This window comes from Gossypium hirsutum, chromosome D04 (assembly GCF_007990345.1).
Source record: "Gossypium hirsutum isolate 1008001.06 chromosome D04, Gossypium_hirsutum_v2.1, whole genome shotgun sequence".
NCBI lineage: Eukaryota > Viridiplantae > Streptophyta > Magnoliopsida > Malvales > Malvaceae > Gossypium > Gossypium hirsutum.
The window spans coordinates 2,702,797-2,846,975 of record NC_053440.1 but is presented as its reverse complement, the minus strand read 5'-3'; the positions used below and the strand labels follow the sequence as shown (position 1 = coordinate 2,846,975).

Below are 144,179 nucleotides of genomic sequence, written 5' to 3'. Positions count from 1 at the left end.
CCCTACTTGAGCATCTTCTTGATGGAACATCTGCACTTGTGCTCAGGGTAGGGACTCAAAACATTTGCTGTGTACTCCAAATTCAAGCTGTGCTAACAAGGACCAGCTAAATTGAAACATAGTACCCATAATGCAATTATTATTTTCTTTAAAATGCAATTTCCCTCTGGCTATTCTTTTGAAAGAAGACGGAGGTATATTTTTCACTTCATTGCTCTTGTGTCCTTATTTTTGCTCAACTTTTGCAGGAGAAATAAAAGTTTTTTAGGGAATACAATCGTAAAAGCAAACAATTTGCCATAATTCAAAGAAGAGCAACACTTCTTACACACATATGACGATTTCATGTAAGCATTGAGATTAACATTCTCAAATAAGATGACCGTACCTTATTCTCAACAAGTTCAGCAATCTTCTCAACAAGCGAGGATTTGTTTGTCTGATAAGGAATCTGTTCCATTCCCAATATATTACGTAAGGAGAGCTTTCAAGCTAGCCATGTACACTGTAAGAAAAATTAATATACACAGCTGATGCAATCAAAATAATCACCTCTTTAATAATAACTGCACTTCTCTTGGTCTTAGAGTCAAGCAGTTCAATGTCAGCCTTTCCTCTAACTACAATACGCCCTCGCCCAGTTCGATATGCTGCCAAGATCCTTAACAAAGTAATCAATATTAGAACACTTTATCCCATGATATCACATGTAGTTTTATGTTTCCCAAACAAAGCTCTAAAAAATAATACAACACGCAGCAAAGAGAGGGACCCAAAAAGAGCTTTGAACTAGTGTTTTTCTTAAGATAATAAGGTTTTATATTATCAAATATACAAAAAAAAAATCATATATTTAATCGAACTCATCTCGAAAGCACACAACTCACGATAATACCAGTTATGTATTTCATTTACTAGTAATCAAAGCTTCTCGGATTATTTGAAAGAAATGGCAGTATCCACAAATTTCCTAATCCTTTACCAAGTCAATCAGCAAGGACTACAGTTCGATGCTTATTGTTACATCTGTTTAAAGTTCAATTCAAACAACTGCAAATATTATAAAGTACCAACCAATCTGGCAGTCTTTAGATGGACATTGCAAGAATCACCACCAGTGACCATTAGGATCATATATCAAATTAACTATTGAAAATTTCACAGGTAGAGATGTTAACCATTTAAGTCCAATCAGTTCAAGTATGGGTCACTTTGAGCCCAGGTCAACCAATTTCAAGTCACTGCTCTTCGGGATCAATTTGGGTCAGAGTTCAGACTGTGGTTAAATTTCCCACCTTAACTCTCCTAGGAATTACACTTTATTGTTCCAATAAAGTACATCAAGATCAAGTTTTTAATATTTTTAATTTGTTCGTGCTGGTCAAGTCAGGTTTCAAGCAGTTCATCGGGATTGTTCAGCTTTTCAAACCTCTAAAGTTGATCTGGTCTTCAGATTAATTACTTTTAAATGGATATCCCAAAGAGATTTGATTGGTAGGATTAGATTCAATAATGTGGTGATTCCTAAGATGCTTTAGCTTTCATCTATGTGCCCCAAACAATAAAGGAGACCTTGGAATTTAGTTACATCCATCCTCTAGCACATGTAATGATCCACCTTCTATGAGCCCTAAACTGAAAATCCTCAGACAATAGAACAGAACAAGTAAATCCTAGCCATGGACTACCAAGCATAAGACTCACCAAGTAAGACTGGTAACAATCACAAATCCAATGGTTAATGCAACCATTGTAACGACACATAGTTTATGCTAAATTGGCAGTCATTCTACCGTTTCAAACTTGTAAATATTAACTAACGATAACCAGTTATTCCAATTCAATCTATCTGATTTACACCACTCTTAGAACTGATGCCATCTATAACAAGAGCAGCAACCCAGTGCCTAACCCCACATTACAGAAATTGAAGCATTTATGCCATCCAACATTTTGGAAACGGGTCACAAAAAAATAATATTATCCACATCTCAGGATTTTAAACTTCCCAAAGTATAGACCGTCTACACCAAATTTAACCCAAAACAAGCACCAAGTTATTTAGTAGAGATGTTTCATATGCTTATTCATGCAAAATAAAGGGCTACATGTTTTGTTTCTTTCCCAGTCAGGGGGATAAAATGCAACTCACCCAAGGTTTCCCATTATCAGCCCTCCAGTTGGAAAGTCAGGTCCGGGCATGTATTCCAACAACTCTTGCAACTGAGACAAGAAAATAAGAGAACTGAAAATCAAACATAGAAACAGAAAGCCTCCATCAACAATAACGATAATATTGGGTACCAAAGTGTATCATATAGCAATCAAAAGTACAAACAACTTGACCACCTAGCGGCACAAGAAGATCTAGTTGTGAAGATATTGTCAAACACCCATAAGCTTGGCATAGAATTAATGTTTAATCATACTAATATAGTTCAATTGACAAACTCTCTTTCCAACTATCTACACATCAAACACTATAAAACCATCAGATTTGTCTACATTAAGTCTATCATAGACAAACAGCAAAAAGTATATCCAAATTTGACTACACAAAGCCCAGTTAGCACATAATAAAGTTGCCAATTGCTTTGATGTGAAGACAAGACAGCTAGCATCTATGTGGAATCAACAAGTATCTTTCATCCATCCTTTTCAGAAACATTTGAATTTCTATTGGCAAATAGCCACTAGTACATACTGATTTCCCAATAGACACCGTCATAGCTAACAAATGCATGAAATAAAATTATTGGCCACAATATTTCAATAACAACTATAAAGAGCTCTGTGTGGCATAATTCAAGATGGAAGCAATAACTTGAACACACTAAATCTTATTGATTAATACCTCCTTTTCCGTATAGAATAGAACCATCTTTTACAATTCTCATTGGTGGAAAGACATATAATCCGTTGCTAATAATAGCTCATCACCCAAAAACTACTCTCTCTAGCTAACCAACAATCCTTATTGAAATAAGATATTTGAGCTTCCTTCAACGTGAGCATTCAATCAAATTGAATCAAATGAAAAAATTTCAAATTGACGAATTTTATTTTATCATCCTAACTCGGTTTGAAATTTTCTCGAACCGAGTCGAGTGAGATGAAATTCGAATCGAATCAAATATATTTATTTGAGTTAAATTCAAAAAATGGCTTTGGGTCCTTGTAGCCAAAGCCACCTACTGTAATCAAATTTGCCCACCGTAATCAAATTTGTTATTAACTTTCATCACCTCATAATTTATTTTTTAATCTTTTACGTACAAGTTAGCTTTTTTGCTTGCTTAGTTGTTTTAATTATCTTCTGATTCTTGTCACCATGTATTTTGGATAAAAGTTATTTTAAAGATAAAATGTGAAATTGATACCAACAGAAAATTTTAACACGAATATTTTATGGCATCATCAATAATTCAATTTTAACAGAAATTGATAAAGATTCAGCATGATTAAACAACTCGATAATATAAATAGTACAAAATGTGAAATTTAATTTAATAATATAAATAGTAGATATAAATTCGAAAAAGAAAAGTTTTGGGGGTTTAGGAAGAAGTAAAAGTTTTGGGGATTTGGGAGAAATAAAACTTTTGAGGGGAAGTAAAAATTTTGGAGGGAAAATAAAAGGAAAAAGGATTTGGGCTTTTAGGGAAAGTAAAATTTTTTGGAAGAAAGTAAAAAGGTTTGAGGGAGGTTTGAGGTGAGAAGGGAAGTAAAAGGGTTTGATATTTAGTTTATTCGAGTTATTCAAATTTGAAAATTCTACTCGATTCAAACTCGAAATTCAAAAAATAATTCGAGTTGATTCGATTAACTCGATTCGAATAATTTGAAATTCGAACTTTTTTTCGATTTTTTCGAGTCGAATCGAATTTTACTCACCCCTACTTCCAAGATGTTAAACAAGCACATCATAATAGGATATTCCTACGAGCAAGTGTAACTAATGCACCACAAATTTCATTTTATGTGTAACTAATAGCAGTCAAAAACTGGAAGTCCCAACATGCAAAACAAAAATAATTTCTCAATTTCTACCATTTTGGCGAGAGAATTTGAAACTCACTGAGGCCTCTGGATTATGAATTAATGCACAGAGCACATCTACCAACTCTCCGAGATTGTGAGGAGGAATGTTAGTTGCCATGCCAACCTGAAATTATTCACACAACTTTTAAATGGAAAATGTCAAAATTATGATAAACAGTAGCTGCAGTTGAGAAGAAATAGGCATATATAAGCACATGTATGTCTAGGTGTGCGTCGATGTATTCATATAAAGATTAGTCCCTGATTTTTTAATAATAAGAAGAATAAAGACAAACACACCGCAATCCCAGAGGAACCATTCAGCAACAATGTTGGTAGTCTAGCAGGCAGAAGTGATGGTTCTTTTTGTGAACTATCAAAGTTTGGAACAAAATCAACCTGCAATAAAATTAACGATTGAACATAATAGTTTTAGTATCCCAACTTCAAATAACAATGGCTAGAATTAAAAGCCAAAACTTTCCGTATCTTGTTCCAGATCTGCCAGAAGAATTGCTTCTGTGAGTGCCTGCAGGGAAAAAATTGAAGCAAATGAAAACAGAGTGCAAGATTTATGGAATCAAGAATATGAATAATCAGTATGGTATTCAGGGTTTCACACTTCTAGCAATGGAGACTGCAATTAAACTTTAACACTCAACCCAATAAGCTAAAAAAGAAACTAAATCATAACTATTAACTACTCATTCTTGTCACAAATATTAACGAGAAAAAGAAAAGAAATGGAATAATGGTATGCACATCAGTATTCTTCATAAACTGCAAACAAATATACGCTAACCTTGCACTCAAGAGAACAGGTTCACCAAACCTCAATACCTTCTACCCTGCAACCCCTCCCCTTCCCCGAGGCCAATAAAAAAATAAATGCAGAACAATGTGGGAGTAAAACTTATATTAGTATAAAGATATAAACACTATTAGATCTTTCACCTCTTTTGACTTTTTAACAACTTATCCATTGTTAATTCAACAATAAGAGAGTACAACGTTAACAATTGAATATTTGAGATAAAATGCATCTATTTTATTCATGTACTATAAGATAGAATCAACTTGAAATTAACATCCACAAAAATATGAACTGTTTGAATCTAGTGGTTGATTTGATAAAAGATTAGCAGTACAAAGAATTACAAAAAAGGGTTCAATGTAATACCAGTGAACTTCATGTCAACAACTCTCCTGGCCATGTACTAGCATATCAGAAGCACTGCTAAAGACGCAGGATTAACTAATTGTGATTAGAGTAGACTTGCAATACTTTTTTTTTTTTTTACAATCCAAGCCCCTCATCCACATTCTTTGTATGTACCATGAAAGAGGCTATATTTCATGGGTAGCCTATAGAATCACTTTTTTGAACAATTTATTATGTTTGGCTTAATAAAACTGGAGTAGAAATTGATAAGACCAAAATCATAATTTTTCTATAATATAAGGGAAACGTTTCTTCAGGAAAGAACCTGCACAACATAATCTCTTCAACTTGCCAACGCATCCATAAAACATAAAAGTTTGACTCACTTCTCAACAAATGCAAAAGGTTTACACACATCAATGCACATATCCTGGAACCAATCAACTCATTAAATAACATATATGCAATGGGTAATAAAGCATGAAATAAGTAGACCAATATATCACTGAAGCAATTTTCTTATTAATGATTAAAAACTTTCAAATTGGTATGTACATATAAAACAATGTCAATGATGCCAAACCATAGACTTTACACTAATATGTCAATCACCAGCTTATTTTTCTCAAACAAAATAAGTGAGGGCCATTTTAGCGTAAATAATTGGAACTGAATGCATAAAGTGGAATGTAAATTAATCTTGCATATTTTAATATTATTAACAATTCCATTGACTTTATACCATGAGGCAACAAATTTGAAACAAAGGGATTATACAAGTATCAAAGTCTAAATAACATTATAAAAAAGCTGTTTCTTGACTTCCAATTCATTTTCTTTAATTTAATTCTGAAATTAACAAGACTCACTAAGACAGTAGAATCAAGGAAAAATATAGGCTCCATTTGGTTGGTACTTTGCTTTTTGCGGTAGGAAAGAACAAAAGCACCAATGAAATAGAGCCTTAGAGTCCCAAAATTATGTTTAAGAGTCGGAAAACTTAAAGCATACTTCAAGTCTGCACTCAGTGTAACGCATGGCAGCAGGAGGATCAGCATCAATTGAACCAAAATTTCCATGTCCTTGGATAAGAGGGAACCTCAATGAAAAATCCTGAATGAAAGATAACAAACAGTTAAATAAATCACAGGAAAAAGAGAAGCTAAAAAAAAAAAAATGTAAATTCACAGTTACCTGTGCCATCCGCACCATGGAATCATATACTGCATTATCCCCATGAGGATGAAACTTACCGAGGACCTGAGATAGAGGCATAAGAAATAGAAACAGTTAAATAATGCAGATAATTCAAAAACAACTTGCTAGCTGAAAATGGATGGAGAAAGCACCCAGCATTTTTGTTAAAAAAACATAAGTACACTGCGAAATGTTTTACCTCACCAACAACTCTAGCACATTTCTTGAACGGTTTTCTAGACGAAAGACCTAATTCATGCATTGCGTATCTGTTTGCGGTGGAACCAAATGCCATATGTTAATGAATATACTTGAAATAAAAACATTATTATGGATATAAAGCACAGACCAAAAGACAAACAGGATTCGAAATAGATAAATAAATAGACAAGACCGGTTTATTTTTGGACGTGTTCCAAAAAAGAAATCAATTCAAAATGAGTATTAAAAACTAGATAGATACTAAAACACGAATAAAATCACAAATTACTTACAGGATTCTCCTATGCACCGGCTTCAAACCATCTCTAACATCGGGCAAAGCCCGTCCAAGCAACACGGATAATGCATAAGCCATATATGAGTCCATAGCCTCCTTGTGAAGCTCGAAGGGAAGAACCCGCCCATCTCGGCCATCGCCGGTTCCATCTTTGACAACGGCCGTCAAGCTTCCATTTCCTAGTCCACCGTCGTCCTCCTGCCCCCCGCCGCGCCTTGCTTTGACGGGATGGTGTACGGTACGACGAGAAGGGGACGATGAGAGGAAACGGAGGTGGGAGACATTACGACGGAGGGCGGAGGCGCGAGAAGGGGCGAGGAAGAGATTGTGGCGTAGGAAAGAAGAGACGCGGAGTGTAGCGGAGAGAGACATTGAAGGTGAGATTGAGGGAGTGGGAGAAGAAGATAAGGAATTCATTCATGCCATTGAAAGTGAAGAAGCAATTTTGTGTGGGGGTTTAGGAGGGATTGTAAAACCCTAGAAGAGTGACAAACTTGTTGTGGCGCCAATTCTTTTGGATTAATGGGCTTCTGATTTTTCCTTTTTCTATTTTCCATTAACAATAGTAAATGATTTTTTAAATTGTATTGATAATTTTCTTTTTAAATAAATTAATTATATTTACCTTTTTATTTCTATTTATTATTTTCCATATGCTTATCAAATTTGTAGCATTTTGCTGTTAGTTAAATATAAATTAAAAATAATTAGCACAAATTTATACTTAAAATTATTAAAATAAGTTAATTTTTTATTTCGATATGATATAATAATATTATAGTAATTAAAATTTTTTAATGGCATATATTACACGGACTTAAAACTAATATTAATATTTGAAAAAATTTATTTAATATATATGTATTATAATAGTTAGACATACAATGAAGGTAGAATGACTTGTTTGGCCCTTTAACTTTACAAAAAAATCATTTTAACCCTTCATTTATTTATTTATTTATTTATTTTACATTTTTTAGCTTTTAAACTTTAGCTATTTGTCAAATCACTCTAAAAATAGATAGAAAAATTATATTGTTAATTTTAATAACATGGCACGCAGGTGGATTGTCATGTGTATGTCACAAGTTAATAATTAATTAATTTTTTTAATTTAAAAAATTCAAAACAAATTATAAAAAATATATAAAAATAGTTTTAATTTTTAAAAAAATTAAATAATTGCTAAGGTGGCATACACCTAGCTACATCTACAAAGCTAAAAAACGTTAATTTTTTATCCATTTTGAATGATTTAACAAACAATGCAAGTTTAAAAAATAAAAGAATTGAAAAAATGGATGAATGGCTAAAATAATTTTTTTTTTAAGTTGGAGAGCCTAATAAATCATTATAACTACAATAAATAATTGTCTATACAAATTTAAATTTAAAATTAGAAAATAAATTTAGTTTATTAAGGTGAAAAATTAATACTCCCATCACCTAACGTAGATCATCCATGTAAGAGATTTTCCTCTTTGGCTAAAATCTTTTTTATTTTTATATTAATTTATCTTAAAACCAATTCAAAAGTTAAATTATTTCGTAGTCCAGCTCTTTGACCCCAGTTTTATGGAGGAAGAACTTTGATCTACCATTAATTATTTAGATTTTTCTCTTTTTTTTTTTGGGGGGGGGGGGGGTTCAAGTATATAAAATGATACTTTGAGGTGACTGTTAAGGGATGGAATATTAGTTGCCAAAAACAAGTGATCTCCATGATAAAAAGAAAATCAAGCGGAAATGTTCATTTCATGCTATTGCTGATACAATAAACAAGCCAATCCAGTATGTTTTAGCCTAGAAAGCACAGTGACATGCACCCCACACCTTATTTTAGCTTCCATGTTAAAGGGAAGTATACATACTCTACAATCCATGTAAACTGCATTAAGTTTACCATTCCATGAATCAAACTGGGGAACAGATTAAGCTGCAGCAACAGCTTCCGTGGGCTTTGCCTCGGGTTCTGTTGGTTTCGCCTCAGTTTCGGCTGGCTTCACCTTGGTTTCGGCTGGATTCGCCTCGGTTTCGGCTGGCTGCACCTCGGATTCGGCTGGCTTCGCCTCGGATTCAGCCAAAGCTTCTGCTTCCCAAAAGGCAGTCTTCTTTCCGGTCTTTGACACGGTCTGCAGCACAGCATCAGGCTGGACGTTGCCCTTCACAGTCACTTTCTGTTGCTCCAAATCTACTTCATATGATTCCACACCTGAAAAGTATATCATAACAGTTAAGTAATCAAATCAGAAAAAATAAATTACAGCATCATTGTTAAGGCAAATAATTTTATTATAGATTTTGATTATAATTTTTGTTTTTGACACAATAACTAAAACTACCTATAGCCCCTCCCCAACCCATAAATAGAATGATAATGCGTTTTAACACACTCGAACCCACATACTCTTATATTGTTAAAAATGCCCATGCTAATCGAACTAAGATTCAATCGACAGATATAATTTTTAAATGAAGTTATCTATGCAAGGATACTTTATTCGCTAACAGAAAGATTCATCTATCTGATATCTATGTAAAGAACTTTTTTCTTAGTGATTTTTATTATTCTGTTTGGAGTGTTGAGACATGTATTGTATATTGTAGGCATATTAAAGCTTGCGAAAAATGTTCTACATCCCTCAAGTCCTTATTTACTTCATATCTAGTCAAGTTAACTAATCATGGGTGTAATGATAAATGATTTGCGTTTCCTTCGAAAGTAGAGTACAGACCTAGACAACCCTTCCCCTCCCCTACCCTATTGACTTGAAAAAGAAAATACTACCTAGGTGAGTCGTCCCATAAATATGAAAGATAATTTTAGATGAGATATAGTAATATGGTTTTAAAACTTTTGAGTTAAAGATAATTTTAGAGGAGCAAAGGTGATAATTGAAAATGCAAGGGTTAGAACAGACCTTCCATTTTCCCCAGAACTCTCTTCACGGCTCCAACACATCCTTGGCATGACATGCCAACCTTGAGCACAACAGTCTGCAATAAACAAATGAACACCTTGTTAATTAACAACGCTGATCCACAACAAAATTAGATCGGATTCAGGGAAATATAAACATGTCAATGTTCATCTCCAAAGTATCGACACAAGATGATCACTCAAATTCTTTTTCTTTTTTTGTTAAAAAAGCAATTTGGTAATCATTTTCCTTTTAATCTTTGAAACCAAAATTCGATATAATTGTAGGAACTTGGAATTGAACCCTAGCAAAGTCAAAAGGGAAACAACAAAGATCAATCAAAAGATTAATTCACAGAAACAAGAAGAATTTTGACCCAGAAAACATTCCAAACATATATAAATAAACAGAAATCTTTAAAGATGGAGCCAAGAAGAAGTAACCTGAGACATGGCTTTTGTTTTGCTTTGGGAAAAGAGAAAAAAATCTGAGGGAAGAGGAAGAAGAGGATATTGATTGGCGTTAGTATGAAGCAGAGGTGGTGGAAGGAATCGAAATTTATAGAAGAATTATTGGTAGTGGCCTTCTACGTCAGGTCCAAACCACGCGCTTAATTTTCTTCTTGCCGTTAATTAAGCATTCATGTTGTTAAAAAAAAATCTTGGGTATTTATGTATAGGATTTGCTCCTCTGATCCACCCTCGAATCAAAAATGTTTAGGTGATAAAAGGATAATTTTGTTGTCTTCTCTTCTTATATTTGGTTCTACTTGGAATGCTAAGGGTTAATAAATCATTAATCTTACGAGCATAAGATTTCACGAGTCTGAATCAATAGGATTACATGTCTGACATGGATAAGATAATTATCATTCATACATCACATATATCAGTTCCCCATATATGGCAAGCTATATCTACGAGGACCAGGCACTGATAGGTCGACTAAATTTTAGCGAGTCCAAAATCAATATATGAGGGACACGTGGCATTGAAAGCTTACTAACATTGAAAAAAGAAGCCAATACACTCTTTCCTGTATAACTATCAAGTATCTCTCTCTCTTTCCTCTCCATTCCTCAATTAGTACCCACATTCTGATTATCTCATGCTTCTTATGGCTCTTCACCATCGACTGAACTGCCATAGATTACCTTATTAGGAAATTAGCTTTTCAAAATTTTCCACCTTTTCAAGTCACATACTTATTAAAGTACTTTGCCTTCTTATGCACTAAGCTTTTCAAAGCTTTCAACCTTCTTTGCTTAGGTACTTCTTAAAGTACATTATCTTCTTAAGCACTTATCTTTTCAAAGCTTTCAACCTTCTTGAGTTGCATATTTCTTGAAGTACTTTACCTTCTCAGACACTTAACTTTTCAAAGTTCTCAACCTTATCAAGTTGTGAACTTCTTAAAGTATTTCGCCTTATTAGGGTTTTAGCTTTTCAAAACTTTCAACCTTCTTAGTTTCCATACTTTTTAAAGTACCTTGCCTCCACAAGCACTAAACATTTTCACACGTCCTTAATCACATTGGAAACTTAACTTGTTGCATGATTTTCCATGTTCTCACATCACTACTCTAACCCCTTCTCTTGCTCTAAAATTTTTCTCACATTAACAACAAGCTTGAGTTGCGAGGAAGCCTTGAAGATTTCCACTTTGCAGCCTTGTGCCTCCTCCATCCACTTTGTTACTTTAGTAGCATTCTTGCCAAAGGATATCCAAAGGGTCCTTTTCTTTAGCTTTAAAGCTTCTTTTTCCTTCATGAGAGCGCTCATTTGGTCAAGGTCATGCCATAAGTGGTTGTACACCTTATTCACCATCAAGCTTAATTTCTCCAGATGGATAAATAGGACCTATCAAACTTATTAGTGTCTTTTATCTCACACGTTGCTTATTGCTCTAGAGTATCGCGTGATAACAGATGAACCATACTATCCTTCCCTATAATGATCCAAATGTTTTTTTGTGTAAAAAAATCAATTTTGTGTCAAATTTAGTAATCTAAGTCATTCTAGCTTGGAGTAGTGGAAATATCAACTTCTATAGCCCTTTTTTGTTTAAGTATTAGACCCTTACTCATCCAACAATGCTAAGATCTTGCGCCAATGAAACCCACAGAATGTGATTCCTACAAAAGAATACAATAAAGATGACTATATCAAATTGTAATCTACATATTGCAATATCCAATCCTTAATGATCCCTTAATAGTAACAACAGTTGAAGAACCCACACCTTTTACTAGTGTGGCATATGTCAACTTCTGTTACACATAATTATTATTTTCTTAGTATAAGTCATATTATCCATCAGTGAAAAGAACACTTCTAAGAACACTAGCTTGAGATTAGCAAGCCTCATCATTTTGAGGGGATGCCAATGGAAACAACAGAAGCTACTAAGCTAATCACTTTATGCTTCTTCAAAATCTTTAGAAGGCCAAGGTCAACTACCTTACAACGACTCTTTTTTCATTAGTGTCAAAAAACTCGATTCAAGGTTTTATTCTTGAAAACGAGTTGTTTAAAATATCAAATTGAGAAGTTAGTAAGTAGAATGTGAAATTAATAAATAAAATCGAATAGTAATTAAATAAATTAAGTTGTTTTATAAGTAATTCAGGGACTAAATTATAAGGTAAGTATAATAAAGGAGTTAATTGAGGTTTTGTGCATGTCATTGTTTAGTAATTGTTTCATGTCCTTGAAAGTAATTAAACCATGTTTAAAATAAGTTAATGGCTCGAGATGGTCTAAGCCATTGTTACCCACTAAGTTTAGTAAGGATTAATAAAGACCATTGATTGAAAATAAATTAGTTTAAGTAATTATGACTAATGGATAAAAGATGGTGGGATGAAAGAGAAAATCATCTTCCTCCCTTAGCATTGCTTTCTATAGCTATTGAAAAAGAAAGAAAACTCAAAGCTTTCTTATTCACATTCGGCCAACAATTTGATAAAGTAAATATGTGTATCTTCCTTGGAGTTTTGTGAATTCATAATCCTCTCAAACTAGCATGTCTTACCATGTGTTAGAATTCCAAATTATTAAGTTAAATTCTTCACATTCGGCCAACAAATTGATAAGGTAAATATGTGTATTTTCCTTGGATTTTTTTTAATTCATAATCATCTCAAACTAGCATGTCTTACCCATGTGTTAGAATTCCAAATTATTAAGTTAAATTCAAGTTACCATTAAAATGATTTAGTGAAATTAAGCTTAATTTTGATGAGATTTTGAAGTATGAGTTTTGAGTATGTTAGGACTAAGTTAAAAAGTAGTAAAATATGTTGGAATTGATTAGAAAATTCAATTAAGCTATGTAGTTGATTTACAACATTAGGAATCAAATTGAATACGTTGAAAGTTGTTAGAAAATTATGTCATGAATTGAAAGCTAGAGGTCCCTAGTAGAGAAATATGAAATCGATTTTCAATCCAATAAAGTAAATAAAAAATTTATGAGCATTTCAGATATTAAGGCTTATAAGGACTAAAATGGTTATATTGAGTTGATTTGTGTTTGAACTATATGATTAATGAGTTTTTGTATTCAAATTTAATTTTATAGCCAAAGACGATGTAGAACCATCTCAAGATAAAGGGAAAGCCAAAGTCATTGACGAAAAGTTGTTTCTAGTTTGTGCTACTATAATTCATTTTCAATAAGTCGTTCATAAATTAGCTAGTTGTATAAATGAATATGAAATAAAATTTTACGTAATCATATCTATCCTAAATTTATGAAATGATGAATTAGATATTGAAGTTGCCGAATCAAAGTATGAATAATTGACTTATGCTATAAATACTTTAAAATATACATGATTAATGTATATAAATATTGAGAAGTTGATACTATGATGATATTCATTACAATGATGATTATGATGTTAATGCCCCATTAAAAGATCTTAACCGTGGTCCAGGTATAGTTGGTTGTCATAGAGTCACTGTTATCAATGGTTTATTAGCCCCAATTCCCATAGGGTTGTGGATAAATACTAAAAGTCATCATTGTCGGGAAACCCAAGATGACAAAATAAAACAGTACAGACAAACAGTAAAAGCCATCATTGTTGAGCAACCCGGGATGACAGAATAAAATAGTCTCAATTCCTAGAAGGCCGTGACTTACTCGTCATATAGATCTAAGTATTTATTCTAATGTCTATCTTCGGTTGATAAAGGTCGGAAAGTGTAAGTAATGAAAAAGACATTTAGTAGTATATTGAATCATTGAGTATGTGATGATATAAAATTATGAAATATTAAGACAAGTATTGAATTGCAAAGTTTGGGAATGATATGATTCTTGATTTTGTGATAAATTAAAACAAGTAGTTAATGTTATATTTATGTATTTTCTTTAATTTGGTTTTAATATATTGAACTTGAATTATATTAGCACCACCGAGTATTCAATACTCAATGTAAGATTATGTTTATTTTTGTGCACAGGTCTCAAACAAGGATTTTCGTAGATTGAAAGTGTTCAAGCATCCATTCTCAACAACCCATACCGAGAATCATTTTGCTACCTCTTTTGTATATATTTATGTGTTTGTGTTGAAATGACATGTACCTAGGTTGTTTTGGGCATGATGTTTAAGTTAACATTTTGGTATATTTGATACTTAGCATATAACATTTTATCAAGGTGAATTTCATTCTTTGATTAATAGATAATTATGATAGATTATATGTGTTTGAATATGTGAATTACTTAGTTAGATATTGATGCATTGATGGTTACGATTTGATGATGTTTGGTTGTGCTTGTATGTGTTAAATTGATAATCTTACATTGAGTTAATGTTTAGGTGTGTTCAAGGTATATTTTAGTATGGTTTTAACACTTAAAAATGTGCATTTAGGGTCAATTTTTCATTAAGTCTTGAGATAGTATGAACGTGTCTCAAGACCATAAGAACAAAATTTACCTTATTCCTATCTATACATGTTTCAATTAACCAATCTAATGGATGTGCCATATTAACATATTAGCAATATTGATGTTCACATTTCCACTAAATTCATAACATATGGCTATGTTAACATATCATTTTCAAATCGAATTGATTGATTTGTCATGTTTTCACATCGGCCTTTAAGCTCGTATATCTGGTTCGCATTATCTTTCACATACTATCGATGTTTGTATATCATAATTCATCTTGTATCACCAATTCAAAATATCAATCCATTTTATTTGTCATATCAATTTTACATTTTATATCGCTATTAACCTAACTCGAACTCGAACGGATACACAAATCCCACCCAACATGCCAATTTGGCACCCAATGCCTCATCAGAACGTCCGAAGTAAATATATTGTGCCCAGAGCTCATCAGTATAACCAAAGTAAATATTGTGTACATCACTCATTGGAATGTTCGAAGGAAAATGCGCCCAACGTTCATCAACATATAGTCGAAGTAACCCGTACTCAATTTATCTTGTGGCATGCCAGCTCTATCCGACTCTACTCGAATAGTTAATAGTGTAATCAATTTTCCAATTCCATCGTATAGTTCAATTCACATTACATCATTCTCAATTCATCATCTATTTCTCTATTTTAACATATCATATAACATGCTTCAACCCAATTCCATATCCAATAACATATATCAATTCATTCATACAGGTTCTATTCTATTCAATTTAATCCACTATCTCGATATTCAATCTCAAACATAGCAATTCAATTTAAAAAATCATTGTTAACTCACCTAAATGTCATATTATGCAAAATATCACAAATATGCAACAATTAAATTGATCTCGAATCATAGAAATACAAATTGAAAACTCGCGTCACTTTGCGTCGGCTCTTACCTTTCCTTTCCCTCTTGATAACCTTGCATTGTCTTTAGCTACGAATAATAATTCAACAGTAACACAATATCAAATTCCATATCAAATCACATTCAAATCCAAAGTCATACACATTTTGTAATTTATTTAATTTAGTCCCTAAACACAAGACAAGCATAACTTTTATTCTAGGGCTTCGGATTAAAATATGATTTCACATATGTTCATTAGGGACCTCCTAATTTCTATTTCTACTGAAATTTCATAATAATTTTTCATTTTATTCAATTTGGTCCCTAATGTTTGAAATTGATAATTAAGCTTTATAATTTAGTCATTTTCTTAAACTAAGCTTAATTTCTATCAATTTCACACTTAATTCTTCAAGAAATTTGTTGGGAAATGTGCCCATATTGTAGTAAACACATAATTTTCTTCTATGTATTTGAACGATGGATAAATAAATAAAGTTAATTTCACATTTCACTATTATATTTTTTGTATTTCTATCTTTCATGTTTTGCATACATAGCAAAATTGATATAAGGAAATATTAGCTCATTGATTATCTAAGTTCAAACTGATGATAAGTGACATTGTAAGAATGTCTATATTTCGAGAAAGACAAGTTACTTCAGTAGATAATCTAAATAAGTCCATAATCTCGTAAAAGAATTAAAGTGAGCATTTGATTCAAATACATAGAAGGACTATTATATCGTATACAATTTCAATTAGGGAGATGACTAGTCTTGGCTCTCGGAGCAATTGACTCCATAAGTAGAGACATAGATGTACTCATTGGAACAATGATACATTGGAAATAATACATTGGACTAAACCCAAGTTGAATTAGTTTTGAATGCGTTTGTAAATTAATTTACTTGTGATGTTCATGGTGTGACTTACCTAAATCCTGAGTTAGACATTAACCATGTTTATGTAACTCATGTGCTTTGATATAAATAGAGGCTTATTCTCTAAAAATGATCGAGTCAATAGCCGGTATGTTGGGTACATGACTTGTGTATGGCATGACTTTACTAGCAACAATGGAATTCATAGCTCGATTAAAGAGTTAACGATATCCTCTCATTGACATTGTGTGGATTGATAACTATGAAACATGATCACTGGTTGTTTGTTCTCAAAAGTGCAATTTATCACAACCATTAGTTGATAGTGATCATATTAATCATTAAAAAGACACAATATTAACAATGAGATAAAATAGGGTTGTATTGAGTGAATGAATTTCACTCAAAGGAATGGAGGATATCATATGAGGGTAACACACACATGACGAAGTCATTGGATAGAGTAGTTGGATGAATTACTTTCGTAAAGAGTATACAATAAGGAGTTTTCAATCATGGTACTTCTTGTGGACTGACTCCATGATAAAGTAAATTACAAATTATCGAAATGATGCTTCTAGACATAATTGCAATTACTTGAGCCTAATTGTATATGTTCGATTGGTCTCTCCACTAGCTCAACAAAAATTTGATCGAATTGCATTTGAATTAAAAGAAAATCCTACAATTTTAGAAACAATTTAATTGATTCGATTTATTCAATGTGAAATTAAATTAGACGGTTGTGAGAATTGTTCAACTAGAGAATTTTATTAAAGAATTTTCTTGAAAAATTAATTTAGAAAATCTTAGTGATTTTTGAGAAAATTAATTTTGATTAGGTAAAATTAAATTAGTCAAATAAATTAAAATAAATATGATATTTTTTAAAATAAATTTTCAAGTCAGACAATTGGCCCAATGGGTAATTGAACTTCAAACCCGATATCGAAAATTGAACTCGATAACCAAAACCTAAGATCGAGACCCAAAATTGGTTGAACCAACCTGGTGTATGAAATTGGGTTGACGGTCCAACCAGTGGCTAAACTGAACCGATTAGACCATCATTAGCTCGAATTGAACCGACTGCCAGACCAACCAGGCATGCAAATGCCTAGCCAATGATGCCTCGGCCATGACAGCAAGCTGTTCAAACACCTTGTTGGGGGGTTTCAACCAACCTCATCGATAATATTGGGCCAAGCATGTGAACACTTAGTCGAGGGATGCTGCATCTCATGTGGCTAGCCGTGCGAACTACCGGCCTTGGCAAGCACTTGCCAATCAAGGAAAGGGGGAGGTTGGGCATAGGGCCAGCTGTTTGAATGGCCAACCCCACCCCAACCACGACACCGACGGTCTTGCGAGGTGGTGCGTCGAAAGGGCCTGAAGCATTTGGGCAAAACAGCGACGGTTCGGGGTGCCAAGAGGAAGTTGCGTTGGCAATGGCACCACCGGGCACGGCGGCTATGACTGTGGCAATCCAGCAGTCGATCGATGGTCGACAGCGGCAGTTCTTCGGTGGTAGAGTAATGGGAAAATTAGACTCCTAGTGAGACTTTACCAAGTAACTTGATTTCAAATTAACTTTTCCAAAGATAATATTGTTTTAATGAAGTTAATATTAAATTAAATTTGATAGTTATCTAGATAATATTTTATTAATTTAATATTAATATGATTAATTTTAATCCTAGTTGAGCTCTCCCTAAACTCTACCTATATAAAGAGCATGAGTCATTTTTCTCATACAGTTGAATTCAAAAAAAAAATTATAGAGAGAATTCTTTGAAGAAATTATTTTAGAAAATTTCTAAATATATTCTTATTATTTATAACTTGACCCCAAAAGTTTAGAGAAATTATGCAATTTCCCCACTAGTAATTTTTTGAATTTTTTTATTCCAAGTGAGTCCACATTTGATAGACGTAAACTTGAGGATAGCGGAGAAGACTACTCGGTTGAAGTGTTCATCTTAGATGAATCATAAAGGTACGATTTTGATAAAGTGTTCATTACTTCAGATAACACAACCAAGTTCTTATTTTTGGAAAAAAATTAAAACTATGATTTTCCTTTAAAATTATTTTCTGCTGTGTTTTCCAAACCTGATCTTTCAACAAAATCAACAACGGAAACTTTATAAAACTTTAACAGTTTTACAAATTGGTACATGAGCTAGCTAAATCAAGCTCTCATGACCTCAAATCTATAAAATTACAAGAAAATGACTTGATTGCACTTACCAAATTAATGGTCGAATGCTTGAACCCTAAAACTTTTTTTTTCTTTTGCTCTTTGGTTTTCACGGCTTGGGGAAGTAGATGATAACATCTTCCACTAAGGTTTGGCTTTTATATTATGATTAGTTTATTAATTAATCTTAATTAATCAAATTTAATTAACTTTAATCATGTTTAAGCTTAATATATGGCATCCAATATCTTTATCCACTATCAACTATTTAAAAGTGGTTTATTAATCATTTTGGTTATTTGCTATTTAAGTCCGCAAGTCTTTTTTTAATTAAAAAGCTATAGCGATTCAACTTTTACAATTTAGTCCCTAAGCCTTAATTAACTATTATTTCGCCTAAATTACATATCTAAATTTCAATTCATCTATACACTAACTCTGTAAATATCTCTATTAAATATTTAAGAACTCGATTTAAGGAAATAGTATTCCAAAATCGAATTCTAACACCACTGAAAATTGGGTCATAACAATTGATGAAAGAGAGATAGGTGCTCAAGAATTGTAAAAATAAAATTTCCTTAAAAAATGGCATAAGCCCTCTATTTATAGAAGAATACATGGGCTATGAAAATGATAGAAAATTAGAGAAAAATGCCCTAAAACTAATGTAAATATTGCTAATGAAAAAAATACCACGTTTAAATTAGCAATTACACTCATTAAAGACATTGTTTCAAATTTATGAAATTACCACTAAAGTACTCATTGAACCCTACTATTGATATTCCAATCTACAACAATTTATAAATGGCACCCGATCGCCTTAACATCATATCCTCAAAGAAGTGCACTTTATAAACTTCTCTTTTATTAAGGTAGACAATTGTTATACTCCTACGACTGGGTACCTCTTACACCTCTTATATATGAGCACCCCACACCATTATGAAAAGAGCATTACCACGATGCCCCTAAGGACAACCATCTCATCTGATCCAATCTCATTAATATTTTGATAAGTTATAAAAGTAATATATTTTAATCTCATTCTTAATGCGTTTTTGGACAATTAATTATGCAAATTAGTGAATTTGGTGCTCCGAATCCTTTAAATTCATGTTTCTATACTTAGGAGAGCATTTGAGAGCGAAAGGAGCTAAAAACAAGCCAAAATCGGACAAATAGAGCTATTTTTAGGAGCCTCATGGCCTGGGCATTTCCACACGGATTGGACACACGCCCATGTGCCAGCCAGTGCCGATATCGTACCCTGCTTCCCAAATATGTGGAAAAACTCAATTTTTAGGCTTTTTGAGCATTCTAAAGTCTATAAATGTCCATTAGAAGAAGACATAAAGGGGCAACCAGAGAAGATCGAAGAAAAGACTCGAAGAACACCATCAGAATCAACTCAGAAGCGGATCTCCATCAAGATCAAAGATCTCCTTTTAATTTCTTTCGAAGTATTGGGTTTCTATATGTCTTGTGGTTATTCTAACTTTGAGATGTTTTCATTCAGGATTATGAACTAATTCCTTAGATATCTAAGGAGAATGAAACCTATGATGAATCATTTTATTTAATTTATGTTTTTACGCGATAAATACTTAATTCTTGTTCTCGATTATGTATGCTTATTTCTTGATTTAATACTTTTGGGATATTAATTCATGTTTAATGTGTTTAATTCAGTGGAGTAAAAGTCTTTGTTTAAGAGTAGATCTAGCATAATTGAGTGGAGTTGCATGCAATCTTAGAAATAGGACGACATAAATCTACCGAATTAGAGTTAAACCTAATAGGGGAATCCATAGATTAAGTTAATACGACGATAAGGGTTTAATTAGAAAGAGATTTCAATTAATCAACATAGAGTTAGTTGTTCTTACTCTAGAAAGAGATATTAACATAATTTAGGGATTTCTACGGATCAAGAAACAACTAAATAAATCGTTTAATTCAGATTCATAATAATAGGTGAAGTCTAGGTGGATTCTTTCCTGGGTATTGTCTATCTCATTGGTTAGTATTCGATTATTTCCTTGATCCATTATCTGTTGCGTTCTTAGTTAAATTAGTTTAGTAAATTTAGATTAAAATACATCACTCCAAATTATCAGCTAAATAATAGAAAAACAGTAATTACTAATGCTTTTAGTCCTCGTAGATACGATATTCTCTACTCACCATAGCTATACTATTGTTCGATAGATATACTTGCATTTGTCATATTTATAGTTAGTTTAGTGACCATCATGTTTCCAACTTCCCAAGCTCACTAACCTGAAAGTAGTCACATTTGGACCATACTCTAATATGGGTTTAGGTTGGACTCGATCAGGGAGACAATTATGAGATAATAGACTCATTTGAAGCCTCATTAAAAAAGAGAGGGACAATAAAGAGATAATATATGTAAATCACCATTTTTAATGGCTTTCCACACCACTTATGGTGTGAACTACTCTTATTTTAACAACTCTACACATCCCTATAATGTGATCCACCATCATCTTATTGTTATACATTTGGTATAACTTAATTATTGTTATAACAATACTAATAAATAATTAAGCATTATTGTCCCCTCTTCTAAGTGAACTACAAAATGGAAAATTTAATGCATTCGGTTTTCTCCATTTTATCAACCATCAATTAGGTACTAATTATTTTTTTTTCTTTCCTTAGAAGCAAAATAAAATATGCTAACTTTTTCAACAATAAAGAGACGTTTGGATTTGGTTAGTTTAGAAGTGAGTGGGCTGGGTTGCCAACTTTGAAGTGTTTCCTTGCACAAAATGCACTAAAAGTACAAAAGTTTCCATTAAAAAGTAGTACACAAGTACTCCCATCTTGTACTACACACTTTGTTCGCAGTACCCATTATGAGTTCTCCTTATTGTTTCAAATGGGTGGGAAAAAAAGATTGGGTTTTAAGCTAATATAATAAATGGATTGGGTTTTAAGCTAATATAAGAAATGTATCTAAGAAAATTAAAAAAAAAAGTGATTGTGATATTAAATAAATATTAATTAGAAATATATATCTATATATAAAGTGCGGACTAAGTTAATATCACAAGTCAACTAGACATCAGTTTAATTATAAAATTATTAAAATATCCTTACTTTAAAGGATAATTAATGTTATTATAAGGAATTTTCATCTTTTTATACTTTTATATAATTTTTAAATAAAATAATTAAAAAAATATTATTTAAAAATTGAACACATTAGCAAACTCGTATAAAAAATTTTATCATTCTATTAATAATCATTTATTAATATAAAATATTTTCGTTCAGTGATAAAATTTAATTTAGTATAATGATACAATTCTTTTAATAGAATACTATTGTTTTCATTCAAAATAAAGTAATAACCGTGTTTCGAAACTACTACATTACGTGCTTGAAAGTAAAAGATAATGTGCCAAAGTTAAGCTAAATGCGTGAAAAAGGTAAGATGAGTGTAATTGCATTTTGTTTCTAAAAGTCTTGCTCCACGCTTTTATCATTGGACTTCCTTTTATGCATTTAGGGTTTTTTTTTATACTTCAATTAAAATTTCAACATTGTTAAAATTAAATTTGAATTTAACCCAAAAAAGAAATTAACAGTTGGAGTTGAGAAATTATTTTATGGACCATTCCCATCACATCATTCATGGTTTCTTTCTAATTGTTTAACGACATTTTAATAATTTTTTCCATGTCATTGACACACAATTTTAGTAATTTTTATCCTGAACCCAGAGTCCAAAATCTTGAATCGCAAACTCCAAACCCTAAACTTAAATATTGAACCATTAACTTGGGTTTAGGGTTCAAGTTTGGATTTAAGATTCAAAATTTAGATTTGGGTTTGAGATTTAGGGTTCAAGGTTCATGATTCTAGGTTTGAGATTTAGGGTTCTGGGTTTGGGATAAATTTTTTTACCAAAATTATATGTTAATGACATAGAATTTTTTTTAATGAAATGTGATTAAATAATTGGAAAGAGATTATGCGTGATGTGGTGGAAAGAGTCCATAAAAAAATTTCGAAAAAGAGAATTATATTAGTTAAAATAAAAGTAAAGAAACTGAAAAATTGGGAAAAAAAAGGAAGGGAAATTTTCATGGTCTATGTCAATACTCAGCAGGGATCTTTAGAATTCAATTCCTGTATCTCTTTCTAAGGGTAATGGCTCATCTAAAGCTAATACCAAAAGATTTGTAATGCTTTTTAGGGATAACGAGGGTCTCTAGGGATACGAGAAGTGCATTATTGGAAATATGGGGAGGTTGAGTGATGTAAGAATGGTGATTGATTAGTTAGTTAGAGACGAAATTAAAGGCGTAAAGGTTAGGATGGTCTTGAGAAATCAACTTTTGATTGAATTTGATGATGAAAGACTTAAGGTTTGTTGGTTCAGACTAACTTGGATGAGATTCAATTACCTAAACAAGACTCGTTTGGGATTTGAACGTTCGATATTCAGAGAGAGGGATTGAATCAGTTAATATGTGAATCGTACTAATTGATTGAATTTGTATAAAAACTAGTTGAATCAGTTTTTACTTTTAAGGATTTATTGGCTTAATAAAGCCTGTAAAACAATTCAATAATCAATTGAGCCCTCAATCGAAAACAACACTCAATTGAGTCCTCAATAAGTAAATATAAACAATCAATTAAGCCCTCGAACCACCAATTTTTGTGTAAACCCTTAATAGTTGTTATCTTTGCCACATGGTGTGCCAAGAGTGTGCCATGTGGCGAAAGGTGATATTTTCTCCTTAAAATTGTTAAAAATATAAAAAAACTGTAAAAAAATTATATATCTTTTTAAAATATAAAAAATAGTAAAATTTAAAATAATTTAACAATAATAGAAAATTATTAAAATATATGAAATCTATATAAAATTACAAAAATTGCAAAAATTGCAAAATAAAAAAGAAATTTATTAAAATTTAATAGCGAAATATAAAAATTATATAAAATTATGAAAAATGTAACCTATTATAATAATTATAAAAATTTTAGGCATAATATAAAAAATAGCCCCTAACGTTTCGTTGTTTGGTCACTTTGGCCTTTCACCTTCTTTTTGGATCACTTTCACACCTAATTTTTTTTTGTGGTCAAATTGGCATGTTTTTAACATAGATGTTGACGTGGCCGTTAGGTGACTAATGGCACTAATTTGGAAAAAAAATTTATTCCACCTAGGTGCCAACGCATTTGACACCCAATTAAAATTACAAATAATTAAAAAAAAGAATTAGATATTCAAAAAAAAAGAGAAGCGCGACTGGTCCTAAAAATACAAAAACTCTTGAATTAGTTAATAAAAGAGAGAGAGAGAGAGAGAGAGCATATAGTGAACCCTAATTCAAGAAAATAAGAAAATTATGCGAAAGAAGATTACCAAAGGTTGTTGTAGAATCACATTTGATTTTGGATGATATATTGGAGTATGTTTTTAAAAGTTTTCACTTTGAAAATATTATGTATGTTATTTTGGTTAATGTTTAAGGTTTTTGAGTTTGGAGATTTTGGTTTAGGTTGTCGAATTTGGGGATTTTGGGTTAGGGGTTTTGATTTTGGGGATTTTCGTTTGGGGTATTCTAATTTTGGGGATTTTTGTTTATTGTTTTCGATTTTTGAGACATTGGTTTAGGGTTTTACTACTAATTAGAAGAGGAATTCCGTGTATTTTAGTTTTTGGCTACTAATGAAATTGAAATCCCTCAATAAACCCAAAACCCAAAAAAGAGGACTTTCTGATTGTTTCATTTGACAAATCTGCACGTTTCATTATAGTTTTTAGTTCAATGCACGAATTTTAGGTGGGGGTTATAAGGTTGGTTGGTGGGGACAGTAGTTCTAGGCATAATTCAGTAGTTGAACTTATTGAAGTGGTCCCTCCATCTTTTGTTGTTGTTATGTTATTATTTGTATACAAAATTTATCAGATTTGATTATATAATTATTAAATCATTTAACTTTATATGCATTTTGTGTTGTTTATAATATTTCATATTTTGTTTGTTGATACACTTTTTTACTGCACTTTGTTTGTCTATTAGTATGGAATCTTACTATTTTCTAACTTTTGTAATATGTTTTTTTATTGTTTAAATTGCAGATGTCTACAGAGGAGGAATGCTACATAAAATTGTATGTTAAAGGTAAATTTGTACGTGATCCCGTGTTAGGTATTCAGGTGGTGAGATGGTGAGGCTTAAAGAGGATCCATATACAATATCGTATTTTAAGTTGTGTAAAATAGTTAAAAAATGGTTAGAGTTTAACATAGTGCAACTAATTTATTTCCATCTACCTGGCAGTAGGACTTTGTAGGATAACCTTAAGGTTGTGTGGAATGATAATAGCACTATAGACATGTTAAAATACTAGGTTAAGTATAAGGAGATAAACCTATATGTAGAGCATGAGATTGACATTACTATTTTTTATGTTGATGATTTAATGTTAGTTGTAGCAATTGTGGTTGGTGCTGGTGATGGTAAAGAAGGTGTTGAGGTTATTAGCAGTAAAGGTGGTGAGGGTGTTAAAGGTTTAAATAGGGAGGGTGTTTCAGGTTGCTGGTAGTGAAGGTGGTGAGGGTGTTGAAGATTTAGGTGGGAAGGGTGCTGAGGTTGGTGGCAGTCAAGGTGGTGAGAGTGGTGAAGGTTTAGGTGGGAAGGGTGTTGAGGTTGGTGGCAGTCAAGGTAGTGAAGGTGTTGAAGGTTTATATGATTTAGATGCATCTGTTGAAGGGTTAGAAGAGGGTGATGGAGGTTTAAATGGTAATGTTGAAGAAAATGGTGAGAAGTGGGTTGAGGATGAAAGTGATAGTGATTTAGAGGATTTGAATGTTTATTTGGTAAAGGTGATGTACTTTTCAAATGGTTATGGTGATGAGGAGCTTCAAGAAGCTAGGCAAAAGGTGAGGGAAGTGGAGGGAAAAACCAATAGGAAAGCTAAGGAAGCAGTACTTGATGAGACTGAAAGTGAAGGTTTTAGAGAGTAGTTTGAGGCTGAGGTCCCGAAAGAAGTCGGTGAAGGACTAAATGATAGAGTTGATAAGGAAGAAGAGGGAAATGAGACTTAATATTTTAATAGTGATGGTCATGGGAGCATACTTGGGTCAGATGATGATGACAATACTAATGCTTGTAAAAGAAGAAGTAGGTTCCCCACATACAATCCAAACTCAACAAGTCCACACTTTTGTATTGGATGGTGTTTAAAGATAGTGAGCAATTCAAATCCGCAATTCGTAAGTACTCAAGGTGTTGTAAAAGGAAACTTAAGATAATCAAGAATAAACCAAATAGGGTTAAAATTAAATGCATTGCATCTAAAAAGTGTAAATGGGGATAATTGCAAGTTACAGTAACATGTTTAGATGCATGCAAGTGAAAAGTTTTCATAATGAACACAATTGTTGTATTAGTTTTAGAAACATAATGGTTAATGTAAAAGTAATTACATATCATTTTGAAGCTACTATTAGAAACCACCCAAAAATGAAGCTAAGGGAGATACAAAGAAGGGTAACTTAAAAAATGCATGTGAATGTTAAAATGACAAAGTGTAGAAGGGCCAAAAAAATTGTGAATGATAAGTTGGCAGGAAACTTTGTAGAGGAATTTGCTATGCTGTAGGTTATGCTGATGAGTTGAGACTAAAGAATCCTAGAAGTGCTATAAAGATGGGAGTGAATAGAGTTACATTTGAATCTCCACCACATTTTAAGAGGTTTTATGTCTATTTTGAAACATTGAAAAGAGGTTGGAAAGAAGGGTACACACCTATACTAGGTTTGGATGGTTGCTTCTTAAAAGGTCCATTTCAGAGTGAGATGTTGTTTGCTATTGGGAGAAATGGAAACAATCAGATGTACCTAGTTGCCTGGGCTATTGTTGAGAGGGGATGGACTGATTCTTGGTCATGATTTCTTAGTCTTTTGACAACAGACTTAGTAATGAAAGATGGTTTTGGGTATACCATCATTAGTGACCCACAAAAGGTAAATAGTGTTATTTATTTTGCAACAATTTATTACTAATGTTTTACTTATATTTTTTTAAATTAATTTGCAGGATCTTCAGATAGCCATTAATGTCATTCCGCCTAAAGTAGAACATAAAAATTGTGCTAGGCATGTCTTATCAAACTGGTTTGGTAGGAAGAATGCAAAGACATTCGAATTTACTTTTTGAAAAATTGTGAAGTCTACAACAGAGAGAGAGTGTGAACAAAACAAAGAAGAATTGTATAAGATTGATGAAAGTGTTGCAAATGAGTTGTTCTCTAAGAATTCAAAAGCTTAGACCAAAGCCTTCTAGGGGTTGCACTTGTGTCAGATATTGTTAATAATAACCTTTGCGAAGCATTTAACTTTAGCATCGCGGAGTCTAGATTCAAGAACATAATAACCATGTTGAAGGAAATCAAAGTTAAAATGATGACCAGTGGATAAAAGGAAGCAATGTAGTTCATGAAAGTACAATTATGGTCCACTGATAAAAAAGAAATTTGATGACAGTAAGAAGAAATGTGTTGATTGGAAGATGATCTGGAATGGGGGAAATGGGTGTGAAGTTAAGAAAGGTAGAAAACAATACATAATAAACGTAGAGGATAAAACATGTAGTTGTGGAACTTGGCAATTATCTGGGATCCCTTGTCCCCATGCCTGTTCTGCTATATGGCATTTTGAACAAGATCCTGATGACTACATACATTGGTACTACTAGAAGGAGACATATTTGAAAGTATATGCATATGTTTTACAACTTATAAATGGGCCACATGAGTGGAGAAAATCTGGTATTGAGCCCGTGCTTCCACTGGTTGAGAAAACAATGCTTTGTAAGCCAAAGAAGAATAAAAGGAAGGCAAAAAATGAATCGAAAAAAGTGAAGCATGAACAACTCAGTAGGGCTGGTCTAATTATGAGATGCATAAAATATGGTGGTGAAGGTCACATCAGAAGATCATGCCTTCAACCTAACACAACTGGATCAGAGGTATGCTCTCATTATGCTCTCATTATGCTCTCGATTGATGGATCTTGTCATCGGATGATTCACAAACAAACTATTTGTCTTATCAGGGCTCTTTCGCTGATTTTCTACTTCTTTCTCGTGAATGACTTATTATGAACAAATGAAACTCGTCAAATAGAATTCCAAACTTTAAGACTCATTAGAGAGAATATCAAATCTCGTAAAATTTGCTTAATCTGACTCGATTTTATTACAGAAACCAAAATAAAGGCATTAAATAAAGAGAGGCTCCTAATACGTTTCTAAAATACTTTCGATTAAAAGATTTTTAATCTTTTAAAGATATAAAATATTCATAAATAAAGTCTCCTTATAAAATGATAAACTAATCTAATAATAATTAATTGACGCGTAGCAATCAACCACTGCCTTGGAAGAGTTCGGTGATATCAAACAATTTATCTTAAAAGATTACTATCTTAAAGCAGGAGAACGTGTGGTCGTCCAATTGGCTTCAATTTTCGTCGGAGATAGCTCCAGGGTTGTTAAATGTAGAAAATGTTTTTTGTTTTTACTTTATACTTGAAAGAAGATAAGCAAATTGGATAGCTAATTATTTTTGTTTCAATATTCTCACTTTTAATGTTGATAGATGACAAAAGGAAATTGTTTAAAATTTTTGAAGGCTTAGTAACCCTTATAGACATGAGACCTACATAAGTAGATAGATGACAAATCATCCTCTGCTAGACATTACATTTTGTATTAACTCCAGCCTTAGCAAGGCGATCAGTGGTTTCATTTGCCTCTCTTGGAATTTCAAGAATTTCCCTGCAAATGCCAATTCAAAACTCTATAATATCTCTGACGCATCTTGAAGCTTTCGAGGGGCACCTGAAACAAGAGACAACATTAGAACAATCACTTTCTATCTGTAATTTAGAAGAACTAGCTCACTTGGAAGCCAAAGAAATAGCAAGAGCTTCCTTGACAGCCAAGGCAGGGTCAACAACACTTATAGATTTAGAAAAAATAATTAACGAGACACTTCTATGATCACGACCCTGGCTGCACCAAGGCTCACCGTGACAGACGTATCTATGTTAAATTTAACTGATCCGACAGGAGGAGGTATCCAAGCCTTCTTCTTGGTGCCAATCTTACTAACAACTGGCACTCCAACGTTCTGAGGAGAGCAAAAGAAATCATCTAGCGAAAAACTTGCCAGCACAGCCCCACCAACCCCGTCTAGCCACAATAGAGTCGAACAGTTCTTGCAAATCAAGAACCTTGCCGTTGAAAACCATACTGTTCCGAAATGTCCATATACTCCATATATATAATGACATAAAAAGCCATCCTCCATAGTTCAGTAATACTCCTGCTTGGAGATACTTGGTTCCACAAAAGAAAGGAGGATCTTTAGGCCAAGCAATTTGTATATTCTAAATGGCACCACACATCTGCCAGACCACCCAAGATACCTTGCGCACAAAAAAGGCTTTTTTTTTCTTGTATATTACATTTTAAAAAATTAAATACTAAATAACATTATTTACTAAAATAAGATGTTTCAAACAATTCCAATGGGTGAGGGAGAGAGATGGGCGGCACTTTTTTTTTTTACCAAATGATTGAAACATCATTACAAAATGATGTGTTTTAAAAAAAAATTTCAAGGGTGGAGGGGAAGAATGTGATCTTTTCAAATATTTATTTGTGATTGATATGTATTTGTTTGTTGACTTTGTTATCCTAAAAAAAAATTAGTAACCCAAATGGTATGTTTAAGAGATTATTTATGAGAATGATACGTTTGCTACAAAAATAAATATCGAAATGAGTTTACAAAAATAAATACCGAAATGGGTTATTTGCTTGAAATTTTTATAGTGACCCATTTTGGTAATTAATTTTTTTAGATTATCGTAGTAAAAGAACTTCATTTTACAAATGTTGAATATATGTTACGTAATAAAAAAAATTGTTATTGGGATTAAAAAAATAAAAAAAATGAGATTTACATGCCAAAAAATTCTTTATAGAAATTGATATCCTTGCTTATGCTCCGTTCAGTGTTCAGTGTTCAGTGGACTGTTTCTGTTGGTGCAAAATGTAAACAATCATTGAACTTTATTGTATCCTCGAAGTTTATTGGCAGTAACTCTTTTGCATACCATAATATAAATGGAAACAAATATAACCTTAAAAAATGTGACATTGATACACATCTTATAGCATTATACAACATTTTTGTTTATTCGATTTTTTTTTCCTAGAAAAAGGAAGAATTTTTGTGTTTTCTTTAATCCTAATTTGACTGATATTTTTAGTATCAAGTCAGCTGTTGATGACAGAAGATCTGATTCAGTATGGAAGAAAATTAAAAGAGTAGGTAATGCATCAAAATCTAAGTTGTTATATTACATATATATTCAATAAATATAAAACCTATGTTATTTCAATGTCTCCTTCATTCCATATAAAACTTAAATCATCTGTAATATTATTTGATAAAAAACAGGTGACAACTGAGGGAGACAATCAATTTGGTTTAACAATAACTTTTTGTTTTTAGTTTTATGTCCTTATTTTTTATAATTAATTTTTTTTTCAGATTTTAATATTATAGCACAAATTTCATTTGATTTTCTGAATATTAAAATATATTTTAAATTTTTTGTACTTTTTCTATATTTAAATTTTAGTTTTTGTATTTTTATTTTAGAAATTTAGTCTCTTTATTTTTTGAATTTAAAAAATTCAGATCTAATTGCTAACACCATTAAATTTTTCTATTAAATTTGCTGGTGTAATTTTAGAAATTAAAAAAAAATTACTCACTTAATATTCATGTAACAAAAAGGTAGCATTCCAATGGACTTGAATTTAACAAATAATTTTATTAACATTAATAACAGTTAAAAGTTATATAAGCATTTTAGTCAACATAAAATATTTAAGCTAATCATTGTAAAAAATTAAGGTAGGCTATTCTTTGCTGACTTGAGGTTGCTAGACTAAGATATTATAAGAAAGTCATTGTGGAAAGTGATTGTTTGGAGGCAGTGGAGTGCCTTACGAACGGATTTGGGGACTGTGATTCGATGATATATTGGTACGTAAGATTACTGCAGTTAGGGGGTGCTTTCAAATGGTGAAGTTCTAGTTCATTCAAAGAGAGGGGAATATTGTTGCTAATTGGATAGCTAAAACTTGTCCGAGAGAGGACACTGAGCTCATGATTATTGATTTTCCTACATTTCATGTTAAGAAACTATTGTTAGAAGATAAATTGGGTGCTTCTTTTGTAAGGTCTTTTTAAGTTAAAGAATTTGATTGCCTTCTTTTATTATAAAAAATAAATAAATTGAGGTATCAAATTATGTCAAAAAATTAAATTTTAAATTTGAGTTTAGCACAAGAATCAAAATTGAAAATTTACCATTATTATATAATCTAAGATTTGAGTGTAGCATAGGGACTAAATTAAAAATTTATCAATTTCTTATATAATGCAAAAAGAAAAAAAAATTGATCCACGTGTTACCCAACCTGTTATATATATAGTTATATCTATACTACTATTTAAGTCTCTGACTGAGTTAATATTACGAGTCAATTGTGCACCAACTTGATTAGGAAAAATACAAAAATGTTCATCCATAATTAAAATAATTTAAATTATTTGAGGCTATTTTAGTCTTTTTATTTTAATAAAAACCAATAAAAATATATACAATGAAATTTGAATCCATGTTAATTATATTAGTAAAACCTTAAATTTACCACAAGACCAAAATTTTATTTTAATATGCACAAATTATTACACCTATAAATTATATATATATTAATAATATTAATTGATGTGGTGTTCTAAATACATAATTTTTGACATGCATACATGTGTAATTGGAATTTTTAATAGATATTAAATTTCTTTTAAACTAATAGGAATTGCGTTATGAACCGAAAAAGACTATAAAATTGAGACATACATGCATATATAATATATATTGATGATTGTGAGATCCTTTAGTTTACTTTTTCTAATAAAAGAGTAGTATATATGTCCAAATCAATTAAAAACATCTTTAGACAATCACAAACTCTTGATAACTACAACCATAAAAGTTAAATCAATTGTTTTCATCAATAACTTAAAATATATATTGAGGGGTATGTCTCGAATTTTTAGAGAAACAAATGGCGACGTTGTTATGGAGAAGATTACGACGTCACGACGATGTAACTCGGGACGTCACGACGTGTTTTCTCATTTGGCAACCGCATTTTAGACTTCAAGCAAGATTTTTTCTCCCATTTGGACTCTAATTATTTTAGAGATATTTTCATATAATTAAAACTCTAATCTTAACCTAGTTAAAGAGCCATTGTATCTTGAGAGCGACAAAATGCAGCCGCATATGAGTTTTGGTAAGAGATTTGTGGTAATTATGGAGAATATTTTGCACCCCTTTTGTGAGTGCGCTATAAGGTTTAGAGTTTTGTTTACCATATTGCTCTTTGAGATTTTGAGCTCTGTACTCGGGGTTTTTGGTAATATATAGGTTGTACATTTAAGTTATTTTCTCCATATTCTACTCTCGTTTGTTTACTCATTAGTGAAAAAACGAAGGCTCCTTTGCCCGTGATTTTTTATTCTTTTCGAAGGGTTTTTCACGTAAAACATCTATGTTCGTTTCTCTCCACTTTTATTATCTCGTTGTTTATACAGGTCAATCCCCAACATATATTTATAGCAATTATAAATCCTTTTTTTGGTGCCTTTCAATAATATCTTAATATATGTATTAAATTAGCAAGTTTGAAATAGTTATTAATGGTGAAATCTAGTTTTTAATAGGTTTCTCAACTGTACCATGTCCAACTAAAAGTTTTGATTAAGCACTTTCAAATTTTCCATGCTTTCGTTAATGTTCAGTTTCATCTTCATCATCGTGCTTCTAACTAAAAGTTTATAAGGATGAGTATGGAAAAGAATCGTAAGTTTGTCAAAGTCCCGGATTTCACTTAGGGCTCTAAATTATCAGAAATAAAATTAGATTTTGACACAACCTTGAATGAAAAAAAATTCAAGTCAAATAAAAAAAATTAAAGAAAACAATTAAAATAAATAACTAAGATAAATAAAATGGAACAATAAATTAAAGATTAGAACAGTAAAGAAGAAAATAAAGAAGATAGATGAAAAATATTAAACGTGGCATGTAGGTATCCTAAAGAGCCTTGAAAATAAGAATAATTCACAACCTCCTTCAAACGACTCTAATTTCCTTTCCAAGAAAGAAAACTTGGCAAGAAAAAGTTTGAAAATAGTCTCCACAGTCTGAAACAAATTGTTAAAACTCTTTTAAAGAAAAACTCAAGAAAAATTCTTTAAAAAAAATTAGAGAATATATTAACTCAAAAGAGAAGTGGTTGAATAATAGTGGACTCATTGTTGTACAATGCAAAGGACTTTATGTAGGCTAGCTAAATAAATCTAAATAAAACTCTTAAGTATACTATAACTCTAATTAACCTAAATAAGAAGTAGTTTTGAACTAAACTTTCTTGTTGACATAAAACTCCTAAATAACTTAAAATACTTAATAATTATAAAAAATTAGGAATAACAAAATAACAAAATAATAAGAGCTGATAAATACAATATTGGACTCATATATAATAAAAGTTAAGCCTAAAACTCGAACCCAATATGATTTAAACTCAAATTAAAAACTCAAAATCGAGTGATTCAAAGTGTGTTTCAAAGCTAAGAAATATATATTTGAACATTATGAAGACATCTTAATCCAGAAATGGCTAGATCCCTTCCAAAAATTTGTCACAAGTTGACTAATTTTTTCAGCTTAAAAATTGATAGCTTGGTTGAATTGACTACATTTTACTCATTCTGTGCATGTATCATTCCTCATTTCGTCGAAAAGATTCATCATCACATATTGGCTTTGATCGAATCTTGGTCTGATTTGTTTAACATTTGACCTTGTTCTTGGGCCTTGAGGTAGTGTAAGCTCATCACATCCATGAATGTGAAATTGGGTCTTGGATTCGTATCATTCCCCCATTCCTCAAGAAGATTCGTCCTCGAATCTTTAGCTGTAGAAAAAATAAAAGAGATTAGAATTAATAACAATAAAAGCAAACAAATACTTACCTAAGTTTTTTTGTGCACCAAAACTATCTCCAAGCACTACACCAAAACAGGCTTTTAGCAAAGCGCCGCTAAAGACCAGGACCTTTAGCGGCGCTTTTCCCACAAACGCCGCTAAAGACCATGACCTTTAGCGGCGCTTTTACCACAAACACCGCTAAAGAACAAGACCTTTAGCGGCGCTTTCCCCAAAAACGCTGCTAAAGAACAAGACCTTTAGCGGCGCTTTCTCCAAAAACGCCACTAAAGGTCACAAAAAATAATAATAAAATTATTATAAAAACGCCACTCTATTCTTTGGATTTGCTCCATTCCTATCCTAAATTATTATAAAAACGCCAATCCCTTTACTTGCTTAAGCAAATCCTTTAGAACTGTTATCAGTACATACATCACTCCATTCTTTGGTTAGAGATTGCAACAACAGCAAAAGTGAGATTCCACCAATTAAGAAATGTATAATTTAATTTGAAGACGTATTAAAATGAAAATTAATGAACAAGAAGATAAATGTTTTTCACTATATCTCATGCAGCAAGTCAATTTGCCTTTGATTACATAACATTCCTTTGAAATTTTTTTTACAAAAATTGAAACTAGTTCATATCAACTTGCTCAAGTTGTATGTATAAATTGCAGATCAACACCTTATTTGAACTTACAATTCTAGGAAAGCATAAAATGTAGTTCCATGAGCATGCATTTAAAGTAGCAAAAAAAAATTACTGATTACAGTGACAGTCCAAGCTCCAAATCTAGCTCTTGTGTGTCACTTGATTCTGAATTTTGACTGCTCGATCCCAATGAGTTGCTGAGATGTTTCTTGCTCCTTGAGTGTGAATCCTATAAGAATGTAAGGAACTAAAACAAGCTAAATTTTAAAACACAATCATCACATAGCACATAAACTAAAAAAGGAAGGGACTTGTGTGTAGCAACCTCAACATGTAGGTTTAGAAGTTCTGGTCATGTTTGGTTGTGCAAAATGTTGGGTGTCTAAGAAGCCACTGCTTGGCTGGGAATCACCATATCTGATGTTTTCCCTTTGATCGTATTCTCCAACCCCCATTTGTAATAATATATAATTGTAGTACTTGATTTCATTAATATAGTTATTGATGCATAAAGAAATGGGGGAGGTGACAATGGAAAGTAACACTTTAACACTTCAATTTACAGCATTTAAACACTTCAATTTGCAACACTTTAACATATCAATTAACAACATTTATACACATCAATTACAGCGATAAGACATCTCAATTTGCAGCACTTAAACACTTCAATTTGCAGCACTTTAACATATCAAATAACAACATTTATACACATCAATTAAAGCGATAATACATCTCAATTTGCAGCACTTAAACACTTAAATTTGCAGCACTTAACACTTCAATTTACAGCATTTAAACACTTAAATTTCAGCACTTAAACATATCAATTAACAACATTTTTACACTTCAATTATAGCGATAAAACATCTCAATTTACAACACTTAAACACTTCAATTTGCAGCACTTAAACACTTAAATTCGCAGCACTTAAACTTATCAATTAACAACATTTATACACCTCAATTACAACGATAAAACATCTCAATTTTCAGCACTTAAACACTTAAATTTGCAGCACTTAAACACTTAAATTTGCAGCACTTAAACATATCAATTAACAACATTTATACACCTTAATTACAGCGATAAAACATCTCAATTTCTAGCAACTAAATACTTCAATTTGTAGCACTTAAACACTTCAATTTACAATATTTAAACACCTAGAGCATGTTTGGTTGGGGGAAATAGGAATGCATTCCCCCTATTCCCTGGGCCCACCACCAAACAGACGTTTGGTTGGGTGTAATCCTATTACACCCCTATTTCCTTCCATGTCTGTTACTGATATTGGCTGTAATAGCCATTCTGAGTTTGAAGCGGGGAATAGAGATTTCCCATCAATTCCCAATTTTATTTTTCTTTTTCTGCCCTCATCCTCTCCCGACGTTTCCCAATTTTTTCCCTTCCAGATTTCTACTTCTTCTTCTACTACGGTACGCTTCTTTTCTTCTCACATTTCTTTTCTTTTCTCCATTTTCTTTTCTCCAGATTTCTGCTTCTTCTTCCAAATTTTTTTCCCTGTTTTTCTTTTCTTTTCTTTTCTGTAAAATCGATCTTGATTTTATTTTGTTTTGCTTTTGGTTTTGCTTGTGCTCAAATCTGGAATATTTCTTTTCTGTAATGTTTTCATCGCTTTATAGCTTTGTTAATGTACTATATTTCATAATTTTTTTAGACCAAAAGTTCTTTTTTTTGTTGTGTTCTTGAACAATCCTTCAGGAAAGCTAGTTTAGATCGAGCACGCCTTGACAACAGTAGGATCGGGTTAAACATCTCTTGGAATCAAAGGTTTCTTTATTTTCTTTTTAAAAAAGGGTTTTGGGATTTTAGAAGTAGTAAAAAAGTTGCTGATGGTTTTGATTTTGATGCTAATAAATGGTTTTAAATTATAGCTGCTAATGGGGTAGTAATTGCTATTGAGAAGAAATTGCCTTCAATCTTGGTTGATGAAACCTCTGTGAGTATATTATTTAGTACCATACACTTACACTTTCTATCTGCATTTGAATTTCTAGATTTTTCCATGTTACATCGACCTCGGTGTCAATATGACCTTGGGTATTGGGTTTACCAAAAATTAGGGAATGGTTGAATGCACTCACTTCCTAGCGATAGAAACATGCAATGCTTGTACTTGCTTAATTGCATTTAGTTTTTGTTTTGAGAAAATATTTGAGGCTCTATATTATCATGTAAAAGATAACTGATAATTGATGATGCTTTAGTTTTCTTTTCCTGGTAGAATTAGTTAGTTCTTTTGAAGCAATTCAACTTTATAATGTATGAAGATTAAAAGCCTAGGGTATTCAATTTCTAGTTCCATGCTGATGATTTTTTGTTAATTACCACAAAATGTGGACATTTGATGTCTGATTTTAGGTTCAGAAAATACAGTGTCTGACACCAAATATTGGAGTTGTTTACAGGTTTCTTTTCATTCTGCAATTATCTGGAAAGCTCGGTTATTTTGTTCTTTTAGTTGGAGATATATTGGATCTGATTAACATGCATATTGCATTAAACTGCTTGAAAATCAAATCTGCAATTATCTCTGTGTTTCGCCAATGTCTTGAGCAAGTACCAGTTAATGTGCATCTATGACATTGTTGACTTACCAAACAGGGAGTTCAAAAGGAGCACCCTAAGTTACTAACTTCACGTTTCATAAGTTGGTCTATCGTAGAATACTCATTTTCTAAATATCGACTATCCAGTACATGACCATTTTTTCTTTCATGGAATTTATTCCTTTTTTAAAAAGCTTTCCTTCCTTTTCTTTTTGTTCTATGCCTTGATTGATATATGAAGAATTCATTTACTCATATCCTATTTGTCAGAGAATTTTTTATTTATGATCCTGCTGTCTTGTTAATGGTTTTTTTGTAAGGAAGCTCTGTAAGTTGTTAACCATGTAATATAGTTTTTTTTATGGTTTATTATTTTGTGCCACGTATTGCTATATCCAACAAAAGAAAGGAGACTGTGCTTTTGATTTTGAAAGACGGTTAGGCATGTAGAAAGGTGAAATGCGTTTCTTTCAAAATACGTAGGTTTGATTACTAGGCTACTTAATAAGTAGCTCATCACCATTTCCATGTTTTAATACAGTTCTTTGCTGCTAATATAACTTCTATATTTCTTGATATATAGATTCTCATAAATCTTCATATTGTTCTGCAGTGGTATGGGCCCTGATTTTCGAGTTTTGGTTCGGAAAAGTAGAAAGCAGGCAAAACAGTATCATAGATTGTATAAGGTATTGATGGCTCTTAATGACGCTTAGTTTACTTAATTTCTAACCTATGTACATCTGGGAAAAAATTATGTCAGATCAAGTCATGGTATTGTAGCTTTGGTCTGTTCTATTTATCAAAGTTAATATTTTGGACTTAATATTTTTGCATTATGTCGGAGCTGAAAGTGGAATATGAGAAGGGAACTTCAGAGAAAAATGGCAATGTTGTAGATCACTATTTTTTCACATGCCTTTTGATCCATGGCCTTGCTGCTATGTTTTGAGTCCGTTTGAATTGGACCAAAAAAGTGGAAATGCTAAATTGTGCAATCCTCTTGCTTTGATGGTAAGTTTGATGTATCTTTCTTTTTCTTTGTAGTGGTGTATGGCCTTTTGGTGTATCTCTACTGGTTGCTGGATACGATGACAATGGTCCACAATTGTATCAGGTATTTCTCATAGATAATAGTTGATTATATTTCTCATAGACCAAAATTAATGGTATTCTTAACTGCACCATTTTTGGGCATTATTTTTGTATCTCTTTTATATTATCAGGGTTTTGGATTTTTCTAAGCTCAGGTATATGTGCACAAGTCATAGAATTTTAAAAGTTTTCCCTTGGATCATGTTTAGGACGTGAAAGCAATTGGATTTACACAGGGTGATGAGATTATGGAATCTTCCCCAGTTTCTCAAACAACAGATCCGAGGCCTACTTTTTCAGATAATGTACCTAATCTAGGTAATGGTGGAAATGTTCCGGCAATGAATGTGAATAATAAACTGCCCACATTATAGATTTGTAACATTCTATACCCGACTCGATTGTCAAATTCGAGTTACGGGATATCATACTTGTTGTCGGAACAATTATGACAATTTCAATTCAATTTAACAATTAGTACATATTATAAAGTTCAAAATATCATTTTGTCATGTTATACAATCGTATACGAGACTTGTACAAGTTTACGGAAGCTCAATAGATAATTTAAGATTGAATAAGGATCAAATTGTAAAAATTTTAAACTATCGAGTTGATGACATGATTTTGGGGGTTCTAGGTCGAGATGTAACTCATTAACTTGTCCTCATTGTGACATTGAGAGCTTGACATCACGATGCTTGTGCAAATAATAAACAGACCGCATGCTAAGTGAAAAAGCTCAGTGATACTTTCAAGGCTCAAATCATATAAATTAAAACATTAACATAATAAGCATATAAGCGATGCATAATTCAATTTTAACCAATTCAAACAATGTATTCATGATTCATATGCTAATTTCATTCACTATCTCATTTAGCAATTCAATTTAGCAATTCAATAAGAACATGACATGACAAATTTTCTACCATTAAGGATGTATGTGATACCATTTGATTATACCAATATCACATTTCTTTATCGAATCTACTGATTCGCTAAGTTTCCATATCGACCCTCCAAGCTTTTATAAACCGATTCGCATGGTCTTTTACATGCTACTGATAATCACATATCACATATATGCATTAGTAGTACTATTTCATATTATCAAATCAATTCAAATATCATTTAATCGATTCAAATTTTATTATTTTAAATTATATTTTATAGTATTATATATTATGATTTTAGTAAATTTATATAAGAATATTTAATATTAAGAATTTTATTAAATTATATATTTTTATTAGATTATATTTAAAAATAATTAATTTAAATTATATTTTATAGTATTATATATTATGATTTTAGTAAATTCTAAGAATATTTAATATTAAGAATTTTATTAAATTATATATTTTTACTAAATTATATTTTTAATAATTATTATTTTAAATTATATTTTATAGTATTATATATTATGATTTTAGTAAATTCATTTAAGAATATTTAATATTAAGAATTTTATTAAATTATATATTTTTACTAAATTATATTTTTAATAATAATTATTTTAAATTATATTTTATAGTATTATATATTATGATTTTAGTAAATTCATTTAAGAATATTTAATATTAAGAATTTTATTAAATTATATATTTTTATTAAATTATATTTAATAATAATTATTTTAAATTATATTTTATAGTATTATATTTTATGATTTTAGTAAATTTATTTAAGAATATTTAAATATTACGAATTTTATTAAATTATATATTTTTATTAAATTATATTTGATAATAATTATTTTAAATTATATTTTATAGTATTATATATTATGATTTTATTAAATTCATATAAGAATATTTAATATGAAGAATTTTATTAAATTATATATTTTTATTAAATTATATTTAATAATAATTATGTTAAAATATGATTAAATTATTTATTATTTATATTAATAAGCTTATTAAAATTTAATAACAATAACAATAATCATCTACCTAAAAAAAATTCTGCTAAGGGTATTCTAGTCATTTTAGTTTTTTTCCTTATGCTATTACACCTCTATTCCATTCAATCAAACACAAGAATACCATTACACCTTTATTTCATTCCATTCAACCAAACAAAAGAATTATCTATTACGCCTCTATTCCATTACGCCTCTATTCCATTATGCCTCTATTTCATTACGTCTCCATTCCAATATAGCGAATCAAACGTGCTGTTAAATTTACAAATCCACCATCAATAAAGTAGCATCAGGATACAGATCCACCACCATTTGCAAATTTTTTCTAATATTTTCATTTTCTAAAACTCAAATGTAACATCCAAACCAGATAATGTAACATCATTTAAACTCAAAAGTTATGTGACAAAAGAATTCACCTTGAGTGTTGAGTTTAGCAGTGCAGCAACATCTACTGGGACATATTTCCCAACTAGCATGCTTGTGAGAGAGGGGGTCATAATCTGAGGAATAAAAAATAGCAATAAGACGAGAGATTAATTGATGCAATGTCAAGAATATAATTCTAAGAAGGTAATCCAACAGAGTACTAAAAATCCTCCCCCCCAAAGAAGTATTCATCTTAATAAATTCATGTTAATACTCTTCTCAATCGGGATTCGATGCTGCTTATCACATAATATCCTAGATGGTCCTTAGAAGAAAGGTCATTGATGTTTCCCAAGTTCTTAAAAAGGTCAATGTAAAATAGAACTCAATTTAACGGTATCTAATATTTTGTTTTTCATGTCTTTCATAAAATGGAACTCAAACCATATTGCATCACAAAAACATGACAAAAATTGTGGCATCAAATATTTACTCATAATTTACATAATAAAAACGATAAAAATATTAAATGAAACATACAAAACCAAAGAACAATATTTTACCTATTATGCTTAAAGCATTCAAATCCATAGATGTCCAAAACTCCAATTTGCACATAGGAATTTGGATCTTTCCCCAAGGATATATTAATCTTATCAACAAGCCTTACAAAATAGATAGAAAATTTTCAGAACAGAAACAGTTTAATCTTGACCCCATGCAGGCAAGGCAAGTAATACAAAATATGAGCATATGATAAAATAAATGCCTCCAACATGAATTAACATAAGCATACCAATCAAATAATCGAGCATAAACTGTCTTTGCCAATGCATCCCGACTAGCCACAGCAGCATTACAATCAAGAGCTTTAACTATACTTCCTTCACGGGTTTGAATGGTACGAGTACATAATGTCGCCAACAAGAGGTTCACATCACACCTGCCAAATGAGCAATTTTTTAACATACCTAACAAGAAAATGAAAATCTATAGATTGCATAGATCAACAAGCCGCTGGCTTGAACTACCCAGCAACCTACTATGTCATTGCCAATGTGCAAGTCACAGGGTATATAATAAACTCAAAACATCCATGCAAAAACTATTAGGTGTTTAAAGTAGATACTTTTACTAATGAAATTTGAACTAATTATACTACTAAAGTAGCTAGAAAAGTTGTTTCATAATTCAATAACAAAAAAGAAACCACAAGTGTAGTGACCATTTTTGTAATTGACCCTATTTCTGACCATAATCCCAATCTAATCTAAGCTTTTCATATCATGCTAAACAAAGTCTACATCTATATAAATCAATACTATTACATTCCATCCATGCAATGGACCTGAATCCCTTCTCGAATTCACGATACCTCTTTGATTTCTGAGATTTTAGTAAAGCATCCTTCAACTTATCAATATCTGTCTTGACAAGAGAGATTATTGATTTCAATCGAAAAAAAACCATAATTATACATGTTTCTTTTATATATTCATAACTTAATTGTCAATCAGGATCTATCATACATTCTGAACCTGCAAATCTCGGAAGTCCAAAGACCTGCTTACGACTTGGTAAAAAACTCAGTAAGTGTATAAGCAAATTTTGACCGAAAATATTGTGTTTTGGACTATATTTTTAAATTGAAAAATATATATACTATTAAATTTTTACCTTTTTAAGTACAAAACTAAGGGTCCGTTTGATTGGTGTAAAATGTTTTCCGGAAAACATTTTCTGAAATTTTCGGTGTTTGATTGGCTGAAAATATTTTCATACTGTAAAACCAATTACAAAACACGGGAAAAGAAGGTGTTAATTTTGGAAAATGTCTTACCGTTTCTAATTCGGTAAGACATTTTCAGGAAAATTAGAAAGAACAGAAATCTTCCATTTCCCTTCCCCTTCCCCTTCCCCCATCCTTGATCGGTTGTTCCCATGCCCAAGAAAAACTCAATTCCCCCCAATCGAAGCTCTCGTCGTCTGACCGTCACGTCCTCCTCAATGTAGATGTGATCTGTCCTGTTGTTCTTTGATTCATTTCTGTATCTTCCTTCGGCTCCTCATCTCCGTTCGTTGGCCTCACCTCACCATCTCAGCATCGTCGTCTCTGTCGCTCGACCGTCAGCCTTACCTCTGTATTTTGAAGAAACCTTAAAAAATTAAGGTCCACAGTCGAGAAAAATTCATCTCTAATCTCCTCGAGGTATCTGCATATTTCTCTAATATTTTACCTCTGCATTCTGTTTTCCTTCCTTTTCTCTCTAATTTTTGTTTAATATAATACAGAATTTTCTCTCTCTAATTCTGGTTATTAGATTCCTTAAGTGTGTCCAGTTGAATCTAGAATGGGTATTGAGTCTAGTTCCTTCTGCCATTCTTTGTATTTCTTGTGCTTTTCCAGCTTCTATGGCTGAATCTTGAGAAGAGAGGTCAGAGAAGAAAAAGGAAATTTGATCTATTCAGTCATAATCTCTTTTTTGCTTTGGCTATCAAGGAACTGTTTTTTTTTAATTGACTTATTCCAAGTTTCTCATTCGTTCTAAAGCTCTAACCTCAGGGCTTAATTTGATGCCTTTTATCTTCATCTTCTTTATCTGTTGATTATATATATGTTCTTCGATGCTGTTCAGGTGCAAACTTCCAAAACTTGCGCTCTTCAACTTTGAAGCAAGTCCTGTACTTGACTTGCGAGTGATCCCCACAAAAGAAGACTGCATTGTTGAGTTATTTTCTTGCAAGGTGAGCTTTGATCCTACATTTTAGATACTGTAAGGTAAAAGTAAGGTGGGGGTAAAATGTTTGCTTACAGTGAAGAGGAAAAATGAAAAGAAAAGGAAATAAATGCAAAGAACTCATTTAGCATTCAGAACCTGTCAGCAGAGTTTATATTTTGCAAGTACACTGCTAAGTTCTACTGAAAATTTTATGTCATCCAAAAAATGCATCATCCAGTGATTCCTCTTAGCGTTGAAGCCTCTATAGCAAAAGTGAAGAATGCTCAAAATTTGAACAGATTAATCTATGAAAATTACACTGTATGGAAAGACATCAGTGCTCTGTCATGCTGATTTCTAGTTGGTCACAAATCAGAAGCATACACATTAATAAGTAACATCAATATCAAAATGCTAATTTTTGCTATTGTGCTTATTAGATGAGAATGAGAATGTCTATTTTCACTGAATCCTGAAAATGAAAGATTTTTCAAGTATTACAAAGAAAATGGTTACTGTTATTCATATTCTGTTTGATGACTGTTGAAAATTGCGTATATACTTGTTGCTAAAATTGTATGCAGTTCAAGGTTCAGATGTTGTGGAACGCCAAAATGACCATTTTTCAGGTACTTATTATGGCATTTGTATACCTCTGAGCGAATATAGGTTTGGTTTTATTTAGAGTGACAGATGTTGTTTAGATGGACTAAAATGCTTGTTTCATAGTGTTAAACCTATTGTTTGAAAACCAATCATTTTAAACTTAAAATGTATGCCCTTTTGGATTTTAAAGACTATGGCTAAACTTTTCATTTGGTCCCTAGCTGCTATCCTCTTATCACCCAATTGGATACAAACTATAGCTACAAGTTTTGTGTTTTAATAGGCAAGATTTTGAAGGTCGTCCCTAACTTGCTATCTGCTTGGTTATGGGTTCAAACCTTGAAACAACCTTTGTGAACAGGGGAATGCAGCATACATTAGACCTGCCCCTATTTATAGCCAAGATCCTTGTGCACTGGGTACGACCTGTTTTTTGTGTGTGCTTGGATAGATTTCATTCGGTTGTATCCTTGATAACAGAACTAAGATGGACGGCCTATAAAGATTTTTCTTTTCAAAATATTTAAGAATGCATGTTGTGCTATATAAAGCAAGTATTTGGTACCATGTTGTAACTATTAATGTTGCTTTGAATTTTGCAGCTACTATGATAAATCATATTACTTGGGACACAAATATGTCTGAAGCATTTTAGAGGTTGATGTGAAGTTGAATCTATGTCTTGAGGTTGTTATCTTATTGGCTTCAAAGATCATGATAGTTACCTGGATATTTAACTTCAATTCTGCCCCGTGACAACATTGTTCTTTTGGGTTGTTCAGAATATCCATCTGTATATGTTTTTGCCTTCCAAAAGGCAAGCACAGGTAGTGAGTTATCTTTGCAAGCAAAATGTTGATGTTGGTGCTGCTGCCATGGATGGCATGGGTGCGATTCATTTTGCGGCGCAGAAAGGACATCTAGAGGTTGTCTGAACTCTGCTTTCATCAGGAGTTTCAGTGAGAGCCACTAATTGCAAGGGATTCACTCCACTTCACTATACTGTTCAAGGGTCCCATCTGGAAGTAATCAAAGTCTTATTAAAGAAAGGTGCAAGTGGCTAGCAATTTGATAGCAGATGGTGAATCAGTTAATGCAACGCTAACAGTCGGAGTAGTGTTTTATGATTAGATTATTTAGGCTAAGTTTTGGTTTTTGTGTGTTTTGATTTGAACCCAGCAAGCTTCCTGGCAGCAGACATTGCCATTTTTTTAGTTGTAAGTGGCTAGCAATTTGATAGTAGATGCACTTAAGCAGTTACGCCAAACACAGTCTATAACAATTTACTAAGGATTTGGAATATGTCTTTTCTTTTGTTTAACATTTTGGTCTTGCTGAATCTGTTTAAAAGATCCAAAGTTTCATATTGGTAGGTAAATACATCTTATATGTTTTAAATAAATGCATAGATTAGTATTTTTTTAATTGTGGTTTGGAAGCTAAATTTATAAGTATTCAACCCTTGTTTTTTATTTTTTTAACACAATTACAAATAATTTATTTGACTTTGGTTATTTTCAATTTATGACGGTTAATATTGTAGCTTAATAATTGAGTATTATTATATATTTAATTTTATTTATTTATTTATAAATAAATCATTGCAATATATGTAAAAATAATTTAAAATATAAATATTTATTAATATATATTAATATATGTAAAAAAAAATTCGGAAAATATTTTCAGGAAATCTTCCAAACAGCAGAAAATATTTTACACAGATTCAATCAAACACCAGAAAATATTTTCCAGTAAGTCATTTTACAGAAAAGTAAAACCTTTTCCAGAAATCATTTTACGGAAAATATTTTACTGGCAATCAAACGGACCCTAAATCTCAAACTTTACCAAAGAACAAGGAAGCATATTGAGTCAACCATGTTTGAATATTGAACCTGTGAGCATAAAAGAATGTATTTCTGCAAGGCCAAGCTGTTGAAAAGAGGTTCCACATTTGCATGCCCCTTGCTATGATTATGAGGTATTGTGTTGATCTGCAAACAAGAAAACAAAAAGCAAAATTAAAATACAACTCTCATGAATTATAGAAAGAAAAAAAAAAGAAAACAAAACTGAATCAGGGACTGCTAATTATTTTGGACTGCTACAAATGCTGATTATTTTGGAATAAAACATTTCAAAAATAAAGCTAAAGAAAATTGAAAGATAAGCATATAATATATAAAGAGATAAGCAAGGAAACTTACAGTTTCTGGTCATCGTCGATTTCTAGCTTCTTCTGGCATCTCGTACTGAGGTTGGCGATATTGAACTGCAAAGAGAGAAAAAACAATAATAAAAAGAAATGGTGCACGGTTAAATTTTAAACTTCGTAAAGCTTATTTTTTTGTGTAAGCAAGATACATTCATGGTTGAGAGATAGAACCTTCATGGCTGGCGGCGGAGCAGAGGCGGTGGCACACCTTACTTCGATTTCTTCCTTCTGCTTAGGGTTTTAAAAAACGAGTTCCCTCTTTTGGAAGATGATCAACATTATAATTAAAAATCTATATGGAATAAATAACACCCAAAATTAGAAAATAAAGAGGAAAAATGGAACAGAAATAAAAGCGATAGGGATCTGAGTAATGAACACAACAAGATGAAACACACACACAAATAAACAAACAAAATAATAATATTAAGTCTCATATATTTTCCAGGGAAACAAATGGTAGTAGGAATTGCTGACTCGTAAGTAGATTGGAGAGGTTTTCTGCTGAATCGTCTTTGGTGCCGCCATTTTCCTGTTCTTTTTTTCATTTTGTTTGCAAAGTTAGGGGTTTTAGGGGGAAATTTGGGAAAAATCAACGCGAAATTTTTTTAGGTAAAATGAATTTTGTGGCGTTTTTTTATAAAAACGCCGCTAAAGACACGAGCATTAGAGGCGCTTTTTCAAAAATTCCGCTAAAGACACGAGCATTAGAGGCGCTTTTTCAAAAATGCCGCTAAAGACCAGAGCATTAGCGGCGCTTTTTCAAAAATGCCGTTAAAGACCTGAGCATTACCGGCTCTTTTTCAAAAATGCCGCTAAAGATCCAAGCATTAGCGACACTTTTTCAAAAATGTCGCTCAAGACACGAGCATTAGCGGCGCTTTTCAAAAACGCCGCTAAAGAGCCGAGCATTAGTGACGGTTTTTCAAAAACGCCGCTAAAAACTCGAGCATTAGCGGCGCTTTTTCAAAAAACGCCACGAAAGACCCGAGTGTTAGCGGCGCTTTTTCAAAAATGCTGCTAAAGCCTCGAAAGGTCAAAAAACGATGTCGTTGGGCTTAGGTTTTTTGCGGCATTTTTCCAAAAAATGCCGCTAATGCTCATTTTTCGCGGCGCTTTCTTGGAAACGCCGCTAATGCTCGATCTTTAGCGACTTTTTACGTAAAGTGCCGCTAATGCTCGATTTTTAGCTGTATTTTTATCCAAACGCCGCTAAAAGTCTGTTTTGGTGTAGTGAAGATCAAAGATATGATTTTGGTTCCCCAAATCAGCATGGATCAAGTACCTCTACTTAAAAAACAAACTATTAACACTAAACATAGAAATATTAGGCACATGAGTGTTCAATTAAAAAATAACTTTTAACTTTCTTTGAATATGCATGGTCATCCATAAGAATTTCCAAAGATTAGTTAACAATTTTACATAATAATCAAAATTCAGAACTTTAATATTATTATGTAAAAATTCATATTTAAAGTTTAAGGTAGAAAATTTTGTTGCAAGATCAAATGCATAAGGTTTTTTAATAAACATATCGAATGCAAAAAAAAGTAAGTTTTACATACCTAAATAAACCCATAAAATCAATTGAACTTTAAGACTGTGGTTTATTGAAACTCGAATAATGAGAAAGCATGTTGTAAGGAAAAATAAAATAAGTAGAATATTTATAAAAAACATTCAAGGTATGCCTACATATTTTAATTTCCAATGTATCCTAACTTTTCTTACCTTCTAGCACTTGTGGAGAATTATCAATGCTCAACTTATCTCTTTCCCACAAGTAAATTGTTTGTCGATGGTAGAGTAATATAATTGAGAGTCTGTCAATGGATCCTTGAAATCCTGTAACAAAAAAACACTACTGGACAAATTTGAGTTAGAGTTAGTTAAAACATAATCATTCTTCACTTTAGTATGGGTATTTTCTAGCTTTTCATTTGTGTTTCCACTTGAGAACTCTCCAATGTTACCTCATATGGATTTTCACTCGCCAAATTTGGACCATTAAGTAGACTTTTATCACTCAAGATCTCTTTTCTTTCGGTCTTTTCACATGATTCTTCCTCACTTCCTATATCCCCCTCATAAGTATTATGAATATTCAATTCAGTACAATACATTTCAGTAGGAGAACATGACGTTTCTATTTCATCTAAGTAGAACATGACGTTTCTATTTCATCTAACTCCATAAATTCAAGAAAAAAAATTCTCACTATCATATTTTTCTAGTTCACAAAGTTCACCATCACAAATCTCTTTTCCACTAGAGTAAGAGTCAACAAAAGGTAAAAAGTCATACTTACTTAATTGGATATCATAAACCCCTATGATCTTTTGAACTACACCAATAACATTGCACAAAAGGTGATAGCTCAATCGTATACTCTCTATTTGGATATTTAATTGGACATGAGAAACTCTCATGATATTTTGAACTACACCAATAACATTTCACAACAAGTGAGAGATCAGTTGTACTCCTACTTTCATTTGGCCATCTCTTCTTAAAGTACTCATCAATTGATCGATTAACTTGAACATGGCATCGACGCTTTGTTTTGACATCTCTGTAGTAATGAGAAGGAATGAAAAATTGATTACAATATAATAATATCAAAATGCAAATAAGGACTCTTGGCAACTAACCAATTAGAGTTTCAATCCAATCCAAATGTCCATGATCCAAGGGTTTGACTTAAGTGATTCGGTTTGATCCAATCTCCAAAATATTATTAGGTATTTTTATCGTTATTATTAGGAAGATTTCTATCTAAGTTATCACTTGTTTTTTACATTATTCATATTCATTTTACCGTGCATGGACGAGATTCTTAGCTATCTTTCTCAATAATGTCGTCTCCAAAGTTCGAACTTATGTCTTCCCTTGAAAAATGCAACGTGTCTTATCAGTGGCACCCAACACTTTTAATTTACAACTTGTTTTGAACAAGCTATTTAAAGAGCCAACATCATTTGAATGAGGTTTTTAAAGGTACCACAAATCAATTATTTGGGTAACATATTTTCATCTCTCCAATTTTTTCTAAAATTTTCGTTGACATTAATATGATGATTCTTTCCCTTCCCTTTCATTCTATGAAAGAGGAGGGCATTTTTCTTTCTTTCTTTCTTTTCTTTCATTTTCCTTTTCCCTTTTTGTTTTCTTTCGTTTTGACTCTCTTGCTTGGTCTTTTTTGCTCCTCCCTCCTTTGATCATCTTTTTCCAAAAGTTATTTTTTTAAGCTTTAGGTCCTCTTTCTTGGTTCAAGAACCATAGAACCAATGTTTTAAAAATTAGATTGGTGGTCGAATCAATCAAACCATCGATTCAATCACTAGTCCAACTATAATGAAATAAATAATTAATAAATCATAAAATTAATAAATATATATATATAAATTGGTTCAATTGTCCTTTTTCTGTCTTGATTTTGATTTTTTTATCGATTCCAAGACGTTTGCTTAGGGATCAATTTAGCTCTCGTTCTTTATTGTGTTTGAAATTCCAAAAGTGCATTTCCACCACAGGAGCAATGAAGAATACCTAGCTTTTAGGGTCAAAACTGCAATGGAAAATTATTTTTCCACCCAAACGCAAAAGTTGAGATTTAGGTGCTTTTGGCTTTTGCATTTGGAAGTGGACACGATCAAAATATCCTTATTTACATTAACTATTTAAAAGATATATAAAAAATTAGATTAATTTATATTTTATGTATCATTATATTAAATTTATATTTAAGTTTTTTTAAATATTTTATGTGTCATTAATTTTACAAATATTTTATATTAATTACTTAAAAGGTATTTAAAATATATACTTCATGTATCATTATATTAAATTGTTTAAATATCACATATCATGTCTAAAAAAATATTTTAACCTTCAATCATAATTTATTGCAGCAATGAAAAATATTAAAAATTAACAAATCACATTTTTTCAGAGCACTTTTCTACCACATTTTTTGAAAAGCACTTTCAACTGTAACAGCAATAGAAAACTAGTCCTTAATCTCTTTGTCTAGACCAACATATTAGCCGATCCAGTCCAGTTTCAACACCGTTGCATGAAACAAAGCAAGGACTTTCAGGCGCTAATCGTCAGCATGATGGAGATGAATTCTAGTGAGGGTATGGATGGTAAAAAATGTTGTTTTGTTGAGTATTTGGAGCATTATGTATTGTTAGATTAAGTGAACTGAATCCTTATTTAAATAAAATACAGTGGTAAAATAAAATAAAAGTAAAATCCCTATAGAACTACACTTCTTTTCTTTTATATTAGAATAAGGTTTTTTAAATATTATTAAACACCGTCTATTTGATATTGATTTGAATAAGGTGTTTCAATCTTACTACACTCCTATTAGAATATGGTTTTACAAGCCTATAAATAGACATAGTTTACTCATCTTGTAATTATTCAAATTTGACATGGTGAATTTTCTTCTCCTCTACCCGTGGTTTTTTCCCGAAAGGGTTTCCACGTAAAAATCTGTGTGTTCTTTATTTTTATTTCTCTTTTCTTTGTGATATATTATCATTACCGACATTCTATTTTTAACAAATTGGTATCCAAGATTCCGGATTGTTCATCTTAATCACGGTAATGGCGTCTTTGAAGTGTGTCATTCTGTTGTTAGATTGCAACACCAGATTCGCGTTGTGGCAAAAAAAGATGCAGGCAGTTCTTACACAGATGGACTTAGAGGAAATCCTGCTAGGGGTAGATAAGATGCCTTCGACATTGACGAAGGAAGAGAAGAAGCACAAGGATCGAAATGTGTTAACACGGTTACATCTGCATTTGTCTAACGAAATTTTACAGGATGTGATGAAGGAGAAGACTGCTATTGGATTATGGAAGAGGCTAGAACAAATATGTATGTCAAAAACTCTAACCAGCAAGCTGCATATGAAGCAGCGTCTTTATGCTCATCGTTTGGAGGAAGGTGCGTCTGTGCACGAACACTTAACAGTGTTTAAAGAAATTCTCTCAAACTTGGAGGTCATGGAGGTTTAGCATGACAAGGAAGATCTAGGGTTGATTCTACTTTTTTTGTTGCCCCCGTCTTATTCAATCTTTAGAGACACGATTTTATATAGCCACAAGTCTCTCGCGGTTGATGAGGTTTATGATTCTTTGACCTTGTATGATAAGATGAAGCATCTTGTGGTTAAAATTGACTCTCAAGAAGAGAGTCATTGTTCATGAGAGACAAGATCAGAATGCTGATGATGATCGTGGAAGGACACTAGAACGGAATCCTCACGGTAAATCTAAGGGTAGATCAAAGTCTTCAAACAAAGGTAAAACTTGTAACTTCAGCAAGAAGAGAAGGCATATTAAATCTGAGTGCTATAAGCTACAAAATAAGATCAAAAGGGAGGCTACAGCGATGGTGAACTTCTAGTCACTTCTGTCAACAATTCTAAAGTGAGCGAAGAGTAGATCCTTGATTAGGGTTGTACCTTCCACATGAGTCCCAATCGGAATTAGTTTACAACTTATGAAACAATGTCTGAAGATGTTGTTTTGATGGGAAATAATGCTTCATGTAAAATCGCAAGTGTTGGAACAATTAAAGTTAAGATGTTTGATGGAGTTGTCAGAACACTTAGTGACGTACGATATGTTCCAAAATTGAAGAGAAATTTAATTTTGTTGAGTACTATTGATTCAAAAGGGTACAAATACACAGCTGAAAGTGGGGTTTTGAAGATTTTGAATAATTCCCTAGTTGTGATAAAAGCGTAGAGAAAGATTGCCAAGTTATATATTCTATAGGGTTCTACTGTTACTGGTGATGCAGCTGTCGCTTCCTTTTCCTTGTCAGATGATGATATTACTAAACTTTGGCATATGTGCCTAGGGTATATGAGTGAGAATGGCATGGCAAAATTGAGCAAAATAGGACTTCTTGATAGGCAAATAATTTGCAAAATGAAGTTTTGTGAGCACTGCGTTTTTGGGAAGCAAAAGAGAGTTCGATTCACCAGAGGAATCCATAACATGAAAGGAACGTTAGAGTATATTCATTCTGGTCTGTGGGGGCCATCCAGAGTACCTTCAAGAGGTGAAGCTAATTACATGCTAACTTTTACTGATGATTTTTCCAGAAAAGTTTTGGCGTTCTTCCTGAAGCAAAAGAGTGATGTGTTTTCTGTATTTAAGTCTTGGAAAACTATGATTGAAAAACAGATGGGAAAACAAATAAAGTACCTCCGCACAGACAATAACTTAGAGTTTTATTCTGATGAGTTTAGTAAACTGTACAAGTCAGAAGGGATCGTGAGACACTTGACAATTCGACATACTCCACAGCAAAACGGTGTTGCAGAACGAATGAACAGAACGATCATAGAGAAAGTTCGATGTATGTTATCAAATGCCAACTTACCAAAGTCATTTTGGGCCGAAGCAGCCCTTACTGCATGTTTTTTTATCAATCGATCTCTATTCGTTGCCATTGAGAAAAAAACTCCACAAGAGGTATGGTCTGGTAATCCTGTTGACTATTCTAATTTAAAGATCTTTGGGTGTCCTACGTATGCTGATGTTGATAATGGAAAATTGGAACCGAGATCCCTTAAATGTGTTTTTCTTGGTTATAAAGCTGGTGCAAAAGGATATAAGTTATGGTGTCCTGAAAATAGAAAAGTTGTGATTAGCAGAGATGTTGTTTTTGATGAAACTGCTATGCTACCTAACTTATCTCTTAAAGGCTCTTCCAATAAAGAAAATCAAAAGCAAGTGGAACATCAGATTAATCCAGAATCTACAACAGAGTTGACTCTTCAAGCCAGTACAAAAATTTAGAATAGAGTTGCTTCTTCACCACAATACTCTATCGCCAAAAACAAAACTAGAAGAGAAATTAAACCTCCAAAGAAGTATGTCGAGGCTGATCTAGTTGCTTATGCTTTAAATGTGGTTGAAGATATAGATGCAAACCAAGAGCCATCTAATTATTCTAAGGCGGTTAGTTGTGAAGACTCATAAAAGTGGATGTTTGCTATACAAGAGGAGATGGAATCACTCCACAAAAACAAAACATGGGATCTTGTGAAACTTCATAAAGGTAAAAGGGTTGTTCGTTTTAAATGAGTGTTTAAAAAGAAAGAGGGGACTCTAGGAGTTGAAAAACCCATATATAAAGCAAGGCTTGTTGCAAAGGATTACAGTCAAATTCCAATAGTGGACTTCACAAATGTGTTCTCCCCAGTTGTGAAGCATAGTTCGATTCGAGCTTTGCTTGGTATTGTGGCCATGCATGATTTGGAGCTTGAGCAGTTAGATGTAAAAACTTATTTTTTGCATGGAGAACTTGAGGATATTTACATGCAACAACCATAGGGTTTTACAGTCTCAGAAAAAAAGGACTATGTTTGCTTGCTGAAAAAGTCCCTTTATGGTTTGAAACAGTCACCATGACAGTGGTACAAGAGATTTGATTCCTTTATGAATTCTCAAGATTTTAAAAGAAGTAGCTTTAACAGTTATGTTTAATTTAAGAAAAACAGTGATGGTTTTTTTTGTGTATCTACTCATTTATGTTGATGACATGTTGATAGCAGCGAAAGATAAATGAGAGATAAGAAAGGTCAAAGCCCAACTAAGTGAAGAATTTGAGATGAAAGATGCAACACCCCAAACCCGGTCTAAACATTATGACCGAATCTAGCGATGTCACATTGTAACACCCCTTACCCGTATTCAACGCCGGAATAGGGTACGAGGCATTACTAGAAAACATACATTTGCATACGTATTAAACCGAGTTACAAAATTTCATCCGAATTAAAAATTTTAAATTATTAACATGCTTTTATGATTTTTTACAACAAATCCTCGAAATATTATATTTACAACAAATAAGGCTTACGAGACCCGATATTTACTCATGTAATTCAAAGCTTCATTTCCATTTCATTCAATTCACAATTTCTCATGTTTTCAAATCAATTTCTCAATCCAATATACATATTTCAATCATCTAAGAATATAATTCAAGTTACACGAACTTACCAGGAAAAATTGCAGAAATACCAAAATTCAGGGACATTTTGGTAATTTTCTATTTTCCTCGAATTTTCACCCAATCTTAATATAAATTAATATTTCATACAATTTATTAATTTAAATAATAAACAATTCATTTCATGCAATTTGGTCACATTTTGACATTTTTACAAATTTACCCTTAAAATATTACTTTTATTCAATTTAGTCCCTGAACCTAAAACATGCAAATTAGCCATTTTTAATGAAAACTCACGCTAGTTGGATAATCATATATTTTCCTCATCCTCATCCTCCTCCTCCTCTCCATTCCACATCCTTAATGTATACAACATGCTTATATGTAACATTACCTATAATTTCACTATTTATTTATTTGTTCATTCAAAGCTGTCCACTTGAGTCATTGTCACAAAATTATTTATATCTTGAGCTATGTAACTCCAAATTGAGATCCGTTAATTTTCTATAAAACTAGACTCACATATATTCTTAATATAAAATCTTCAGAATTTTTGGTTTAGCAAATAAGTACAGTTTATTCTTTAAATTCATCTTTGTTCTGTTGTCTGATAGTTCCGACCCTTCTTAACTAAAAATTAATTATATCCTTGTACAGGATTCAGATGATTTTCCTATTTGTTTCTCTTGAAAATATACTCATTTATGATTTTAAAAATATAAATTTAATCCCATAATTATTTTTCTCCAATTTTTGATAATTTTCCAAATTCAGAACAGGGGAACCCGAATTCATTCTGACCTTGTCTCACATAATTTATTATATATCATGATTTACAATTCCATTACTTACACCGTTTCTTCTATGAGAAACTAGACTTAATAAGATTTAATTTCATATTTTTTTCATCCTCTAATTCGATTTCCATAATTTATGGTGATTTTTCAAAGTTAGCCAACTGCTGCTGTCCAAAACTATTTTAGTGCAAAATGTTGATTACTAAATTTATAACACCCTTATTCCCTTTCTTTATAATATTTTCCATCACTTTCTCTTATTTTCCTTCACTAATATATCAAAAACATAAGACCTTGTATAATAAAACTCTACTATAACATCATTTCCATACTTTTTCAATAATATCACACTTAAAAATATGTTGAAATCTTGATGTTCTTACCTTGTCCTATTGGTTTCAACCTTTAACTTGATTTTCTCTCTTCTCCAGCTTCTATTACTTGAATCTAACTTGATATTCTAGCTCCCCATAGTCTTCTTGTTATCTTTCTCTCTTGATGGCTATGGAAATTCTTTTGATTTCTAGGTAAAAATGGTAAATTTTTTGTGGAAGGACCAAATTATAAAGGAAGCAAAACTTTCTTTCTTCTCTTCTCTTCTAGCGTGAAATGCATGGGAAAGATGATGATTTCTCTTCATCTTTCCTCCCTTTTATATTAATCATTTAATAATAAAATAATACTAAAAATCTTAATAAAATATTAACTAAATAACATTTATCTAATTAATTAATTAAAAATATCACCAACATCATCATTACCTTCTAGAATTCTCTCTCTCTAATTGACCATTTTGCCCTTTATAATCTTTTAAAATTCCATCATTGAGTCATCACTTAATTTGGTAAAATTGTAATTTAGTCCCTCAAAATTTTTCACATTTTCAATTTGGTCCTAATTCATCCATTTTCCTTAGTTTCTATATTATTTCACCCTTAAAATATTTACACTATTGGTCCTTTAACTTTTTTGTATTTACAATTTAACCCCTCAAATTTTGAGTATTTACTCTTGGGTAACACTTTTGTGATTTAATCTTTTCTTGAATTAATATGTTATAATATAATTCCCAATGTTGCCATAACTCAAAATTTTCCTTTTTGTCACTTTATTTCCTTATTTTACTATCAAGGATACTTACTTTCTTACTATAGTAATTTTCGGGATATTACAAAAGATTTGGGACCAACAATGAAGATACTTGGTATGGAGATTCTCATAGATAGAAAAGCAAGTAAATTGTACCTAAGTCAAAAGGGGTACATTGAGAAAGTTCTTTGCAAGTTCAATATGCAGAGTGTTAAGCCTGTTAGTACTCCTTTAGCAACCCATTTCAAACTTTCATCAGCTTTGTCTCCATAATCAGATGATGAGATTGAGTACATGTCACATGTTTCATACTCTAGTGTAGTGGGATCTCTCATGTATGCTATGGTTTGTTCACGTCCAGATTTATCATATGCAGTCAGTGCAGTTAGCAGATACATGGCGAATCCCGGTAAAGAACATTGGAAAGCAGTTCAGTGGATTTTAAGATACTTATGAGGTACTACTGATGTTTCCTTACAGTTTGGAAGAACTAGAGATGGAGTCATTGGGTATGTTGATGTTGATTTTGCTGAAGACCTTGATAGAAGAAGATCTCTTACAGGTTATGTCTTTACAATCAGAGGTTGTGCAATCAGTTGGAAAGCCACTTTGCAAACTACAGTCACTTTGTCTACCACTGAAGCTAAGTACATGGCGATTACTGAGGCTTGTAAATAAGCTATTTGGTTGAATGGACTCTTTAGTGAACTCAATGAAGACCTTCAAATCAATACAGTATTTTGTGACAGTCAGAATGTCATCTTCCTTACAAAAGATCAAATATTTCATGAGAGAACAAAACACATTGATGTTCAGTATCATTTTGTTCGTGATATTATTGCTCGTGGTGATATTATTGTGAGCAAAATTAGTACTCATGAAAATCCTACAAATATAATGACTAAGTCACTTCCTATAACCAAGTTTGAGCGTTACTTAGACTTTATTGGTGCTTATTGTTGAAGTTAAACCCTTAAGGGGTTTTATGGAATACGTGTAAAACTTGTTCGTTGAGAGTTCGCGATGAAGAACTTGTTTATTGAGAATTTGTGTCAAGGTGGAGATTGTTAGAATTAAGTGACTTGAATCCTTATTTAAATAAAATACAATGGTAAAATAAAATAAAAGTAAAATCTCTATAAAATTACACTTCGTTTCTTTTATTTTAGAATAATATTTTTTAAACCTTATTAAACTCTATCTATTTGATAGTGATTAGAATAAGGTTTTTCAATCTTACTACACTCCTATTAGAATATGGTTTTACAAGCCTATAAATAGACATAGTTAACTCATCTTATAATTATTCGAATTCGACATAGTGAATTTTCTTCTCCTCTGCCCGTTTTTTTCCCGAAAGGGTTTCCACGTAAAAATCTGTGTGTTCTTTATTTTTATTTCTCTTTTCTTTGCGATATATTGTTATTACTGACATCCTATTTTTACAATGTGTTTTCAGCAGCTCCTTTATTGTTTGTTTTAGTGCTTTCAATCAAATGGTTATATTTAAAGTTCCATCGTATCGTTGACTGTCAACACATCTGCTGGAGAGGATGACGGAGTCTATGATTGCCATAACTTTAAGCATAGATCTCTGCTTCTTCTTTTTTCTACTTGTAAAGAGGTTTTATATTGCTTCGATTCAAAGTTCTTTCTTGGAATACTTTGTTTGATCCCTAGTGTTTGATCATCGTAGCAATTTGAGTGGGCTATGAGTGGTCGTAAGTAAGGATGGTATCGGTTTGGTTCAATTGAATTTTTAAATTTTTTTGAATCGTTCATTATGATTCGGTTTTGGTTTGATTTTCAATTTTTTTATATTTAGTTTTTTAAAAATTTATTTTGATAAAATAAGCTTTGTTTTATGCCTTTTAAATATCATTTGATAAAATTTCAAAGTATTTTTCATAAATATTTCTAAAAAATAATAATTTTTCAAAAATATTTAAATTATTTTCATTATTTTTAATATAAAATATTTATTTTTATATCATAAAAAATCAAAATTAATTATATACTAAATAAATAAAAGAATTTGGTTTGGCTTCGGGTAACCACGGTTTTTGAACTTGCATTCCATAAATCGTTCAAATACCTTGGTTTAGGTCGATTTTCAGTTTAGTCTTTTTTTTTTTTTTGCTTAAAGCTGACGAAAAAAGAACCACAAAGCCCCCTATACTATATGTTGGATTACATTTTAACCCTTCTACTAAAAAATGAGCAAATTGACCCCTATCTGTTAGATGAACGAGCAAAACAACACCTCCGTTGAATTTTGGTGTTATATGTAAGAAATATTAACGAATTTAACCCACAACCTTTACACATTTATTCAATTTGACCCTCACTCTCTAATTGGAAATAAATTAGGCCTTAGTAGAAAATTTTAAAAAACTCAATTAAGCTCTTTTAAAATTTAAAAGCGATTTTAAAAAGCATAAAAATTATAAAAAAATATATAAAAAAATATAATTAATTTTTTATAATAAAAATAAAAATACTGACCCAATAAAAAATTAGAGATTAAATTTTTTTTTAAATCTTATAACCATTAAATTTTAATAGATCGGTAATTATTTTTAATAAAAAAATTTTAATTTTAAATTTTTTATAACTTTCTGTTATAAATATTTTTTTTATGATTTTTAAATTTTAAAAGAGTTGAATTAATTTTTTTTTTACTTTATTACTGAAGCCTTTTTGATCCTTTAGCCTTATTAATTTCAAAATTTTCTAATTTACTTTCAATAAAAGTAAAGGTCAAATTGAATAAATGTATAAAAATTGGAAGGTTAAATTTGTTATCATACCTCATATATAAACACCAAATTTTAACCGAACATATAAGAAATAATTTATCCATATTTTCAGTAGAGAGACTAAAATACAATCTAAGATGTAGTACACGAGGTTTTGTGGTACTTTAACCCAAATGAACTGTGTTCATCTTGGAAAAGAAAAATTCTTAGAGGAACATTCTATTAGTGCACTCGTTTAATCCTTTTACTTGGTGAATTCATTGGTAACTTTTAGCAAGAACAGTTGACTTCACTAAAGGTGCTCAACACCAAGACTACAATACTACAGCAATATTATAAGTTTGTTTATTGATACAAAAGTATTTATGTCAACAACGGTATTAATGCGAAAATACATATATGAATACAGTTGCATCTCTTGGTAAACTCCATCTCCCTTGACTACTAAAGAGAAGAGAAAGAGAAAGAGATACTGATACTGAAACGGCCTTCAAAAGATATGATACGGCCAGCATCTTCATGTGATTAAGATGCAAAGTAAATAAGTTACAAGAACCTTAATGGCTGTGCTAGAATCTATGAGTATCTGGTCTAAAATGGTTATCGTAAAATGAAAACTGATCAGGACGTACCTGACCTGAACTGGGTGCACGGAAGACTGGAAATGCTTCTTTAGTTTGCATCTGTGGCACTAGGTCAGGATAGGTGGGGAAAGTTGGATAACTCTGCAGACCAGATGAGGGTAGGCCTGGTTCCATGTAAGGATCAAAACGTGGTTTCTGAGTGGATCTTGACCCTGTCTCTGCATATCGACCTGTGAAATTTTGATCATCACTTATGTAACCAGATGCAGTTGGGACTGCAGAATAACTTGATCTAACATCCATGTAAGGGTTACTGTAAAACCGATCACTATAGTTACTAGAACTACTTGACTGAGTGTTCATATAAGAAGTGGTAAGAAGATGGCTGCTAGAAGTTGGTACAACTACTGCTTCGGGGTAATAGTTTGCCAAACTTAACTGCAAACCTGAACCCCGAAAGTTCACTTTAGAGGCCTCTGCTGAAAAGTCGGTAGGAACCCTGAAGAGTCCAGAGCATCCAACAGGAATCTCTACTCTCTCCCCAATTTGTCTTCCATGAACAGAAGGTTCAATAGCTTTTCCTCCAGATGCACCCTCTATTAGTGGCAATGTATGGATTTTCTGTTGTAAAGACATCCTGGCTTGTTTAAGAGCATCCAGAACATTGGTAAACTTGCCAGGTGCTTCATGTGGCACCAATGCATAAAGCTCATTTTTGTTTCCTGAAGGCTCCATGATTGAACTACTGCTCATATCAGATGAATAGTGCTGCACTGCCTGCTTCCCAGGGGAATCATGTGCATGTGCGAATTGATGAGAGCTAGGTAACGGAGAATGGTTGCTCTGCAGACTCTCCTGGTCATGATTTTCCTTTGCTATGGGAGATACAAACTTTTGACCTGAGGATGTAGGATCTAGAGAAGCAGGAGAAAGGGAGCTGCTACAATTACGATCCCGTAACTGATCCATCTCAACATGTGAAGGTGGCACAGGATCATGGGATTGAGTTTTGGGTAATTCTTTGGAGCAGCAAATACAAACTTTTGCCATGGGAGATACGAACTTCTGACCTGAGGATGGAGGATCTAGAGAAGCAGGAGAAAAGGAGCTACTACAATTACGTTCCTGTAACTGATCCATCTCATCATGTGAAGGTGGGACAGGATCATGGGATTGAGTTTTGGGTAATTCTTTGGAGAAGCAAATATGTTCCCCCTCTGCCTCTTGGACTTGTGAGCTACCTCTTTCCTCAGTGACATCTGAGTTGTTCCCAGGATCACATGAATCCTAAAAAAATTTTAACCAAAAAACCATTATGTGAGCATGGAGAAGCAAGACATCAGACAAGCAACAAAACTTTCGATAAACTGTCTAGATAGCATATGATAAACACAACCACATTATCAATAGAGATCGGTAAAATATTTAAAAGAAAAAAGTGCACATAGCAACCACAAAAGGAAATTGATACTACACTGCAGCCCCCACCCTTCAGATTGAGGTATGAATCCCTCTATGTAGGCCATTACAGGAAGTTAATGCATCAAATAAAGAGTCATGCTAGCACTCTAAAGGGTGAGCAAATGTCTTAGTTTCAATGGTGTAAGTGACATCACACCTCAAATAGATATGGATAGCGGAGGGACTTCCTAGGTGACACTAGTCCATAGGACAGCACACAAGGATCCCACCTTTAGAACCAAAGACCAAAGCTCTTTCAATTCAGCTTTCAAAAGATCAGATTAAAAAGTTAACAGAATCAGCACATGTAATTATTTTTAATAATTGATTCTATCTTAAAAGTTAGGTTACTTGTATGAAGGATTTGTCAGCTAGCACTTTCAGCAGCCATGCACGTGCCTACGAGAGAGTGCAGGATAGGGAGTTTTCTCATCTCACAAGAAAATAAAAGATAATTAAGTCTGAAAGAGAGTTGGCGACCAATAATCTTCACTGGAGGATAGCCAAACAAAATAAAATTCACCCAACTTTTCACTGCAAAAAAAATACATCCACTTATAGATCTTCCCAAGTTCGATAGGAGATAAGGTTTTGGACCCTCCCTTTCCACTTGAGTAGCCAAAGTGGCAACCTTCAGCTTTTGCAAGGTCCAACTTCTTTCATCTGTATGTATTTTTAGGGAAATAGATCCTTTGAGAATAAGATTAGTTCGCTGAGCTCTTAACCTTTGTTTCATCTTTAAATTTCTAAATTCCAGCCTACATCAATTGAAAACCAGATTCCCTTTATCAATTCCTCAATTAAAGTTCCTCAAATATCATAATTAATCACCACATCAATTCAATTATGCGATTTTCTTCAGCTGCTCTTGATAAATTAGAAACCAACTATTTTACATTTCAGCACCATGTACAGTCCAGATGGCAAGCTGGCATTAACATTTTATTTGATTTAGCACTAAATAAAAATTAAAAGATCGTAAAAGGTACTGTAGAAGCCCTTAACATCCTGCACCAGAATGACTGCACTTCCTTAACAATACTGATTACATGTATATGGAAGTATGTAAGAGATAACAGGCATCCATAACTAAGGAAGCAAATTCTACTAGTAGGAAAGGAGTTCTTTTTTTTTCTTAAAGCAAGTTTTTTCACAGAGCACTTCCATAGTTTCGTATAAATTTAATTTCTTTGCACTAGAAATTTTAAAATGCTCAACCACAGTAACCTTGATCTAAAACTGTCTATCATAGAATTTACTTGTTTCAAACAAAAAGAAAAACACACATAAAGTTTTAGTATGATATCATAACCAAGATGGTAAAAGAACATAAATTATCTGTATCAAATAAGTGTTGCTTAAACATACCGGTGTACTACTATTATTTTCTCTGAACTTCTCTTCCCATTCTCTTTGGGCCCTTTCCATTGCTTCATAACGGTCAATAAGTTGTGCTTGATGCTCTAGAGCCTTTTCCATGTCTTTCTCACCTGCATCCCCATGAAAACCAAGACCATAAGTAGTTATATTTCTTTCATATTTTAAGGCATCTGAAAGTAGAGTGTCGAAAGAGCTTCTATTTTCACGAATTTCAGATGCATTGGCAAGATATTAGACTCACTTTCGGAGTGATTAGTATTAACTTCCAAAGAGTTTACAAGTCCATTTACAGGCGGATCAACCTTGACATCATCTGACTTATGTTCCTCTGCTACTAACCTGATAAAATAAAGCAAGCATAAATAATTTTTGTTACTTTGACTAACGAGCAGAAATACCTGTGAGATCCATCTTGAACACACAAGAAGTTAAACTGTATCAAGATGAAGAGAAATCTCAAGTACAATCATTTTTACAATTGAATGAGAAGAATAATCCTTAACTATGAAATTATTTCAATTTTAATCTTTTGGTTCTGATTTAGAATCCTCTGCTACAGATAAGCTAAAAAGAAAAAAGCATTCATCTATATCTGGTTTACTTGACTAATGAGTAAATACCTGACAGGACATTCAGGTCGAACATGAAAGAAATTAACATGTAACACAATGAAGAGAATTCTCAAGGGAAGAAATTTTTATAGCCGAAAATGAGAAGAATGACCTTTGAACATTATTTCATTTTGATCTTTCTTTTCTATAGTTTCCATGTGCGAAAGTAAAAATGTACTCTCTCCATCTCCATCTTCTTTTTCAGTTTTTCTCTCATGTCCAACCAGAGATCTACTACTGCACCCATCCTTTTCTTTATCATATCAGTCTTTTTTATTCATGACTTTAATGTTAATATTCCTTGCATCAGAGAACATATCATACAGATTTTATCATCCAGAATTACACAAAAGTATATTCTTTTCTGTCTTTAAAAAATGGCATGCCACATCTTTCTTATAGAATAAAAGCAAGAGTCTCATGTACCAACCTTGACTCCCGGCGTCTTATCTGCCTGCATGATTTTCCCTGGCGCTGTTTTGGGGACGAAAACGCCATAGATGTAAAGCTATTGCGCCTTCTTGCAAGTGAGTCTTTATACTTTTCAGGAGAATGAGAAGCACCCTTGCGGCCTTTCCAAGACAGGCTTCTACCAGATACTGAAGAAAAATCGTCGGAACCTGAAAGTTCCTCTGACTCTTTTCTTCTCGCTTTTGAACTTACAGAGCTCTCCTCTTCTTTAGTAGAAACATTATCCATGTTGGACTCAAAAGGTGTGTCCTGGTCAGAGCTTGAATCAAGTTCCTCAGAGACATCACTTACCCCATTATTCTCCAAAATAGCAAGAACATCTGCTGTTGCCTTTTCAGCCCTCCTCCTTTGGACTGACACAATTCTTAGATGTTCCTCCAGCTCAGCTACCTAAGTTATATAAAATCCAACACTATAAAGCATTAGAGAAAGTCGATGTACTTGAGCATGAGATAGAAAGAGGAGAGAAGATAAACTACAAAAAGCAAACCTCAAAAACCTTCCCAAGTAAAACATTTTAAACATACCCTTCTTGCCAGTTCATCAGCTCTCTGTCTTGCACTTTTTGAGACAGATCGTTCGGACAGTAAACGTGCTCGAAGGAATTCAATGGTCATATGGGAATCCTCCATGTTGCAAGTTATCCTGAGAAAACAAGACCAAACAATGACCCAAAAATCAAACAGCAAACCTCAGACCTTATCAAGTATAACTTTTTGAAATATCACCATCTCCCCGTCTCTCTCCCCCCCCCCCCAAAAAAAAAAATTAACACACAACAAGCATGCATGAATAATAAAAAGAAAGTAATTAACAAGAACAAGTCCAAACTCCAAAAAGCAAGATTCCAACAATTCATCCACAAAGTATGAACAATTATTAAAGCTAACACAAAGACAGGAAATCTATCTTACATCAAAAATTCAGTTCCTACTTGCCAATAAATGAATTTACTTATATAAAAAAATATAAATAGGAAACGGATACTTCCAAGGCATCAAGAAACTTCCTACAGAGAAGAGGAACTGCCATGCAAGAGAAACTTCAAAGGAAAACTAAACAACAATTACTAAAAAAAACTAACCATGTTTAAGGTACATTGAAAACGATACCCTAGATTTAAAGAGGGCTACCAACTAAAATTAGAACTGGACGCAATATCTCCAAACTGAGGGCAAACATAAGACACAAATACAAGTAGGATTATTAAGAGCAGTTCCCACGTTATCCTAAGTTATTTTGGTAGCAGATTTTGTAAGAGAAGCATATTCAGTCCATTCTCGAATGCAAATATTACTTCCAAATTCCTGATCAATCCAAATCAAGCACCAAACTCTCTGATCTATGAGCAGATAAACCGTTTATTAGATAGAACCAGGTTTCAAATTGGGTCATCAACACAAACATGGTATCTGTAGAAGTCCTAAATTTTGGCTTCCTAACTGCAGCTCACTCCTCCAAAACCCAAAACAGAAAAACAAGCAACAGATGAACAGAATACTAATCCAAAAACTTTTGATAAAAAATACCTTACAAAAAAATCTGGAAAAGGAAAACGACCCATGAGCTAAAACTAGTTGAACACAGAAAAGAAGTAAGTGAAAGCATCAAGAATGAAGAAAGGAAGAAATAACCAGATTATAATTACCTCTGATCTTGCTTTTCTTGATCAGAATTCTGCATTTTAGAAACAGGAGACTTTGATCAGCTACACTCCAGATAAATCCCCTTCCCAAAAATTAGAAATAAATAGAGTATGAGAAGTGAGGGAAACAAACAAGGAAGGTTTCGGGATGAGAAAGGAAAAACAGAGAAAAGAGAGCGAAAAATACGTTAGAAAGCAAAGTGGATTGGATGAGATGGGAATAGGTGGGATGACTTTCTTTTTGGGGGGATTTTGATTGATATTTCACTAAAATTGAGATGGGGGAAATGGAATGGAGGGGTCAGAAGAAAAGAGGCAGAAGTTTCTTCCCTTTTCTTTATTTGAGAGACGTCCATTTGGACAGCCGCTGCCCCCACACCGTCAACCTCACCACCATTATTTCTCCTTTCTTTCTTTCATCTCTTCTTTTATTGTTCCTATCTTCTTTTCTTATTAAATGCTTCTCAATTGTTTGTATAATTATTATGTTATCATTTACTTAACTAAGACGTCTGTTTTTAAGGAATAATTTTGTTAATTAATATCCTGGATTTTTTTTATAATTAATAATGTGAATATTTCATTCATTTTTTTATAAATATTTGTCAACGAGGGGGTTTTGTTTTGTTTTTTTTTAAGAATGGTCAATGCAAAAATTACATGAATTATTAGCGAGTAATAAAATAGCACATAACGATGAATTTAAAAATAACTATTAATAACTTTATATGAACATGAACCCAAGTTATGGTCTATTGGTCCTTAAATTTAAAATTCGAAAGTTGATATAAACTTTAAACCTTAAACTTGAAATTCGATTTAAATCCTAAATTGTAGACCTGAAACTCAAGAAAAAAAATTATTATTGTTGTTGATAGGAGAATGGCGATGAGAAAGTGGTGGAGCGAAATGCTAGTTCACCTGTAACAAGCGAAGAGCCAGAGCTCAAGTGTTAGGAGAGAAAGAGGAAGGAGAAGCTTGATAATACTCAAGGTTTTTTTTTGGGAAGAAGGAGGGACCCTAAGTCCCTCATGCTCTAAGGTATATATAGAGGGGTCACTCACTGCCGTGTAATGCCACGTAGCCGAAAGTGAAAGGAGTTGGAATGGTCGTGTGGTCGACCAGGTGGCAAGTGTTGGGATCTAGTGCCTTTAGTATAGTGTTTTTGTCTATATGTATTTGTATTTTTCGAACAATTTTTTAATAGAATATTCATCAGTTTCATGAATATCTTTGTATATTGTCTTCAACGGTTTTTGCACGCAAAGCAAAATGAAAGCAAATATTGACTTATTGATTATCTAACATTTAACCAATATTAAGTGATATTATGTGATCAGATCATAATAAAGAAAGGCAACTTATATTAGTAGATAACTTAAACATGTTCTTAGACTAATAAAAAATGAATAAACTAATTGAAAGACTAATATGTTGTCTATCAAGTCCAATTAAGGAGATACATTATCTTAGGTATCAGAGCGAATGAATCCTACAAGATAGAGATATAAATGTGACTAACTAGACTAATAGTACATCAGACGCGAGTCAAGTAGAATAGATCCTAGATCCGTTTATGAATTCATTCACTTGTGGCATTCATAGTATGGAATATATTAATCCTAAGTGGATGATGAACTATGTATGTGTGACTCGTATACTTTGATGTAAATGAAAGTCTTAGTTCAAATAGATAAGGAACTGAAAGTCTGTGTGTTGGGTATACAACTTCTGCAATATGTAGCATCATTCCACAACAATGGAATTCATAGCCCAATAAAGGGTAAATGATATACTCTTATCGGCATTATATGATAGATGAAAAGTAAATATGATCACGGGTCATTTGTCTTCATGATAAATGACTTTTTTACTATTTGATAGAAACTAGCTTTTCATGAAGAAAGATTAATAGTTACTATAAGATAAAAGAGAATCATATTAGAAGTTCATATATTATGAGGGTTACATACTCATGAAAAGGTCATTGGCCAAACACTTATTAAGTAGCTTTCATCATGGTATATAATAAGGGAGAGCTCAATTATGATACTTTAGTGGAATAACTTCACAACTAAATAATGTTATAATTAATAGGTGAAAAGTTGGAACATAACTACAAATTATTTAAGCCCTAATTATATATGTTCAACCAGTCTCTCCGCTAGCTCGAGGTAACCAAAAACAAATTACATGTAGAACAATAATATGAAATGGATGAAAACGATGAAGAGAGATAGATCGCATGTATCACCATCCGCAGTGAATGTGCTTTCTCGTTAAGCACAAAAGATTACTTAAGAATTAGTTTTAAGTTCTTCGAATTACTATTTAATTAATTATAATTAAATAATTGAAATTCGGAAATGTAATTAAATTAATTAGCCATTATAGATTTGTTGATAAGGAAATTAAATATATTTTCTCATAGATTCTATTACGTTGAAATTGTTATGACTTTAACCAAATTGGGATTGAGTTAAGGAAGTTATTTAATTGAAAAATTAATTTAGTTAATTAATTAATTAAATTTTAGACAACATAAAATAAATATTATTGTAAAATACAAGGGGCGACAAACCTAGTAAGTTGTACAAGGGTGTTGTTGCCCCTACCTCTTCTACTTAGAGTAAAAGTTGTATTTTCTATTAAAATATTATTATTTAATCAGGTTTGATTCAAACAAAACTCTTGTATCATTTTTCTATAAATAAGAATTATCGGTTAAGCAATTGACACACTTGCTCATATGTCATTATTCTGCCAGAAAGTAGTGAAAATTTATTTCTAAGAATACAATCTATTTTCTAGGAAAAACGTACAATTATTGGTTATAGAAAAGATCTACTTTCCTATTGGAAGTAAATAAAACTTTTCATTATGTGATTTGGTTCGTGTTACTTAAGCCCACACTTGAGGTAATTTGTGATTCAATGATAGCGGAGAAGACCATTCAGTTGAAAGCTAGGATCGACTTTAATTCGCATCGCACAAAGCACAAGTATATTTTGGTTAGAGTTTATTATTATAAATACCACAATAGGCTCGATTTAAGAAAAAAATTATAAACTTCCACTAAATGAAAATAACTATTTTCTTAACCAATTTTTTCAACAATTGGTATTAGAGTCAGATTATGATATGTTTATATTATAAATCGATACCGGATTTTCTCTCTTTTTTTCTCATGTTTGATTAAATTGAGATAATATGTGTCATTCTTTAAATTGTATGCATGTTTCGATTGTGATATATGTGGATGAATGTATGGAATTATTTTATTTATGTAATAAACTAATTTTGCCAAAAATTGTAATTCTTAGAATTTAGATTGGGTGTATTTTAAGTTTTTCATAAATTTTGGGTTATGTAATTAGATCGTGAACTATCATCTCCACGCAAGTTTGATTTTAATTTTATGTTTTCTTTTTGTAAAATTAGAATTTTCCATGTGAGTTAGACATGCAACCTCCATCAATGGTCTATGTATGATGGCATGATATTACTTCGAGCAAGTTTTACCCCATCGCTCCCTATGGTAAGTGTAACACCCTCAACCCGATCCGATTTGTCGAATCTAGTTCTTAGGTATTACCACACAAATACAAACAAAAGCTTAATCTATCTATACATTCATGATTAATTACAACTTAACTACACATAGGCTCAAACTGATTTACATATGTATATATAGTAGATAAATACAATTGCATCAAATGGTAAATTTATTATAAAAATGTCTAAATTTAGATCATATTTTATTATAGTTATCCCAAAGTATGAATTTCTAAGTAATATTCAGACTTTGAACATGCCACCAAAGATTTGCTTTGTATACATAATAACCTAATACGTTGATCCTTGGCATAGTCCTGGTATCGTTCTTCCTAGCGCAGATTCACATTCAACCTGAAACATAAAGTATAACTCATGTAAGTTCACAAAAACTCAGTGAGAAATAGCCACTTAAACCTTAGTCGTTGTTTCCATAAAGTGCCAGATAGTTCATTACTGCCAGCTCATCTTCTTTCAGCATCAATGATCTATCACAATGGACATCACACAAATTTTTGAAATCACATCCATTCCTTTTATCTATTATATCCTAGTCTGAATCCATTACCATCATTTATCAATAACTTTATTATCTCGAGACCCTTTTTTACACTCATCTTGATCAAGGTTCCTTACTCGTATTCCTTGTAGACCAATGCTTGAAATTTTTTTCATACCTAATTTTAGCTTCGACTAACCCTTTTCTTTTACTATTTATAAAAAGATGCCCTTCTTCAAATTATCAAACGTAACCTTTATTCAGATTTGTTCTTTGAATGAGAGCTCATCCATCTCATTATCTATTCAAACTATATCAATCTTCGTTTGTTCTTTAAGTTTATTTGGTCATTATCCTAAATTCATCAAATACTCTAATTCATTCCAGTCTTTCTGATCAAGATTAAAGGCTATGCAGAATATACTACATAGTTTCATATGGAACCCACCACGAGGAATTCCATTAAAGCACTTCATAAATGGGGTTTAACATATTATGCCACAAGAGCATGTCCATTCAGAGTTCACTACAATGGTTATTCTTTTAAAGTTCACCATAAAGGTTATTCTTTCAAAACTCACCACAAAGGTTATTCTTTCAAAGATCACCACAAAAGCTATTCTTTCCTGACATGTTTACGATGCAGATTTGCATAAACTCACGTGTCGTGAGGTTTGCCCATCATCGTCCTAAGACACGTAGAGAACCTCATTGGGTAATCATCGTCCTTTAGTTTCTTTCAAAGAGTGTCATGGCCATGGACTTTTCCTTTAAAAGTTCATATCCGAGTTCATGTTTTTAGTCCCGACAAACCCCTTTAGACTCCACCGCAGTGAACAGACACAGACTCACTTGACAGACCTTTCATGCATTGACATCATTTAAGAATCAACACTTTAATTCACTAACATACGCCTAAACTAACATACATCTCATCGCATACATTCCAAATGTATCCATACCACCATACTTCAACATCACAGTACTTATCACATGCTTAAACTTAGAAGATTCCATACAAATTATACGTGTTGACCTCGGTAAACATTCATACAATAGCATAATTAATATACTATACTTTTCTAGTTTCAGTTTCATAGTTCAATCAATTTCCACATAAATGTCAGATATGAATAATATACATGCAAGAGTCAGCTTAGGGGCTCATCTGACAACCAAATATAGCAGCTTGAATTTTAGATCCAACAAGAAACTACAACAACCACTACTTATAAAATAGAAGAACACCATTAAAACTCATTCGTATAACATTTACCATCATCTCAAACCCAAATAAGCCTCATATAAAGCCTTACTTCTTTATTTTACTATTCATGCACTTATTCAGCCTTAATCTTTCATAACTTTAACATGCAGATTCATAATACTTACCTTGGCATGGGGTATTCACTAGCAAATATCTATATTTACAATTCCAACTTAAAGGAGAAAGAAATACCTTAGGTTCCTTAATATTTAAATAACAGTACTTTAGAAGAAAGAAGAAAATTCTAACCTAAATATCCATAACCTAAGTCCTTATTGAAACTTGATGAGTGTCATATCTTTACTGAATTGTCTTTTCCAAAGGTCTACAACTTCTGAGAAACTTAATTGAGTACCATTTTTTCTAAGTACCTAGACTTATATTCAGTTGGTTCCTAACCAGCTTACCTTGCAACTCAACTTGCACTGTGCTACAAACAAAATGGCGCATATCCTCTTTAGGCACGAACTCATTCCACAGTACCTTATTACTTATCTGACATCCTACTCTAACCAACATGGAAATTTGATATTAGACTACTATTATCTTACATGCATAATAGAATCTACCCACTCTGTAAGCCAAAAGATATACTTGGGCAAATACTACTTCGCCAATTAAACTATTTCAGAGCTACACGTCAAACTTTGTACCCGCCAGAACCAGGATGCTAAAGTAAGTATTATCATGTGGATTTCAATGGGAGATTTCCTTTAAGAGGAAAACTAGTTTATATGTTAGTCATGAAGATTGTCCCACAACAACTCATTCGTAGTACATATTATGATGGGTGCTGAGTTGATGGTTATGCACTCAAGATTATTCTAGTTAAGTAACTTCCCACGAAGCTCTACTTAAGTTAGAATAATGACCTAACGTGAAACGATTATTAGTATGTATGAATACCTAAGGAATTAGGTTCACGTATTAATTGGATGGAAATCCATGTTCTTACTAGTCGATAAAGATTATCAACGGTAACTTAATTCAATGGGTGTAGGGATTATTAGTGCAACGACTTACAAATATTTTTAGGCTTTAATGTAAGACACATGCATCATTTAAATGCATATCATATGTTGTAAAATACTTTTTCAAAATATTTTCTTACTACAAAGATAATTAATGGATGGACTATTTTTATTTTACAATTCGAAAATGGCACCAACTCCCTTAATTAACATCATAACTAAAAACAAAATAAACAGAAACAACTATAAGGAATGAAAGAGGATTATCAACATTGTCATAAGTTGTGAGAAACATAAGTTAGTTCTTGATAGCAAATGCCCTCCGGACAACCATGCTGAGGTAAGAATTCGCTGGCAAGAATCTGATGAGATAACTTGTTGCTACATACTGGCAAGCATGACTAGTACCTTATATAAGCAACTGAAGAGGTGATTTCTCCAAAGCGATGTTAGACAAACTAGAGGACATGTTCGGAGGTCAAGCTGCTTTGGCTCAATAGTTCGTGATAACTAGTTTGATGAATGCTTAGCAAAAACCTGACACTTTCGTCAAAGATCATACGATTACTCTTATGACCTAATTTATCAAGGTCGAGGACAATAGGGCCAAGTTGGACCAAAACACACAAACTGATATTGTGTTTAAAAGTTTGTCAAATGATTTTGTTGACCTTAAGGCCTCATATAACCTTGGGAACAAGCAATTGACGCTTACACAACTCATTAAGGAATTACAATCTTCTGAGTTGATGTTGAATGACAGCTAGCTGTCTGAAAAGGAAAAAGTTAACTTAGTTGTTGCTTCTCCCTCTAAAGGGAAAAGAAAGCAAACTAAGAGAAATAATGCTAAGTTCTTTCATATCAATGTGTCGGTTCCAAAAGTTCATCCATTGATTGCTTTCACCACAGGAAATTCATTAACATGTCCTTAAAGGACCTTCTTTCACCATCTAGCAAATTCATATTCACATTATCATCATTTAAAGGGTCATCCTCCCTAAGCCAAACTTTTTCAGAAGCTAGATTGCCTCTTTTCTCATTTGCTGGAGTCTTTTGATTTGTGTCAACTTTCATCTTTTTTCATATTTGGCTAACTTGATGCTACGATTATGAAGAGAAAATTAAAAAAAGAAAAAGAAAAGAAAGAAACAAAAAGGATTGAAATTTTTTTTATATGAACTTCTAATAAATATATTTTATACATAATTCTTCACTTATATTAGGAGTGTGCCAAAAACTAATATTATATTTGTATAATTTAAACATAAAAAAATGAAAGTAAATTTTATGAATGCCTTGTAATAAATGTCCAACATTGACTTGCAGCATCTGAAGCATTCATTCCAAACGCCCACATCATACTATGCTGTTAACTTTTAAGCGGAAAGTTAGAAAATGACGCAAATAGTAAAAAAATTATTAAAAGTCATATTTATTAATAAATATTAATGAAATTTGAGTTAGAATGGTAAAATTGAAACTTTAAGAAGTTTGATAATAATAATATTATTTTTTAAAAAAATATTTTTTTAAATAATTTTTTAATTAAATTAATATTCAGAAAACATCAACCTAATGGACAACTTAAATATAGACTTCGGCCATAATCTTGTTTTTGTATTTCTCTCTTATTTGTTGGTGGAATATGTATTGGTGTTTTCCATTCCCTCTACAATTTTTAAGAGCATTTGTTGGAATGATATTGGGTCTGACCATTGTGTGCCAAAAATTAATTATAAATGGGTGGGAATATTTGGAGGGGTTGAACGCCTAAAATTCAATCCTTAACTCTTCGTTCTTCAATATATCTAACTTCTATGCAATGGAAAATGTTCTTTCTTTTTTCTCAAGTGTTTGTTTCTCATATTTTGTTTTGCCTAACGGTGATGTCACCTATTTCTCCCTTTCACCAGCCCTTTCTTTCTTTATTTTTCTTATTTACTTTACATGACTTCTTTCTTTTTAGTTTGTAAATATATTTTGTGGGTATGTTTGTTGTTTTCACAAGTTGTGATGGACAAAATAAAACTCCACCAGTCACTAATAATTTTTCTTGAAAAGTGAGTGACTCTTCGTTAACTTCTTAATATGTTTCTGTTTTGAGAGTATTTCAGAATAATAAATGATTTCACGAGTCGATTTGAACTCATATTAAAAGTTTTTGTTTGCTCTTGTAGCACATTTTTTAGTCTCGTTTATGCATGTAACCTTAGTTTTACAAGTGATTTTAGGGATGCTTTTGTTGTCATCCTCTCTAGTTTGGTGAATACTTGATTCTTTTGTCGATTTTTGCTCGCCACTTTAGACCAGCCGAAGCTGATTTCCTTATCGTATTAAGTACTTATAATCACTCTAGTTATGTCGTATTTGAGTTGTGATAAAAGCTAATTGTCAACGTGTCATGATGTTCTATTGATGTTAAGACTAAAGCCTTTGTTGTGTTGATGGAGCTTGTCATTCATCATCTATGACGAATGTTTGTTATTTTTTTCCTTAAATTATATGATTCCATTCATTGATTAAATTAATAAATTTTTTTATTCCCACAAAAGCCATTCGTAGATATACGCGGAATGATGCATCGAAATTAATATTTACAATAGGCACGCAAGGGGAGGATCCCAACTAATGTCTAAACCAACCCAGTTGACAGAGAGACATACACCCAAAGCCTCAAGCTCTTGTGCATAGCTAAGAATAAAGGTAACAATTGCATTGCTCGTTTGTCTTACACCTTCATGATCAAATTTATTCTGAGCATGCCACAAAGCCATGATGTTAAGAGGACGAGCATACACACCTTGGCACCATTAATCTCCTACATAAAGGATAGCCAAACACCCAACTCACACTGGTTTTGATCTATAGGCTACTGCATGTCAAGACAAGACCAAACAGTCCTGGCCACCCCACAATCCCGAAGGGCATGACCTCCACATTCAGTAGCAAGGTGGCATACCTTTGTCGATTTCACAACAAGGTAGAAGATTGGTTTCCGGCAACAAACATATCCGAAGGTGAAAGCCATGGATGGATGAGGCTGCGCCCTCGAAAAACATGATAGAGAAAAACTAGAGAAGAAGATTTCATTTTGATAAAATTTTAATGGTTTTCATTTTGTCAGGTAAAATTCAGTTTCGTGAGAATGGATTATAGTTGCAAATATATATTTTACTAAATCAAATTTATTAATAGAAATGGACAACAGTTAACAATCACACTTCACCAAAGATATGATAATACAAAGAAAGTAAACATAGTTAAACACCATGCCATACGATAAAATCATGTTAGAACACCATCCTCATTCGCATCACAGCAACCAAGCGGCCATGATAACACAGCAAAGTCCACCCTCAAATCCCACCATCACCTTATTCAATCTTTCACATTCCTCCCCAACCCCCCCCCTTCCCCTTATGTTAATATTAAGGACACCCATAAAAGTTATCAACACTCTTCTTCCACTACCACTAACCATAAATACCGGCCCCTCATGTTCCAAATAAGAAACCTCTTACTAGCAATAAAGCAACACATGAGCCATAGGACCACCCACACCCACAGAGACAGCAACAACCTTACCCACCAAAACACCAGAAAACAACACCCCACTTAACAAATCATATATACAGCTAGCTCTCAGCAACATCCAACCAAACCAACACAGCTCCATGCAGGTATAAAACAAACCCACAGCCGCTACACCGCACCTGAAGTATAACATTTCTACCTTACAACATTATTACATTTGCATCTTACTTTTATTAGTTTATATAGATACAAATATTGATTTTTATCCATCTAAAATCTCCAAAAGGTATATATGGCACAGCCGAACTAACCCATTTTTTTTTTGTTTGCACGCAGACATTTCTGTATTTACAGTCTTGTATTTGACATGTGTATGCATGTATGGTTTTCCACTCATTAGACTTTAGAGGTAACATCACAAGTGTTACTTGGCATTGGAAATAATCTGAATCATAGAGGCTCTTAGTTGTTTGTCACCGCATTTCATGATCAAGTCCGCATACTCCATAGCTTCTGACGGTAGTAGGCCTTCCAGGAAAAAGTTAAATAAATGTGAATGAGTTACCTTCATCGCCTCAATGCAATCTTCAAATACCCTCTTTTCTTCTTCTCCACTCAGCTCCGTTGCCTCTAACAATGGCAGTACATCTTTCTCCTCCTCATCAAAATGTTCTTTACAGTGTTTCTATACCTCCCCAAAAACACTAGGATAAATCAAATATGAACGAAAATGGCACATAATCAAGCGTATCATAATATATAATTATATATATTATATCCATTTTGCAGGAGAGTAAATTTATATAATACCTGTAATGATTTGAGGCGGGTGGAAAGATTGGAGAGGCCTTCCTTGCAGGCAGGGGTCCCATAGTCCATAACTCCGATGGATTTCATGTCTTCTTTGATGCCATTCATAACCGGCAGGTCCCTTGCATGTTCCTCGTTTGCAGCTTTACATAGTCCTGCAATCAATTATAATTAGAACCATTTTTACATTAAAATAAAAAAGTTCTCTCTATTTACATTTGGTCCAACCATATTATGGATAAAAGATTCTGTTCAAGTTCCAAGCTCCAGCCGATAATGTAAAAATTAAATTTATTCACATTTATACATAAAATATTGATTGAGTCTTAACCAGATTGGTATGTGTAATATTGTCAATGTAGGAGGATGTGGGTTCAAATGTGTTTGAAACTATTTTCCTCTTATTTATAGGTTGAGGAAGGCCTATAAATAATTCTAGGCATTGTATAAAAAAAAAACAAATATAATCGGAACCTATCAATTATAGTTAAGTTACATTCTCTTGAAAGATGGATTAATTTTTAAAAAAAAATGATTTTGTTGTATTTAAATGATTTTGCATAAAATATATATAAAAAATATAAAAAACGAAAATTACCTCCTACATAATTATAACTTACTTTTTAAAATTAAAATACATGTTTTTTAGTCATTTTTCACCTGTATTTGTGCTAATAAAATAAAATATTTTTAAAATATTATTTAAAATTTAAAATTATTCATAAGGTTAAAATTTATTATTAATGAAATTATATAGTTAAATAGTTTTATTAAAATAATAGTTTATTTTTTATATATGTATTGAATATTATACTATTTGGATGAATATTTTAATAATTAAAAATTTGGAGTTACTTTCCATATATCAATACTTGATGGACTGGATGGTACCTGGATCTGCTCTTTGGAGCAGGGGAAAGACGATTCTCTCCTCCATCTGAGCATGCTCCAACATCACCTCCAGCAATTGAGCGTAATTCTTCTCCAACTTTTTCAGCTCCATCCTCGGACTTCCCACCGCCGGATCTACCGTCTTCCTTTTCCCACGCGTCCGCAAATCCTCCACCCACCTCACCATCCTCTCCAGGTGCCATGTAATGCTCCTGTGCTGCAACCGCGTTACCTTCACCACCAACGGCGTCCTCTCTACCAAATCAAACCTCAGCGGCGGGTGCGGGAACTTCTCCTCTATGAACTGTAGCAGCGTCTCCCGGTGACCCGACACCGTTTCAGACCCGATCTCCAGCACCAGTGTGTCGCCCTCGGTGGGAACCAACTGCAGAGACACGTTCTTGCGAAGCAATGCGAACCTGATGTAGGCGGCGACTGGACTCGAAGCAGAACCATACAAGCGGACGGTAGGTGCCACCGGAGCAGGCCTAAAACGCCTGGTGCAATCGCAGGGGGCGATCTCCGCCGTGGGTTTCTTTGACTTAAAGAAACAATTCCCCATTATTTTAGGTTTCAAATTAGAGAATAGAACATGAGGAAGAGGCAAATGGAATAATAAGAAAGAGTGAAATAAAAGAAAGCAAAAGTAGATAAAGACGATAATGGCGTTAGTTAAGGAATAGGTTAAAGCATCAAAACGAACTGAAAGCGATAGTAAATGATTAAGGATGAGAAATCAAGGATTCAATTATTATTCTTTTGGAAAGAGAGTTGTTGGAGAATCTGAGAGAGAGATTGAAGTTAGGGTTTTCGATGAAGAAAGCAGAAGCTTGTATAGCAAGCTATAAAATGAGATAGTATGTATGTATGTTAATGTACCTGTATATTCCCTCACTTTTTGAAAGAGAGAGATGAGGGGTATTTGGTAGGGTTCCATTGATGGAGTTGTTAAGTCAACACAAGGTGTGCTGGTGTAGGAAGAGTATTAAGAGATCATAATGGAAAATAGATTTTTGGTTTCAACTAGGGATTTAAATAGCGGTCCGTTACTGAAATAGCGGCTACTATATAGTGGTAGCGGCACCATCCGAAATCGTTATTGTCGAAACCGTTATTATATTTTACAATAAGTTGTGTGAATTTTTTTAAAAATTCACGACCGCGATACCCGCAATGATCGCAATAGCATCCGTTATGTCCGCAACCGCGATAAACGCAATGCGACCGCGAACGCAATTTAAATCCTTGGTTTCAACCTTAGATTGGAGAAATGTTCAGTCTTCGAAGTCGAATTGTAGGACATTCTCGATAGTGTATTGTTGGTGCAAGGAAGATAATATGATAGAGTGTTAATGCAGACAAATAGCTTAGAAGTTCTTGTGGTTATCAGGTAATCTTTGTTGAAGATTTCAAATTCAGCAATAATTAGACGCATAGTTCAACTCTTAAGAATTTGGAGAGCTGGTCGCTTGAACATGTCCTTAAAGAAGAAAATGATGAAACTGATCATATTGTCAAGTTGGCGTTTAACAGGGAAGAAGGCTTACTATTATTTGCAATCCCTCCCTTTGATTCTTTCTAGCTTATTATAAATTTTGTTCACCAAAAAAATGTAATATAATAATTACTTATCTCATTTTTGACAAAAGAAAACATATTGACCAAAATCAAAATACTTTTAACAGGTTTTCTTGGCTGAATTTGATTTCAACATGGAGTATAAGTTAGGGAAACCAACGTAGTGGCTGATGTATTAAGCCAAAAAGTAGAGTTTGCAGTAATCAACCAGCCAAATAGCTCTTTATTGGAGCGTCTTAGAGAGGGATTATCCCATGATCCCAGCCAAAACTTTGATGGAACTTGCTAAAGAAGGGAAACAATGTGATTTTGGCTCGAATGAGATTTGTTGTACACTCAGGGGCATCACATTTATGTGCTTCGATATGAGAAATTGTGAAAGGAAGTCATGTAAGAATGTCATGATTCGAGATGGGCTAGCCATCCAAGTATGCACCACACATTAGCTCTTTTGGAGAACTGTTATTATTGACCTCACATGGGTGATGATGTTGAAACCTATGTGAATATTTTTCTAGTGTGCCAACAAGATAAGGTAAAGTTGAGAACTTCAGTTAGTTTATTGCAACCTTTTCCCATTCCAGAATGCCCATGGGAGAGTGTATCCATGAACTTTAACATTGACTTACTTAAATCTAATAGATTTGTGAGTATTGTTGTTATGGTGGACAGATTTTCTAGTATAGAACCTTTATTCCAGCAACCAATGAGTGCTTTATGAAGGAGGTAGCTCATTTGTTCCTTAAATATGTGGTGAAATATTAAGGAGTGCCCTAATTTATTATTAGTGATCGAGACGTCTGATTTACAGGTCAATTCTGGACAAAGTTGTTCAAGTTGATGGGGTGAGACTTGAACTTTTTCACTAACAGCATCCACAAACTGATTGCCAAACCGACAGAGTAAATGTTTTGTTGGAGACTTATCTTCAACACTATGTGAATTTCATACAAAGGGATTGGCCAAAGTTGTTGGATGTGGCCCAATTGTCTTATAACTTGCAGCGAAGTGGGGCCATGAATTAGAGCCCGTTTAAGATAGTGATAAGGCAACAGCCACTCACACCCAACACTGTTGCGACTCGTTATGCAAGACTGAATCCAACAGCTTATCAATTTGCTAAAGATTAACAAGAGCAGTGTAACGACCCGATAGTCAGGGGTGTCGAAAAGTGCATTTTCGAAACTCCATTCCCTTAAATCGAAATCGTAAATATTTTTAATAAAATATTTTTAGTTAGTAGTGAATTAGATTCTGATTAAGTGAATTTTGTGAAATTAAGAATTATTCAAGTATAAGGATTAAATCGCGTATAGGGTAAAAGTTGAATTATAGATTAAAATTAATTAAAATGATTAAAATAGAAAATATCCATTTAATCTAGTAAGTGGACGACATTAATGGGTTATATTATATGTTTATATGTTAACGTAATATATATTTAAGTTATAATAATAATAACAAAAACAACAATAATAATAATAATAGTTAATGTATAAAAACAAAACCAAGATATATTCCTTCTTTATTTTATATACATGCAAAACAAAATTTAGAAAAGAGAAAGAAAATAAGAAGGGTTAACGTACGGCACAAAGGGGTTTCAACTTTTTAACTTCAATTGGTTAGTCAATTTAGTTCTTTTTCTTATAATTTTTATATTTTTGGAATCCGGTGTTTAGAACTACCCGACTCTTGATGAAATTTTAGCATTGATTAAGATTTTAGATGTTGTTATTGTTGAATAGTTTTAGTATTAGGGATTAAATTGGTTGATTTTTAAGCTAGAAATGGAAAATGATTAAATTGTAGAACAAATCGTAAATTTTGAGTAATAAGGGCTAAATTGAGAAAATTTAAAAATTTAGGGGTTTAATTGAAAATAAGGAGCTAAATTTAGCTTAAAGTGAAATTGGTATAAAAATATAGGATTAAATGTGGAAGTTAAAAATTAGTCTCGATTTAGGGACTAATTTGAAATTTAAGCAAATATTGAGTAAAATTTGAAATATTCAAGGTGGAATTGAATTGTGTTGTATTTATGTATTTTAATTGTTTTAATTCCATAGCTAACGTCGTACCAGAATCCTCGACTAAAATAGGAAAAAGTAAAATTGACGTCGAATAGCACAGAATCCACGATTTGTGTTTCTATAATCCGAACTAAGTTGTAAATTATTGCATTTTGATTTCTTGCATATGATAAGCATCGGAGGTGAGAACTATTGTGTTTTACAATTGAAATGGATTGATTTGGTATGTGATGAATTTATTGAAATTATATAGATTGAATTGAATTTATGTATATATGTGACAATGTGCTTATATGAAAATTTGATATTGGATATATATATTGAAAGTGAAATGGAACCCTATTAACTATTTTGGGCTAAGTCAGATATAGACGGCATGCCATAGGATAGGAAGAGTTTAGGGATTTCTTCAACTTCGAGTCGATGAGGCACTGGGTGTCAATTTACTTCGGTTTAACTGATGAGACACTGGGTGTCAATTTTATATAGCGTTGGGCACAATTATTACTTTAGATTTATCCGATGAGGCACTGGGTGCCAAACTGGTGTGTTGGTTGGATCTGTGTATTCGTCCAAGTCCGAGTCGTATTAATAGGGGCAAATAAATAATAAAGTTCTATAATTGATATTGAAATGGCATGGTATGTGAAATGGAAATGTGATAGTGGATTAAAAATGAAATGTGAAATATTTTGTGAAGAAATGACATATATGAGTTCTGTAATCATGAATTGAATATGGAGTGAATTGTGCCATTGTATAAATGCAATGTTGATTGATATATGGAAAGCTATTTTTATAGCAAATAATGTGAATTGAGATAATTGTTTAAGCCAAATCAAGTATGAAATCATGTTAACAATTGAATACAACATGAAATGATGTATTAATATGTATGAAATTGAAATGATGATATATTATAATGGTATGCTTAGTTAATAATGTGATTGAATAATTCAATTTAAGCATTCATGTATTACTATGTCTTTAAATTTTCGGATTATAGAAATATCACTGAGTTTTACTCAGCATGCGGTTTTATTTTCTGTGCGCAGGTTAGGTATTTTTCTTTTGATTGTCGACTCAGCATCCAACAATGATCCCGATCTCAAATGTGGTGATGTTTACCTTTTGTGATAGCATGTACCTAGGATGTCTTAGTTGATAGTTATTTTGTGGATGGATTGTATATGAAGTTATAAGTGTAATGTTAGTTTGAGTATGTAAATATATGTTTGTGTTTGAAGCCATAATTTGGCATATTGTATGAACCAATGCTTGATAGGTGTATGTGAACTTAAGCTTGATATTTAGGTAGTTATAAACTAGGCTGAATTGAGTGATTTTGGCATGTTTTAAACTTTGATTTGAATGATGCATGGTTGATATGTTTGATGATATAAATGTGGTACCAATGAGGGTACATTGGTTAGGCACCTAGGATGATTGTTTTGGCGTGTTTTGAGTATGTTTGATCGTGTTTTGAATAGGTTCAACGAATGGTTTTTGAGTTACTTATTGCCCAAGCAAGTAGGAAATGGTAAACTTGTTGTTTAAGGTACATTTTAAGTCCACACGGCTAGACACACAAGCGTGTGAGGCCATTTCGAGAGTTACACGGCCTGGCACATAGGCGTGTGGCTTGGCCATGTAACCCAAGTCAGTGAGTTACATGGGCACAGACACGGGTTGGGACACGGTCGTGTGTCCCTATTTCGAAAGTTACACGGCCTAAGACACGGGCATGTGTCTGAGCAATGTGACCCTTACAGTTGCATTTTTCTAACTTTTTCCTAATTTTTTTAATTATTCCCGATTTAGTCCCAAATCGTTTCTAAACTGATTTTAAGACCTCGAAGGCTTGAATAAGGGACATTATGCATGTTTAATGTGGATTATGTTATGATTATTGAAATGTTTTTAAATGAATGTTTTAGGTTACATTTATTCGATAATGCTTCATAACCCTATTCTGGCGATGGATACGAGTTAGGGGTATTACATTTAGAGGCTTAGCCAGAGGTTGCCTACACAAGGCAAGTAAGCGTAATAAAAAACTGGGCTAATCAAAATCATAAAGATGTGCAGTATCAGGTTGGTGACTCAGTTATTTCTAAATTGCACTTGATTTTCCGCCATACTAGCTTGTGCAACAGTATGAGGTACCTTTCAGAGTTTTGAAGAGGGTAGGCAGAGTGGCTTACAAACTGGCATTGCCAACAAAACTCGAGGTTCATCTAGTGTTCTATGTCAATATGCTTAAGCCTTTCTATAAGGATTAAGAGGACCCAAATTGAGGCAAATTCAAATGAGCGCCAATTAGGGTAATGGTCTCATATGATCGTGAAGTTGAATGCATAATGGAAAACTAATTGATTCAACATAAGTATTACAAGCCGAGGCATGAATACCTTGTTCGATGAAGGGACTTCCTGACAATTAGGCTAGTTGGGAATCTGCCGAGGCTTTATGGCAATTCCAAGAGAAGATAGACTAGTTCGATTTCAAGGATGCGACGAGGGTGTCACTAGAATAGGTGGGGGAGAATATCATGGGTTGCACAAAGGAGCCTATGATTGATGCACACATTTCAAACCTTTTATGTTTCCTTCGGGTCATTCAGCTCGATAGGATTGACCCATTACTTGGAAGAAAACTCTAGGTCCATCTACTTGGATCTTGGTTAAAATCTAAACACTCTAATAACTTGTATTTTTACCCAGATAATTATTGTAAATCCTAAAGGAAAAATATGTATAGAGTTTATATCCCTCTAAGCTCTATTGTTGTAGTTAAGAACTAATTTTAGCCGTTGATATAATTCGCTTTGTATCGTTGGATCAAGATAAGGTCAACTACAAATAGAACCCTCCCCCTTCATTTTTAATCACTTCATTATTGAGTTAATAATTTTAAGAGTATTTACTCAAACACTTGATGTGCTATTATTTTTTATACTTTTTTTATTCGATTAAAGTCCCTTTGTCTTTTCGAGTTGCTTCCACTTTATTTTGGTATCTTAGAGAAATTCTTAAGTGAATTTTTATTTTCGAGAGTAAAATTAACTTAAGCAAATTTAAAATAAAAGAATCACTTAAAACCATACAGTTTGCCGGACTTAAATTTTAACCCCATGACATATGGTAGTTGTAGAGCATGGTGCTAAGGTTTTTGTGGGATGGGTTCTAAGGTTTTTGTGGGATGGGTTTTTGGGCTTCTTTGTTGTATCACTTGCTTTGATTGTTTTTTTTAAAATGAGATATTTTTTGAAAAAAAAAAAAAAGAAGGCAAATATAGTTGGGTTTTGATTTTGGAATGGAAGCTAAAAAGAAAATCGTGGAAATAAATGGCTGTATTATGGCGGTCCTTTTCCCTTTACTCTCCTTTCCATCTTAGTGTCCCTCCCAAGCCCATTTATTCATATTCCTCTCCATCCTCCTGTACTTGCTCTTCCTCCTCCTCCATGGAAGCCCCCCCTCAAGGTTACAGGAGAAATGTGGGTATTTGTCTCATCAATTCCTCCAAAAAGGTCTTTAATTTACTACCTTCTGTTTTTTTTTGTGGGTTGTGTATTATGATGAATTTATTCATTTGACACTCCCCTTTTCTTCTATCCCCCCTATTTTTGTAGATTTTTTCTGCCTCGAGACTAGACATTCCCAGTGCTTGGCAAATGCCTCAGGTTTCCCTTTTGTTGTGATTTTATTTCTCTCTAGTTTTCCTTTTTTGTCTGTCTAACAGTATTCCTAGTTAATCGAATTGGCTTTGATTATAGCTATGGCAGCAATTATTATTATTATTATTATTATTATTGTTAATTTAAGAATTGTTTGGACTGAGGGGAGGGGAAGGAAAGATGGAGAAGGGGGAAACCCTCTCCTTGTTTGGGTAAATTTTGATTTAGGAAGGAAAGCAAGGGCAAAAAGTCACTTTCTGTTATTAGATTCCAAGGGAATTTTATTTTAATAAAATTTTGCAGGTGATTTGCTTTCACTTTATTTCATTCACATTAATAGACCTTTAAGTGAGGACCCCTTGAGACAGTGCTCTGTATCTTTGACTATTGCTCTATTTACTTGAGTTCTGATAAATGAAAACCATAACAAGTTTATGAAATTTTATGGCATAGCCGTCTCCTTGATGATTACAATGGAGATTTTACTTCCTGTGTTCAATATGAATTCTCTAGGCTCTCTCTCCTCTTGGCTTTGTCTCATTTCTATCTCATCATCATTCAAATCTGTTTAGCTGCTTCTCCTCCTTCGTTATCTTTGATCCTTTTGAATAACATTCTTGTCCGCCTACAGTCTGGAGCTCCACTACTATGGAAGTTGAACATTTTGAATGATGAGCCATATCGTGCAGTTATCATCACTTTGAAACTTCTGTTTCTATAGGAGCTGTTTTACGAACATAAAAATTTACTCAAATTTGCATTACATGATATTTAATGATGTACAGGGTGGGATTGATGACAATGAAGATCCAAAAGTTGCAGCCCTCAGAGAATTAAAGGAAGAAACAGGTGTTAGCTCAGCTGAAATTCTCGCAGAGGTTTGTTTTTAAAGACATCCTTTGTTTTTTCTTCTTAACAATTGCGTTGGTATTTTGTTTTATCCTGCTAGCATTACTAGTGGATATGTTTTAGTTAATTTGATCTTTCTAGAAACTAGTCCTTTGCACACCCACACCACTATGTGAGTGAAAATGAATAACTTTGTCATTGGATAAATGTTTAAAGAATTTATAATTTTCTGAAAACTATAAAAGAGAGGAGCTGTTGGTCCAGATACTACTAATAAGGAAAAGTAAAACACTAATATACCGTTACTATTGTATTTCTCTTATTATAAGTTAAATCTTTACGGAAATTGACTCATGATCTCAAACTCAATCAAAAGTTTTATGTATACAAGCATAGTAATATTGTATATTTCAAACAGCTACTTGGGTTCCGCTTGGATTTCATAATTTAGATGCTTCAATATTGTGCCTTTTTATATTTACCATTATTCTTTACCACAAAATTTTGACAGCTGCTTCTAAACTAGTAAACTTTGAAATCTAAATGTCTATGTGGGCTCTTGTCTCTAGTGTATCAATGATAATGTAATTTAATCCCTGGAATTGATGTTCGGAAACTCATTTTAGATTGAAAAACTGAAATTTTCTATGCATTCATAACCCAAAGGTCACGATAATCTTGACAGTTAATCAGGTGGTGGATGTTCTTACACACAGAAGTCGGCAAACTGTTTCTCTAAGTGCTTACTGTTTGGAATGAAATGGTGCAAAGCATTTTGAACCATCAATATAGTGGGGCATGTGTGTTTTTTAAGTTATTGACCGGTTGGAAGAAGTCAGTGCTCTTTTCATCATTCTGTTTTCTCATATTTCACATTACATTCATGATTTATTAGTTGAAATCTAATGATGCCAGGCTAAGGTCAGTGATACTACCATAAAATTCTGAAAAAAAGGGGTGGGTATGAGTTATTTTATAGGCTGGATAACCTGCTTTGCAGCAAATTTTTTTTTGGATAGATTCACATTCACTTAGACTTCAATGGAGAAAAGCTGAGTTGTAGTTTTTAACCTAAGAAACAAATGATTGTAGTTCTTTTTTATACTGTGACAGACTGAAATAATTGGTGTATATATATAAGTTAAAAGAAAATTGAGGGTTTATGTGCTTTTGTAGGTAGTAGTTAGAGGAATAGTGAGAAAGTGTTTTAGTGGCATCTGTTTTTCTCCCTCGTGTTTCAATGTCCAACACCTTTTAACATATATACAAGGATGTCCAACTCATATTTATGTTTAAATTTTCACTAGTAGCAGCTGTGTTCATGAGTTTTACTATATTTGTTGCTTTGCATACGTTATTGAGATTGCTTTCTCCCTTTATTTCAAATTCTGTTTTTTTCTTCTCATTTTTGTACTACCTGGAGTGTGTCCATTTATTGGTTCTGCCATGCAGGTACCTTATTGGCTGACATACGACTTCCCACCAGAAGTCAGGGCAAAACTGAAACATCAGTGGGGATCAGACTGGAAAGGTCAAGCTCAAAAGTGGTGAGTGCTTGAATCAGCCTTAACGTACATAATTTGCACTACATGTATGGACTGGAAGGCGAAATATTAAGTTGGCTGTATTAGGTTTGTAGAGAATGAGGCAACTCGTAAATGGTATGCTTTCTCAAATATGCATCAATAAGCCTCAATGTCCAAATATATATATATGTAGTAATGTAACTACACACACACAGCATGCATGTGGCCATGCACTTTTTCTGTGTCACTGTCTGTCTTAGACATCATAAAGCTTAACTTTTGATGAGTGAAGTTAGATTAGACCAATCATTCCATTGCGTCTTAAATTGGATTTTGGTAGAGAGCAGAAGCAAGTTAGAACCTGGCAACAGCTTTCCAAGTTTATTCCATAATTATATAGTAGATGCATGATGGCAGTGGTTTCAAAAGTGAGATAACCAACTATTGATATAATATTCCCTGTTTGTTTGATTTTCGATGCCATGTGAAATAACAAACAGGTTTCTCCTTAAATTCACGGGGAAAGAAGAAGAAATCAATCTTCTGGGTGATGGGAGTGAGAAACCTGAGTTTGGTGAATGGTCTTGGATGACACCAGAGCAAATAGTTGAGCATGTGAGTACTCCACTACTACTAAGTTAGTCCTGCCATTAGAGGCAGATTTTGGCTATTGAATAGTTTATTTGCTCATGTTGTTTCAGGCAGTGGATTTCAAGAAACCTGTTTACAATAAGGTTTTGGAAGTTTTCACTCCCTACCTCCATTGATATTTGCAAACATCACCATTTCTAATGTGTTGAGATCATAGTTGGATACAATAATTTGGATTCAGAGTCAGGATTGAGTACGATTACTACGGTTTGATGGTAAGAGGTTAGTTCTTACTATCTGTAAAATAAATGCTCCATGAATTTTGGAATCTAGACCTTGGCCCGGTTGGTTGGTGTTTATTTTACTTGGACTTGGATGTGTAATTTTTCTTTTCAAGTTCTTCCATGAAATTGGAAAGTCATTGGAGGTTCATATCTCCATACTTATGTTGGACACAAATATTGAATATGGGTACTTAAAAAAGAATTACAGAGAGAGTTGGAACAACATAGGTTCATATAATCACCATTTTACTTTTTTAAATTTAAAAAATTCATTAAGTTGTTACCACAATTAAAATTATTCTGTTAAATTTATTAGTTTTATATATATTTTTTAAAACATTCACTTGGTAGTGATGAAGTAAAAAATAATATTGAAAATATTGATATGGATTTTTAAAAAAAATTAAAACACTATTTGATTTCATCATTAACGGCGGCCATCATCACAATGTGCTACTCATCTCTTCCAAATTCATAGAAATAGTAAGTCCTCACATGAATCAAGCACTTTAGTAGCATAAATTTTGTAACTTTATAGCTACTGCTACATATATGAATGATGGTTATTTGTCATCTAAGGTGCATACTGCAACATTCAGTAGAAAACCAGCAGCAACAGCAGAGTGGGAGAGGGGGGATGGGATGGATTTTTATTTTATTTAATATTAATATAACTATATTTATTTAATGATAATATAAATATTAAAATAACATTTAAATTTATTATATATTTTTAAAATTTTTTATTTTGATATGTTTTTTGAATTTCTTATTATATTTTTTTGAATTTTTTAAAATTAAAATCAAATTAATTAAAATCATTTGTAAATTTTAAGGATTAATTTTTTAAAAGTATAACTAAATCAATATAATACTCAGTATTGATTAATATTTTGAGGATTAAATTTTGATGACTAAAATTATTATTGTATTGATATTTTTTTTAACTGCCACGTCACCAATTAGGCATTTGCAAAAGCTTTGTTAATTCTCCAATACTCAGTAGGCGAAAGGAAGCATACCTGTTAAATCCTTTTTGCTGCAAACCAAAAAAAATAAAGCCTTGCCTAAAACGAACAACCCAAACAAGGAACACAATTTATTAACCCAACAACTGCTAACTGTTTTGAAGTTGTTACGCATCAACATGTTGCACTAATATTACTTCTTTAACATACGTAAACCAGACTGTCCTTCTGATTATCATTATTAGATAATGAACAAAGCGTGAAGCAGAAATTTATTATACCCTTCTTCCACCATACACTACGTTTGTCTTGTACCTACTACATCTTTGACCAGAATCGGCTCAAGCTAGCTTCAATCGATCCGTGAGGTTCGTCCGTCGGAAGATATACATCATCATTGAACTGCACAAGGACATCGCATCATAGCTTCATTTTCCGTGTAAGTTTTGACAAAACCACAAAAACAAAATGATTTATGTATCTCCTACTTTTCCGTTCTCGCTAAATAAGAGGATTCCAACTATTAGAAGCAATTGCATTTTCAGGTAGAAATTAATGAACAACAAAATATAACGTCCAAATATTAAAAGAAAAATGGAAAATGTAAAAGCAGCAAGTGGACTACAGAAGTAGGTTAGGTGATTAAACAGGGCTATGAACTTGAGACTCCATTTGAACTTTCTATCCGACTTAACTCGAAAACTTCTTTATCTGCTTAGATTGCCAAATATCATTATCTGGAGATCTCTTCGATCCACTGCGTTATTTTTCATTATCAATTCCTTGTATTCTGAGTTCTACCAAACACCCCACACTCTATTCTTTCACAGCTCTTTAGGATGATCAGTTTACTTGCATTCTAATACCTATTATCTGGCAAAGAGTCGTACCTTTACAATGCTGCCGTGATCCTTGCTTGATATATTAACAGGTAAGAAATGGATATTCGGCATTTTTAGTTTAACTGATGATATGTCACCAAACCTAAAAACCATTAAAACAAAAGATGAAATCAGTTCGAGCATGTATGTGCAAGCAGGAGTTCACATGAGATGACGCATGAGAGTACACACAATATGTGCATATGTATGTGTATGTGAGAGAGAACCTGCCAAGTACAGCCTTTGCCATCTGCAAAAGAGTGCTTTGAACAGATGCACTATATACACCCCGTTCAGGAGGACCAAAGAAAGTATCAACCAAAGCCTTTTTCACATTCAAGTATTGCTCATTGAAGTAGAGCGACTTTTGAGGGATGCTAGAGACAGATTCATAAGAATACCTGCTCCACAAATCACATTTACAGTTTACTTGGGTCAATAACTTACTCTCAAACAAAACGCCTAAGACTCAAGGCAACAAGCATGTTAAAAGCTATCTTTAGGAAAAGACTTTGACTGTAGCATATACTCGATAACAAATTACCCACATATACCTTCTTAAACTTAGCATCAATATTAACAAATAGAAAAGAAATTTCACCTCCAAGAAGCTGTGACCTCTGTTGCCAGCATCCTTTCTCGTGTTTCAGGAAGTGCTGTGTATTTGTCCCTGATGAATCCTTCAAATCCCGACTGTTCATATTCAAATATTCCAAAAATCAGCAAAGAAAAAAAGATGTTTAGCTTAAGGGATAAAAATGAAAAGAATACCACTGAACCAAGTATTGGATCTTAGAGTCCTCAAATACCAAAAAAAAAAAATTGTTGCAAGATGCAGCTAATGAGATAAAAAAAGGTCAGCAACAATGATTGCTTCAATGGGTTCCACATGGAGGCCACTTAAATAAAAAAAATAACCAGTGCATCTATGTAGCAATAGAGGATAAGGGGAAGTACTGAAACCCAATTGCAGATCAGCATTCAAGGACATATTTCACCTGATGAATTAGTAGATCCCATATAAGAGAAACTGCCCACTCATGCACTATGTTTTTTCACTTTGTAATTGCTTAGCCCAAGAAACTGCACCCTGGTGCACTATTGGCACAAGCCTTATTAAGGCTACAAGGTTAAATACCAGGAGTAAAGGAGGAAACAGATAAGAAGATACAGAATATTATCATTTAATAAACACAAATTTTTTGACAAATATATACATACTATTCTTCGGTTACTCGACAAGAAGAAGAGAAATATCTTATGAAAATAATAAAGCTCAGAATAGAACTACAAGTTTCTTCCTTATCACACAAATGAGGAGCTTGTTATAAGATCTAAGTTTATCAACCTACTTCATGTTGAGAAGACATTCTATTTGCCAATTTTTTGAAAAACGCAATAAACAAATGTTATATTCAGAAGATTTCACTAAGATCCAATAAATCATTGACATGAGAAAACAAACTCTTTTTAGAAGAAAGATAGGAAGACCGGGAATGAGTTTCCTGATTCAGATGCAATAACCATTTATTGTTTGAGGGCACTTTTGCAATGTAACCAAAAAGATCCATCTGAGAATTATATAAAATCTAATTGCTTGACTACCATAATCTAAGTGAATTTTGTTCCCATTAGAGTCTGTAAGCAGATGAAGGTCTCATTATTGCTAAATACAGGTCATTAATAATGGCTACATTTGAATTTAGAGATGCTCATTTCATTTCTGCTACCATGGAACTGTGTTTCAACATTATATATTGATAATGAATGGATACTGCAATTTCTAAATAGCATTGGAGAGGAAACAGCAAGCAGCTTGTCTAGCAAAAAAAAAAAAACACTAGGAGGAAAACTATAGAAATTGCAACAATTTTATATTCCCTGGAGACAAGACCATATTAAGAAATATAATTACTTTTACAAGAAGGTGCCTTTTTTTCCTGCTCAGGTAAAGGGATATTTAAAAATACAAGAACCAACCTATCATAAAAAAAGACTGACAAATTTACCTGGGTTGTCTTCAGCAAAGACAGGCCTTCAACACCAGAAGTCAGCTGTAAAACACCAGACTTCTGTACAATCGCTTCCGTTGTATGCTTTTCAGATCCCAGTTTAAAGCCTTCAATAAATAAGATACCAAAACAAATATCAAGTGGAACTATTGATGGAAGTTGATCCCAAAAGAAATTAATCAGATATTATGCAGAACAACTGCAACCTCGCCAAAAGTTAGGAAGACTAACCATGTTCATGTGGTTGACCATTGACAGAAATGCGTTCCCATGGCTTTTCCACTATCTTTACTATTGCAGTAAAAACCTACAAAAAAGTGATAACAAACATAGGCATCAGTCAAATAGCAAGCAGTATGCGGAACTATTAATGTGATACAGCCAAGAGTTATACATAGAGCTTAATGCTTCAAAAAGAAAAAGACATAAAAGGAATCAAGAAACTTGTCAACAAGCCAAGCAAGGCTAAAATTAAGATGGTCAACTACCAAATCAAGTTTATATAAATCATATGCTCAACAAATACCAAAATATTGTGAGATAGGCACTTTTTACACTCACAAGAAACTACTCAATATCAATTTTATAATAAAAAGAAGTCACAGAGAAGCATTTAAAGATGCATAAATTTGTAGAAGTACACATGAAAAAGAGATGGAAAGTGTGACAGGAAGAAGCAGATTTAATCCAATGTCAAGCTGAAGCTCTATTTAAAATAATGAGATGGAGGTCAAGAAAGAAAGTTTCGTCAGCTCATTCATAGACATCACCGACAATTTTAAGGTAACATATAGAAGTATATTCCTACTGAAATGCTCATCATACTGTGGCTAAAAGCAAACAAATAAAGCATATACTTTATTTTAAAAAGGACTTGATGAACCCAACAATGCTTTGTATATTATTTTAGGGTACAAAAGAAAATGAATTCCAGAAGTCTCTATGCTTATAGACGTAGGAAATTTAGTAATGAAAAATTATTTTGTAATGAAGCCCAAATAAGAATACATAAAAGATTCATTCTCAAACACTTAGCCAACGATTATCACTATTCATGATAAACACTTAGCCAACGATACTGAACTCAAAAGCCAGAATGCACATCTGTTATAAATCCTCAAACCTCAAATTGCCCAAGCCACCAAATAGGATGCATTTGTAGCCTCTGTAAGAGAACTATGATACTTTGGTTTCTTCCAAATGTAGGGAATACATTACCCTACTGAAAAGCAAACTGAATTATCCTCATACTAAGAAAGAGAAGGAATCATCCAGCTCCTGACTACTTTCTTCATAAGATTAAAATAAATTTTTAAGCATCAAGAAACTACCTGTGGATAAAATGATGTGAAGTGCTTGCCAAGTAGAATAGCAAACTCCTCTGCTGAAAGTTGTTCTGAACATTCCTTTGCTTTGATATAAACCTGTATTAATTTCAACAATTACTCAGATGGCGTAGCAACAATGCTGTTATACGAAGAATTTCTCAATCAACATGACTGCAAATATTGATAAATACTTAAGAAATTATCATTTGAAGATTAATTTTTATAGGGAGATACATTACCATAATCATTCTCCCTTCCCCCCCCCACCGTCCTTTCTCCTGAAGCTGATTTCTAAACTGAATTCAAAGAGTATCTTGTATTTACAAGATTATTTATTATTTTAAAATTTTAATTTCATTCTCTCTAGGTTTTCAACCACCACAAGCCATCCATATCCACTTTTTCATATTTCCTACCAAGCATGCTAATAAAAGAAAAATACATATTTTCTTCTCATTTTTCTGTCCTAATTTTATAGTACCTTTCTAAGCAAAAGGTTAGGAACTTTGAAAAGAAACATAGTAAAGAGTGAACAGAGCGAGCATAAAAAGTATCATGAACTGAAACGATAGAGAATTACAATACTTTGAAAGGGAAATCATGCTAAAATAAGTATATAACAAATTTCCATGAACTAGTAAAATGAAAAAAAGCTTCACGATTTAGCTAATAAAAAAAAAAAAGGAAAGCAGTTTAAGCTTACAGTGTTTTTCATGGTGTCAGTAGCGACGATGTCAGAGTTGTCATCGCGGACATAAGCGGCAACGCAATTGGAAAGCAAGCTGATGTTAACATTCCATTCGACCATGAAGTGGCGGCATCCATCTTTGCTCCTCCAAACTCTGCCCACTCTCACCCTCGCCTTTCCATGCCTTTGCTCGAAATTGAATCCTTCCAACTCCTTCGCCATTGATCTGCTTCTTCTTCAACAACTGGCCTTATAGACCTATTTCAAATTTTTTATGGGCAAAAAAGCTTGCACTTTTTCTGTCTTTCCGCCTGCTCCCATGTTGCCTTTAAATCTGCAATACAAACACTAATATTTTATTCATGATTAAGTCATCCTGTTTATTGTTTTCACGTTTACCAGTTTTGGTCGCGTGTATGAATCATAGCTTGTTTAGATGCTTAAATAGATCAAAAATTTACTGGTAGGTAGTTTTTTTTAAAAGCATTATCCACCAACTTTATAAAAAAAATTTATTTTATTCCTTTATTTAATTTTTCTCTCTTTTAATCCTTAAATTTATATTTTTTGTCAAATTAACCAAAAATAAATGAAAAAAATTAAAATTTATTAACTTTAGTGACATAACATACATACAAATTGCCATATAGATGACATATCAACATTTAATTAATTTTTTTAAAATTTAAAAATTTAAAAATTCAAAAAACTTATGAAAACTATTTTTAAAATTTAAAAATTATTAAAAATTATAAATACTTAATTTAAATTATTTTAATTACATAGAGTATTTTCGTAACAACTAAATTGGTGACCCAGTTGAAAGTGACGTCAATTCAGTTAAACACTTAAATAATAATAAGTATAGATGTACAATTGATGGAAATTATAGAGTGTGCATAATAAAATAAAAATGTATAAGAATATTAAAATAAAGATTTAGTTGAGTGGTAAATTAAAGGTTTTATTGATGCAATTAACATGACATAATTTTATTGATTTTTAATAAAATACTAAATATCCTCGAATAATATAACTTTTTTAATTACAAAAGGGTATTTCCATAATTTAACAATTGAGTTGGTGACTCGTTTGAGGGTGACACCAACTCAATAAAACACTTAAATAATAGTAAGTATAGATATACAATTGATGAATGTGATAAAATGTGCATAATAAAATAAAAACATATAAAAATATCAAAACAAAGCTTTAGTTGAGTGGTAAATTAAACGTTTTATTGATGCAATCAACACGGGTCACCATATATATATTTTTATTGGTTTTTTAAATGAAAAAGATTAAAATACCCTCGAATAATATAACTTTCTTAATTATAGGAGAGTATTCCCGTAATTTAACAATTGAGTTGGTGACTCGATTGACGGTAATACCAACTCAGTAAAACACTTAAATAATAATATAGATATTAACTAATATATAAAATTATAATATAGTTAATTTTATGGATAAAATATATTATTATATATTTTAAATATATTTAATATATTGTGGTATTAATATTCAGCTTAATATGTGTACATTTTTAATCATATATATTGGTTAAATAAATTTTATCTGTTTTTATATTCTAAATATTAAATATATTTTAATAAATCAGATTATAATATAAATTTATTTTATACATAATTTAATAAGAAAAATAGTTATTTAAGTTGATATATTAACTAATTAACATAAAATTTATTATAGCTAATATATAATTAAATAAAAAATACTTAAATTAAATCAAATGAATAAATTATTTTATCTAATTAACTATTTATTTTTAAATATAAACTATTTTAATTTAATGGATAATAAAATTATAGAAATTATCTTTCCAAAATATACAAATTATATAAAAGAAATATAATTACATTACTTATCGTATACGTTATATATATATATATATATATATACATAATAGGGTTGAGAGTTTTAAGATAAGATTGGATCCACGTGCATGAATTTATTAAAATGAGAAGAAAATCTGCAGAGATTGATGCATGAATGTGACAAAGGAAAAAAATTACAACAACAAAATTGACCCATATTTCATAGTCTTACCATCATTTTCCTTTTTCAATTTTCTTACACAATAACAAAATATCTAAAATTATCCATAATCTTTTTTAATTTATAGATAAGAGGATAATGCGCCTCAACTATATCCTTCTGCATTAACAATAATACTCATATTTAATTTTAAATTACAAATTAAAAATTCAATTATAAAACAGTGATATTCTTTTTTACAATTCGAATTTAAATTATTTTTGTAATAAACAAACGCACTATCAATAAACTATAATTTGGGTGTAATTATTTACCTTCTTTTAATACATTACCATTTACATTTACACTTTTACCGATTTGATGATTATTATTTATTATTTCATCATAATTTTTTAAAATAGAAAATATGTATATTCCAATCTTCTAATGACATGCTTTTCAATATTTTAAAAATTAAGTCATTATATTAGAAATTAACTTATATAAAATCACCATATTGATATGGAATACAATCGATCTGTGTATCATATTTGTATGCATATCTGCCGCTAAGAGTAAGAGTTTCACGAGTTTGACGGGTAATGTTAGTCATTAAAATGGTAAATTTTTAATTTAAGTTCTTATAATTTATAAAATTTTAATTTAGTAATGGTAAAATTGTATTTTGCTCTATCAAAATAATAAAAATTTGATTACCCTTTAAAAATTATAAAAATATAGGCTATTAAAATAATAAAATTATATTTTTTTACTATCATAAAATATACAATTTAATTCCAACTCTCCCAAAAAAAATTTCTAACTCTACCACTAGTTATATACATAATTCTGGAATAACTTTTTTTTTTAATTAGTCTACTTTAAAAGAGTAGTGCTACATATGCAATTATATCATTCTTTTTTGTAAATGTATTTTTTTGTTTACTTTTTCTTCAAATTCTGCTCACAGTTTTGATGGTTAACTATGGGCACATAATAGATTTAATTTTATAAAATAAAGTTATTGGTTGATATCACCTTCAACTGGGTCATTAATTTGATTAAGAAATTATGGAAATGTCTTTTCATAATTAAAAATATATATTATTCAAAAATATTTTAGTCATTAAAAAAATTATATTATTTGAGGGTATTTTAGTCTTTTTATTTTAATAAAAACTAATTAAAATATACATGTGATGAGATTTGAACATGCACTAATTAAAATTACTTAAACCTTAAATTTACCACTTAACTAAAGTTTCATTTTAATGTATTTTATACATTTTTGTTTTAACATGCACAAATTATCATTTCTATCAATTGTATATCTGTACTTACTATTTATTAAGTCCCTCACAGAGTTAATGTCACTCTCAATCGCGTCACCTGTAGCAACCCGGTTTTTAACGGTGTCGTAACATTCAGTTACAGACTAGATTAACTGAGTTGAGTTAGTAAATAATTCAAAATAAAATAATTACAAATCAGAGAGGTCAAGTAATAAAGTGTTATTGAATTAAATCAATTAATAAAAATAGTATAAAGACTAAATTTATAAAAAAAATACTAATAAAATTTAAATTCAAGAAAATGGAGAAAGAACTAGTTAGAAATTAAACTAGAATAAATAGAAGGGTCGACCCTCGTAAAATGAAAAATTGTTTATTTAGGCCTTTTTAAAAATTTTAAAATTTAAATTAGTAAAGGTAAAATTACACTTTGGCCTCCTAAAAATGATAAAAAAAATTGATTTAATCCGATAAAATTTTATTTAATCATTTAAAAATTATAAATATATAGACTATTAAAAATTAAAACTTAATTTTGACCACTAAAAATTTTCTGACTTGGCCTCTATTATTAACATTAATTAATAATTTCATGTTAATTGATTAATATAGATTAAGTAAACTTAAACACTTTCCTAATCCTTTTATATATATTTGTGTAAATAGTGAAAAGAAAAAGAAAGGCATTTCTCTTCTCCACATTCGGCTAGGATGAACAAAACTAGAGAAAGGAATTTTTTCTCTCAATTTCTCACCATTGTCGAATCTTCATTAAACAAATTGTAAGTTGTTTCTTTTAAATTTTCAATAGAATTTTGGTTATAGATGTTAGATGTTGAGGACCCATTAATTCAATTTGATAAATTAGTGAAATTAAGTGTAAACTTCCATTCATGCATTTATAATGTTAAGTTGGGTAATGGAAAAACATGTTAAATTTATGGAAAAAAAAGTATCAAACTAAGTTTAAATCCTTTCATTAATTGTGAATTATTAGGGATGAAATTGTAAAAGATAAAAATTTTGAGGTTGGTAATAAATAATGATTTTAGGAGGTCCATGTACTATATTTATTAAGCCGGATTTATATTTGATCGGGTAAAATTGTCAAAAACAAGTGTTTTCGATATTAGGGTATGTAGGAACTAAATATAATAAAATGCATCCATGTGTATAATGTTTTTTTTTTGTATTTAAATTGTGTGATTAATGGATTTTCTATATCTGAATTTATTGTACGTAGATAAAGACGACATCGGGACGTTGAAAAGCAAAGGGAAAGGCAAAGTTGTTGATGAATGGTTAATCTAATTTGTGCTCTCATAATTCGAGTTTGTCACATATCTAAATATTTGCTTGATTTGTTAAGTGATCAGAAATAGTAAACAATCAACATTATTATGTTTGAAAGGTACGTATATACCTGACTAAGTGATTTGTGGTTGTTGGTATGTGATTTGAATACATAAATGCTTGTTTGATGATATATGGACATTTATAATGAAATTTTCACTGTTAACATTATCAAATAGAGTTATGGGTATAGTTGACATATCATAGGGTCAATTTGATAGGTGGGAGTTTCAGTGCTTTACACGTGTTATATCAGCCCCTTGTGCATGTTACATTTAGCGCTATATGCGTGTTATATTTAGCACCTTGTGCGTGTTATATTCAGTGTTTTATGCATGTTATATTGGTGTGATTGGTGGGATCAGTATTTTATTTATGACTAACACTTTGATGTGTAATTGGTGTGTTGGTGGTTTGATTTGTATATTCGTCATCTAATTCGAGTCAGTTAATAAGGGCCAAATAATGAATTGAATGCGATATGTGATAAGATACTCAAATTTGATAATAAGGATTAATAAGTGATATTATTATTTGTGTATACATGTGTGACTAAAAATGAGAAATAAATGTTGAATGATACATGGTTTGATTCCGATGAAATAGATGCAAATATAATAAGGGTGCATCAGAAATTATATTGTGTAAACAGGTATCTATTTGTAATAAATAAAATTGATAAATAATGAATTATTGATTTAATGATATATACTTATCAATGATATTGATATTGATATTGAATGATTTGTGATTTATATGTTTATGTTTGATATTTAGCGGCTTATAGGATTTTAGTTATGTTATATTTGAATTCGAATTATGTTAGCATTATTGAGTTTACTTTACTCAGCGTACAATTATTTTTGTTTCCGTGTGCCAGTTTGGGGTAAAAGTTAGAGTATATTCAAGGTCGTCAAGCATTCAACTCGAAAGCTCAACTCGGAAATAAACTTGTTTTCATTTTGTACGTACATATGTGTTTTGGGTCATATGACATGTACTTAAGTTGATTTTGGTTAGTTGTTAAGCTAATGTTTTGATACCTTTAGTTTTATGACCTCTAATGTTTTGGTCAATGAATTTCATCTATTGATTTGGAGTTAAATATACATGTTTTTAGGCGTTTGATTGCATAACTAGTTTAGTTATGTCTTGATGAAATGGATTTTAAGTTTTGGTTGGCGATTGAATGTGTTTATGTATGTTATATGGATGATTTTGCATTGATGCTAGGTGTGAGTATGTTTTAGGTACAAATTGGCATGATTTGAATCGTAAAAAATGTGCATTTAGGGTCATTTTTCCTTTGAGTCTCGAGACAACAAGAACATGTCTCGAGACCATTGGAATAAAATTTATCATATTGTACATTGGATTGCTTGATGTCTCCAGACTTGCCATGTTAGTCTCGAGATAATCTCAACGAGATTTGAGACAAAGTGGTCTTTGTCTCAAGGCAAAGATACATAGAAGCTAAATAAATCTTGCCTTTCTCCAGGTCTTAAGACAAGAACCCCTTGTCTCGAGACATCCAAACATTGAAGCAAAAATAAGAAAACATTGGAGGCTAGTATCGAGACCTAGTCCTAAGACATAAGAGACCTTGCCTCGAGACACATATATTAATGTCTCATGACAAGTTAACATTGAAGATAAAATTCCTAAAATAAACAAGTGAGTTTGGATTAGGGTCCTAAATTCAATTTTATCTTAGCATGACCTTGTAATTAGATGAAATAAGATCTTAAACCATTATGCTGCTAAGTGTGGATGATTTTATTAAACGTTTTATTTGTCAAGCTATTGATAAGTGTGAATTAAACCTGGTGTTATTATGTTGAAATAGCATGTGTTGCTCCAACAACGTAATGTGATGTCACATCCTTGGATCCGACAACCGAGTTGGGTGTGGGGTGTCACATCACCAACTTGGTCAGGAAATTATGGAAATGTCCTTTTGTAATTAAAAAAATTATATTATTCGAGGGTATTTTAGTCTTTTCATTTTAACAAAAAACCAATTAAATTATGAATATGGTGGATTTGAACCCATGTCAGTTGGAGTACTAAAACCTTAAATGTAACACCCATATACCTGACTCGACCGTCAGGTCAAGTTATTGGAATGTTCTATTTGTTGCTAGAGCAACAAACAGTCAGATTCAATATATTTTAAACATTTACCCTAATCAGAATTAGGTCTATATGTATTTCTATATACCTCGTAATGATTTTCGAGCTCTATCTGGCTTATAATAGTTTTCTGAATAGTCTAGAGTCAAATAGGGACTAAATTGTAAAATTTACAAAAATTTTTGATTAGAAAATAATTTCATCTTGCTACCAGGGTTAAAGTATCAATAACCCTATCTGGTATCGATACCATTTTGAGCTTCTATGTTTAGAAAAAATTGAACAAAGATAAAAAAAATATCTATACCATTAACAAAGTATCTATACCTTAGTCAAAATATCGGTACTATTTTACAATTCAATATTTTAAAAAATTAAGGGAAAATTTACCTGAGCAATCCACACAATTTTAACCAATCTAGCCCCTGATCAAAACTCGCAATTTAACTAGTCCAGATTACAATTCAAACATATAAACTCAACTACAATTCCAATAATCTCATAATTCATCAAAACCAGTTAATTATGATGAAGTTTATAAAACTAGCAAAAATTAATATTAAAGTTTTTCAATTTATTACTTTCATCATTTGTATATCGATACTACTATTATTTAAGTGTTTTACTGAGTTGGTGTCACCCTCAACCGAGTTGGTAAAACTTTTAATTTACCACTTAACTAAAACTTTATTTTGATAGTTTTATAAATTTTTTTATTTTATTATGCACACTTTATTAACTTCATCGGTTGTATTTTTATCTATACTTACTATTATTTAAATTTTTTATTGAGTTGGTATCACCTTCAACCGAGTCACTAAGTCAATTCTTAAATTATGAAAATATCCTCCCGTAATTAAAATAAGTTAATGTTATTCGAGGGTACTGTAGTATTTTTCATTTTAAAAAATCAATAAAAATATGCTTTTGGTGGGATTCAAACCCATGTCGATTGCATTAATAAAACCTTTAATTTACTATCCAACTAAAACTTTATTTGCTGATTAAGCATTAGCTCAATTGGCATGAGTATTGATGCATTGTTGCCAATGTAGGAGAACGTGAGTTTGAGTGCACTGAAGCGCATTATCTTCCTATTTATGGGTTGAGGAAGGGCAATGGGTAGTTCTAGACATTTTGTCAAAAAGAGCAGATATGATTAAAACTTATAATGAGAATGTTAAAAAATAAATAAAGTTTTATTTTGATATTTTCATACATTTTTATTTTGTTATGCACACTCTATTACCTCTATCAGTTATATATATATTAATAATGTATTTGATTGAGTTGGTGTCACAGTTAACTCGACACCGTCTCAAAATTGATGACGATACCATAATAAACAATTTAATCTATTTTTCATTTTAATAGCGTACATATTTTAGTGTTATTATTAATTAATTTCAAACCATAAATTTTATTGTTTATTGTATATTATTTTTAAACACACATTTGTGTTTTAAATCTGTGGTTTCCCCACACATACGCGTGTGATAGGATTTCTAGTATCAATAATATTGTCAATTGAGTTAGTGTTACAAGCCCACTTGGCACTAACTCACAATTGATGACAATACCATAATAAATAATTGTACTGTATTCAGTATTATTTATCAAATGTATTTATGTATTTAAATGTTGTTTTACCCATAATTAAATCTTTTTTTTATTTTAATAGCGTACATATTAATGTGTTAGTATGATTAATTAATTTCAAACTATACATTTTATTATTTGTTATATATTATTTTTAGACACATATTTATATTCTAAGGTTTCTAGTAATTTTTATATTTCACAATTTTAATGTAATATTTTTTAATATATTTATATCATATTTTAAATAATTTTATAATTTACTCAAAAGAGACATTTTGCCATGTAATACGAGGGGAAGGATAGACTAGTCTCGAGTCAAAATGATATATATATATATATATTTGTTTTCTAATTATTTTTATAAAGAATATTTTCTTTAGATAACTACTTATATTTATTTTCGTTTTTTTTTCTCATGCATATTTACTTTATAATACTTTACCATAAATATTTGGTATCACTTCAAATCTGTTTTTTTTTTATATTTAATTTTCTTTTTACTGATTGAGTCTAAACAGTATTATTCTCAATGTATAAAGACGTGAGTTTGAGTATACTAAAACACATTATTTATCTATTTATAAATTATGAATGAATTATGAATAATTTTAAACATTTTATCAAAAAAATAAATATAATCAAAACCTACAATAAAATTATTAAAAAATATTATTCTTTGTTTTTAAGCTCATTTAAGAAAAAAGAAATGTCTTTATAGTCTACATTTCTTCAAATCCTACCCATAGTTTTGACAGTTAACTAGCGGCAAGCACGTGATTTAAGTTAGAAAAAAGAATAAATTTTATCATGTTGCTATTTTTTATGCTAAATATTATAAATTTGTATAACTCTTTCATAAGTTAATAATTTATTTTATACATAACAAACAATAGAGTACAATTAACAATTTCATACCTTAATCGTGAATACTTAAAACCGAATTAAATTATATTTTTATAAGATAATGAAAAATATTATTTTTTAAAATATTTATGAAAAAAATTCAATTTTTAAGAATAATATTCAAAATTTATAAAAAAAAGAAACTCATTTTATTTAAATAAATTTAAAATTAAAAACAAAAAAAACAATATAAAAATATCTAACCTATCCAAATCGAATTATAATCTAACATTTCTAAAAAATCTTTCCTCATTTACCCATCTACAACATTGAATTTTATTTTAATAAACACAACCTATTATTAATATTTCTCCGCATCGATAACAAGAACCAGTTGTCTAGTGGTATGATAGCACCCTGCCACGGTACGGACCCGAGTTCGATTCCCGGCTGGTGTAACCTTCAATGAAGCTGTGACGATAGCTGCGCTCAAGCGAAGATTGGGTTCTTCGCAATCGTCTGATTCCAAGACGATATCAACGGCGCTTCTGAGCTTCTTGTTTTTTATTTACATAGCAAATCCATGGACCAACTCAAGCAAATCCGTTGCCGAGCCCTAACAAGAACACCCATTTTTTTTTTTACTGAACTTTGATGTTCTTGTATAAATAAACTTGGTGACATGGACCATGTACTCAAAGTGTTCGATCAAATTCCGAAGCGAAAACTGTCTTCCTTGGGAACACAATGACCAAAGATTACTGTAGGATAGATTGTCCAAAAAATGGGCTTTCAATGTGTTAAAACTGACTGTTAAGCCTGATATTTACACCTTTCCAAAATATGGCATTTTTTTTTACTGAACTTTGATGTTCTTGTATAAATAAACTTGGTGACATGGACCATGTACTCAAAGTGTTCGATCAAATTCCGAAGCGAAAACTGTCTTCCTTGGGAACACAATGACCAAAGATTACTGTAGGATAGATTGTCCAAAAAATGGGCTTTCAATGTGTTAAAACTGACTGTTAAGCCTGATATTTACACCTTTCCAAAATATGGCATTTCAATGTCCAAAAAATACACTCATTTTATATTTCCATTTAATTTTTTCTCTCTTTTAAGCTTTAAACGTCAAATCATCCCATTGTCAGGAGAGGAATTAACTTACGTAGTGTAAAATTTAGAATAGTTTTACATAATTCTGTAATTATTTATATGATTAATATTTAATAATGTAACCATTGAATATATCAATATAATTGCACTTATGAATATAAATTTTCGAATCGATTTGATATCTCTATCATAATGATATAAAATACTCTATATATTACTATATATTCAACGGTTAGAAATTATTTTACATACCGTCTAAGGAGAAATTATTAGATAAATCCATTCTCATATGTAGCACATTGTACCTTCACATAGACAATTTTTTTACATTTTCAATCTTCCCTTTTTCAGCCAAGCTCTTTCTCAGTTTGTGCTTCAATCATTGTCTGGTTTTTGTTAGTTGTTAATTTACAGAAAATGGAACAAAATCAAATATCTAAAAGTTTGGGATTGTGTTATGTGGTTCTACTTTTTCTAATTTCAAGTTTTGCAAATTATATAAATAATGAACAAAAACCCAGATGATGATTGAAGCAAGAAGCAGGAAGGAATGAGATGAAAGCCTTTGTAAATTCAAGTTTTGTGGTCTATATCAAAATCCAGACTGTAATTGATTTTGAAGCACAAAACCAGACTTTGATTGAAGCAAGAAGCTTGGGTAAAAAATACAAAGCTTCGGTGAGATTAAAGCCTTCTTTACTATCATTGTATCACAAAATCGTATCGAGTATGGAATCGAACAACACAAACTAAATCACAAAAAAAAAACGATGTAATTACTTTCAATAGGAAAGGAAATTCTCTCTATAAAAACAAATAAATATGGTAATTCTTATAAAATAAAATTCATTCTAAGTAAATAAATTTCATTATTTTTTGACAAAATAACTATCAATCTAATAGTATGAAGTGTCCTTTTTTAAGTCAACTGATGCTCTCTATTTATAAGGAAGGCTACAAGAATCTTGGTTGAATAGGACTTTAATAAATAATAAAATTTAAATAGAAAAGTAGGGAGGGGCAGCGCACCCTTAATAATATTATTGGGGTTATTGTCTTTACACAAGAATTAAGTTGAATTTTTTATGTATTGAGTCCAATTAATGTAATATTTTTAATATTTTAATTATTTTTAATATATTTATGTCATATTTTAATTAAATTTATAATTTACTTAAAAAGACATTTTGCCATGTAATTGGAGGGGAAGGATAGACTTGTCTCAAGTCAAAATGATAAATATATATATATTTGTATCTAATTATTTTTATAATTAAAAATTAAAGATTATTTTTTTTGGATAACTACTTATATTTATTTTTGTATATTTTAATAGGTTTTTTTTCTCATGCATATGGCAATTTTATTAGGACTTAATTCACAAGTAGTCACTTCAAATATATTTTTTTATATTTATTTTTTTTATTGGTGAAGTCTTGAAGGTTGCGGAATGATGTGAGTTTGAGCATATTGAAACGTATTATCTATCTATTTATAAATTGTATATGAACTATGAATAATTTTAAACATTTTATAAGAGAACAACTTATATAATCAAAACCCACAATAAAATTATTAAAAAAAATTATTCTTTCTTCTCATTTAAAAAAGAAGAAGAAAAAAACAGAAATGTCTTTCTGGCCTACATTTCTTCAAATTCTGCCCACAGTTTTGACAGTTAACTAGCGGCAAGCACGTGATTTAAGTTAGAAAAAAGAATACTTTTTTATCATGTTGTTATTTTTTATTCAAAATATTATAAATTTGTATAACTCTTTCATAATTTAATAATTTATTTTATACATAACAAACAATAGAGTAGTAAGTAACAATTTCATACCTTAATGGTGATTACTTAAAATCGAATTGGATTATATTTTTATAAAATAATAAAAACTGGTTACTTTTTAAAATATGAATGAAAATGTTTTTAAATTTTTAAAAATAATATTCAAAAGTTATAAAACAAAACTCATTTTATTTAAATAAATTTAAAATTTAAAATAAAAAATGAATATAAAAAATATTGAACTGAACCAAATCGAATTATAATCTAACATTTCTCAAAAAAAAATTCATTTACCTAATCATCTGTAATATTGAATTTTATTTTAATAAACGCAACCTATAGTTAATTGTTCTCCCCTTTCTCAACAAGCAGCAGTGGTCTAGCGGTAGAATAGTACCCTGCCACGGTACAGACCCGGGTTCGATTCCCGGCTGGTGCAACCTTGGTAGGAGCTGTGATGACACTTGCGCTCAAGCGGAGCTTGGGTTCTTCGCGATTGCCAGATTTCAAGACGATATCGACGGCGCTTCTGAGCTTCTTAGTTTTTTTTCTGAACTTTGATGTTTAGTAGTCTCATGCACAACAAATCCATGGACCAACTCAAGCAAATCCGCTGCCAAGCCCTAACAAGAACACCCATTTTTTTCACTCAACTTTGATGTTTAGTGGTCTCTTGTATAAACTAACTTGGTGACATGGACCATGTACTCAAAGTGTTCGATCAAATTCCGACCGAAAACCGTCTTCCTTGGGAACACAATGACCAAAGATTACTGTAGGATACAACACTCGTTTTAGATTTCCATTTAACCTTTTGTCTCTTCTAAGTTTTACACTTGTATTATTTGTCAAATTATCTCATTATTAGGAGAGGAATCGACTTACACAGTGTAAAACCTAAAGTAGTTTTACACACTTCTTTAATTATTTATATGACTAATATTTAATGATTCAACCGTTGAATATATCAATATAATTGCACTTATCATGTATAAAATTTTTCGAATCGATCTGATATCTCTATCATATCAATATAAAATACTTTATATATTCAACAATTGAAATTATTTTACATACCATTCAGGGAGAAATTATTATCTTTTTGTGATAAAATTTGTTCTCTTAACGTGATCCTATTTTATCTCATGATATCTATTTTATCTCCCGATATAAAAAAGTAAATTACTAACACATAGTAATTAAATCGTTTGTCTTATCAGAAATGACTCGTAACCATGTTGAGAAATCGGTTAAGAAAATTATTTTATAGTTACAACGGAAGTTAAAAAAATTTCAAAATCAAGCCCTCTTATGATATTTATGGTAATAAACCCCAATCAAAACAATACATGTAATTTGTGCAAGATGAATTTAGTTGATCCTGACTTTGTACTGAAAGACCTTCTTTGCTATCATTGTATCACAAATCGTGTCGAGTGTGGAATCGAACAACACGAACTAAATCACAGAAAAAAAAATGATCTAATTACTTTTAATAGGAAAGTAAATTTTCTCTATAAAAACCAATAAATATCGTAATTCCCAGAAAATAGAATTTATTCTAAGTAAATAAATCTCACTATTTTTTAACAAAATAACTATCAATCTAATAGTATGAAGTGTCTTTTTAAGTCAACTGGTGCTCTCTATTTATAGGAAGAACTACAAGAATCCTAGTTGAATACGAGCTTAACAAATAATACTATTTAAATAGAAAATACACTCCACTCTAACTAAAGTTGGGAGGGGCAGCGCACCCTTAATAATATTACTAGGGTTATTGTTATCACACAAAGATTAAGTTGAGCGTTTTATGTATTGAGTTCAATTATATATTTTTCTTAAACTTTAGACCCAACACTTTATTATTTAAACAAACCTAATATTTGTTTTCAATATGTCAAAATAAATATTATTTATTCAATTAATTTCATTGATTAAATTAATTTTACATTTTTACAAACATGTCTATAAACATATAAATGAATATGTTCAGAAGCAATATTCATGAATTAGATATAGATGTAAAGGTAAACAAGTATAAATTTGTATAATTATATTATAAATAAAATAATCACACAAACAATATTAATATCATTAGTTATATAGTTATTAAACAATAAACAAATTCTAGACTAGTTTTAAATGATTTATTAAAGGAACATTAAATGAACATAAACAATATTATTCATAAACATAAATGAACTGAAAAGGTTTAACTAGTGTTTGATTCGTTTAATAAACTAGTCTCAAAATTTTGTTCATATTTATTTATTTAGCTTGATAAATGAATAAAAACCGACTTGTTCATTATGATCATACACTCTGTTAATCTACATCCCTATATTAGCTTGATAAATGATAAAAGCCCAATTGTTCATGAATTGTTGATCATACACCCTGTTAATCTACATCCCTATATTCAAGGATCATATCTTACCATCTGTAACCGAAAATATATCAAACAGCTGCAGCGATGCAAGACTAATGTAGTAAGAATGATATCATATTCCAGTATAAATATTGTAGCTATTCAATATATATATATAGTAATACAGGAGCTACAAAAGAAATAAAATTTGAACATTACAACAGATTGATACCAAAATTTTCCTATGAAGTACTGCTTAGACTAGAAGATTCAGGTGGAAGTTCAGATTGAACCTGAATGTCTGAAACTTCGGGAGCCGAGCTTTCTGTTAACTCTGAGGAGGGCGTTTCAGTCACACTCGGTGCCACAGCCTGGATAATTTCCGGTGGCTTAAACTTGTTTATGTAGTAACTAAGTGTTGGTCCAGTATATTCGGCCGTCTTTACCGGAGGTGAGTTCCTGCCAACCTGAAGGACTATAGATGAAGCTGCAGCAACAAAGATAAGGGCGAATCCGGCAGCAACTGCAGCTGTATTCTCAGTTCCGTCCGCTGAAGAACCAGCAGTTCCCGAGCTTATCGCACTTTCGGCTACGTAAACTGCAGGCTATAGGAAAGGAAAAAAACACTCTTTGCTTACAACATAAGTTATGCAGGTAATTGAAAGATCTAGAGACTACCAACCTCTATTGAATAAATGTTGGTCTGCCCCGCAGTGTCCTTTTCGACATAGCCGGTCCAGCCCTTTCGGCGAGGCGGAAATGTCCCAACCACTTTTGTCTTATCCCCGGCTAACCATTCCACACTCACCTTCCCAACCTGTTCAAATCTAAATATTTAAGTACCTATTTTACTACTATATCAATTGCCTAATTATATCAAACTATACTTGCTTTGTAATTTATGCAAGACAGATGAATAACTTAAAGAGGTAGAGCTAAACTTAGGAAACATTGACAAGCACTAAGAGAATTGAAGTGACATCTTCTTTTTCCTACAAAGGAGGTCTCCATTTGAGGATGGGAGAAGAGGTTACAACTACAAATACTCATCTCTTAAGGGTAATTACATTAATCAAAAGGGACTAAACTCCCAAAAGAAAAGAAATATTAAACCACAAGAAGTATTGGCACAAACCAGAATATGCACATACATGTATATAAACTAAAAAGTCTTTGAACTCAAAGAAAATAAAGAGCAAATAAACACATTCACGCAACAGAAGATTACTGGAAAAAAGAGATGTTGAAACCTCTTTATCGGGTGCACATTCCTCTTCATTACAGTCATCGGATTCATCAGAAGATGCTCTAACAGTGAAGAAATGGAATTGCCTGGTCTTGTTGTTAATTTTGGAACATTTCTTCAAAAACAACAAGTTTGGGGAAGTGAAGGCACAGCTGTTCGTTGATATCATTGCCTGGGATGCAAATGCCATGTTGGGGTTGGAGGAAACTGAGCAAAGAGATTTGGGGGGGGCTGTTTTAATGGAGTTTGTGGTGGTGTCTGGTGATGAGTATTTTGTGGTGAGATTTTGAGGATTCGGCTGTCCATAAACTGTTGCGTATGGTGTGGTTGTATGTCGCACGGATCTGCTCCCCAAAAATATCTCTTAACTTTGTACAATAGCCTTGTTAATATTTGGGCTTTTCTCACCGTAAAATTGGCTTGGGCCTATTATATTTGTATATACCATACACCATTTTTACTGTGAAGTTCTAAAGTAAATAAGTATTACACAAAATTTTCTCTATTATATTTTGTATTACACCTTAATTCTTTTGTTGAAAAAATTGCATAAATTAGTGATCGTACATTAAATTAGTAAGAAAAACAATCCATCCGTTAAGATTTATAATTTATGTATAAAGTATAATAATAAATTTAGCACTCAATTTTTACACATTTATTCAATTTGACCCCTACTCTTTTATTTGAAGTAAATTAATTTTTTTTGAAACTAATAATGCTAAAGGATAAAAAAGACTTTAGTAATGTCGAAACCACTTTTAAATTTAGAAAAAATGGTGATCGACTTTGAAAATAAAGATGGGAGTCGCCACCGATCTTTTATTAAGGTGTGATCGGTTCACCATTAAAAATAAATTTTAAGTCTGCGAGATTTGAGAATATAGGTCCGGGAGTCGGTTACGCACGAGGAAGGGTTAGCACCCTCGTAACGCCCAAAATTGGTACTGAATCGATTGTTTAATGTCTTAGTATCGAATTTTTGAAAAGATTTTAAAATACGATCCCTTGAAAAGAAAATTTGAGTAAAATGAATTGGACGATGAGATTCACTTATTTCAAATAAATAAATCGTCACACTCAGTAAGTTAGAGTGCAACATTTTAATTCCTCAAAATTAAATTTATCTCTTGACTTTTAAAACCTATGCATTTTGAGAATGATTTCCGATTATCTGGGTCAAATAAGAAAATCAAAACCCAGTAAGTTAGGGTTCGATTTCACCAAATTCCTAAATATCGAATATTGCCTTTATTTCCATTTGTTAGAAAAATCCTCGTCTCAAGAAAACAATACGTCATATCCAATGCGTTAGGACACCACGTATCGAATTCTCGAGAATGAGCTATTTATTTATGTTTTGATTAAAAAATATATTCGATTTCTTAGATCCCGAGGAAGATTGGAATCCAGTAAGTTAGGACATAATCTTTTCGACAATCCCAAATACCGAATATTGCGTTATTTTTGGAAACTTTTGTACGAAATAACTTTGTCATTTGTAATCTTTTGAATAAAGAAAACGATTGAATAATAATGTACCACGCGAAATGATAATTCGGAAACTAAAATGTACACTAATGAGCGACAAAGAATCAATAAATACAAATAAGCAATACAATACACATAAGAGCAATAATCTTACATCACATATTACAAATACTAACATTAAAAGCAAATGAATTATAAAGAATATCAAGCAAATCAATACAAATAAAGTATAATAAGTTTTAAAATAAAATAAAAATAAAAATAAAAAAACATGCAAGGGAGAAGATTCAAAATTATCAATGTACGATAAATTATATGTATAAAATTTCATCATAATAATGTATATATACGAGTTTGCAATAGATTTAAAGGAAAATAAAAAGAAATACTATGTAAAAAATGTAATAACAAAACGAATTTAAAGCAAATACATAAGAAAAATATATAATATACCAAATAATATACATACATAATAATATATGAAAAGGTTGAAACAAGTGAAATATATGAAGTAGGGTTTTAAAAGAAAATAATTATATATATAGGAATAAGTAAAAATATATAATAATATATACAAAAGTTGAAATAAACAAAATAAATTAAAATAGGGTCCTAGAAAAAAATAAATTATATATATGTATAGATAAATAAAATGATATAATAATGTATTATATACTCGTGTATGTTTAAATAAAATGAATTAATATAAATGGTATATAGATATAAAATAGTATTGTATAAAAATGTTAAAACCTAAAATAATATTACATAATAACATAAAATAATTTATATAAGTAAATAATGGCAATTAAATATGCAAACTAATATAATAGCAATATCAATAATAATACCAGAAATAATAGCGGTGATAATAATAATAAATTAATAATAATAGATTAATAATAATGTTACTGAATAGTAAAAAAAACAAAAGGGACTAAACTGTAGACAAAACAAAATTAACTGGCCACAAATGTAATTTAAAAGAAACGGAGGGTCAAAATGCAATTCGCGAATTACGGGGGGAGCCAAATGGGAAATATCCCGCTTCCCCAAAACGCAGTGCAGTGACATAGACCAAAACGTGACAATATCAAAATGCAGGGTAAAAATAAAAAAAATAAAAGGACCGATTTAAAAAATTCTGCAAGAGAAGAAGGACCTTTAGCACAAATCTCCCTCCCCATGCCAGAACACGCGGATCTCACCGCATCCGGGTCGGGTCATCGGGTCAATGGTATGTACGGCACCGTTTTGGGAGCCACTAAGTCTAGCCCCAAACAGTGCCGTTTGGAATATCTAAAACCATCATTCTAAACCATAAATTAGAAAAACTAAGTCATTTTTCTTTTTCTTTTCAAAACAACCAGCAACCCTAAGCCCCGATTCCTTCTGCGCCGCATCAAAAATCGAAAGCCCGCTCATCCATTCAACTCCGATCCGAGTGGAGGAGGGATTCGGCGACACCAAACCCAGGTAAGGGTTCCTCCTTTTCTTTTCTGTTTTTCGTATCAAAGAAAGAAAGAAAAATAAAAAAAGGGTGCAGTAGAAAGATGCAAAAAATGGTAAATCACCTTTTTTTCTTTGTATTCAATCTCTGTGTATATAAAAAACTTTACAGATTCTGTTTGGTGGCTTTATATAGTCGAAAAGAAAATCAAAAAGAAAACCGAAATCGCAAATTTCCCTTTTTTACAACTGCTATTTTTTTGTTTTCTTGTGGTCTTGCGTTGCTCGTTTTGTGTTTGTTGCAGGCGTACGGTGCTGATGTAGCGGTGTGCGTGGCAGATGCAGAGGGTACGGAGGCGCACGTGAGGGGAGTGGCTCAAAGGCGCGGTTCGTGCGAGGGCAAAGCCTGGTTGCGACGCTGGGGTTTCTGAGTGCTGCTTGGTGTTGGGCCGTCGGGCTAGGGTTAGCCAATGGGCTTGATTTTGTAATTTGGGTTGCTAATTGGACTTTGAATTTATATTTGGACTTTATTTTTATTTATGCAGACCCGGGCCAAAATTGGGCCTTACAAGTAACAAACTAGAAAAATCAATTAAACCCTTTTAAAATTTAAAAAATACTTAAAAATCATAAAAATTATAAACAAAATTTATAAAAAAGAAGTTATAATTTTTTTAATATTATAATTTTTTTTAAATAACAATACCGATCCATTAAAATTTAATGGTTATAGGATTTTTAAGAAATTTGACCATACTCTTTTATTGGGTCAGTATTGTTGTTTTTGAATAAAAATGTATAATTATAAAAAATTTATAACTTTTTTTTATAAATTTTGTTTATAATTTTTATGATTTTTAATAATTTTTAAATTTTAAAATGGCTTAATTATTTTTTAATCTTTTTACTAAGGCCTTTTTGACATTTTAGTTTTATTAGTTTCAAAAATATAAATTTTATTTCCAATAAAAGAGTAAGGGGTCAAATTGAATATAAGTGTAAAGTTTAAGGATTAATTTTTTTTATAATACTTTATATATAAACACCAAAACAAACATTTAACAATACAATTTCAACGGAGCGATTGTTTTGCTTACTCATCTAATGTACAGGACTAATTTGCCCATTTTTTTAGTATAAGGGTGAAAATGCAATCTGGGATATAGTAAAAAGAGTTTTGTGGTACTTTTATTGATCATTGGCTACTGTTTTGCTCACTCATCTAATGTACAGAGACTAATTTGTTCATTTTTTTAGTAAAATGTCTAAAATGCAATCTTAGATATAGTAAAAAGAGTTTTGTGGTACTTTTACCGATCCTTGGCTACATCGGGTTAAATATTTAAATATCATACTTATTTATATTATTTATTAAGTGTTACTAAATTGGTGTCACCCTCAACCGAGTCACTTAGTTAAGAAAATTACGAAAATGTTCTTCTATAATTAAAATGAGTTATATTATTCTAAGGTATTTTAGTTTGTTTTGGTAGCTTGGTTGCAATTTAGTGGCTTGACCACATGTATTCAATCTGGCAGTTTCAACTGCAAAATTCTCGTGGCACTATCCATAGTTATCTATTGGTGTGATTTGGCTGAACGAGTTATGGGGAAACTCTACTTTGGTGTGTAGCTGAGTTGGGTAGGATGTTTTCTGATAAACTTGCATTCTGATTGGCTTTAAAAAAATACCGCATCTGTATAAACACACATCCTTTGCGTAGCTCTATTCCATTTTGCTCTGTTCAGTTTTGCTCTACTCTGTTCTGCTCTATCCTGTTCTGGTGGGTTATATTGTTCTGTTATATTAGCATGATGACAACCTCTGTGATACTCTGGTCTGTTCCGTTTTGGTTTTATACTCGCTATTAAGTTCTTTTGTGTTACTCTAATTTATATACTATGTTTTATTAATTGTAATTGATGTTGGTTATACATTGGACTTTATATCTCATCTTTTGGTTTTATCTTTGTGTGTTTAGGTAAGTCTTTGACTTAGGATCAGACAGCGTGTGGGAGTTCGAATTATTTTGCAATAATGTAAAAGTGCTTTTGATCTTTTGGGTTTGTCGTCTGTTTCTGAGCTCGTCTTGGTTTTTGCTAAATTCGTCAGTAGTTGATAGTTTTTAACGCGAAACTATAAAACCACTAAAGTCGACAAAACAAATTTCAGTTTTCAACGTTAAACTCTAAAAAGATTTTCTGCCACAAATCAAGTAAAGTTTTGAATATTTTCTGGATAATTGCTGAAATCAGTTTTCAATACGTTTGTGTAACTCATTCAAATTCTGCTTAAAACTTCTAGGTCGAATTTGGGGTGTTACAAGAGAGAAGACATGTAGAATGTATGAGAAGAAAAAAGAAATAGAGGGTTTATGAAAGGCAAAAAATAACTCGCCCGGAAGTTGGCACAATCATTGAGCAAAACAAAAAAGAGAAAACATACGACTTGAAGAAAAAAAAGAAAAAAATTTTAAGGTTTCATTCTCAAACATATTATTTTACTTTTTATGAATATACTTTTCATCATAATGACAATTAAATGATATTTATATTTATAATAATATTAATGCTAGTTTATGATGATTATATATATTTTATTTTCTTACATAAAAAAATTAAGTAAAAATTTCAAAATTTATCTAACCCTTTCAAAATTTACTTTAACATTTTAAAATTTTTTTATTTAAAATATCACTTCCTTATCTTTCAATTTTTAAATTTAAATTTGTACTGACTGTTATAATAGATACTAATAAATAAGTTTTTTTCTTATTAATTAATGAAATTTCACTATAATTTAGACTAATTATTATTTAATTAATAAATACATATTTTTAAAAATATAAAATATATTATTTAATAAATTAAAAAAAAGGTAAATGTAAGTAGAAGTACATATGAAATGCTTTTGTATGTTATATTAGATTAAAGATTGAGGGTAAAAAAAGGCTAATAAATATAAATCCATAAAACAACCCAAAACCTTATGCTATATAAGTTTTTAAAAGGGTTTTAGTCTTTTAGTGAATGGAAACCAAAACCACCTGAAGTGGCGGTTTGTTTTCTGTATTAAGCAAAAATCAATCAAATTCCAGAAAACGCACAATATTTTCATCTATATGAAAAATGGGTCTTAAGCAAGAAGATATACTCAATAACAACTCCAAGAAGTAAGCTTTCATTTTTGTATCATTTTACGATATATAATTCGATTTTGTTTGATTTCTGTGTTTAATTTTCTTTTTCTTGGGAAAACCCACTAGCTTAAATGTTTCCGAGATACCAGTGGACAAGCAAAAGCTTGCTGCTCCAATAAAATCTGCTGTTGACAAGTTTCAACTTCTCCCTGAGTTTTTAAAGGTGATTTTTTTTAATTTGGTATTTATTTTTATGTGAAGATGTTTTCATTCTTGAACTGAATTATGGGTTTTGGGCATTTTTGTTTCTTATTATAGGTTAGAGGGTTAGTGAAGCAGCACTTGGATTCATTTAATTATTTCGTTAATACCGGAATAAAGAAGATTGTTCGTGCCAATGACCGGATTGTATCCGATATTGACCCTAGTATTTACCTCAGGTTTGAAAGCATTTTTGTTTATGTTTTGGTGATGAATGCTATAAAATATATTTTGCCATCTTGCCGATATAGGCTCTATTTAAATGCTTTTATTTTTAAAAAAGATTTTTTTTAGAAGAAGCACAATGTAATCTTTTTGAACAATTAAAAATAAATTAAAAAAAAAACGTTCTTTTGGAATGATCACATACTACTTATTTAATTTTTTGTATTTGTTAATTTCAGATGTGTTTTGGCTTAACTATTTGCTCGTTTCTAATAAAAGTTGAGGAATTTTCTTTTTAGTAACATTTGAGGGAGCAAAAAGCAAGTGGTGGGTTAGTGCTAATAACAACCACACGGAGCCTTAGCTGTTTTACTGTCATGAATTAGTTTGGTTGCCTTGTATTTTGTTCCTTGATGTTCTGGTTATGACTTACCTGTACGGGGAATTAAGTTTCCTATGGTATAATTTTGATTTTATTTTTCTGATCTAGTTCATTTGTAATTTGTGTTGCTATGCAGGTTTAAAGATGTTAGAATTGGTGAGCCCTCCATGACTGTGGATGGGATTACTGAAAAAATTAATCCCCATGCTTGCCGGTTGTCGGAAATGACGTATGTACAAATGATTTTTCCTAAATACATTAGTAATTTTCTAGGTTCAACTATTTCATATAGACATTGTAGGAGTTTGTTATTTTTGTGGTGTTATAACAACTGAAGCTTTAAAAGGAATAGTGAATGGTACATATTGTTTTGTTTTGTCTTATTAATATGCTGTTAATTTTTAAGGTATGCTGCACCGATATTGGTTAATATAGAGTACATTCAAGGGAGTCATGGGCAGAAAACTAGACTAGAAAAGGTACATCAGATGCTTCAATGATGTGTGTATGATGCAGAATGATAGATGCTTTTATGTAATACAACATCTGTTCGCCGCAGAATGATCTTGTTATTGGAAGAATGCCCATCATGTTAAGGAGTTGCTGCTGTGTGTTACAAGGAAAAGATGAAGCCGAACTTGCAAGGCTTGGTCTGTGTTCAGTAAATTCAAAATAATTGTCATTGCTTTTCTCACTTTCTTCTTGTTATAATATATATTTTTTTATTGTTTGATATTAGGTGAGTGTCCTCTTGATCCTGGAGGGTATTTTGTGATTAAAGGAACGGAGAAGGTAATTCAGACCATCTTTGTTGCATACATATCTGTTTGCTTTGTTCTTCACTTGCTTCACATGCGCACACATATGCTCGTTCACTATAACATGCTTTTAGTTTGACAGCAATTGCCATTCATAATATTCAATTAATATTCATGATGGGCCAGAAAATTGTAGTAAAGTAGCTGGTGAATCGTACATTGAATGGATAAAAATATACGACATTAGTATTATGCTAATTTTTCCAGTTCTACCTCTTTTGATGTAGTATTTAGAATGGACCCATCAGCAAGTGGTCTTGATATTTTCTCTCTGGATTGTCTGATAGGATTTTGTTTGGATGCAGTGATGATATATATGTAGTTACAAATGTAAATGTACACACTAAATCCATTTGGTATTTTTCATCCTAAGTAATTTCTTCTTTACCTTTTCATTTCAATGATTGGAAGATAACTTCAAAATTGAATAAGAATAGTACATGTAAAATTTTGTTGCTTTAAGAATAATTCATATCATGGTTCTTGGAGTTATGATTGTTTTTGTCTTTTCACTTTAAGTACTTGTTTTTCACCCAGGCTCTTTTTTATGCGCATTCCGAGTTTGATTTACCTGAAATAGACATATTGACAGCCGTATTTGTTGATACTTTTTCTTTTCGAATTCTTCTCTCGTTGGAACTGAATTTTATTTTTCTCTTCTCTTGTTAGTCTCTTGTTTTTCAAATATTTATTGTTCTGTTTCCTGATAATATCTTATCATTATAATGTCATGATTCTGCCAATGTCTTTCAGGTGATTTTAATACAGGAACAACTCTCCAAGAACAGGATAATTATTGATGCAGATAAGAAGGGAAAGTGAGTTGTTCTTTCAATTTTTTATGACTTGCTAATGATTGACTCCTCCACTTTCTTATCGTGTGCAGTACTAGAATTTCCTTGGTTCCATATATAACTCTGCTTGTAATAGTTACCGTGGGTTGTAGAAGAGTGTAAAGTAGGGGGTTAAAGTCTTGTTGTTTGTCTAGTTGGTTCTTGAAGACTTTATGTAATCTGTCATATATTTTATTACTTGCTAATGAACTTACAACAAAATCAGAGACTTTATTAGCAAATAATCAATTAAAATGGTCTAGCTTATGGTCATTTAGCATCGCTGCCTGATGGAAATGTGTTTTGAAGCTCATAGAAGGATTGGGAAGGAAACAATGACTTCTATTGATGCAATGCAATTTTAGTATGTAAAAATTTATATTGCTTTATTCTGCATAAGTGTTTATGCATTCAGTTTGGCATATAGGATGAGCAAGGTCTTGTTGTGGACTTATTGTTTCAACCTGGGGCTAATCTTTTTCTTGGCATTCTACTCGGTTGATACATCTATCTTTAGCTGTATTAGTATAGCTATCGCTTTGTTATAGTAATTTCCTTTCCTATCAATTTTCTCAGTGTTTGTATTTGTTCTAATTTATGTCAGTTCTACTTGATTATTTTTTTTCTCTGCCCCCAGTATAAATGCATCTGTGACAAGCAGTTCAGAGGCAACAAAAAGCAAAACAGTTATTCAGATGGAGAAAGAGAAGATATATTTGTTACTCAACCAATTTGTGAAAAAGGTCTTGTTGCATCTTACTTTCTCTTCTTTTCTTTTCCCCCCTGAAGAGTTATTAGTGTTGCATTACTAGACTTCAGTTTTTGCTGAGTATTGTTTTCTCACAGATCCCTATTATGGTGGTCATGAAAGCAATGGGGATGGAGAGTGATCAAGAGGTGGTGCAGATGCTTGGGAGAGATCCTCGTTTCAGTGCCCTTCTTTTACCTTCTATAGAGGTAAGCTATATGGTTAAGGGTGCGTAGTTGTTCATAATTTGTATTATTTAAAAGAATGGTAAATAGCTTCCCGAAAAGTTGTTTGCAAATAGCTTGAATGCTTATTAAAGGAATATAAGGACTTAAAAAATGTATATATTTCTTATTAAAGGGATTGTAATAGTTTGATTGATGAAGTGGAAGTTGAGGGAAGAGCACTTGAATGGTTTATCAATTTGCTGGAATGCATCAATATATAAGAGCAAATTTTATGATTGGATTACAAAAATGAAGCTAGAGATAGAAAATGACTTAGGTAAGAGTCTTGAAACTAGGATTCGATTTCTGAACTCCTATAGAGATCTTATGCAGATCATGGTGAGGTTCTTTATCCGTCTCAAGGTTTCTCAAGAAAATTGAGAAGTTTTCATGCGTTGTTACTTGGGTCTTGGGTGTTAGTGTCGGATAGGGATATGTATCTGACATGGGTACAGTTCATATTTTTTAAGATTTCCATGTATTTAGGGGGTCATTGGACAAACCCATGGTTGGATATGTGTCAAACACAGGTACTTCAACAAAAATGAATGGTCGGAGCAACATAGGTCTCAAGTCCACCCTCTACTATAAAAAGTTATGTAGTTTGTAATTATACTGAATTTAGATTTCTGAAATGAAATTCAGTTTTCCGTCATATCTCCTCTGTGTCCCATAATGTTTCATCTCTAGTATTTTTGTGTTCTTATAATCTTACACAAGCACCTCCATTCTAAAACCTGTACTTTGTACATATCTATCCCTTCTTACCCTGTCATTGAATGTCTGATATGTGTCTAATAGTTTTGGCATTCCATTAAACCCTGTTCAACTCCTATCTAGATCAGATGTTGCCTAACTTGGTAATGTGTCTACTGCTTAGCTGCGAGTTAGTGCATGCAAAATCCTCATTAACTAATTTCACAATTTTCTTTTTGTGACCCATCTTATTATTTAGTCATTAAGCATTGGCGTCATAAAAATGATCTGCATCTGGTATTTCAGTCTTGTAACATGATGTGTGCCGTCATGGTGTTGTTTAAGAGTTTTTTATGCAACGTGTTCTGGACTATTCTAGAGTTATTCTTGTCTTTGGATAGTGATGCTTTTTTAATTTATTTATTTGTTCTTTTCTAGGAATGTGCAGGTATTGGCATATATACCAAGGAACAAGCATTGGCCTACCTTGATACGAAGGTTCAGTACTCTTGCTTACTTTTGTGATAAAACTTATGAATTTAGCTTTTTATATCTAGATTTCAGTGGCCACATGGAACCTTATTTAGATGTTTATAAGTTAGTTTTACTTTAATTCTAATCTGCAGTTTTTGTTACTTTTATGCAATGTTTTAAAAGTGAAAATACTGTGAGGCCTTATCAGCTTATTGATCATGTCAGTCTTGAAGTATGAAAGGAAGTGGTGCATAAGTATTGAACTTTTACTCTTATGGCCTCTATTCTTTCATAAGGCTCCTTATTTTGCTGGCTGTTGGTAATTTACTTTTAAGGTAACAATCAAGCTTGAGCGAATCATTATGGTTGGTCCATTTGCATTAACGACTACAAGGAGTTTCTTAACTCCATGAAGGTTTCTGTAGTTTTTGAGGAGTTTCCATTTCTTTTTGTGGTGTTATTCTTTTACCCTTCTTCTCTTTATTAGGAAATCAACTAATTTATGAGTTACAATTAACTCAAACATTTATAATTGCGCTTGTTCATTGTTCAGCAGTAGTTTTAGCTGAACCTACAGGTTTTTATTTTTGAGAGCTTTCTTGTTAAAGTCAGAGCCTGTTTGAAGAGTTGATGCATCATTTAGTTTGTGGGTTTTCCCTTTTCTTTATAGTTGTTGTACGCTGTATATTGTCATTTTTGTGCCAATAATTCTGGTTGGTTCAAGTTTTCATGATGATTGCTTCCTTTTGCAGGCTAAAAGGCCTTTATATTATATTATATTATATTATATTATATTATATTCATGCTCATTGTTCAGCAGTAGTTTTAGCTGAACCTACTGGTTTAAGTTTTTTTCCAAGAGCTTTCTTGTTAAAGTTGGAGCCTGTTTGAAGAGTTGATGCATTATTTAGTTTGTGGGTTTTCCCATTTTCTATATATTCATTGTTGTTGTACAAATATAGATATCATTTTCATTTTTGTGCCAATACTCCTGATTGGTTCAAGTTTTCATGCTGATTGCTTCCTTTTGCAGGCAAAGAGGCCTTTATATGCTAGTTCGGCATCTGACCAGGTTTTTCTTACTCTTTAGTCTTTCTCTGAATAAATTCCTGTTTTTGCACATGTAGATGTGATTGAGAGCTTTTCATCAATGGCAATGAAAAAAAAAAATCTATGATTCCAGCGTTGTTTTACTAATTTATGTTAATGGGTCAATTTATCTATATTATTTTGTTTTTTTTGTAGGATGGGAGAGCTTTTTGTATTCTTCGAGATGTGTTTATTGCCAATGTTCCAGTAGGTTTTGTTTTAGTTCTCAAATGACAGTATTTTGGCATCAACAATTGTTTTACATTTAATTTTCTCCTTTTAGGTGCGCTGCAATAATTTTCGCCCTAAATGTTTGTATGTTGCGGTAATGCTGAGAAGGATGATGGAAGCAATCTTAAATAAGGATGCTATGGATGACAAGGTAGCTATTCATATAGTTGAAAATGTTCCCTTTCAGTAAATTACCCTGGAACCCTTAGGTTGAAGATATTACACTCGGTCATTAATTGGGAAAAATTATGTTCCATCATAAAGAAATACCTTTTACATTATAATATAGTCCAATCATTAGAATTCTGTAGGCTTCCGTTAGAATGATGACATGTAAAATGATGATGAAAATACCCTTGATTAATGGTAATGCAAGATGCTGAGATTAATCTAGTGGTCTGTGTGGAAATTGTTTGATAAAATTCTTCAAAGAAAACAATAGTACATTTGCCTCTACCCAAAAGTGAATGCTCTTCAATTTAAAGATCTTCAGACTTTTGGGGAAAAAAGGCCAAGCAAGGGAGAAGAAAATATTTGGTGTTTGCATCAATTGGATGAACGACTACCTGGAGACAAAAGAAATTACCCACTAGTACAACCAAACCAAAGTCCTCTCTTTACGACTGACATTGATGGAAATTCCTTCAAAACTATCTTTTGATACTGTTTGCTGGGCAGTCTTGCAATCCTCCAATTTAATATCTGTTTATGCCTTTTGATTTCAATTAAAGTTGTTCATACGGTTTCTTATATTTGTACTGTTTGACTCTGAATTCTGATATTCTTTTGCTTGAAAGTGGTGAAATTGCCTCTTTAAATCTCTTGCAAAAGTATTCTTTTGCTTGTATCCATTCAAACAACAATTTTAATTCCAGAAATGGGCATTTTAGTAATTCTAAACTCTGTTACTAATGTTAGCACAATTTCTGTGGGTTGTTAGTTTTCCGTACTCATGTACTTGAGTGAAATTACAGTCAAACCCAATGATTTTTAGGTAAATACCCTTCTCTTTTTTAGCTTTTGGCAAATGTGAAGTCACTACTAGTGTGAACTGATAGTTACCCTTATTATGTAGCTATATAACTAAGAAAGTACTCGGAAGCAATCAACAAGAACTCCATTGCTTAAATGATAGTTCATCTAGAAAAACAGCACTAGAAGCTCTATCCTATTAAACCCATGCCAATCCACTCATTTAAAACTCCAAAGATTACATTCTTAACTTTACTGCAGCTGCTTCTCAAAGTTGCTACTGTGTTTAGTCCTTCCGGTCAAAGTGCTCTATAACATTTTTCTATTCTAACCATGGTCACCCCTGAGCAAAGAGAAAGACGCCTTTAAGATAAACCAAGGTCATCCATCAGACAATTTTGCTGCAATTTATTGTTATAGTCCTTTTTCCATGTTTATCTTTCCAAGGCAAATGAGGTGTTGTGCTGTGTCATAGGTGCTAGCTATTCAGGCGTTTTAAGAGCTTGTGGAAGCATGAAAATTGATGGACATTTTACAGTCTGATATCTTCAAGCTTACTTGTGCGAGGTCTTTAAATGGTTTCCTTTATTTTGTAGGATTATGTGGGGAACAAGCGTCTTGAGCTATCAGGACAATTAATCTCTCTTCTTTTTGAGGTATTATTCATAATTCTGCTTGTTCCTCAAAACTTATTTACATTGCTATGTCGTTCTCAATGTTTTCAGCTGTAATCATTGACTTGTTAATGTAATAGGATCTATTCAAGACCACGCTTGTCCAGGTTAAGAAGTCGATTGATAGTGTCCTATCAAAGACCAGCAGATCTAGTGCATTAGACCCTTCTCAGGTAAGTGGCAAAAATAGCTACTTTCAAGGCAAGTGCTTTTGCCAATCCCAGTGTGATTTTCAAAGTTTTGGGAATTTCTTAGCTTTAAATCCTGTCTATTATCATCTCAGATTTGGAAAAGTCAATCTATTTTGTACTGGTGGTAGGTGGCTGTGGAGTTAAGGATGTGGGGAGGGTGTTAACAAGGAGAGTTGGGGTTGTGAAGAAAGATTTTTTATTGTGAAAGTATCTCCATTGAGTCACATAATTTGCTTCAGCTTAGGCTTCTGTAGATTGTTTAAAAAACTTGAACATGCTAAACATTGAATAACAGTTGAGTTATTGCCCTATTGCTAACAAAGTAACAAAGGTCTGAGCCAAGTATCAACCGGTTGAAAGTCCAACTAGTGTGACTGTATAGTTTGAATTGTAATTGGTTTCATATCTACAGCATAACGAACTGGAATCAATGCAAGCACCAACTAGCTTGGCTGTGTAGTCAGTCCTAGTTCTGTTGGTGTTTCACATTAACGACATGAAGAACTGGAATCTCACCCATGCAAATTGCCCCTCTTATTTATCCATTATTCACTATTATGAAGAGAAACATACATATTCCTTCTTCTACCTAGGAACTGCCTAGGTTTTTTATTTGACTAAAAAAATAAAATCTTGAACTCAAAAAGAGAAAGAAACTGTAAAAAGCTGGTTCTACATGTAAATACATGCAAATTGCTCCTATTATTTATGACTTATTAACTATTATGAGGTGTGTTATGAGAATAGGAGCAGATGAAGTTTTACTGAGAAGAACTTCTTGTATTTACATCTTAAAGGTAAACCAGTTTGTACAAGTTACATAAGGAAAGAAATCAAATAAGATAAAAAATAAAAATCCCTAAGATTATGCTAGAACATTTACATAATATTCTCTAACGTGAAGCATACAGAATCATTCTTCCACCAAGGGTTTAGCATTTAGGAACTCCTAGGTTCCATGAGACAGTTCTTGTTGGGTTGAAAATGTAAAAGCTTAAAAAGAAAAGAAAACAAAAACCTGTAAAAGCTCGTTCTACATATAAATATATGCTTTAATCTCCATATTCATTTTGTTTCGCACTGATTTGTTCTTTTTTCTTTTAGATCTGTTTTCCAGTTTTACATTTTAATTTCTCAATCCATTGTAACCTTTTTTTCTTTAAATTTGTAGTTTTTGCGTCGTATGGAGTTCATCACTACGGGGCTTGAAAGGACCCTTTCTACTGGAAACTTTGATATCCAGCGGTTCAGAATGCACAGAAAAGGCATGACACAGGTGTCTATCATCCTCCCAATTGGTTTTTATTTATCCATTTTTCTCCCGTATGTTCTTGGTACAATCTCAATTGATGGAAAATCTTTCACTGATAGGTCTTGGCAAGGTTGTCCTTTATTGGAACTTTGGGCTTTATGACAAAAGTCTCACCGCAGTTTGAGAAATCTCGGAAAGTAAGTGGACCGAGGGCCTTACAACCTAGTCAGGTGAGTGTGATGTCTCTGGTTTCATTCAAAATACATCAACATGGATTATTCACTAATAGTTACTTAAGTTTTTTCAGCCTGCTTATTTTTTTCTTTTCTTTTCTTTTTTTCTTTTTAATTTTCTCTAGTGGGGAATGCTTTGCCCTTGTGATACTCCAGAAGGTGAAGCTTGTGGTCTGGTTAAAAACTTGGCTCTAATGACTCATGTTACTACTGACGAGGATGAGGGTCCATTGGTTTCTTTGGTATGTACTTATTCATTTGAAATTGCTTTTGTTTGTGAAGTCATTGTCATAGTGCATAAGTCTAAAGTAAATAGTGAGGAGATATTTCCCGTTGATATCAAACAGTCTTTGGTTCTAAAATATAAAAGTTCGGTTTGCTAATGGAAATCCATTGGGTAACAAGATACTAAACTATCAAGTATTACGGGTGTTTTTAGTTTGATTCAGTTTTTAGTACTTCATCAACTCTAACCACATGGAGCCTCTATGTTCCTTAATGTGAACTTATCTATTTTCAGGGTGGTTATTTTATTTATAGTTTCATCACATTAAGTGATTTCTAATCAAAATAGAAAATACCTGCATAGCTTAAAGAAATTTGATATAAGGAAAAACAAATTTCTTTCTGAGGATCAATATGTATTTCTTGAAATAATATGAGAAAAAAATACTATGAAGTAGAGAACTTGCTTGTGTAGTATTTACCACGAGAAAAGAACCAAAAGCAATTTGATGTGTATTTTTGACTTTTTAAAACCCCACTTATGAAGTTAAATACTCCATATATAAAAGGGGAGATTTGATCAGAAAAGAACTAGAATGGTTCAAGAAGAAAGCAAAAAGAGGAAAGAAATTCAAAAGAACACCTGGATATTTAAAGGAAGAGAAGTTCACTTCAAAAGAATGAAGTAGTGGGGATCTAAATTGAGTAAAACTAAAATTAGTAATAAGTATTAATTCTTTTCACACATTTGGTTTGTTAGCTAATATTCAATCAATAGCTTGAATTAGAAAATAAACATCATGATTGTTCATACAAGGTTAATACATGGCTATCATATTGCATTTAGATCTCTTTTTTTAATTCTTTGATCAGAAAAATTCTGTATTCTTGTTGACATTTTATTTTGCAATCTAAAATTGTTTTGTTCATTTGATTTTATTATATGATTATAATTTTGAAAGATATTAAAAATTAATTAATTAATTCAATTACATAAAACATTATATTTGGTTAGATATTTTACTGCAACTTGTTTGTAACTAAATTTAGAACAAACTCAAAGAAAAGAGTTATTTTGCATCTCAAACTGAAAGGATGCAACCAATTTTTAGTCCTTATCTATTTTTTGATACTACTTATACCTTATCAATATGCCTAGTGCTATCATTATTTTGCCTATGTTTTCATTTCAAATTCATTGTATTCTTTTTCTATTACAGTGTTATTGCTTGGGTGTTGAGGACTTGGAGCTACTATCTGGAGAAGAGCTTCATACGCCAAATTCATTCCTGGTTATGTTGAACGGGCTCATTCTTGGAAAACATAGAAGGCCACAGGTGCTTCTAGTGTTCCTTTGAAGCCTAAAACAATTGATATCCAAATTTGGAGGTCACTCAATTATACTGAAATATAATTCAAAACTGGTCTAGACTGTTGGACAGATTGTTTTGCCCTTTGATGCATGGAAAAAGAAAAATGAAAAATAAGATGGTGATAAAAGGACTTCATCAGTAGAAATTTATGTATTAATATGCAAAGGCAGCTTAGTCAACTTTAATCTCAATCACTTTGCTGTCTTTTACCTATGTAATGTTTCTTTTTGTGCTTGATTTAAATATACCCTCCAAAAAGTGTTGAGATTACAAGTTCATCCTTGCTACTTTTATAAATGTATCTACTTGCATTAAATCACTGTTGTACACTAGTACATACATGTTACTGTTTTTTCATGTCCTTCCTTACATTTTTTCCCAACTAGTAACTTTGTAAGTTAATAAGGATAAATTAATGTTGTTAGTGCTTGTTTGTTTGAAATTCTGGGCCCTTCTGCTTTGGTATGATGGCATGTTTATTGCCTGACTCATTAGGACGAAATACTTGGTCGTGTCCTCATTATATGGCAGCTCTTTTTCAGGTTGGAAGGCTTCCTTTAGCATTTGATGAACTTCTCTATTTTTTCAACCCGCTTCTTGATATAAATAATATTTTCTTTTAAGCCTTTTAACAATTATCTTATATTCAGAAATTAAAAAAAATTAGGAACTTCCCTGTTGTTTTTCAATTCCTAGACATGCATATTTGTTTTGTAAAATGTATGCATATGTTTATTAACTTTGTTCCACTAGTTCAGTAATATTGTCTCCCCTTTATGTAGCATTTTGCTAATGCTCTGAGAAAGCTGCGAAGAGCTGGCAAAGTTGGCGAGTTTGTGAGCGTCTTCGTAAATGAGAAGCAGGTAAAATATTCTTCCACTTGAAAGCTATGTAACTATTTTGCATGTGATTATATACCTTTTCTTTCAGTTTGCGTAATCATGCTATCTAGTCTTAATAACCCTTACACTCATGCTAAGGTCTAGATCAGCTTGTAGATTTATCTTTGCTTTACACCAGAATTATGATTGTAGTTCATGTTTGGAATCAAAGCTGTAATGTTTGCTCGTGTGTAAAGATAGATTATTTATTTGCAATCGTCTCTGTTGGTTTTGGATCTAACAATCATCCAGTTGTGCGCTATACCCATATATTGTGTGTTTTACAAGCATGTATGGTGCAGTAAGTGTAATTAGTTGCTGATCCAACAACTAAAGAGTCATGTCCAATGTTGATCCCGTGGTTAGCTCCGTTTTCAAGGAAATGGAATATAATGTGAACATGTAAATAGGTTTGATAATTGTGTTCATTATCATATACTTCTTGGAATATCTTTGATGCAGGAGCATCTAAATTAGTTAATTATTTACTATTTTATTTTAGTTATAGGAGTATTTGTATTAAAAATTATTTCATTAAATATTTAATGAGTTATTTAAGAGTTCTAGTTTAAATAATCTACTAGAAGGTAGGATTGTTCGAGTTTTACTATAAATAAGCTGTAAAATATTTACAGCCAGATTATTATTCTTATTATTTTCTTTGATTTAATACAAAAGGTTTTCTATAACCCTAATTTTTCTAGAGTTCCATCTTGCCTATTTGCTTGTTCCGCTCTTTTATTCACTGCTGTTTTCTCCCTTAAACCACTTCAATCTTGTATAGTGAGTTATTAATTTTTGTTTTATGGGATATAGTTCTGTAACTCCCTTATCCTTCCAAAATCTGATGTAAGGGTGGGTTGAAGAGAATCCTTTGAGTTGCAGGTACTATTTTGAATATTTAGCTGAAACAAGTCTGGTTGATCTCTTTCTCACTTTAATATTGTCCCTGATAGAAGCTTCTTTATTAAATTTCTGGTCGCCTTGTCAGTTGTATTCAGATATTTGTTGGTATTCATGTGTATGTCCGTGTATTTTGTAATTTTCTAAATAAATATGTTTTAAGAGGGTTAGTTCAGGAATTTGAAATAAATGGCACCTCAATAGATGTTTAAATCCTCACCTGTCATGTGGAGTCTAATAGATAACAAATATACTGTACAAAGGGTAGAAGATAAGTACTTTTATCACATTAAATAAGTGGTGAGATTCTATTCGGAGAAACTGTGGGGTATACGGTTAATCCGACATTGACAGTTGCTCCAAAACTGGCTCCAATTTCCAAAATGAAGAAGATGAGATAAAAAGATTATTTTGGAAAAGAAGTCATGAAGCTTGACCCACATATAAACAAATTTATGGATGATTTCCTTTCCAAAGGCCAGGTTCTTCACATCATTAATTGATATGCATGCATACATCCACACATACGAATTAATGCTGAATCCCACTGAGTGCATGTTCTATTCTAATCCCTTTCAAACAGTTGTGTTGCTGTCTCCATATCTGGTTCTATTTGTTTTCTATGATCATGTTGAAATTGGACTAGAGTGCAGATGTAACTAGTGGTTTTCATCGTGCATGTCCTAATATAATCCCTTTTGAACCAGCACATTGCTGTCTCCATATTTGGTTGTATTCGTTTTCTATGATCATGTTGAAATTAGACTAGAGTGCAGATGGGACTAGTGGTTTTCATTGCTCCTGTGTACTGTATTTTTTTTCTTTTATTTTAAATTTTTACTGATCCTTGAGATTCAAATATATTGATCAGCGGTGTGTTTACATTGCTTCTGATGGTGGTATTCGTTTTCTATGATCATGTTGAAATTAGACTAGAGTGCAGATGGGACTAGTGGTTTTCATTGCTCCTGTGTACTGTATTTTTTTTCTTTTATTTTAAATTTTTACTGATGCTTGAGATCAAAAATATTGATCAGCGGTGTGTTTACATTGCTTCTGATGGTGGTCGAGTTTGTCGACCATTGGTAATAGCTGACAAGGGAATATCAAGGATCAAAGAACACCATATGAAGGAGTTGTTGGTAAGAGTTATGTTTCCTATTTATCCAAAGAGAATAATCTTGTTTGAAATTTAATTGTAAGTTTTGTGCTTATTAAGGATGGAGTGCGTACTTTTGATGACTTTTTAAGTGATGGATTGATTGAGTATCTTGACGTCAACGAGGAGAACAATGCTCTGGTTTGTTTAACCTAATGTTTTAGAGGTTGCTTCAATTTATAGATACTTTAATTTTAACAACATGGTTATCTGTTTAGATTGCTTTGTATGAGGGAGAGGCAACACCTGAAACAACCCATATTGAGATAGAGCCTTTCACAATATTAGGTGTTATTGCGGGGTTGATTCCTTATCCTCATCATAATCAATCGCCAAGAAATACCTATCAGGTTTTTTACATCACTTTCTGATATCATGAACTTGACATAGTTCTGAACTGTAACTTTGCTGTTACCCTCTCTAAATGTTTCTGTATTCGTAGTGTGCAATGGGGAAGCAAGCAATGGGAAATATTGCATATAACCAGGCAAGCCGTATTATTCAGTATTCTGTTAATATATATTTTTCTTTCTAAAAGAGTCCTTGTATTCCACTAAATATGTAATTCAGTTTCTTGAATTCAAGAAGAAATTTATGAAGGTTTTGTCAGTCTAATACAAGCATTCACTGTTTTCCATAATCTGATATTGCACTATGCAAGTTATATGCTCACGTATCATATAAACTCCACTTTTGTTTTCTGAAAAATATCTATCTTAAACTTGAGATGGGTTTTTGCCTCAAGAATTTGAGGCATAGAGTTGTTAAAAATAACGGTTACTCTCCTAATGCTGCAGTTAATGTCAAGTCTCCTTATGTGTTTGCATTTTATTTGTTGATTTCTGTCTCCTTAAAGTTCATTAAGATATTTCTGTTTTTTTTTTTGGTGACATGTCTCCCTGCTAGATATTCTAAGTTTTGTATTTCATCTTTTATGTTTGAGTTTAGCTTGAGACTTCTGTCCATATGCTTTTAGCTAAATTTTCTTTATTCCTGGCTGAGGTGGTCTCTTTTGTGCTGTAGTTGTGCCGGATGGACACATTACTTTATCTATTGGTGTATCCTCAGCGACCATTATTGACAACAAGGACAATTGAACTGGTCAGTAGTCTGCATATTGTAGTGTATGAGCACACCATTTTGTACTGTAAATTGACTGTCATGGCTTTCAGGTCGGATATGATAAGCTTGGAGCTGGTCAGAATGCAACTGTTGCAGTCATCAGTTATAGTGGTTATGACATAGAGGATGCAATTGTCATGAACAAGTCTTCTCTAGACCGTGGTTTTGGTCGTTGTATTGTCATGAAAAAGTATACAGCTTTTTCATCCTTCTGGGGGATTTTCTTATTTTTCTGATTAGAGCTTGTAATCCTGCATGGCTTAGCAATTACATATTATCTTCTGTGTTCTCTGTTGAGCAGGTCTTCTAACGTTATTCAAAAATATGAAAATGGTGCAACCGACAGAATTCTTAGGCCACAGAGAACTGGACCTGGTTCAGAGAAAATGCAGGTAATGCATTTGCTACATTTCCTGTTTGGACGAATGAACTGCCGCATTGTCAAATTACTGGTTTTTAAGCATGTCTTATGCTGCTCAAACAATTATTTGTTTGCTAAGATTACATCTTTCTCTTTTTCTGTAATTTCTCACTAGTTTTTCTGTAACTTGTGTCCCCTTCCAATATCGATCTATAGCAATCTAGAATTCTGTTGGTAGTGAAATTCCTCCTTCAGTATGGTGGATAACAAGTTGACAATTAATTTTGGAAGGCAACTTTAATAATTTCTTTTCCAAATTACCTTTCAAAAGATGACCTTCTAAAATTAGACACTTTGAATCTTTTTTCATTAAAAGAGATGGCTTGGGTAATAGAACCCTCAGGATTTTTATTTTCTTACCAAAGGGGTTTGTTAATAGTTGAAAGAGGAAGCTATATATTTTCTGCAGTCATACAGAACATAACTAGGGTTCTAGGACTGTTTCACATCTTGACTCAGAAAACAATTAGACGCGTGAATGGTCTGGTTTACTATAACTTGCTTTATATCTAAGTTACTTTAGCTCAGGTGTAAACGTTGGATGTGGATGTGTTCAACACAAGTATGTTCAACTTTTTCCGAAAATTTCCATGTATATGGTGGATCTTTAACTAGTTCAATTATATTTAAATGAGAATGCAATGCAAGTAAAGTTTTTATTGGTCTGTTAGCAACTAGTAAATAATGGACATTTGTCTTTGAGTTTTTAATGTGTTCTCCTTATGCAAAGAACACTTTCCATATTCAAAGAGAGGTAAGGCAATATTAATGCTCGATCAGTTTGAGTTTCTAATGGTGAAAATGAACTAGCTACCTCGTAATATCCTTTGGAAAGTCCCTTTTTCTTGCCTCAGGTGGATTCCTTCGCATATAAGAAGTTTAACTTTTTTCTTTTCTTTTATGCATCCCAACTCTCAAAGTAATGAGTAATCTGGAAATATAGCTCATTATTAGTAATTTTTGGAAACTTAGCAGGGTAACTTTCTCTGTGCAATCACTGTTTCTAATTTTATTAGATTTTTTTTTGGGGAAAGGGGGGGTGATGATTTCCGTCAAATTACAATTGTGAAGTTCTTTATGTAGATCTTAGATGATGATGGAATTGCTTCTCCTGGGGAGATTATTAGACCAAATGATATCCTCCTTAATAAGGAGGTCCCTATTCATACAAGAGGGACTCGCGTATCTTCAGACTCTCTTCCAGATAGGTAAGTTATTCGTTTTAATTTTTCACTAAGCCTCTTGTTGATCTTGTGCTGCTATGAAAAGTTTTTTACCAATTTCTATTTGCAGTGCCTACAAACCTGCAAGGCAATCATACAAAGGTCCTGAAGGAGAGTCTTGTGTGATGGATAGAGTTTCTCTTAGCACTGATAGGAACGGCAATCTATCAATAAAATTTTTAATACGTCATACTCGTAGACCTGAGGTAGGCAATATTGATTTGGCTTCATTATCATTTTAATATTTTTCCTCAGAAAAGCAGGTTTGACCTTGTTTTCTTTTTGTTACTCCTTTAATATGTATTTTTTTCAGCTTGGTGACAAATTTAGTAGCAGACATGGCCAGAAAGGTGTCTGTGGTATTATTATTCAACAGGAAGATTTCCCCTTTTCTGAGCGTGGCATTTGTCCTGATTTAATTATGAATCCTCATGGTTTTCCAAGGTAATAAATTTTTTGTTTGTCATAATTTTATGATTTGAATGACTAGAATCTAAGGCATTCACCCCTATCTCTAGCTCCTATTGGCTAAAAAAGACAGTTTCTTGGACTGATAAACACCTGAGAAGGCATTCACTTGTTACTATTTCTCTCTCTTTCTTTTCTCATTGAGACATGTTGTGACGCATGAACACTGTGGGTCAATTTAAGCATGATTTCCCTATCCCGCTCTACCCTAAAGGAAAATAAAAAAGGATAGGTGGTCACCTTCATAAATCACTTGTTATTTGTGAGCTCTACCTTATGATTTTGCATGTAATATATAGCATCACTGTACATGTCCAAGAAAGATGCATAAACAACCAAAATAAATGACTGTTTTTGCTTATTTGGGTCATAAGAAGAAAAGTGTTTCTGATCTTACAAAATGCGCACAAATGGGAAGGGAGATGGATCTAACAAGAGATCTGTTTTGGGGTGGAATGTGGAGAAATTAAGTGCTTGACTTTGGAGCATCAAAGAAGCACTTGTTGAATTTTGGTTTGCTTGAGGTGGTTTGTTGATTTTATGAATCTAGGCAACTCTAATTTGTTTTCTGATGCAAGTTTTGATGTCTGGTTTTTGGTTCTTCAACTATTGTCCTGGACCTCATAGTTTTTATGCATACCTCAATGAAAGAGGATATACATTTAAACAACATAAAGTAAAATGCTGCCAACACATCATAAGCTTCTTGTTCAGAATGTTATGGAATTTCATTTTATTATTGTATTATGTTGCTAGCATTGCTATCTTTCTACTTATTGCTTGATGCATGTTACTGCTCTTTTTTGTTTTTGTTAGTCGAATGACTGTAGGCAAGATGATAGAGCTTCTTGGTGGCAAAGCTGGACTTTCATGTGGTAGGTTCCATTATGGTAGTGCCTTTGGCGAGCCTAGTGGTCATGCGGATAAGGTTGAAACCATAAGGTTACTTACTACCTTCCTTTCCCTGACCCTTCCTCTATATGGTTTCATTTCTAGCATAGCAAATTTATTATATACTCTTGATCTTTGTCAGTGAAACTCTTGTCAAGCACGGTTTTTGCTACAACGGCAAGGACTTCATTTATTCAGGTTTTGCTGCTTACTATCCTTCCCCCTCTCCCCTTTTCTTGAAAGTTGAAGCCTACTGCAGCTGTCAAGATTACTAGAGTTACGTTTCCTATTTCAAATGATGCATCTGGAATATGTCTACACTATAATAAAAGAACTAGAGTTTCAAACTCATTATTTTAAGAGGTCACAAATATATTGGACGCATTGCTAGAGAATAAGTGTTAAGAAGCTTATCTTTATTGACACCCATCTTGAATGATGTGGATTAATCTGTTTCAGTATCACTGACGATTAAACTGACAGTAAGTTATGGTTCAATATCAATATGACTGAATCTATTATTGCTTACCAATATTGATGCCTGTCTGATTATGGGTGATATACACAGAAGAATAAAACAGAATTTAGGATTGAAGTAACTGGAGATTAGAGAGGGGTGTCTTGAAAATGCAACTATTTTGTTTTCTAAAACCAGGCCTTTCACCATCAAAGAATGTGAAATTCCCTTTCAATCGTCGTGCATAGGATTGCATCTAGAACAGTGATATCATTATATAATTTATATTTTAGGTCCTTCATTTGAACTTTTTGGTAACTAAAATGCACTTCCAACTCTAGTAGAATCTGAAATGATCAATTCCCGAGGATTTTTGCCTCTGAATTTAAAAGGATGGAGTAGAGGAGATAATATATCATAACCAGATGGAAATCGGAATAAAGCTATGTTACTCAAACTCGTTTGTGAGTATCAGGCAGAAGTCCTATGTGTATGTTTGAACATTTTCCAAATTTTCCATGTACTTGGAGGCTTCTTGGGGGTTCATGTCTCTATATGCTTGTTCTGATATTCGTCCAGCATGCATGTCAGTCACGGTTACTGCAAAATAGGGAGTTGGAGAACATAGGAATGAAGTGTAACTTTTACCATTAATTTTATTGTTCTCTATCGCTTTTTAACGCATCTTCCCAGATTGATTTGTGACCTTGAATAATTCATCGAGAGGCTGGAAACTTATTCTCTGTTTTAGATATTCATTATTCTGATTTAGGTTCTTAAAATGATATAATCCTGACATCTGCAAATTTTCTTAAGGTATCACTGGTTGTCCGCTGCAAGCATATATTTTTATGGGACCAATTTACTACCAGAAGTTAAAGCATATGGTCAGCTTTCATTTCTTTATTCTAATGTACATCTTTATTGAGTTAAACTTGAATCACAACAAAAAATTTTATGGTTAGTTTCTTTTGTACTCTGTACAAACTGATCGTTGGATTCAGGGACACGAGATGCATACTTTAATCTTTTTAAGGTTTCCTTTTATTTCAAGAGTCCTTGAAGGATCATATCCCTTTATCCATGAAGGATATGCGTTGGAGATAGGTACCCCAAAAAAAAAAAAAAGAAGTGTTGGAGTAACATAGGGGTTACTTAGGGCTGTTGGCATAACTGCCTTAGTTTTTGTGCTGCCATGTTTCTAGACATAATAATGTACAAAGTGCTTGGTTATATCCTAAGGATAACACTTTATGTGACACCATGTACCCCATCTACAGCTTGACTCTGTGTCCATGGAACAGCTGCCATAACTTCCATTTTTTGGTCCATTTATTCTCCCCTTTATTTCTTTCTTTGACCAAAGAATTAAATCTAAATATGAAGTTTTACGTGCCGAATTGTTCATAGTTTCCAATCAAAAAGGAGAAGAAAAGGAAACAAATTCAAGTTTTTTATACAGGAACATTTAACCTTTTCCTTAAGTTCTTGAGAAAATCTTTTATGGATTGCCAGATACTCAAGTCCATGAGTAACTGAAGCCATGGAACAGCCAACATTCCTCTCTGATTTCTTTCTCCTTCTCTTCTCCCTCTTTTTGGAAAAAAATAAGTAAGATGGATACCATTTATACCAAGCTAAGTGGTAATGTTTGAATACCATTTCAAATATCTGCTTTTGTTTTAAAGCAGTGACTTTAGTTCTGTTCTTCAAAACTAGCCTGTTCATTTTCTCTCATATCAGATATCTTCTTGCGTTTTCTATTCTTGTATTTAATGTCTATTCTAGGCAAGTGGGGGGGGGGGGTGGGGGGGTGGGGGTGGGTGCCTTGATCTCAATAGTACCTCACGAGAAGCTTTTTTTATTTTGCTATATTACTTTGATCGGTTAATGTGTTATCACGGCTAAATACATATATCATTTTATGTTTATCTAGCTTGCTTGATGGTTGTCTAATACTTGCATGTTTTCCTTTCTAAATATGATATGCCTATTAGGTCCTTGATAAAATGCATGCTAGAGGTAATGGGCCTCGAGTTATGCTTACAAGACAGCCTACAGAAGGGAGAGCCCGAAAAGGAGGTTATTTTCTTACAGTTATATTATTTTTGCTGTCATTACTTTTTACCTTAAGAAGTATTATTTGTTCTAATAAGTGTGGGCTCATGTATGTTTTCTCCACAGGGTTACGAGTAGGTGAAATGGAACGTGATTGTCTAATTGCTTATGGTGCCAGTATGTTGATTTTTGAGCGCCTGATGGTATCTAGCGATCCTTTTGAAGTCCAGGTATTTGATTATGCTTTAAGATATCAATTTTTACATGCACATACTGTTCACAATTTGTTTAGAATTCTCAAGCAGTGGAATATAAAACAATGCTGCATTGTACTGCTAAAGCAATAGCAGCAAAAATAATGCTTGAGGTATATAGTGTATATCATAATATTTTCCACACGTAATTCACTTGAGAAGTAATCCAGCATCAAATCACTCCTGGAAATGGCTATTGAAAATAGGGCCTTCTTTCTTACTTAAATTACATCTAGTCTCTTACGACCACAGGTTGCAAAGGTTTTGTGCTTTTCCCAATCAGAAAAACCTAGAGTAAATTCTCGTTGAAGTTTGCTCATATGAAACATTGTAGTTCAGTTCAAGAATAACTGTTATTTTCATATTTCTTAACATTGAATGAATCGTTACCTGTTATTTATCCACAATTTTCTGGCAATGGTGAAGTAGGGTGCTTTTGTTTTACACTTCTACTTCTGGGATATTGAGCATAATCAGCTGTGATCTGATAATAACCTTCTTTGGATACAGGTCTGCAGAAAATGTGGATTGTTAGGATACTACAGCCATAAGCTGAAAACAGGGATTTGTTCTTCATGTAAAAATGGAGATGATGTTTCAACTATGCAACTACCATACGCTTGCAAGCTTTTAATCCAGGTAGATTCGGTAAACATTTATGTTATACAGATGATGTGTTTGAATTATCTGTGACAGTATTGCACTAGGACCTGATCAAATAAAATATACAATTTCACTTAAAATTGGATGCTTATTGAAATTTGATTTTTAAATTAATACTCACTTGGTTCTAATAAAATAGTCAACTTTTCACTTTTGTTGGTCGAAAATTTTGAACTTTGACTCATCATTTGAAATTTATTACTGATAACATCTAAAAGAAAATAGTTTCAACACTTTGAATTAAATAGCTTTTAGATATATGTTTTTTAAATTTTAATTAATTAAAATATTTCATATAAAATTTCAGTTAAAAGTTTAAAAATTGTGTAAAGAAAGTTAACTGTGACATTTTAATTTGGACATAGGAGTATTAATTAGGCCTCTAATGTAATTGTTTTCCAAGAATCACCATTCCTATACTGCATATTGATTCTTACGGTTTAGCATGGGACTTGTTAGTCCCACTCCTACCGAGCACTTGTAGTTGAAAGGTGTGTATTTCGTCTGTCACTTGGACTCTGATATAAGTGTCTGATATAAGTGTCACATACGGGTATGTGCTGGTTTTTGTATGTTCAACTTTTTCAAAGTTTTTTCATGGTATTTGGAGGGCCTTAGGAGGGTGTCATATGCCTTTATCCATATCCAGATATGCCTTGGAAATGGGGTATTTAAAAGAAGATAAAAGAGTTAGAGGAACATAGTATCTCCTCCTTCTGTCTCGGTTAAATAGGTAGATAGCTCATTACTTTACCAACAATTCCCTTTTCCTTGTTCATAGTAGAAGTTACAACGCACCTGACCTGTCATTGTCCATGTTATTTCCTATTTTCTAAAAACATCGTAATACAAAAGGCTTCAGATTCAAGTCCTCAACCAAAAAGGATGGAAAAAGAAAAGTTAAATGACTTGTGTGTACTTAAGATTTCTGCCCTATATTTTAAAAGAACACTGTTTCTATCGAGTTTGAAATCACAGTCTCCAAATTCTCCTCTCCATTTTCTCTCTGTTTATTTTACAGTTTCCCGTTCCATGTTCAGTGCCTTAGTTTTGAACTTTAGTAGCGATTGTATGAAGTTTCAGGTATTTGGATAACGAGCTGGTTTTCTTAAGTTTGTTGTTTGCTCTGGTTATTCGAGGTGCTGTAATATATTCATGACTTAGCTAAATTTCATTAGTAAAGCTTATCAAAACTGCATATGCTTCTTGGATATAAAAGCTTTTAGTTTACTTTACTTGTATGCCTTCTGGTTTTTCATTCATATTCGGTTCAATGGCCATTGAATGCTTTGTTCCTTGCCTACATTTTTATGCATTCATCAGTTCTTTGTTTTGACTTTTGTCGTTAACATTCTTCCCATTTCATGGCATTCTACCAGGAACTCCAGTCAATGAATATCGTTCCACGTTTGAAATTAGCAGAGGCGAATTAATGGTATGTTCAGATGATTTTGTGTTGGTGTATCATCTGAAAATTTGGTAGCTATACAGCAGATGGTTGGAATGTTTTTGGGAGGAAGAATTCTGCACCTTACCGATATGCTCAGCATCAAGTCTGTAGAAATTGTGGGGAAGTGTTAGAAATGGATTCTCCATGCATGTCACTACTATTTTCTTTTTTATTTTTACTGAAATCTTAGCTTGTGCTGTATGTAACTCCTCCCAAGCTAATGTGATTTTGTATTATTTACTTAAAGTGGTTTACAAATATAATCATTTTATTATTATTATTAGTAGTTTCTTAATTCAAATTTCATTATTCTTTAGTCTCGACCAGATTTGTTTATTCTTATCTACCATAGAAAGTAAAAAGAAAAAAAAGAAGTTAAAATACATTTCTCTATACATAAATGATTTTGTAATATTGTGCTAATTAATATTAGAATTATGATATAATTATGCAAGATGTCATAGTTATTCACACTACCCTTCAAGTTGGTGAATGGATATTTTCCATCCCAAGCTTGCTAATAATATCTTCAAACCCAGTGCCTGTCAGTCCTTTTCTGAGTACGTATGCCAATTGATCCTTGGTTGAAACGAATGGGGTGCATATCAGGCCACAGTGCAGACTCTCCTTGATAAAATGTCTGTTATATTTCAAAATTCGGTTTAATAGATTCAAGTTAGTGAATCGGGTATTTGATCTGGATTTCAGAATTAATTTCAAAATTGTAGCCTAAAATTCGGTTCGGAAAAATGAAATTAGGAGGCCGGGAATCATTTTTCTTAAAATGGGTTTTAGAAGTAAATTCAGTTTTAAAATGGGTTCATTCGAGTCTTTCAGAATCTTACTTGAATGAAGCGCAATTGCTTTAACTTTTTCCTTCCCATCCCTACTATTGTTGTTTTCTATGTTGCTTGGAATGTTTGTACCAATTTACCTGTGGATATCACTCTACATGCTCATCATCTAGTTCATTTGGTCATTTAACTCAATCAATGGTTCACTTAGATTGTGTAACATTCTCAAAACCCCCTTGGTTGTAAATAATGAAATAAAATCTTAGCGAAATAAGGTATAAGATTAAAGAAAATGCAAGTTGCAATTTATCAAAACATAGTTAAATCAAGAAGCATGACATGATGTATTAAGGAAGGGACTAAATCGTAAATATGTGAAAAGTTTTTGGCTCAAGTGTAAATATTCAAAATTTAGGGATCAAAATGTAAAAATGAGAAATTTGAAGGACCAAAAGTGAAAATAATATAATTTACTAAGATGTGGAATTGACATGCAAGGACCAAATTAAATAGGCGAAGAATTATGAGGGACTAAATCATAATTTTATCAAATTAAATGATGATTCAAGGATGAAATTTTGAAAGATCATAAAGGGTAAAATGGTCAATTAGAAAGAGGAAGAATTCTAGAATGTAATCATGATGTTGATGATATTTTGGTGATTTTTTAATTAATTAGTTAAAAATTATTTTATAAAATATTTTACTTAAATATTTATTAATATTTTATTTAGAAAATGGTAGTATAAAAAAAATGAAGGATGAAGGAAATTTATCATCCTTCCAACGTGAGTGAAAGGATGAGAAAAGAATTTTTTTTTTACAATTTAGTCCTTTGCCATGAAAACCTACTTTTTTACCCAAAAATTTTGAAAATTTCCTTAGATATTAAAGAGAGAAGATGAAGTAGAGATTCTAGAGAATATGTTCATCAATTTAGAAGCAAGAAAATAGTAGATGAAAGTGGAGAAAATGAGAAGAAAATGGAAGGAAAGTGGTGAAGATGAGAAATGCATGGAAATGAAGAAGAAATGAATAAATTCTTGACAAAGGAGGTAAGTTTCATACTAAACCTACCTGTATTTCAATAGATTGAGTTAAACATATTTTGAGTGAGATGTATGAAACATGTATTTAATCTAAATACTAGAAATAGAAAGTACTTGATGAAGAATAGAGACTTAAAACACTAAATTGGTAAGAGAGAATGTGATTTGTATGGTGAAACGTACTAAGATTAAGAAATGAATATGTAATCTACACATAAACGTAAATGTCTAAATTGTATAGTAATCAAACGTATGACAATTATGTGTGAATGAATGAAAGATAGTGCAAAGAACCATGGAAAAGAAAATATTTTTTTCATTAAAACAGTTTGGACAACAGTAGTGACTTAACTTTAAAAATTCACCAAAAATTATAGAAATTTAGTTAGAGATTGAATTAAATATGTAATTAAATATTACTTAGTCTAGTTTTATATGGAAAAAACGGTGAAAGAAACAAAATTTTATAGTTTGAGATATATTAATTTTCGTGAAACAAGGTTGGAGTGGATTCGGGTCCCTTGTTCCGACTTTGAAAAATCATAAAAAAATTGTAAAAAAATTATTAGGGTTTTAAATTTGCATGTTTAAATTCTTAATGAGTCTATTTTCAAGAGAAACAAACAGAAACATCATCCAAACCCCGTAATAAGAGATAATTAATTTTTAGTAAAGAAATGTCGAAGCTATCAAACAGCTGAACAGAGACAAATTTGAAGAATTTACTGTACTTATTGGATAAATAATAAATTTTGAAATTTTTATGGTAAAAAGATACTTGAGTCTAGTTTCAAACAAATCAAGCGGATCTTAATTTAGAATTCTTTAGCTCTTTAGCTCAAGATATAACTTATTTAGTGACTATGACTTAAGTGGACAGCTTTGATATGAACACATTAGTAAATAGTGGAATTATAGATAATGTTACATATAAGCATGTTATATACTAAAAGTAGAAGATTCTAACAAATATATACATAAAGGATGTGGAATGGAGATGAGGAGGAGGAAAAAATATGAATATATATATATAGTAGATGAGTTTGAAATGTTTTGAAATGATTGTAAGTGATGGAATGAATAATACATGTGAGTATGTTTAAACGAATTGATAAAATAATAAGTGAATAATTGTTAATTGATGTGATATTGAATTCTTTGTTAAAATTTTATTAAGAATTAAATTGATTGGCACAATTTATAAATAAATATGAAATATATGTAAAGTGGGTAAACTACTTTTGAAAGTGCAAGTCCTCCAATGGTCTTATTTGTAAAGCTTTAATATTTGTGTTAATTTTATATACTTTGTTATCTTTGATTGAATATCATGTTTCTATGAGAACTTGATATTAGAAATAGATGTAAGTGGGTGATATGTAAAATGAAGTGGCGGTTATGACATCTGAATATATATTCAGGTAATGATATAAAAAATAAATAAATAAAAATAAAGCGTGGAACTTGTAGGAAAATGGAGATGATGTCACGATGACAAGTTCGCCATGTCACGACGTGGAAACCCCAACATCGCGACAACAATTCAAAATTTTTTATGAACTATACAATTTGGCCTTTGATCAATTGTGGATGTTTTAATGAGCTCTTTTAACTCATAATTAGTTTTATTGTAAATTAAATTATTACTGAAATGAGTTAATGATTTATATTAATTAAATAATATGATACATTGATCTGAAATTTTTAGTAGTTGCTTCGGCAACGAATGTGACATCCTGATGCCTTGACTCGGCGACTGGGTTGAGTATGGGGTGTTACAGATTGCACTTGTCTAATGTCTAATTACGTTAACTGCATCTCCCCTTCAATTCGATCTAACCTTTGATCACATACAGCATGGTCAGCCCCTATGGCCTTTTCCTGAGTTATTTGCATATAAGGAGGTTGGTAGGTAGGACTCTACTGATTCTGATTCGAGTTGTCCCCTCCTTGATTTCCACCCCATATTAGATTTGGGTGATCCTTCCATCTGAGATTATAAGTCATGGAGTATAGGTTTCCACCCCTATTTCCCACATAATTCACTTCCTCAAGTTGGTTCTCAATATATTGACCATAAATGCGAGCTAATTCGTTTATCACCGGTCTAGTAGATGTAGTCATCAACCGGTTAAACTTGTCCAAAATCTGTTGATACTTTTCCTCCTCGTGGATAGCTTTGGTAGTGGGTGGTTTTGGGCTGTAATTAAACCTTTCATTTGGCCATATATACGAGTTCATAGCCATGTCATCAATCAATTGACAAGCTCGATCCTAATTATTGTTTATAAAGGCCGCTCTCCATGCTCCATCCAAACCAGACCTTAAATTACCATCTAGACCTTTGTAGAACATTTGCATTTGCAACCATTCCTGCATACCATGATGTGGAAACTTCCTCAATAGTAATTTGAAGCATTCCCATGCTTCATATAAAATTTTCCCCTTCTATCTGGCTGAAGTTTACGATATCATGCCACAATTGGATAGTCTTATTGATGGGATAGAATTTGTGTAAGAACTTTTCCTCAAGCTCGTCCCATATTGTAATTGAACTTGGAGCCTACGAATCTAACCAAGAGAAAGTGTTATCAACCAATAAAAAAGGGAACAACCTAAGACGAATAGCGTCATCAGTGACCTCATTAAATCTAAATGTATCGCAAAGTTGGAGAAATCATTCTAAATGTTGGTTTGGATCATCCATCATTGTCCCACGAAACTGAAAAATTATTTTGGATCATCTGAATCATGCCCAATTTAATTTCAAAATTGTTCTCATTGATTGTCGGCCTTTCGATACTACCTTGCACAATATCTAGATTCGATAGCGTATAATCACGCAACGTACATTCTTCTTGAGCCATGGGTGGCTCTATCGGCAAAGTTGGTTGTGGTGGTGGTGGTGGTTGTTACATTGGTGGCTTTTCGTAAAGCGAATTATCACATGGTGGGTCAGCTGCAGTAAATGGGTTATTTTGGGTTCATGTAAAAAGAGACCTTGAGCGATAAAAGTCAATTTGATGGTCCAACTTTGATGAGTGAAAATTTCTACGAGAAAAAAATAGAGAGCTCAATTCAAATTGAAAAAGAGAAGAAAGAAAGAACCTATACAAATGAGAGGAATGATTTAATTTTCACTATCCCTAACTTGAATTTGTTTGGTGGATTTGTTTCTTTCTTTAAGGAATTTGTTGATCCTTTGAGAAGAGCTCAATTAAACCATTCCACCTATAACAAAAATTCTTTCTTGTTTGACCAAATACAAGATTCGAGGATGAATCTTTTCGAGAAAAGGGGGACTGGTACATGCACACTGACGAAGTAAAATTTATTAAATTTCATTCACTAACACTATCAATTTTAAAATATGAAAAATTAATCGACTTGATATGACTTTTTAGATAGTATCCACGCATTTCACTAATAAGTAATTTCTAATGAGACAAAATATAATACTAATGGACAAAAAATTCACTATCATCCTATTACCCATTTTTTCCTCGTGCAATATAAATAAAGTAAATCGATTTTAATAAGTACCTGTAGGTGGAAAGTCATTGAATGCAAGGGGCCTCACCCTCCCAATTTTCAAAAATATCTTCATTATATAAACAAAATTTATATTTGTTTAATTTTTATATATTTTTAAAATTTATCCATCTACCATTATTTATAACCACTTTAAACAATTTGTCTTATCTATCATTAATTAATATGAACATAAAAATATTATCCTTCCACTATGTAAAAAAAAAGGGAAAATATTTTAAGTTTATTAAGGCTTTTTAAATTTATTTTTTTTATTTTCTAAAATAAAACTCCACTTAGGTTCTCTATATAAATATTCACCATGGTAAAGCAAAAAAAAAAAAATTATTAAATCATATTTTTTATTTATAATATCTTTATTAATTGTGAAAATTAAATTTACAAGAATTGTTTAAGGTTGAGCTTATTGGTCAATCATTTTAAAAGCATTATTTAAAGTTAAATTATGGTATAAATAAGATGTGGTTGAAAAATAAAATTATTTACAAATAATTTATATAAATAATAAATGAAGTTTTGATTAAATGGTAAAAAAATGTAAAAAAAAAACTAAAAAGGTATGGGTTTAAATTTTATAGTGTATTTATTTTTCTAATTTTTTTATATAAATTAATAAAAAAATACCCTCAATATAATATAATTTACTTTGTAAAGTAAATATATTTTCATCTTTTCTTGATTAAGTTAATGTTGTTTTATAATAAGTGTTGATATAATAAAATATAAAAAAATATATTTGTAGGTTACCTACAACCAACTATTTAAAAGATCTCATTTAAAATTAAATAAATAAGCCGATTGAGTCTTAGCTCAATTGGCATGGGCATTGTTGTCAATGTAGGAGGACGAATTAAATAAGTAAGCCGATTGAGTCTTCTTAGCTCAATCGGCATGGGCATTGCTGCCAATGCAGGAGGACATGAGTTCGTGTGTGTTGAAGCGTATTATCCTCCTATTTATGGGTTGGGGAGGAACTATGTGTAATTCTAGGTATTGTGTGAAAGTTATTAACTCAAAAAATTAATGGGATAAATCTCAAAATTATATATGAACTTTGATTTAACGTGTAACTGTATACATGAACTTTAATTTGGTGAATTATACATGTGAAACTCTAATTGTAGTTCAAATGTATACTTAAAACTTTAATTTTAATTTAATCATACACATTTAAAGAAATAAATACATCAATTTATTTTTACGTTGGATAAATATAGTTATTTATGTACGTAATATATAAACATAAAATTCTATTATACCAATAGCTGTGTCAATAATTTATAAAAATTGAATCAAATCAAATTTTAATATATAAAATTACACAAAATTAAAATTCACGTTTACAATTACACATTAAACCATAATTCATATACAATTTTGGTATTTATCCCAAAATTAATA

General features: G+C 31.9%; 10 protein-coding genes, 3 long non-coding RNA genes and 3 other non-coding genes across 25 annotated transcripts in view; 8 read left to right on the top strand and 8 right to left on the bottom strand.

Annotated features, from left to right (window-relative positions):
• The window catches only part of LOC107927581 (DNA gyrase subunit A, chloroplastic/mitochondrial), a 23,509-nt gene extending 16,081 nt beyond the window's left edge, over nt 1-7,428 (bottom strand). For 3 of the 4 annotated variants that reach the window (XM_016858674.2, XM_016858675.2, XM_041091650.1), the window contains exons 1-10: nt 6,895-7,427; nt 6,600-6,669; nt 6,398-6,463; nt 6,215-6,316; nt 4,526-4,570; nt 4,342-4,440; nt 4,079-4,165; nt 2,153-2,223; nt 553-661; nt 389-451 (exon numbers count right to left, since the gene is read on the bottom strand). In XM_016858674.2, coding sequence (XP_016714163.1) covers nt 389-451; nt 553-661; nt 2,153-2,223; nt 4,079-4,165; nt 4,342-4,440; nt 4,526-4,570; nt 6,215-6,316; nt 6,398-6,463; nt 6,600-6,669; nt 6,895-7,316 — 1,134 coding nt within the window. In that variant the 5' untranslated portion in view covers nt 7,317-7,427. Of the gene's footprint in view, nt 1-388; nt 452-552; nt 662-2,152; nt 2,224-4,078; nt 4,166-4,341; nt 4,441-4,525; nt 4,571-6,214; nt 6,317-6,397; nt 6,464-6,599; nt 6,670-6,894 lie in introns of all 4 variants that reach the window. The other variant, XM_041091651.1, reaches the window with a different exon arrangement.
• A 1,196-nt stretch (nt 7,429-8,624) lies between these two features.
• On the bottom strand, nt 8,625-10,700 carry LOC121216227 (copper transport protein ATX1). Its single transcript, XM_041091649.1, has 3 exons — nt 10,264-10,700; nt 9,821-9,896; nt 8,625-9,111 (listed from the first exon to the last, which is right to left on the bottom strand). The coding sequence occupies exons 1-3, from the start codon at nt 10,270-10,272 to the stop codon at nt 8,831-8,833; spliced, it is 366 nt and encodes a 121-aa protein (XP_040947583.1). The 5' UTR covers nt 10,273-10,700; the 3' UTR covers nt 8,625-8,830.
• Nucleotides 10,701-34,503: 23,803 nt separating this feature from the next.
• On the bottom strand, nt 34,504-35,181 carry LOC107927564 (uncharacterized). The gene is made up of 2 exons (XR_001692473.2): nt 34,843-35,181; nt 34,504-34,746 (listed from the first exon to the last, which is right to left on the bottom strand). It is a non-coding gene; the product is annotated as an uncharacterized lncRNA (long non-coding RNA).
• Nucleotides 35,182-35,691: 510 nt separating this feature from the next.
• Nucleotides 35,692-38,668, top strand: LOC107927560 (uncharacterized). The gene is made up of 6 exons (XM_016858646.2): nt 35,692-35,698; nt 35,753-35,957; nt 36,244-36,312; nt 37,705-37,780; nt 38,139-38,208; nt 38,396-38,668. The coding sequence occupies exons 1-5, from the start codon at nt 35,692-35,694 to the stop codon at nt 38,184-38,186; spliced, it is 405 nt and encodes a 134-aa protein (XP_016714135.2). The 3' UTR covers nt 38,187-38,208; nt 38,396-38,668.
• Nucleotides 38,669-40,329: 1,661 nt separating this feature from the next.
• LOC107927533 (unconventional myosin-VIIa) lies at nt 40,330-48,155 on the bottom strand. The gene is made up of 6 exons (XM_041090680.1): nt 48,006-48,155; nt 46,022-46,086; nt 45,710-45,808; nt 41,282-41,428; nt 41,049-41,150; nt 40,330-40,619 (listed from the first exon to the last, which is right to left on the bottom strand). Exons 1-6 carry the CDS (start codon nt 48,153-48,155, stop codon nt 40,613-40,615), a joined length of 570 nt encoding a protein of 189 aa, XP_040946614.1. The 3' UTR covers nt 40,330-40,612.
• Nucleotides 42,247-45,113, top strand: LOC107943102 (uncharacterized). Of its 2 annotated transcripts, XR_005912327.1 has the most exons (5): nt 42,247-42,694; nt 43,122-43,230; nt 43,790-43,834; nt 44,414-44,498; nt 44,594-45,113. It is a non-coding gene; the product is annotated as an uncharacterized lncRNA (long non-coding RNA). The 2 variants fall into 2 exon arrangements; XR_001695964.2 differs by having other exon boundaries at nt 42,248-42,694; nt 44,414-45,113.
• A 10,838-nt stretch (nt 48,156-58,993) lies between the features above and the next one.
• On the bottom strand, nt 58,994-65,283 carry LOC107927588 (uncharacterized). 2 transcript variants are annotated; one of them, XM_016858690.2, is made up of 6 exons: nt 64,826-65,283; nt 63,705-63,822; nt 63,137-63,567; nt 62,337-62,434; nt 62,084-62,205; nt 58,994-60,541 (listed from the first exon to the last, which is right to left on the bottom strand). In XM_016858690.2, exons 1-6 carry the CDS (start codon nt 64,858-64,860, stop codon nt 59,240-59,242), a joined length of 2,106 nt encoding a protein of 701 aa, XP_016714179.1. In that variant the 5' UTR covers nt 64,861-65,283; the 3' UTR covers nt 58,994-59,239. The 2 variants fall into 2 exon arrangements, with proteins under 2 accessions (XP_016714179.1, XP_040947582.1); XM_041091648.1 differs by lacking the exon at nt 64,826-65,283 and adding an exon at nt 64,707-64,750.
• A 9,000-nt stretch (nt 65,284-74,283) lies between these two features.
• LOC107927526 (uncharacterized) lies at nt 74,284-77,911 on the bottom strand. Its single transcript, XM_016858615.2, has 3 exons — nt 76,350-77,911; nt 75,459-75,613; nt 74,284-75,333 (listed from the first exon to the last, which is right to left on the bottom strand). The coding sequence occupies exons 1-3, from the start codon at nt 76,909-76,911 to the stop codon at nt 75,073-75,075; spliced, it is 978 nt and encodes a 325-aa protein (XP_016714104.1). The 5' UTR covers nt 76,912-77,911; the 3' UTR covers nt 74,284-75,072.
• A 5,322-nt stretch (nt 77,912-83,233) lies between these two features.
• On the top strand, nt 83,234-87,109 carry LOC107927613 (nudix hydrolase 26, chloroplastic). 4 transcript variants are annotated; one of them, XM_016858726.2, is made up of 6 exons: nt 83,234-83,489; nt 83,592-83,642; nt 84,422-84,514; nt 85,938-86,032; nt 86,512-86,626; nt 86,713-87,109. In XM_016858726.2, the coding sequence occupies exons 1-6, from the start codon at nt 83,307-83,309 to the stop codon at nt 86,776-86,778; spliced, it is 603 nt and encodes a 200-aa protein (XP_016714215.1). In that variant the 5' UTR covers nt 83,234-83,306; the 3' UTR covers nt 86,779-87,109. The 4 variants fall into 4 exon arrangements, with proteins under 4 accessions (XP_016714215.1, XP_040947581.1, XP_016714216.1 ...); XM_041091646.1 differs by having other exon boundaries at nt 83,279-83,456; XM_041091647.1 differs by lacking the exon at nt 83,592-83,642 and having other exon boundaries at nt 83,249-83,456.
• Nucleotides 87,110-87,954: 845 nt separating this feature from the next.
• Nucleotides 87,955-93,183, bottom strand: LOC107927605 (uricase-2 isozyme 2). Its single transcript, XM_016858718.2, has 8 exons — nt 92,779-93,183; nt 92,079-92,171; nt 90,979-91,054; nt 90,745-90,854; nt 89,337-89,428; nt 88,963-89,136; nt 88,745-88,838; nt 87,955-88,256 (listed from the first exon to the last, which is right to left on the bottom strand). The coding sequence occupies exons 1-8, from the start codon at nt 92,983-92,985 to the stop codon at nt 88,173-88,175; spliced, it is 930 nt and encodes a 309-aa protein (XP_016714207.1). The 5' UTR covers nt 92,986-93,183; the 3' UTR covers nt 87,955-88,172.
• Nucleotides 93,184-102,452: 9,269 nt separating this feature from the next.
• On the top strand, nt 102,453-102,540 carry LOC121216670 (small nucleolar RNA snoR114). The gene has a single exon (XR_005912850.1). It is a non-coding gene; the product is annotated as a small nucleolar RNA snoR114 (small nucleolar RNA).
• A 2,720-nt stretch (nt 102,541-105,260) lies between these two features.
• On the top strand, nt 105,261-105,331 carry TRNAG-GCC (transfer RNA glycine (anticodon GCC)). The gene has a single exon. It is a non-coding gene; the product is annotated as a tRNA-Gly (tRNA).
• A 10-nt stretch (nt 105,332-105,341) lies between these two features.
• On the top strand, nt 105,342-105,429 carry LOC121216671 (small nucleolar RNA snoR114). The gene has a single exon (XR_005912851.1). It is a non-coding gene; the product is annotated as a small nucleolar RNA snoR114 (small nucleolar RNA).
• A 1,953-nt stretch (nt 105,430-107,382) lies between these two features.
• Nucleotides 107,383-108,910, bottom strand: LOC107927529 (protein MAINTENANCE OF PSII UNDER HIGH LIGHT 1). 2 transcript variants are annotated; one of them, XM_016858618.2, is made up of 3 exons: nt 108,514-108,910; nt 107,946-108,080; nt 107,383-107,868 (listed from the first exon to the last, which is right to left on the bottom strand). In XM_016858618.2, the coding sequence occupies exons 1-3, from the start codon at nt 108,697-108,699 to the stop codon at nt 107,506-107,508; spliced, it is 684 nt and encodes a 227-aa protein (XP_016714107.1). In that variant the 5' UTR covers nt 108,700-108,910; the 3' UTR covers nt 107,383-107,505. The 2 variants fall into 2 exon arrangements, with proteins under 2 accessions (XP_016714107.1, XP_040947579.1); XM_041091645.1 differs by having other exon boundaries at nt 108,492-108,852.
• Nucleotides 108,911-111,292: 2,382 nt separating this feature from the next.
• Nucleotides 111,293-111,985, top strand: LOC107927528 (uncharacterized). The gene is made up of 2 exons (XR_001692465.2): nt 111,293-111,476; nt 111,755-111,985. It is a non-coding gene; the product is annotated as an uncharacterized lncRNA (long non-coding RNA).
• Nucleotides 111,986-114,443: 2,458 nt separating this feature from the next.
• Nucleotides 114,444-137,678, top strand: LOC107927589 (DNA-directed RNA polymerase III subunit 2). Its single transcript, XM_016858691.2, has 38 exons — nt 114,444-114,622; nt 114,716-114,812; nt 114,908-115,029; nt 115,534-115,626; nt 115,804-115,876; nt 115,957-116,047; nt 116,137-116,189; nt 116,969-117,033; nt 117,686-117,791; nt 117,895-118,005; nt 119,158-119,217; nt 120,227-120,265; nt 120,439-120,489; nt 120,566-120,664; nt 122,082-122,141; nt 122,240-122,332; nt 123,522-123,626; nt 123,722-123,832; nt 123,961-124,077; nt 125,281-125,397; nt 126,216-126,296; nt 128,255-128,359; nt 128,437-128,517; nt 128,595-128,726; nt 128,819-128,863; nt 129,400-129,477; nt 129,549-129,688; nt 129,800-129,890; nt 131,003-131,127; nt 131,213-131,348; nt 131,456-131,586; nt 132,427-132,552; nt 132,644-132,699; nt 133,775-133,845; nt 134,956-135,040; nt 135,143-135,246; nt 135,781-135,909; nt 137,313-137,678. The coding sequence occupies exons 1-38, from the start codon at nt 114,579-114,581 to the stop codon at nt 137,364-137,366; spliced, it is 3,477 nt and encodes a 1,158-aa protein (XP_016714180.2). The 5' UTR covers nt 114,444-114,578; the 3' UTR covers nt 137,367-137,678.
• Nucleotides 137,679-144,179: the final 6,501 nt, after the last annotated feature.

Bases quoted from the DNA above. Each gene is read 5' to 3' on its own strand.
- LOC121216227 (XM_041091649.1), bottom strand. The intron at 9,112-9,820 runs GTCTGTTCTAAC...TATACTTTTCAG, and splicing joins AGTTCTGGGGAAAATGGAAG to GTGTGGAATCATATGAAGTA.
- LOC107927560 (XM_016858646.2), top strand. The intron at 36,313-37,704 runs GTTTCTTTATTT...ATTGTTCTGCAG, and splicing joins AACATCTCTTGGAATCAAAG to TGGTATGGGCCCTGATTTTC. The intron at 37,781-38,138 runs GTATTGATGGCT...TTTTCTTTGTAG, and splicing joins AGTATCATAGATTGTATAAG to TGGTGTATGGCCTTTTGGTG.
- LOC107927533 (XM_041090680.1), bottom strand. From the start codon at position 48,155: ATGTATTGTACTGAATTGAATATTCATAATACTTATGAGGGGGATATA. The intron at 46,087-48,005 runs GTAACATTGGAG...CTCTCTTTGCAG, and splicing joins CGAGTGAAAATCCATATGAG to TTCAATATCGCCAACCTCAG. The intron at 45,809-46,021 runs GTAAGTTTCCTT...TCTTGTTTGCAG, and splicing joins ATCGACGATGACCAGAAACT to ATCAACACAATACCTCATAA.
- LOC107927588 (XM_016858690.2), bottom strand. From the start codon at position 64,860: ATGCAGAATTCTGATCAAGAAAAGCAAGATCAGAG. The intron at 63,568-63,704 runs GTATGTTTAAAA...TATATAACTTAG, and splicing joins CTGATGAACTGGCAAGAAGG to GTAGCTGAGCTGGAGGAACA. The intron at 60,542-62,083 runs GTATGTTTAAGC...AAATTTTTTTAG, and splicing joins AAAATAATAGTAGTACACCG to GATTCATGTGATCCTGGGAA.
- LOC107927526 (XM_016858615.2), bottom strand. From the start codon at position 76,911: ATGGGGAATTGTTTCTTTAAGTCAAAGAAACCCACGGCGGAGATCGCC. The intron at 75,614-76,349 runs GTACCATCCAGT...AATTGATTGCAG, and splicing joins GCTCCAAAGAGCAGATCCAG to GACTATGTAAAGCTGCAAAC. The intron at 75,334-75,458 runs GTATTATATAAA...GGGGAGGTATAG, and splicing joins CCCGCCTCAAATCATTACAG to AAACACTGTAAAGAACATTT.
- LOC107927613 (XM_016858726.2), top strand. From the start codon at position 83,307: ATGGCTGTATTATGGCGGTCCTTTTCCCTTTACTCTCCTTTCCATCTT. The intron at 84,515-85,937 runs GTTTGTTTTTAA...TCTGCCATGCAG, and splicing joins CAGCTGAAATTCTCGCAGAG to GTACCTTATTGGCTGACATA. The intron at 86,627-86,712 runs GTGAGTACTCCA...ATGTTGTTTCAG, and splicing joins CAGAGCAAATAGTTGAGCAT to GCAGTGGATTTCAAGAAACC.
- LOC107927605 (XM_016858718.2), bottom strand. From the start codon at position 92,985: ATGGCGAAGGAGTTGGAAGGATTCAATTTCGAGCAAAGGCATGGAAAG. The intron at 88,839-88,962 runs GTTCTCTCTCAC...AATGGTTTTTAG, and splicing joins GCAAAGGCTGTACTTGGCAG to GTTTGGTGACATATCATCAG. The intron at 88,257-88,744 runs GTACGACTCTTT...GTCCTTGTGCAG, and splicing joins ATCACGGCAGCATTGTAAAG to TTCAATGATGATGTATATCT.
- LOC107927529 (XM_016858618.2), bottom strand. From the start codon at position 108,699: ATGGCATTTGCATCCCAGGCAATGATATCAACGAACAGCTGTGCCTTC. The intron at 108,081-108,513 runs GTTTCAACATCT...AGATTTGAACAG, and splicing joins AATGTGCACCCGATAAAGAG to GTTGGGAAGGTGAGTGTGGA. The intron at 107,869-107,945 runs GTTGGTAGTCTC...CCTTTCCTATAG, and splicing joins CCAACATTTATTCAATAGAG to CCTGCAGTTTACGTAGCCGA.
- LOC107927589 (XM_016858691.2), top strand. From the start codon at position 114,579: ATGGGTCTTAAGCAAGAAGATATACTCAATAACAACTCCAAGAA. The intron at 117,034-117,685 runs GTGAGTTGTTCT...CTCTGCCCCCAG, and splicing joins GATGCAGATAAGAAGGGAAA to TATAAATGCATCTGTGACAA. The intron at 128,727-128,818 runs GTTTTTTACATC...CTGTATTCGTAG, and splicing joins CGCCAAGAAATACCTATCAG to TGTGCAATGGGGAAGCAAGC.